The 134,951-nt window shown below is 47.6% G+C and overlaps 19 protein-coding genes and 2 long non-coding RNA genes across 35 annotated transcripts; 11 read left to right on the top strand and 10 right to left on the bottom strand.

Moving 5' to 3' along the window:
• Window positions 1-9,627: 9,627 nt before the first annotated feature.
• On the bottom strand, window positions 9,628-14,569 carry LOC112877481 (endoplasmic reticulum-Golgi intermediate compartment protein 3-like). Its single transcript, XM_025941793.1, has 13 exons — window positions 14,316-14,569; window positions 13,388-13,461; window positions 12,874-12,957; window positions 12,675-12,755; window positions 11,991-12,071; window positions 11,724-11,816; window positions 11,114-11,293; window positions 10,946-11,013; window positions 10,791-10,851; window positions 10,616-10,669; window positions 10,450-10,539; window positions 10,108-10,174; window positions 9,628-10,022 (listed from the first exon to the last, which is right to left on the bottom strand). The coding sequence occupies exons 1-13, from the start codon at window positions 14,452-14,454 to the stop codon at window positions 9,931-9,933; spliced, it is 1,164 nt and encodes a 387-aa protein (XP_025797578.1). The 5' UTR covers window positions 14,455-14,569; the 3' UTR covers window positions 9,628-9,930.
• A 1,949-nt stretch (window positions 14,570-16,518) lies between these two features.
• LOC112875174 (nitrate regulatory gene2 protein) lies at window positions 16,519-22,518 on the bottom strand. 2 transcript variants are annotated; one of them, XM_025938920.1, is made up of 6 exons: window positions 22,262-22,518; window positions 19,433-20,961; window positions 19,132-19,206; window positions 18,555-18,769; window positions 17,954-18,177; window positions 16,519-17,475 (listed from the first exon to the last, which is right to left on the bottom strand). In XM_025938920.1, exons 2-6 carry the CDS (start codon window positions 20,820-20,822, stop codon window positions 16,821-16,823), a joined length of 2,559 nt encoding a protein of 852 aa, XP_025794705.1. In that variant the 5' UTR covers window positions 20,823-20,961; window positions 22,262-22,518; the 3' UTR covers window positions 16,519-16,820. The 2 variants fall into 2 exon arrangements, with proteins under 2 accessions (XP_025794705.1, XP_025794704.1); XM_025938919.1 differs by having other exon boundaries at window positions 19,433-20,956.
• Window positions 22,519-36,107: 13,589 nt separating this feature from the next.
• LOC112873767 (probable WRKY transcription factor 35) lies at window positions 36,108-38,186 on the top strand. Its single transcript, XM_025936817.1, has 3 exons — window positions 36,108-37,079; window positions 37,206-37,310; window positions 37,604-38,186. Exons 1-3 carry the CDS (start codon window positions 37,036-37,038, stop codon window positions 38,109-38,111), a joined length of 657 nt encoding a protein of 218 aa, XP_025792602.1. The 5' UTR covers window positions 36,108-37,035; the 3' UTR covers window positions 38,112-38,186.
• Window positions 38,187-46,392: 8,206 nt separating this feature from the next.
• Window positions 46,393-50,077, top strand: LOC112874567 (octanoyltransferase LIP2, mitochondrial-like). 5 transcript variants are annotated; one of them, XM_025937952.1, is made up of 3 exons: window positions 46,393-46,734; window positions 48,754-48,833; window positions 49,039-50,077. In XM_025937952.1, the coding sequence occupies exon 3, from the start codon at window positions 49,157-49,159 to the stop codon at window positions 49,850-49,852; it is 696 nt and encodes a 231-aa protein (XP_025793737.1). In that variant the 5' UTR covers window positions 46,393-46,734; window positions 48,754-48,833; window positions 49,039-49,156; the 3' UTR covers window positions 49,853-50,077. The 5 variants fall into 5 exon arrangements, with proteins under 5 accessions (XP_025793737.1, XP_025793734.1, XP_025793736.1 ...); XM_025937949.1 differs by having other exon boundaries at window positions 48,991-50,077; XM_025937951.1 differs by lacking the exon at window positions 46,393-46,734 and adding an exon at window positions 48,426-48,486.
• LOC112874569 (tRNA-specific adenosine deaminase TAD2) lies at window positions 47,413-52,969 on the top strand. 2 transcript variants are annotated; one of them, XM_025937954.1, is made up of 8 exons: window positions 47,413-47,533; window positions 48,627-48,833; window positions 51,204-51,246; window positions 51,478-51,545; window positions 51,653-51,812; window positions 51,911-52,013; window positions 52,230-52,333; window positions 52,726-52,969. In XM_025937954.1, exons 2-8 carry the CDS (start codon window positions 48,660-48,662, stop codon window positions 52,764-52,766), a joined length of 693 nt encoding a protein of 230 aa, XP_025793739.1. In that variant the 5' UTR covers window positions 47,413-47,533; window positions 48,627-48,659; the 3' UTR covers window positions 52,767-52,969. The 2 variants fall into 2 exon arrangements, with proteins under 2 accessions (XP_025793739.1, XP_025793740.1); XM_025937955.1 differs by lacking the exons at window positions 47,413-47,533; window positions 48,627-48,833 and adding an exon at window positions 51,335-51,372 and having other exon boundaries at window positions 51,067-51,246; window positions 51,479-51,545.
• On the bottom strand, window positions 50,041-50,951 carry LOC112874568 (octanoyltransferase LIP2, mitochondrial-like). Its single transcript, XM_025937953.1, has one exon. It carries the CDS (start codon window positions 50,910-50,912, stop codon window positions 50,217-50,219), a length of 696 nt encoding a protein of 231 aa, XP_025793738.1. The 5' UTR covers window positions 50,913-50,951; the 3' UTR covers window positions 50,041-50,216.
• A 217-nt stretch (window positions 52,970-53,186) lies between the features above and the next one.
• LOC112874566 (spindle pole body component 110-like) lies at window positions 53,187-58,220 on the bottom strand. Of its 2 annotated transcripts, none has more exons than XM_025937946.1 (5): window positions 58,116-58,220; window positions 57,375-57,726; window positions 55,020-56,973; window positions 54,520-54,726; window positions 53,187-53,693 (listed from the first exon to the last, which is right to left on the bottom strand). In XM_025937946.1, the coding sequence occupies exons 2-5, from the start codon at window positions 57,698-57,700 to the stop codon at window positions 53,361-53,363; spliced, it is 2,820 nt and encodes a 939-aa protein (XP_025793731.1). In that variant the 5' UTR covers window positions 57,701-57,726; window positions 58,116-58,220; the 3' UTR covers window positions 53,187-53,360. The 2 variants fall into 2 exon arrangements, with proteins under 2 accessions (XP_025793731.1, XP_025793732.1); XM_025937947.1 differs by having other exon boundaries at window positions 55,029-56,973.
• A 554-nt stretch (window positions 58,221-58,774) lies between these two features.
• On the bottom strand, window positions 58,775-59,725 carry LOC112877303. 2 transcript variants are annotated; one of them, XM_025941554.1, is made up of 3 exons: window positions 59,576-59,725; window positions 59,474-59,489; window positions 58,775-59,403 (listed from the first exon to the last, which is right to left on the bottom strand). In XM_025941554.1, exon 3 carries the CDS (start codon window positions 59,371-59,373, stop codon window positions 59,059-59,061), a length of 315 nt encoding a protein of 104 aa, XP_025797339.1. In that variant the 5' UTR covers window positions 59,374-59,403; window positions 59,474-59,489; window positions 59,576-59,725; the 3' UTR covers window positions 58,775-59,058. The 2 variants fall into 2 exon arrangements, with proteins under 2 accessions (XP_025797339.1, XP_025797338.1); XM_025941553.1 differs by lacking the exon at window positions 59,474-59,489.
• Window positions 59,726-60,765: 1,040 nt separating this feature from the next.
• On the top strand, window positions 60,766-62,924 carry LOC112872956 (14 kDa zinc-binding protein). Its single transcript, XM_025935990.1, has 5 exons — window positions 60,766-60,923; window positions 61,478-61,535; window positions 62,195-62,284; window positions 62,449-62,566; window positions 62,650-62,924. The coding sequence occupies exons 1-5, from the start codon at window positions 60,868-60,870 to the stop codon at window positions 62,715-62,717; spliced, it is 390 nt and encodes a 129-aa protein (XP_025791775.1). The 5' UTR covers window positions 60,766-60,867; the 3' UTR covers window positions 62,718-62,924.
• A 1,126-nt stretch (window positions 62,925-64,050) lies between these two features.
• LOC112877808 lies at window positions 64,051-65,324 on the top strand. The gene has a single exon (XM_025942177.1). The coding sequence runs from the start codon at window positions 64,052-64,054 to the stop codon at window positions 64,772-64,774; it is 723 nt and encodes a 240-aa protein (XP_025797962.1). The 5' UTR covers window position 64,051; the 3' UTR covers window positions 64,775-65,324.
• Window positions 65,325-65,837: 513 nt separating this feature from the next.
• LOC112877025 lies at window positions 65,838-68,418 on the top strand. Its single transcript, XM_025941225.1, has 9 exons — window positions 65,838-66,079; window positions 66,241-66,416; window positions 66,489-66,593; window positions 66,703-66,759; window positions 66,848-66,928; window positions 67,516-67,550; window positions 67,660-67,749; window positions 67,855-68,011; window positions 68,184-68,418. The coding sequence occupies exons 1-9, from the start codon at window positions 65,944-65,946 to the stop codon at window positions 68,307-68,309; spliced, it is 963 nt and encodes a 320-aa protein (XP_025797010.1). The 5' UTR covers window positions 65,838-65,943; the 3' UTR covers window positions 68,310-68,418.
• Window positions 68,419-68,453: 35 nt separating this feature from the next.
• On the bottom strand, window positions 68,454-73,412 carry LOC112877026 (ABSCISIC ACID-INSENSITIVE 5-like protein 2). The gene is made up of 4 exons (XM_025941226.1): window positions 73,003-73,412; window positions 72,299-72,907; window positions 72,118-72,189; window positions 68,454-68,874 (listed from the first exon to the last, which is right to left on the bottom strand). The coding sequence occupies exons 2-4, from the start codon at window positions 72,857-72,859 to the stop codon at window positions 68,794-68,796; spliced, it is 714 nt and encodes a 237-aa protein (XP_025797011.1). The 5' UTR covers window positions 72,860-72,907; window positions 73,003-73,412; the 3' UTR covers window positions 68,454-68,793.
• Window positions 73,413-81,672: 8,260 nt separating this feature from the next.
• LOC112877965 (ELMO domain-containing protein A) lies at window positions 81,673-85,380 on the top strand. 2 transcript variants are annotated; one of them, XM_025942340.1, is made up of 10 exons: window positions 81,673-81,905; window positions 82,530-82,697; window positions 82,818-82,926; window positions 83,894-83,988; window positions 84,055-84,123; window positions 84,207-84,322; window positions 84,397-84,451; window positions 84,540-84,660; window positions 84,744-84,886; window positions 85,004-85,380. In XM_025942340.1, exons 2-10 carry the CDS (start codon window positions 82,560-82,562, stop codon window positions 85,007-85,009), a joined length of 852 nt encoding a protein of 283 aa, XP_025798125.1. In that variant the 5' UTR covers window positions 81,673-81,905; window positions 82,530-82,559; the 3' UTR covers window positions 85,010-85,380. The 2 variants fall into 2 exon arrangements, with proteins under 2 accessions (XP_025798125.1, XP_025798123.1); XM_025942338.1 differs by having other exon boundaries at window positions 81,677-81,905; window positions 85,000-85,380.
• Window positions 85,381-86,152: 772 nt separating this feature from the next.
• Window positions 86,153-87,578, bottom strand: LOC112877157 (late embryogenesis abundant protein 17-like). The gene is made up of 2 exons (XM_025941372.1): window positions 86,708-87,578; window positions 86,153-86,621 (listed from the first exon to the last, which is right to left on the bottom strand). The coding sequence occupies exons 1-2, from the start codon at window positions 87,514-87,516 to the stop codon at window positions 86,330-86,332; spliced, it is 1,101 nt and encodes a 366-aa protein (XP_025797157.1). The 5' UTR covers window positions 87,517-87,578; the 3' UTR covers window positions 86,153-86,329.
• A 1,625-nt stretch (window positions 87,579-89,203) lies between these two features.
• On the top strand, window positions 89,204-94,107 carry LOC112876937 (probable ADP-ribosylation factor GTPase-activating protein AGD14). Of its 3 annotated transcripts, XM_025941115.1 has the most exons (13): window positions 89,204-89,697; window positions 89,828-89,889; window positions 90,192-90,279; window positions 90,370-90,431; window positions 90,512-90,608; window positions 90,875-91,264; window positions 91,349-91,876; window positions 92,299-92,439; window positions 92,506-92,592; window positions 92,708-92,785; window positions 93,513-93,636; window positions 93,733-93,778; window positions 93,867-94,107. In XM_025941115.1, exons 1-13 carry the CDS (start codon window positions 89,596-89,598, stop codon window positions 93,916-93,918), a joined length of 1,857 nt encoding a protein of 618 aa, XP_025796900.1. In that variant the 5' UTR covers window positions 89,204-89,595; the 3' UTR covers window positions 93,919-94,107. The 3 variants fall into 3 exon arrangements, with proteins under 3 accessions (XP_025796900.1, XP_025796903.1, XP_025796902.1); XM_025941117.1 differs by lacking the exon at window positions 92,506-92,592 and having other exon boundaries at window positions 89,206-89,697; XM_025941118.1 differs by lacking the exons at window positions 92,506-92,592; window positions 92,708-92,785 and having other exon boundaries at window positions 89,205-89,697.
• On the bottom strand, window positions 94,082-97,387 carry LOC112876938. 3 transcript variants are annotated; one of them, XR_003225405.1, is made up of 4 exons: window positions 95,603-97,387; window positions 95,423-95,499; window positions 94,793-95,183; window positions 94,082-94,606 (listed from the first exon to the last, which is right to left on the bottom strand). It is a non-coding gene; the product is annotated as an uncharacterized LOC112876938 (long non-coding RNA). The 3 variants fall into 3 exon arrangements; XR_003225404.1 differs by having other exon boundaries at window positions 95,423-97,065; window positions 97,173-97,387; XR_003225403.1 differs by having other exon boundaries at window positions 95,423-97,387.
• Window positions 97,388-99,548: 2,161 nt separating this feature from the next.
• Window positions 99,549-100,179, bottom strand: LOC112876939. The gene is made up of 3 exons (XR_003225406.1): window positions 100,041-100,179; window positions 99,915-99,967; window positions 99,549-99,833 (listed from the first exon to the last, which is right to left on the bottom strand). It is a non-coding gene; the product is annotated as an uncharacterized LOC112876939 (long non-coding RNA).
• A 568-nt stretch (window positions 100,180-100,747) lies between these two features.
• LOC112876601 (chaperone protein dnaJ 20, chloroplastic-like) lies at window positions 100,748-101,588 on the bottom strand. The gene has a single exon (XM_025940744.1). It carries the CDS (start codon window positions 101,406-101,408, stop codon window positions 100,938-100,940), a length of 471 nt encoding a protein of 156 aa, XP_025796529.1. The 5' UTR covers window positions 101,409-101,588; the 3' UTR covers window positions 100,748-100,937.
• A 6,399-nt stretch (window positions 101,589-107,987) lies between these two features.
• LOC112876107 (mitochondrial import receptor subunit TOM40-1-like) lies at window positions 107,988-113,652 on the top strand. The gene is made up of 11 exons (XM_025940150.1): window positions 107,988-108,328; window positions 109,833-109,914; window positions 109,989-110,088; window positions 110,181-110,276; window positions 110,371-110,421; window positions 110,575-110,640; window positions 111,324-111,425; window positions 112,507-112,575; window positions 112,657-112,740; window positions 112,969-113,064; window positions 113,196-113,652. The coding sequence occupies exons 1-11, from the start codon at window positions 108,130-108,132 to the stop codon at window positions 113,250-113,252; spliced, it is 1,002 nt and encodes a 333-aa protein (XP_025795935.1). The 5' UTR covers window positions 107,988-108,129; the 3' UTR covers window positions 113,253-113,652.
• A 108-nt stretch (window positions 113,653-113,760) lies between these two features.
• LOC112876108 (non-specific lipid-transfer protein-like protein At2g13820) lies at window positions 113,761-116,980 on the top strand. Of its 2 annotated transcripts, XM_025940152.1 has the most exons (3): window positions 113,761-113,881; window positions 114,512-115,567; window positions 116,078-116,980. In XM_025940152.1, the coding sequence occupies exons 2-3, from the start codon at window positions 115,156-115,158 to the stop codon at window positions 116,221-116,223; spliced, it is 558 nt and encodes a 185-aa protein (XP_025795937.1). In that variant the 5' UTR covers window positions 113,761-113,881; window positions 114,512-115,155; the 3' UTR covers window positions 116,224-116,980. The 2 variants fall into 2 exon arrangements, with proteins under 2 accessions (XP_025795937.1, XP_025795936.1); XM_025940151.1 differs by lacking the exon at window positions 116,078-116,980 and having other exon boundaries at window positions 114,512-116,028.
• Window positions 116,981-129,010: 12,030 nt separating this feature from the next.
• LOC112873928 (ETHYLENE INSENSITIVE 3-like 1 protein) lies at window positions 129,011-133,039 on the top strand. The gene is made up of 2 exons (XM_025937033.1): window positions 129,011-129,202; window positions 130,719-133,039. The coding sequence occupies exon 2, from the start codon at window positions 130,815-130,817 to the stop codon at window positions 132,747-132,749; it is 1,935 nt and encodes a 644-aa protein (XP_025792818.1). The 5' UTR covers window positions 129,011-129,202; window positions 130,719-130,814; the 3' UTR covers window positions 132,750-133,039.
• The last annotated feature ends 1,912 nt before the right edge of the window (window positions 133,040-134,951 follow it).

Genomic DNA, 134,951 nt, shown 5'->3' with positions numbered 1-134,951 from the left:
TCCGTTTTGCAGATAACAATTACCTCGGCTGATAATAGGATGGGACGAAGCTTGGTGCATGTAAAGAATAGACAAAGACACAACTTTTTGATATCTGGGTACCTTGTCTCTGTATCCAGCATCCTTCTGCTGAGGTAGAATACCACCCTTTCTTTGTTGTCATGCACCTGTATTACTACCGACGCAATGGAGGTGTCACCAACTGATAGGTACACATAAAATGGCCTATCTTCTTGGGGTGGAACCAGCACAGGTTGTTTTGATAGATACTCCTTAATTTCCTCAAACGCCTGTTGCTACTCTGCCCCCCAGCAAAATTCTTCATTGGCTTTGATTTTCACCAACTTCATAAAAGGCTCGATTCGCCCAGAAAGATTAGAAATAATCCTCCTAACAAAATTGATCTTGCCAATAAGTTGCTGGAGCTCCTTCTTTGTAGTAGGTGGCACCATGGTGCGTACGGCTTTCTGACTTTTTAGGCCAATCTCGATCCCTCTTTCATGAACCAGAAAACCAAAAAATTATCCAGCCGACACGCCAAAAGCACACTTCTTAGGGTTCATCCTAAGCCCGAACCTTCTAGTTCGTTCCAGAACCTATCGTAAGTCCTCCAGGTGCCCTTCAACCATCGCAGACTTCACCACGATATCATCAATGTAGATTTCTACCAACTTTCCGATCAAGTTATGAAAAATATAATTCATAGCACGCTGATATGTAGCACCAGCATTCTTCAAACCAAAGGTCATAACCACATATTCAAACAGACCCACCGCTCCAGGCACTCTAAATGCGGTTTTGTGTATATCCTCAAGGGCCATGAAAATCTGGTTATAACCAGCGTTGCCATCCATGAAACTCAAGATTTTGTGACCAACAGCTGCATTGATCAACATCTCTGCAACAGGCATTGGGTACTCATCCTTCGGAGTAGCCCCGTTGAGGTCTCTGAAGTCCACGCAAACCCGCCATCGGCCATCCTTCTTCTGTACAGGTACAACACTTGAAATCCACTCGGCGTACCTGCAAGGCCTGATGAATCCCGCTTCTAACATTTTCTCCATCTCCTTTTTCACCTCGACCAGGACCTCGGCTTCATCTATCATGCTCGCTGCTAGAACAGCCGAAATCCACTTTTGAGAGGGAGCTGATGCTCAACTATACGCCTGTCCAACCCAGGCATCTCTGTATAATCCCAGACGAAGCAATCGGCAAATTCTTTCAATAAAGCTATCATCGCCTCTCGCACAGATGTGTGTAATTTCTTACTGACGAATGTTGGCCGTGGCTTATCCCCAGGATCAATATCTACTTCTTCGAGCTCGTCAGCCGACGTGAAGCAATATCCTAGTTTCCCATCCTCTGTTAAATTGATGTTGTAGATGGAAAAAGAAGATAGTGAAAAGAATTTTGGCCGATCGTCGAGATCGGCCGCTCTATGTATTTCATTATCTCTCAAGTTTTTACAAAAAGAATAAGGACAGCTGTCAAAGCAGGCCTTTCTGTAATGATCATGACTACGTAAAGTACTTGACATCAAAAGTCTATACTTTATTTTTTGGGGCCGATTGCGGGAATCGGCCTCCCCAAGTACACTATGGCAGCTTGTTCCTTGTGACTCTTCTACTCTGTGAGGCCAGTGGATAAGACTAGCCTCACCCCATTTTTTGTAGCTTCAATGCGATCGCATCCTTCTAGATTCATCCCTAAGATCGGCTCTTGGTCTTCCGCATCCCAAATGGTCATGACAGTATGTGAAATTTCAATTGAATCATCTGCATGAACCACCTCTACCTCATCTCCATCCCACTGGATCAAACACTGATGCATTGTGGAAGGGATAAAACAGTGGGTATGAATCCAATCCCTACCAAGTAGGATATTGTAGGTGCTCTTGCTATTAACGAGAAAGGAGGTTGGGATAGTCTTATTTCCGATGGTTAGATCTAAACTGAGGACTCCTTGAGCTTCTGAAGTCTGCCCATTAAAGTAACTTAACGTGACATTAGTCTTGATCAAGTCTCCGGTGGACCGCCCCAAGCGGCGCAGAACCGAGTATGGCATGATATTAACTGCTACCCCTGTATCCACTAGCATCTTATTAACGGGCTGTTCGTTTATATACCCCTTAAGATACAAGGCTTTCAAATGCTTGTAACTCTTAGCTTGCGGCTTCTCGAATATCACCGGCTGAGGTCCCAGATCAAGCTGGGCAACTGATGTTTCTTCATGGATTCGAGCGTGGAATTCTGCAGGGAGCACAAATACCATATGCGTATCAGCCGATATCTTCACATCGGCTTTTGTCGACTTCGGCCGCCATTCCTTTCTGAGAGGACGCGATTCCTTTTTCTGCACATGATGAACTTGTTCTGCTAGATCCGAGCCCGCTTTCCTTAATGACTCAAGATATCTAGCTTCGGCTTCCTCCAAGCTTCGCAACCGCTGAACCCTGCGCTTTTGAGAACGATTGAGCCCATTAGGGCACCACTGCGGACGATGATACTTGTGTTCTTCTTCATCAAGGTCTATTCTTCTTCGTGGCGATCGAACTCGCTCTTGCTGAATTGGAGCACGTCCCAAACGCTGGAAAACTGAAATCCCCTCTACATCTGGTTTCCTGGATCCACATTCTGGGCAATCTCTAATAGTAGGTAATCGACTCATACCAGAATCCCAACAATACCTGAAAAACGGGCAGAGCCAGTGATCGCGTGCATCTTCATGCTTCTTCAATCGTTTCCCGGTATGACGCTCATACTCTTCTTCTTCCGACTCTCGCTGGAGACGCTGCTGGTACTGGTACTCGTACTTCTTGAGAAGATCAGAAGAAGTTGGCCGCTAATTCCTTACATACCTCACTTGTTCTTCTGTGACATACCCTTTTTCTTCTTTTTGGGGCTGATCGTTGGGATCAGCCTCCTTATTCTTGGCTTGGCGGCGCGATGCTAACCCCGTCATGTTGATGCTGAGCGTAAAATTCAGCTGCCGTCTTGTGGACCGGTCATAACCTTCCACCATGTTTACACCAGGGAAAGGCTAAGTATCGATCTTCATGGCAGTTTGGCCCAAGATCAATCGGCCTTGCTCAATAGCCGTTTGAATTTGCCTACGGAACTCCTTGCAGTCGCTTGTGCTATGGGTGAAGGAGTCATGCCATTTGCAATACGATCTTTCCTTCAGCTCCTGCGCCGTGGGAGGTTTATAACCTTCCGAAAACTTCAAATGTTTCTCTTTTAACAACAGATCAAATATCTGTTTAACCTTGCCCACGTCGAAGTCAAATCCCCTCGCAAGGCCCTGTTTGCTTCAACCATTTGCAGGATACGGGGCTTGCCCCCCGAGTCCATTCTGCGACTGCCACCTCTTGCTCGTCTCCGGAGTCTTCAGCTTCATCTGCATCAACCACCACCATTTGACGCTTGAACTTATCTTGATATAGCTCGGGATGGCGCTGCTCGTACGTGGTCAGCTTCTGAACCAAATGTGCCAAAGAAGTGAACTCCAACTGGAAAGCCAGATCTCTGATCGGTTTCAATAAACCCAAAGATGCTAACTCAACTGCCTCCTTCTCTGAAATCCGCATCGAGTAGCATTGGTTCTTTACTTCCCTGAAGCGTTGGATGAATTCCGCAACAGTTTCCCCATGCTTCTACCGTACCTGCGCCAAATCGGCAATTTCTGCTTCTGCTGCCTCTGAATGATACTGAATGTGGAACTGCTCCTCCAGCTGCTTCCAAGTACGGATAGAATCAGGGCCTAATGACGTGTACCATCCAAAGGCTGGCCCTGTTAGCGATTGTGAGAAGAACCTCACTCGCAAGGGATCCGATACTGAAATCATCCCTAGTTGCGCCAAGTATCGGCTCACGTGCTCGATAGAGTTAGAACCTTCTGCTCCACTGAACTTGGTAAATTCAGTAAGCCGATACTTAGGTGGTAATGGAATTAGGTCATAATCACTTGGATACGGTTTGGTATAGCCAATCGCTCTCCTCTTAGGCAAGATAACAAACTGATCTCTCAGAATGGCACTAATCTGGTCCGCCGTCTGTGATCCTGGGGCCGAGTGCGTACTATCGTGGCTCGGCCCGGTGGCATAAGCTGCTAGCCACGCTTGCTTGTCTGCATCCGCTCCAGGAACTCCTCCAGCTGCCTTCTGTGCTGGATGTACCGGATTATTGCTATCCGGTATATAAGCACACACATACCCATGTGGAATCTCCCTGGGTGGCTCGCTGAAGAACTGGTGATCCATGGGATCACCTCCCACTTTATAAACCACATAAGCCGGAGAACCATGTGACTCCGCAGCCGCGAGCGCATAAGGCAGTGGTGGCCTGGTTTGGAACGGTTATTCTCCTTTATGACTCCTCAAGGCAGGTCCCGTTGGAGAGTGCTGATGCTTTATAATTTCTTGGACCACGCGCAAGGCAACACGCTCGAAAGCGTTAACCAAGCTCTCAGAATGTCGATGCAACGAGTGAGCCACCGCATAGTTCACTTCTTGCCGCAGAGCTCTGGTACGTTCTTTAGATGGGGTAGAAAGATTCACTCCATCAAGGGCACCTTCGGGTGAAAACCCCTTCCACCTGACACCATGATGGCGAGTCCTTTCAAAAGAGCTAATGAGATCGACTTCGAATTGAGTCTTGATTTCATCATATCTCTGCTTATGCTCAGCAGAGAGCTCCTCATAGGTGATTGGTTCATCCCTTGCCATCTTGTTAACAACAACTGACGGGGTCGAAGAAAATGACGAAGTCGATGAAGATGATGAAGATGTCGATGATGGTCCCACCGGGCGTGCCAGAATGTGTTGCCGGTCAAAACCCGCCGGCGAGCAACGACAGGCAACACGAGGAGCCGGGAGGCTTCCGGGACTGCTGGTGAGCCCCGGTCCATCGGTCAACGGCTCGAGATCCGGCACACGCCCTGGCTTGGAGTCGCTAGGCGTGCCACCTGACCCTGTACCTGATCAGGAAGGTGTTATTTATTAGTTTCCTGCATGCACAGACACGTGTAAACATTAGTCCGAGCCGTAATCGGCTCATTGGATGTTTCCCGGTATCGGCTGTAACGAGCCGATTGCATCAACACCGGATCGGATCTAGGAATAAAGCATACATATGCCCGATAACAACATAAATCCTGCTTCATAAATATTAAGCTAATCCAATCTACGATGATTAAAACCCTCACTGCATGACCGGATCATCCTACGCGTGATTGAGCCTAACAAGTACCAAAAGATAACGGAATAACAGCTTAAACAGAGGCCTAAAAAACCAACCAAGAAGCCGATCCACGGAACAATCTCCTTTCAAGCCGCTATCCGATACCAATCATACTGCCGGAACTTTCAACTCGTTTGCAAGGCCTAATCATGCAGATATTAAGCTAGATCTCTGATAATCAGAGACTAATCATAACAGATTGAATCTACTAACAAGAATAAAGCAAGATGCAACCATCGCACCCGGGATCAGACACGATGACTACCGAATGCTCATGAGTAACAAGCAAAGCACGATTAAAATATGAACGAAATAACATTACTCTTTGCGCGTTAAGATAACTAGTGCTACTCGTCATCAACAATGCTTCAGAACGAGAAACACATAAAGTAAATGAGCAAGAGGGATGCTGCCCCAATCATGCAGAGCATGATCGGGGCTGCACGGCACTTACCCGAGAAAATCCTAAAACAGGGGAGGCCATGCGCCGAGAGTTGTTGATGAATGATTCTGTTTATTGTTTACTCATGATACATACTTATAGTCCGTAGACTTTCCTTTCTTAACTAACCCTAATCAAACACGACACGAATCGTAACTATCTCTATCTAAACTGTTTAAACATACCTATCTCGATACACGGCCTCCCGGGGCCCAAAACTTCTGTGTAGGGTCCGATCCGCAAGCCCATTATAATCATCTTCCAAATCCATCTTGCTCCTCGGCCCACTTCCGGCCTGTCCAAATAATGGCGATAACAATAGAAGAATGTTTTTGCAAAAAAATCCGAGATCTGCACGATCTGGACCGTCCGCATGGCCGATCCGACAGTCGGAAAAAGCAGGCAACGTGACCTGCTTCACCGGCTATCTTTTGGTCCATGAATTGTTGTAAGAGATCCCCCTTGCCTTTCTCACTTCAATTTCCCCGCTGAATTGAACATTCAGCAAGTCCCCTTAAAAAAAAAGAACATTCAGCAAGAGGCCAATCGTTGCAGGTTCACTTGCAAGCATCGGGTTTTATTAAAAGCAGGTAGCTCCTGGACGTGCGAGAGCGTTTCCCGCGCACGACGCATGTACGGGACTTATTTGCAGCAGCCACGTCTCCCGGAATTCTCTTCGGCTCACGCGCGGGCGCTTCTAGCGGACAGAAATCTATTGCTCTGGCTGCAGCGCATCCGGCGCAGTTGAAAATGAGCGGTGGTCTCGGACAGTGTTAGTTGTATCTAACCGGTGGACTATATATTTCTATTGGCTCTACTGTCAGGTGCTATTGTTCAATGAGCGGGAATGCTGGGTAAGTGGGAAGAGCCAACTTTGCATGACAGGCACAGCGGCCCGCGTCATCTATTTCCTATATGTATGGTCCGCCAGCTTCCTTATCCTCACCGAATCATGAATCTCAGACGATTATGGCTCCACATGCAGCAACAAAGGTAATGCTCGACCATGTGCTTGATAAAAAAAAAAGGAGCGGAGAGGCTAGGATGAGCGCCACGCGACCACTATTTCTTGTGTGTGTCATCCCTCTACTTTCTCATCCTCGCTGAACGGTTGGCCTTGGACAATCATAGCCCGATGGGTAGTGATAAAGGTGCTGCTGCACATATGCCTGAGCGAAAGAAGGGATGGAGAGGGCGGTGGATAGGATCATGGAGCCCTCGGTAGTCAATCGATCGTCATCCTCAGATTCCCCTGCAGCGTCTCACCGAAGGTAGAACTCTTGACTGATGACGGTGCCACCACAGAGCAGGAGCAATCTGTTTCCATAGCGCAGTTCAAGAGAGGCTGCCTCAAGGTCCTCGTCTGCACTAGCTCCGGATCCGATCCCTCTGCTGGCTCTGATGGCGACCACATAAGAAACTACATCTGATGACTTGTTGTATCGTGTTATCTATTCAGCTGTTTGTAGGGCTGTAAAAATTGTTCGTGGCACGTTAACTCGCTCGACTCGTAGCCGGCTCGGCTCGATTTGGCTCAGCTCGGTCTAATTCCTAACAAACCGAGGATAACTTTGTGCTCGTTACTATAACGAGCGAGTTCTAGCCAGCTCGCGAGCTGCTCGCGAGCCGAACAAGCTACACGTACAACATGATTTACACCTACGTTATAGGCCGTTTAGAAGCCAAGACTCAGTATTTCTTTTGTGCTTTTATGCTTATCTAATGTCCATTTAATGGACCGATCAATCTATGTATCTGAGAGATCAAGACTTAGTATTTGTAACCTCCTTGCTTATAATAGGCTAGCTTATGGTCATATGTTATTGATGGAATATGTATGGTTGATGAATTATGGAAGTACCGCCAATGAAATTATATATGATCCTGAAGGTATGGAAATAGAACCATATATTATCCTAATTTTTTTATTTGATTTGTATAGATATATATATCACCTGGGATAGTATATCAGTGTTTGGCTCGCGAGCTGGACTGAACCGAGCCGAGCAGGCTTTTGTGCTTGTTAGGATAACGAGCCGAACCGAGCTAGCTCGTTATCTTAGCAAGCTGGACCGAGCCGAGCCGAGCTGGCTCGGACATTGAGTTTCTAAGAAAATAAGAGATGTAATAGTTTGGTGCTGCGTAGAAGTTTTGCAAGGATGAAACGTGGATGAAGAGAAGTATTGAATCTTAGTCTTCATGATTTCTTTCTTTATTTTAGAGTTTTTCTTCTTGTATTTTTAAATCCTTATTTGAGATTTAGTGGCTAACAACTCTTGTAACCATTGGTTGTAGACATTCACCTGTGAATGTTTAAGGCTGAGATTTTCCTTCATCTAAAAAATCAATTCAGCTTTATGACCTACTTTCTTTTAGATACTTGATAGCTACGGATTGTGTTATCTCATATATCCTCTTTAATATCTTAGTACTCTATTCTTATTTGGATCATTAATCCAAGCTACCTTCATGCTGATGATATGTGCATGTGCCTTTTTTTTTATAGTGTGTGCGCTCTTGTGCCTCATCTTTGTTGTGACAGCAGGGTTCTTTCGTGTTTTGGCTCCCTTCAGGATACATTTGTAATACTGTCCTCTTCTGAGAATTTCTTTGAAACTTGTCTGATGTCTTAATATAATTATATGAATCTCTATAAAAAAATATTTCAAGCTATCTACTAAAATGGTCGGTAGCTACTAATGGTGATCATTAAAAAAGGCCAAAATAGCAATAACCAAATGCTTGTTTAGCCAATGAAGAATTTTGCGGCTCGTCAGAACCAACATACTGCAATCGGTCTGAAGTTTTCTATTGTTAAAATATTTGAATGAGACATTGTTATGAATTTACTTATCATTTACAACATTGCTGGATTCCTACATTTTCTGCCTGTTGTTGCTGAACTCCTTTCCAATTTGTGGACCGTTGGGTCCTATATTTACTTGGAACATGTATTCAATCTGTGTTGTTGCCATGTTGAGTTTCTGCATTTATTTCCATTTCCTATCTCATGCTTTGTTTACTTTTGCATATGGATCTATTTTATTTTGAATGAAGAAAATTGATGAAAGGGCGCGCGAAGCGCGCGTTATGTTCTAGTACACTGAACTGAGCAGTCGAGGCTGGGCTTGGGCGATGTCCGGAGACATTCCTTCGGCGCTGCACATTCAGTGGCGTGACCAGGACAGCTCACCGACGCCGGGGGGCCCTCGCCGCCGGCCCGGCCGGAGCAGCCCGTTCGTTCGTTCGTCCGTTGCTCCGCCCCGACAGATCACTTGGATTGGGTGGCATCATTGATGGGGAGACCAAGCCTACGGCGATATATTCCTCCTGTCCGGGCCTTCCTCGGCCGGGCACATCAGCACATCCATTCTCGCCCGCTGCAACGGCCGGCGGAGGCAGCCGGGCAGGGAGTGTCATCGCCGAGCGGGGCCCTCCCTGCCTGCTTGTCTGACCACGGCATCTCTCGCCTTTTCGGGTTGGGCGATCGCCCATCTCCCCCGTCGACGGCCGCGTTGATTGATGGAGAAAAAGGCCGCCGACGGCGACGCCGGACGACGGGGGGCCCGCCGCTGCCGGTGACGTCGCCGTCGGACGGCCACGTGAAAAGGGCCGCGCGGCCGCCGCACGACACCTCCTTTTCGGCGGGCGCGTCGCAGCGTGCGGGGAGGCGGCCACCACGGCTCCCCCTGGGCGTATGGCGACGACGCCGGGGTGAGAAGCGCCCGCCGCGGCCGCGCGCTGGTCGCCGAGCGGCAAGCGCGGCGGCTGGGACGGCAACGTGGGTAGCCGCGCGGCCGCTGGCCGGCGCGCCGCCGCTGCGTGTACTTGCGTGCCGGGAGAAAGGTTCCGGTCTCATCCGAATCCAGAAAGTAAATGCTGGAGACTGACCCAAGCGAAAAAAAGGATACGCGGCGCGGAGCAGGATCACAAATTTTAACAGCGATCTGAGAATGTTGCAACAGGATTGACATATAGTATATGACAAAACATCGGTCGGCAGTGATGCAGCTGCTTACACATCTTTAGATAAGAGTGGTGAGGTACCGACCTCTCTGCACCACGAAGGAAGTCGCTGAAACGTGAAGCTCTAGGTCCAAAGAAGTTAGCAGGTCTGAGTGGTTACAAATGTGAATTACAGCTTATCAAAATTCCTCAGTTCTCATCGCCAAACCTTTCGAGGCAGTGCAAGCACAAGTTAACTCAGTTTTGACTATGGTCCTAGTGACTAGTATATGCTAAGAATTGGAATTATCCAAGCTTTCCGATCTCCATCTTTTTCTTGATGGCACGATGACCATGGTACACGAAAGAATCGACGATGCCAGCAACTGTGAAAATACCTGCAAAAGTGTAGATGGACAACGGTTGGCAATTTATGACTTTCGTTTATCATATCATTATGCAGAGCTGCAAGTTATGGCAAACCTCCAACAATAGCACATATGTTTGTCAGGAAGTGAAGGAGCGAGGTATTTTCTTCAGTAAAATCAACCTGTCAAGGAACAGCCAGACCAACTAGTGAATTTAATGTAGAGGATGACATATACCTGTACAGATGGTGATCTTCGCATGTTATCTTAAAGAGACCAGCATGATAAGAAAACGGGAGTGTCAATTCTAAGAAATAAATGCAATGTGTGCTTTTTGCTTTTAGAGCAAAAGGATGATTGAATGTCAAAAGTTGCAGGCTATCAATAGATGAACCACAACGAACAAAAAAGAAATGCTAGTCTGACAATATAAAATCACAGGGATATCCTTCATCACCTTTATTGGTGAAAATTCGTAGAAGAAATATACACCAGGTGGAGGCCTAGGATAGCCAATTGCCTCTCTGAAGTGCTCCGTTACGGAAAACTGCAAAAAGAAAGCAAATAATTAATCACAAACTTAGGCTTCAGAAGTACAATTAGGCATGGAGAATGCTATTTACCTGATTTGAGTGAATCTTCCGTCCCCTAATATCCGTGTAGATTGTAGGAACAACCTGTACAAAAGAGATGGTTAGCAGGTTGAAGCAGGCAGTATCAATATCTCTTCATGTCCCCAGTAGCTTACATGTAAGGAATTGTACTAAAGAATATCACCAGTAGTTACCAAAATTTTACCTTCACAAAATACTGGTACATCCCTGTTAACCCATTGGAGTTATCCTGTGTCCACACAACTCTGAAATACTCGGCAAACTCAGGCATGTGAAAAGTTGTAGAGCAAGTGAAATATAAATTATGGTCTGAAATGTAGTCTAAGTTCCAAATCATACCCATCAAGAGGATTGACAACACCTGGGAACTCTTCCCCAAAGGACAGTTTGTTTATCTTGTGACTTATCTGTTTCCAGGAAAGTAGGCAATGGACAATTATCAGTTTATGGTTATGAACAAAATTATAATTTCTCCAATAAGGATAAAGAGAATTTAATTCTACTTGCATTGTAAGATTCAGGTTGGAGGTTCAACAGATCTTGCAGGAAGTTGAATGACTGCTCCAAGCTTTTCCCAGGGGCGAAGTGAAAGTTGCCAGCTACTTTATTCACATTTACAAATCCATGGATGTTACAACCTTCCCCTTGCTCATCTTTTAACCTTTGTACGAAGCCCTCTCTCTTGCACTGGAATGCGAGGAAACTAACTGGTTAAAAAGAAAACACAACAACAAAGTAAAACCAAAAATGTCTACATGAATCAGTTGCATGCAGAAAAAAAAATCTTAGCTAAGTAAAAGAATGCTGTATGCACAAATAAATTAAAGTGGCTCACACATTTTTATAGCTTTAAAGTTTAAAGAAATTAACACCAAGTACACATTTAAAAAAAGGCCACCAATAGTATACTGTAAAGAAATGAATACAGGCGTGTGTAGAAACCATTGATTTGATAAGCATAAGGGCTCCCTATGTACCAGAAAACCAGACTAAGGACTCGAGGACAAATCATGCGTCACAATTCACAATAGAGTGCTACACATATGGGTTTTTTTAAGACACATTTGATTGAACATGATTGTGCTACTTTGGCCAAAATTAACAGAGCACATAGTACCTGATCAATTAATTCTACATTGGTTAGAGCCCATCCTTTCTTCCGGTAGGCATCACGAACTTCTTCACAGGAGTTGCAACACTGATCATCTGACTGGTGAAGTTGCAAATGCAAATATTAGGGCTTCTTAGAGGATGCAATGAAATTTTAAAGGAGAAATCTGGTGGTGTTTATTAACTGAAGTGACAGAAGGATCATGGGATAAATAACATCAATGTGAAATATAAAAAGAAGTAGCATCAATGTAACAATGTCACAGACGTATACCTCCTCAGAACCATAACAAGATCCACAGTAAACCTCATTGTGGTCAAGCCTACCGCCATGCTTCTGTAACGGTCTTTCAATCTATAGAAGAGAGAAACCAGGACAGGGGGAAGGAGTTAGTTCAAGGAAGAACATCATCCTGGTATAGAAATATGCTGCTATTCCACATTTGACAATTAATGAAAGAAGAGGACAGCCTCTTCATGCCACCAGCAAGTTTGAAATCATTATTATACAGTTGGACCCTACGCTTTTACAGTCGTTCCCAACATGTAATACGAATTCAGGAATGCAATTTAAGCAGATCGTCCACCAGTCAACGGTTCATTATTAAATATTAAAAAGAGTTTTTATACGGCCCTTGTGAGGTTTTATGAGAACAAAAATAACAATAACTAACATGATACCTATCGATACCTCTCCAAGGTCATAGAAAGCTCACTGAAAAAATATTAAATATGAGGACATTGCTAACTTCATTAATCAACAAAACAAGAATCGCAAATGCTGCAATAAATCAAACCAGCAATCAAACGGTAATGATAAGAAAAAAACAAATGCTGCACAATTTGGTACTAAAAGAATGGTACTTGCTAAAAGCAGGTCCAGATTTGGTAAACATTATGGTAAAACCAGACCAACTTCACTCATATTCTAGTTCATGTTAGAAGTAGAATGATATACCTTAGGGGCACCAACTCCATCTTTTCTTGATTCAATTACATTACCAAGATGATCAATTCTTTTCTTTATTATGTCATGTTTCTGCAAAATGGATGTTTATCCCATCAGGAAACAGTTTATGCAGTAAAGCTTGGGAAACAATTTCGAAGATGTAAAACAAAGCATAAAAGAGGAAACTGGCAAAAATCAGTGCACATACTATATCATAATGTTGCTCTCCACTGACATCCATTGTATCAACAGCAACTAGAGAGCAAGGAAGGGCTGGGAATGTAACATCAAACTGCAAAAGCAATCATGCACATTAAGAATAAAAAAGAAAAGCAGCATCTTCACATACAGCAAAAGATGACATATATTCTGGGCTGGGCCTCACCAAATTAGTAATTTGTAAATATCTCAACTAGCTGCCTACCAATTGTTCTTTCACATTTGAACTGTATAAACTCTACAGATATTTTGTTCACTAGCTGCCAAGTTGTAATGTGCTAATAACTAACATGAAGACAATCTGAGCTAAACTTGAAGAAAATAATTCCAAATTTTACACTACTGATAGTTCATAGACTAAATTGAAGTTGAAGAAAGATGGCAAAGAATATAAATTTTAGCATAACTAGATTTCGATGGCCTGCTTTCTAAATATGGTAAGTGCTATTAGAAAGTACAAGAAAATTGGAAGGTTTGGGAGAGGAAACAACATTGGCACTAACATTGATATGTAGTCTTTCCCCTCTTGAGGTATCAACAGTGAGCTTACTCTCTGTAGCAGAATATAGATACAGCCCTACAGGAAAGTTACCATAACAGTAAGTTAAAGTACAGTGCATGAACTATTATCTAGATAAACAAAGCAAGGAACAAGCCCAATTGCAAGAGAAGGTACTTGCTGCATCTAACAAGTTAAAATGTTACTCTTGATTTAGCATGAAAAAATAGTAAGTATCAGTTATAGCCCATAGGTATGAAAAAAGGTGACCATGCATAGCATCATATAGCATTCGTGCTTGCAAAAACAAAGGCAACAGAAACTTAGCACAAGCACAAGCACCAAAATGATGTAGCAATCCCAAAGATCTTATGTTACCTAGTTTGGAACTCCATTCAACAAAACTATTAATCCTATGGATGAAGAAATAACTTCACAGTACTAACTGAACAGAAAATCTAACTCACCGTGAATGTTAAATTCATATACTAACTTAAAAACCAAATCATCACAGAAGGGTATAAAATCATTGCCTATTCAGTCCCTGTTGACACCAAACTAGGATACAGCATCAAAACTGAAACAAAACCACCATTATGCTGCTGCCAAATCAATACATGTATTTCACACCGGCCCCTATTACCAAATGCCTTCGATTCAACTTCCATACCCGAATTTCAATGCATGTTAACGGAGCCGCTAATTTTAACAACTACTGCTTCGAATTCACGCCATTGGCATGAAAAGGCGCAAAATTCATTACACCACAAACTATACTTGTTCCGTATCCGAACACATTCACTTTTGTACGCAAAGCCAGCGAGATGGTACGGCGAGATCAAAGCTGCGCCGAAGCTAGGTAGGGCGAAATTAAAATGGATCTGAGGCGAAGATGTCAAGGTGGAGAAAAACGAGGGGGGAATGATACGTACGGATCTCGGAGAAGAAGAGGAGGAGGATGGCGAGGGAGGAGAGGATGGTGATGAGACCGCCGGAGAGGGTGCGGCTGTAGAAGTCCTCGTTCACCTTCGGGTAGGCGTCCAGGTTCCGCAGCTTGCTCCAGAGCTCCATCGCTTGAGCTCACGCCGCCGGCGAGACCGCCGGAAACCTGGGACGAGGAGGAGATCTACGGCGTGGCTGCCGCGAGAAATGGGGAGGGTATCTCTGGAATTTGTCGGACCGAGGGGGCTAATCGGCGATTTTGTTTGGATTCGTGTTGGCCTGTTGGGTGGGGACGTGGGGTCCACTTGAAAGTGTCACGAGACAGGAGTGAGGAATTACTGGCATTTTATTTGTTTTCTCCAAAACCTACTAGATGGCTAGGAATAGATTATTCTAAGAGGAAAAAGAAGCCTTTATTCATCACTCAAAAATAAAGTTACATCATGGACCAATAATTTGCTCTACACATATTATCAGCCTATATCATTCAAGTGTTTTCAAAGGGTAAGCAATCGAGCATCTAATACACTTCATTAGTTGTGCAATATTTGCCCACAATTGTGTATCCTTTTTGTAGGAGCAAGCACTACATAGCCTTCCACCAGCCGCCAGTGCTTTGTATCAAGTATCAGCACATGAAAGTGGATTCTAAACTTCTAATATTACATTTTAATAGTGCCATCAAGTTTCAAATCCTAATACACCTACTAAAAATGGAAAAATTAACATAGTATTGTACTTTTATTGCTATCATATATAAATCATAAAAATCAAAAGCTTATTTTATAAATATCATATTTAACTATGCAAATTATAAAGAAAGATAGCATATATCAATCAATGTATTTCAATAAAGTGGAATGAATATGGTGGATTCTGTTATGGTATTCTGAAGTCAGCTCACTATGTACCTCATCTTCAACATGAATACACTTCCTCCAATTCATTTTTTAGTAGGCATGACTGGATTTTAAATGCCAAATTTCTTACAAACTTTGACCATTTATTAGTCAGACACTCGGGACCCTATGTAGGCATAGTGTAAAATTTACACGAACAGATTCATGTTTCGTATATATATTTTAATATGCCAGTGATTTTTACGGGAATTCATGATTTATTTTAAGAAAATTTGGTGGTTAGCATTTACCTCCAAAGACCTTTTGAAATCCTAATATGCCTACTAAAATCGAACCAAATCAGTATGATATTATACTTTTATAGATATATAAATCACTAATATTGTAGCATTAGTTTATAGATTTTAATGCAAGAGCAAAAACCATATTTAACTATGCAAATTATAACGACGTAGAAGATAAAATCAACATATTGCAATTGATTTTATATATAAAAATATATTCTGTAATAAACCGTAAATGATGGATAATAATGATGATTAGTTGAGATTATGAAAGACCGATGCCTGATGACTATTTTTAATAAAGAGAGAGCTTTATTAGATACTAAAGCATTCTTACAATTGATGAACAAATTGTTGAATATAAGATGTGAAACAAACGTTTCGCCACACTAGCATGGTCATGTGCAAAATCGTACTCCAATTCAGATTCCTGTTGGTTGCCAAGTAATATGAAGATGGAGATGCTCAGACGGGCAACCATCTGGTCTAGCGCGCTGAGCCCAGCAGTGGGTTGTACTACTCACTACAAACGACCAGACCAGAGGAAGATACATTTTGGTGGCAGCAATGCGCTGATACGGAGAACGGTCAGGAGCCCGATCCACCTACTCGAAATCATAATTTTTTGCCCTTTGCAGTTACGGTCCAACTTCATCCCCAAAAGCATCCAAACAGCACGAAAAAGAGCCTATTTCAGCTCTCAAACTCCAGAAGTCCGCAAACCAAACAGTCCCTGACGCATCAGTCTCCTTGTTGCGGATCTGGTGTTCATGCTGCTTTACGTGATCTTTCTATTACCATGATTCATTACTTGGTGACTTAGCTACAGAAAATCCAGAAACAAGTACCAACATCGATACCAAGTAATAAATAAAATTCCTCAAAATAAATGAGTAGTGACTGATCGAAATTTCATCTTTGAGCACATGCATTCCATAGCACAAACTACATATAAATTACAAATATAGCATTCATTGTCCTATCCTGTACTGGTGAAAGAGATGGAGAATTCCATTGCTTGTATAAAAACTCTGAAGAGATGAGAAGAATGAAGAAAATGGATCCCTCATATACTGATATAACCACAGGAATGTACATCTTTATATCCCCACATCTTTGAATTTAATTACCACCACCTCACATTTACAACCGCAGACTTAAGGCGGCATAGCACCAGGCAGTAATCTACAATTCTTTCCTAGGCTTAACTTGAAACTTAAAAAATGGTAAAAGTAATTTATCCCTATTATTTCAACAGACATATACACCCGGATGATTTAATTATCCATCTATAAATGACTGGTTATGTTCCATTCCAGAAATTAGAGCCACTAGTCTGACTGCACCAAAACTACTTCCACTTCTCATAATTCGTCTTTGCATCATCAATTTTCCCTTTGAGAACCATATACTCCTGCAACGAAACCTCCGAAAAGGTTTCAAGCTTCCCTAGGAATATCTCCAAACTTGATTGTAAATCTGTAGGCGTGTCACTCCTCTGGACTTCCCCCATATCGCCATTTAACCTTCCACTATGGGATAATGAGAAAGTCAGCTTTGAACTACCACGTCGCTTCTCTTGGTGTGGCATCGAGCGGTGTATAACTGCAGCAAGGCCTTTAATGGCATCCTCCAAGTCCTTGGTTGGTAAGTCATCCAATAAGTCTATCCAGCTCTCGCAAGTTTTAAATATGGGCGCAACAGCATACTTTGTTATTGGATCAGCTTCAACCTTCTTTTTCCTGGAACTCTTCCTTCTCCTCTGTAGTGACTTCACACACTTGAGTAGCCATGAATTTAGGCTATTCAAATATGCTCTGTGGGATGATATCCATTTCTGGAAGTTCGAACATAATGTGCTTAGCTCAACCTGGAGGAGCAGACTGGCTTGTAACTGTGATTCTGACCGAATTGAGACCTTCATGCTGCCACTGTTGCATACTAGCTTAATAATCTCGTGTTGATGCCGGTGACACTCAAGCATTGTTGCCCACATGCGAGTTAAGCTGCAAATGAGGCAAATATTGTGTTAATTCAATAAAGATACCATAAAAAAGATTACAAAATGTCAAGTTGATTAGTGCACCAATGAACGCTAAACCAGATATCGCAAGCATCATTACGTGAAAATTTTTCGTATTGCTGCAACATAAAAAGTCATTACCCGCCATGTAATCATAACTAGTAATTTATCATTCATTAAGGTAGACCTGAATGACCAGGACCAGGCCAGAGCATGGCCCAATTTCATTCAGGCCAGAGCATGCCCTGAATGTAGATCTGAACAACACAAGAACCAGGCAAGTTTCATTCAGGCCACATAATGAGATGTCTCATTTTTTTCATTGGGTCCAGACCATAGCCCAAGTGCATAAATCAGTTTCAAAACTGATCACAATTATACTGGGGCCAAAAGGGTAATCAGGTCTACACTAAGGTGCCAATTGAGTTGTAGTTCAGTCCAAACTTAAGGGATAAATATACCTTCCAATCAATTCCTCTAGCTGTGGTTGAAGCTCTTTGTCCCTTATATCCTCTATGTTCTTCGAAATCATGTCTATTCGCTGAATGGCCACTAAAATTCTGGAGTGCAAATCCTTCACAACAGCACGGGTTTTGTCAATACTCATTTGGCTTTCTCCTCTTGATTCCTGGTGTCTTAGTTGCCTACATTTCTCATCATATTGCCTGCAAATTGCACTGCTCGCCTGGAGGAATGGAAAAGAAAAACTGTCAGATCCACATATTTTGGCTATCTAAAGCAAAAAAAGTACATGGTTCTAGAATGTATAACAATTATCTAATTGTAACTAGATAAATTAAGGTGAACATTTGGTAATCATTTCACTGTAGGAGGTATGGGGTAGTGTACACTACATGATATAGCCCCATCTCTTTGTAAAGTTGCAGGTTTCCAGGGCAGTCACAGACATGTATTGTCACCATATAATAGTGTGCGCGTGTGGCAGCACTTCAGTCCAAATACATGCTAGGCATCAGTATGGTCTATTTGTTCCACCTTCTAGTCATCTTAACTTTGGAAACTTAAGTCATAGAACAGATGCTGAAAAAAGAGGCTTTTTACCTTAACTTCGTCATAAAGCTTTCTCTCCCATGCATACAACCTGTCCAGTGTGGATGCATGACTGCCAGCATTCATGTATACGCCACTAAAGATATTTCCAGTGAGACCATCAGTGTCATCTTTTGTTGTTGTCCCAAGAGGATTTCTAGATGAAGAAGAAAGTGAAGACATTGATCTATGCCAGGTAAGGTACTTCACGTCAGCCTGAGGAGGAGCTGCATTACAACATGAGGCATTTATATGTCAATGTGGACAAGAATACAAGCCCTACCACTGCTCATTGCACAAGGTATAAGTTAACTACTCCCTCCAAACTTGCATTAGTTGTTTCAACTTCAACAATACTATACTTTAGAACAAAGAGTGACCACATGACAATGAGATCGATATAGCTGTTCTCCAAACTACCCCAAACACGTCAGTGCAGTTAATGAGCAAAGCTATATGCCAGGGTGATAAAGATTGCACTGGATCAAATAACAATATATTGTGCTACAATTAGTTACAGGTACTTGTGTTACAAGAAGGAAAAAGGAAGGAACTGTAGTAACTACTAGATAAGAGTAAAATAACTTACGTTGAGGAACAGGGACTTCCTCTCTGCAACAAGCAAATAAATTTGCAAAAAAACCGGATGCCGTTGATCCAGGTGCTGCATCAAAATATCAAGATAAACCCATAGTAAGTAAACTAGAACAGATGGAGTGACAAAAAATAATGGCCACTAGCGAAGTTTTAGCTGTGATAACAAATAAATAGTGATATTTCATATCATTGTGTGTATGCATCCCAAAACATTTCTAGTTCCTATCTTCATTTGAAGCAAAACTCGAATGCATGTGTTATGGAACAGTAACGTAAATCTACTAAGATATAACCTTTTTCTTCTGGTAGTAAAGGGCGGAAATTGACTTTATCTGCTTCAAGCATCCTCGGAACTTCTTTTCCAGAATCAGATGCCTTGATAAATAAGATCTCAATCTCCTTCATGCATGAGTTTAAATCCCTCACCACATTCCTCACATCACGAAAAGTTTCCTTTGATTTCCCATTCATAGGAAGAGCAGCAGTTGAAGATGAAACTTCTTTCACAGGGCTTGCCACAGGAGTTTCGTCACTTTCATACATGCTAATGTCCAGTACCCTCGTGTCATCTTTTGGTCTTACAGTCTGAGAATCAACTCCAGTGTCATCTTTTGGTCTTTCAGTTTGAGAATCAACTCTCGTGCCATCTTCTGACATTTCAGTCTGAGAATCAACTCTCATGTTATCTTTTGGTCTTTCAGTCTGAGAATCAACTCTTATGCCATCTCTTGGTCTCTCAGCCTGAGAATCAACTGCCATGCCATCTTTTGGTCCTGCGGTCTGAGAACCAATCGTTTCTGAACTTAACTCATCTGTAGCATGCTGTACAGGTGACTGACCTGTTGCAGTATATCCAGCAGGTGTGTCATTGCGATTCTTGAACACACGTACTAAAGATTCAGACGTTGGATTGTCAAAATCATCTTCTGACAATGCAAGATCATCCTCTCCACCATTCATAGGAGACTTCTCAACATCTTTGAGATCTGGAGCTTTATCCTCTCCTAGGCGCCTCGTTATAAAATCAGAATGATCAGGAGACTTCTCCACTTCCTCTTCAAGCTCTGGGATTCCCTCCTTCTCACGAAGACGCCTGATATCATCAGAATTTTCATATTCATGAACAAGTTCCTTCTCATCATGAAATGAGATCTGGCTCTCAACAGGTTGAAAAAGGCCAAAGTAGTCCCATGGTGGTGTACCGGGCCGAGCTTCAAATGTGGAACTATCATCCAGATCATGGATAGCTTGTCTACGCACAGGGGATGATGTTTGCAGAGTGGCTCTTACAGGTTCAAGCAACTTCTCCTTGACAGTTGTCACTGAGCTCCCCCCAGCTTTCATATGGTTGACATGGAAACGTCCTGAAGATAAAGGTGATGGAACTGGGGAGAAAGAGTCACTAGCATGATGTGAAAGGGATGGGGAAAGGTTCATCGATTTCTGCCTCATGGTAGGAAGCTCTGGAGTGGCAGATGTTGATGTGAACAGGGACGAATCCGTTGGCACTTCAGGCTCCATGAATTTTCTCAGAGCAAATCCTGTGTGCCTAAGTGACTGAATATAAGCAAAATGAGCAGCTGCAAAAGCACATCTTCCATCAAGAGCTTCTCTGACAAATCGTTTTCTTTCCTGACACAAGACAAGAGCCTTGTCATCTTCGCTCTTTGATCGCGAGCCCATTGTCAGTGCACCACCCTCAATGACTAACAAAAACTACAGGTCAATGAAAGCCTCGGCCATGCACTGTAGATCTATGCTAGTGTTGAGGGAAGCTGGTCCGCAGGGGAGATCACCCAGGCAGTATAACTTTGTGCCTGCACTAAGGTAGTAAAGAATGTTGCTATTAGATTGTATCCTCGAATTGAGTAAAGCTGACATGTAAGAAAATTAAGCTGACATTTCCAAAGAAATTTTGTATACCCAATAAAGTACATTCTGGGGAAATGAAAATTGCACGAACTAAATGCCGAAATGTTGTAAAATTAACTTAAATGTATAATGCACAAACTGATCACATCAAAGTTTAAAACACTACAATCAGCGATACTATATATCAAAAAAACGTTCAATGGCAAAAATTGGACAAGTCATCCATATCAAAATTCAAAATTGACCAACACAGCTCAGACTGTAAATTCTGCGTTTCTTAGTGGCCACTGGCTTGTAATGCACCCATGCTTAGAAATAAATTTGGAAGGTGAAACTCACGTAACGGAAAACTGCTTCCTAGACCATACTGATATGTAACGGAAAACTGGTGAAATAGGCACATACCAAAACAAAACAAACAACCAGGTGTTCCATTTTTGGAAATTTCTTCGATCATCTCAAACTTAAAACGTAATCCACGGAGAAATCCAAGTGCTGCAACGGACAATCCCATCCACCACACACGAACCAGTTTTACGCCCAAGTGTACCCACTCCAACCCCGCATGCCAATGACGACAGGACGTTTGGCCGTATTCAGAAATCTTAAATGCGTCATCCGAATCCTTTGCTAGCAACGGCCTTATCTCAACTGAGATAATTCCAGGCACACTGAATTCACCAACGAGCATTACAGGAACCCAACCCTCAAGAGATTGGGACTACACAAGCTCGGATTGCACCAAGGGCAGTACTGACCAAGGGTTCCGGTGATGAGGTACATGCCTAGAACCACAAGTGGTGCTGTGCTGGAGCTTTACCAGCCATCCAAAGGGTGAGTAAAACAGATTCAGATATAAAACGGATTCAGATACTGCAGTGCCCACCGCATAATTACGCAATTCCTCGCGTGCGGAACCAATCATCCAACCTACTTTCCACGGGTACCTTAACAGAACACCCACTGGTACCCTAACTGGACCCATTAGAATTACCAGCAAATCAGCAAACGAAGAAGTCAAGTCATCAACGCCGCGTACTACCAGCCCAAACGAAGAACCGCCAGCGGAGAGCAGAAAGATCCGATTTTCCGCTCGCATCCACCGCCACGAACTCCACTCCTCCCCCCCCCCCCCCCAAACCGCCCGCCACTGCGGAGCGCGCAGCCGCGCTCCCCGATTCCCCTCGAAACGCGGAGCGAACCGCCCGACGAGGCCGAACCTGGGAGAGTCCGAGAGAGAGAATAATCACCTCGCGGGTAGGTCTCGGCGCCGGGCTCCCGAGGCTGGGCGCGGGGAAGAAGAAGAAGAAGACGAAGAAGATCGCTGCTGGCCCGGTGGCCGTCTCTCGTCGGGGTGGGGTGGCGAGGACGGGACGGGAGAGGAGAGTCAGTAGCGAGAGAGAGACTAGAGAGGAGAAGGTTCGAAGACGGTGGGCAGGGTGCGGGGCGCCGACTGCTGCGAGCAACACTAGCGGAAGGATGGAGCGGATGCGTGTGTGCGTGTGGGCTTGGGGATTCGTGTCGCGGCTTGCGGGCTCGCGGGGGCGGGGGGTGGGGGGCGGTGTCAGGTCACTGCCGCGCGGGGCCCGCCCGGGGCTCGCGGGTTGGCTGGTGCGCGTCACCGCGAGGTGGCCCGTGGCCGCTAGCCGGCTGGCCGCCCGCCCGCGTGGCCGGTGGTGGAAGGAACAAGCCGAAAGGGCGTTTCGTTGGCTTCTTTCGCCTCTTTCCCCGTTGTTTTCGCGTGGTCTCTTCCGGGTGGGCGCCGGCAGGGTGGGCTGCCATTCGCGCCCCACTGCACTAGCGGCCTAGCCGCCTCTCGCGATCTCGCTAGCCCCCGTCTCGCTTCAGATTTGTTCGGGTCTACGCCAGCCAGCCAGCCTCGGCGGCTGCAGGGGTGGTTTCGTGGTCCGCAGGGAGGAGAAAAAGGGAAATTTCGCCTTTGGAGACCGCAGGGTACGCTTGTTCACCGCTGGCGGGTACTGGTTTGTGTCCGGGTTCGTGTAACTCGGTAGAAAAAAAAAACTACACTCGGTCGAGATCTCCACAGGCTGTGGATGGGTCCTGGCGCTGACTCACATGGGGATGGGGCGTGTCACGTGTGCACAGTGCTCATGGGGCGACGCTGCAGCAGTTTGTCTTGGCTACATCCCCGTACGGGCTCTGGATTTGGTGGCGAGCCTCTGCTCCGGTAAGATCTCTCGAGGCTTTGCCCCCCAATTCTACCGTCTGGTGTTCTGACGGCATGATGACCGCCGTCCCGGATAGTACTAGCGAGACGGCGAGAGTTGTTTGCATTAAAGCTAATAAATAATCCGAAATAATCGTGTCGTAGAACTTGATGCATACTCCAGTCATTATCGGTAGACAGATGGATGGGTTTCTGACACGGCACGACGACTGTGACCGTCATCGCCAGCCGGCTGCAGAACTGGCTAGTCAACGCGGCAGCTTCGACTTTCTTTACCAAAAAAATGAAAAACGAAGGGCAGCTTCGACTTTTGCCGCCTATCCCCCTTTCAGCTGCTCTAGACCTAGTACGTAGGCAGCACGGCATTGTCGTTTTTCCGACGAATGATGATTTTCCATGGCCTTGGACTGGCTGCAAAGAAATCAAAACGAGCCTAATTTACCCGTTGACCTCCAAGTCGATCGCGCGAGACGTGGCATCCAAGCGATCTTACACACGCATCATGGTACTCGGGAATACGTCCGTCTCAACAACCCAAACAGCAAACAGTCGTCTGGCTGTTTCCCGCAAGAACAGGTAGCAGGCCAGGCCTGAGATGCGCGCGATCACTGCCGACTGACCACTCCTCCGCAACAACATCATCCGACGGCGTTGTGTTTCGCTCGTCGCGTACCCGCGCGGCCGCCGGTCGTGCCGGCGATGGCGACGCCGCACCCAACAGCTACTCGCCTACGTACTCACTCCCCTAGCGCCGACCCGGGCGTGGCTACTGGCTACAGGAAGCATATCCACCAGTTTGTTATCATCGATCGATTGGCGCGCGACCGCTCGCTCCAGGGCGGCTCCACCGCTCGACCTGTGCCGCCGAGCAAAAAAGCGCGATAGCTACCTGCGCCAAGATTCCCTCAGGGATGGGTGCGGACAGCGCCTAGTGTGTGTGCGTCTCTGTGTTTGATCCGAGCCGCTCGCTTTCCGTCCGTCCCCGAAACCAAAAGCTGCTTTCCTTCGGGAACGTACGGGGCGGTCAGTCGGTGCGAATGCGGCGTCGCCGCTGCCGCTGCCGATGCCTTTCTTCCCGCGCGCGCGCTGCGTGTGCGTTGCGCTCGTGGGCGCGGGGTGGCGCCCGGTGCACGCGGCGCTTTGCTCCATGGCATCTGCGGGCGCGCATACGGTGCGGGCGGAGAGACGGAGAACAAAATCCCGCACCGGCCCTCCATCACGACCAGTGTAGTTCAGTTCTGTTCTGTTCTGCCACCGCCACCGCGAATTGCTGGCTCGTGCGCCGACCGATCTGGATGCCTGTCGACGCGTGCCAGCCAGCGCCAACGGTACGCGCAGAAGCCGTTTCCTTGCATCTAGCGAGTGACCACGTGGATCTGCCATTCTTCACCCGGGAACCGATCGGAAAAGCCACGCACCCGTACGTTGGGGAAAAGGTGAAGGCGCGTCGTCGACCTCGGTCGCGGTTGTTCTTCTCTGTACTCCTCTGCTCTGGAGTCTGGAACCTACCAGAACCACATGCGTGCACGATTTGCTGGCTTTAGTATGGGTTCGCTCCGAAAGGAGGCTCCGGTTCATGTGGCCTCCACTCCACCCATAATAGCTGCTGCGTCACGCTGAGCTGGAGCACGGAATCTCCAGATCTTGCCCGGCGGAAAATGAAAAGGCCAACTCGGACGGACGTATTCCTGGATTCCTGCTGGATCCAGTTTCCAGTGAAAGCAGCGTTTTTTCTAACTTTGAGAGAGGCGTTTGGTTTGGATAGATTTATTATAAACCCATAAGCTTTTTCTATGGAGAGATTTATTATAAGTTTAAAGTTGTACTTAGTAATAATATTTCTTCCCTTAATTAATACTTTTTGTCCCTTTCTTTTTTTCTTCCCCTCCCACAGCCATCCTCTTTCCGCGCGTGACCGGCTGCCTGGCGCATGCATGCACCCCGCGCTCGCTGCATGCTCGCCCTGCCGAGTGCTCTACTGCTGCATGTAGCTCGCTGGGCGGGCTGAACTTTACACAAAATTCACATAAATTTTTACACAAATATCATACAAATATATATTGTTCGGTCCGGTACTCACACATAATAAAGTCCCACACAAACAAGCAAATCAATTATATTTATCGTCTACTGAACAACCCATGAGCTATTTTATTACGGAGTTAATTCATGTTTATATCTTTTTAGAGTATTTCATCCCCATCTTGGGCTATTTCATCACCATCATCCGTGGAGGCTTCGCTCGTAGGAATAAAATTTTCATCTTCGTCAACCAACTCAAACTCCCTATCCGCAAGAGCACTATTTCTAATGAAACTTATGCAGTGCCATGCATGATATAATTATTTTGTTTTGCTTTTTTTATAACTAGATACATTCACAATATTCTTCACTTCATTTTTAAAACCCCAAAGGACCGCTCGATGATATTTCTAAGGGAAGAATGAGCATGATTAAACATCTTTTTCTTACCTCATGGCATTGGTCCATTTCTGAAGCGTTCCCTCATCAGAGGTGACTAAATATGATACAAATATCAGTCCCAGGAGGCTGATAACATATTTATTACATCAGATGGTTCATTACCGTACAAACCGTCGAGGTAGCGGGCACTGAAGCGCCACTATCAAGAGAGACAACATAAGGACTACAAGCCAAACTAAAGTGCCAACGAAATTTAAGATAACATCATAGTCTTGCGCCATGGTAAGCTTCCTATGGAGACCCTGAACCACAGGCAAGGTTGGGTGCAGGACGGCGACCTACTCGACATCTTCAGGAACGAAGTTCGGATCCTCCTCTGTAAAAACTAGGCAAGAGTGAGTACATATGTACTCAACAAGTCCAACCACACCCACGGAGGGGAATAATAAAGATCATGCACAGGATATATCAAGGATAAGGCTAGTGTTCGTTTGCGATAAAGCGAGGTTTCACACATGCAAGGGTTCATTTAATAAAAGAGTTCTCTCAAAACATTTCTGTAGTGATCGAATAATAAGTGGGTTTGATCCTACACAGAGGATTCAAGTTTTAATGCTACCAGACTCCACATCCACAGTAGCTCATGACACAACCACCGGACACTTTCAAAACAACTCACGCCACAAAACCAAGCATCCCAAAATATCTATTGAAGTGACCATGTCGTAACTCGTCCAATACCGTGGACACGGCTATTCGAATAGATTTTACACTCTGCAGAGGTTGTACACTTTATTCACAAGTAGGGTACCGCACTACGAACACCTTAGTGTCGCTGCGGATCCTAATAAAGCCATTACCCACCTTAGCTGAATCTAACGAGCCAACACGGAAGCAACCATGGGGTTAGTGACCTATCAACAAAGTCATAACCGGAACATAACTCAGATAGATCGTATTCCTTCTCCATGATCTCCCATTGCTCACCAGCTCTCCTTTTGGCTAGCAGAACAACTAGTGGGGTTTATGCTAAGCCGTTGCCCACACAACGGTCGAGTGGTTGTACGATAAGTGGGTTAGGCAAGATGACACCTCAGTTTATCCTTACATTGACAAGACGGACATCTCCCAACCATGCTCAACCACAAAGGTACAAGCTCACCAGGGGCATTTCACACAGGAAACACCGTCCATCTCGTCAAGTTATATCTTTCTTTTATTTTTCCGAAATCCCGTTTTATCTTTTAAAACACTCACACCTTTATTTCCGATAAAGCGCGTTGTGATCATGGTTAAAATATAATAAAGGGAATAAAAGATTCTAAGCATCTCTAGCTGTAGTTAACGTCCAACAGAGCAGATCCTATATAGATATTAACTTAGGTCATCATGGAATAGTCATAGCAATCAAGGGGTGGCTATCCAACCATGTCTTGTAATAAAACAATGCATTTTATAAAACAAGCCAATAGATTGTGTTTATAAAACTGAGATAAATATGCATCAAAGGATGGGATTGGACTTGCCGTCCTCAAAGCTTTCCGGAAGCTCCTCCTCGAGGTACGGGTCTTCGGGCTCCAGCTCGTGGTACTGCTCCTCCTCGGTCACACCGTCAGCTACGACACACAAACAATCACACAATAAAAACAAAGTTCGCTGACGAGCTAAAAAAAGAAAGGGACATAGAGAGCTTCGATAAAAAAAAATAGAGAAGACTATTATATTTGTCGGATGTGGATCCTGAGACTTGGAGAAAATATTTGATGCGTGGTGGAGTTTGGAATCGATTCGGAATAAAATATCGCATGAACTGATGAGTTAAAGGTCATTTAGGGAGTAGTTTAAAAGGACGAGGACCTATTTATAATGAAATGAAGAGATAGAAGGAGCTCTGGTTAAATATTTGGGAGAGGGAGGTGGAGGGTTGCAGACTGCATAAGGAGAAAAAGTGGAGAGGGTTATACATAAGTCTGCCTTTCTTCTTCCTCGAGACAAAACAAGAGGGGGAGGGGAACGGTAGAATGGGGGGGGGCGGCCAGGCCATGGGCGCCGGTCCCCTGGTGCATGGCAACGCCCGGGGAGGAGGGGAAAACGGAGAGGAGGCTGAGGGTGTCCGATTCCGGCCATCACCTCGTGCGGAGACAGTCTACGGAGGGCTGTCCACGGGGATGGGTGGTGGCTGGCAATGGTGAGCGGTGGCGGCGAGCTGCAGTGTGAGGTAGAGGAGGGGAGGTGCTGGAGCGGTGTGGGCGGAGTGAGAGGTGGCTTGGGGTCTGATTTATAGGCCGAGAGGAAGAGGGGAGATGGCCGGCATGGGAGGGTCACGGGCAGTACAGGAACCTCGCTATTAATGACGGCCGGGATGCTCGGGGACAAGGCGCAAACTGCGAGGGCAAGGGGACGGGACGGAGACGGGCCGGCGCAGCAGCGGGCCGCACGCCGGCTTGGCGTGCACGGGCAGCAAGCATGCAGCGGCACAGCGAGTAGCAGCGGCTGCGGCGGCCGAGGCGTGACACAGGCGGCGTGATGCGAGCGCGCGTGCACAGCCAGCAACGGGGGCAGCGGCAGGTCGTGCGCTGACCCGCACGTGCGCGCAAGGAGCGGGCTACAGCTCGAGCAGGCAGCAGGCAGCACAGGGGAGAAAAAGAAAGAGAAAGCCAGTGCAGAAAAAAGAGCCTGGGAAAAAAAGTTAGAAGAGAGAAATGAAATGAATTTGAACAAAATATGAGAAAAGAAAAGAGGGGACACGCGCGCGGCACCGACGATCGCGGCCGGCAGGCGCACGCGGCCGACCGCGACACGATGGTGATGCGGCGGGACGGCGAGGCCGGTGGAAAAGGAAAAGGGATGGGCGGCTCCGCAGAAAAAGAGGAAGAGACTGCGCGATGTCGGGATGGCGAAAAATCGGCAGGTGGGCTTCGGGAGCTCGAGCGGCGGAAAAGGTTTAAAAGATTTTTAAGCGAGTGATTGGTAATGCAATTTAAATAAGATAAAAACGCGGGCGTTACAATTTCTATACTGGCTAAGATAATACTTTGTACCCTTGTATGGTGATAGATACCTCGGTCGGTTTGGATATTCAGAGTGCACCAAGTAAAACTTTCTTGAAAATCAAATTATCATCAATGAGTAAATGTGATTAAATAAAGAAGTAGAACAAACAATTAACAAAATTAGTATTGTACGTGAAGTTGAATGTGGAAATTTATCACCGTATTCGTTTCTAGCAATACTGAATACTCTCATGTCATGTACTAATCCAGGCGATCCCGCAACAACAAAAAGTAAAATTCAAATCGAAGTCACAAATACCCATCATATTCTAACTAGTGTATTCATGTCCCCCTATATATTGAACCACCACCTTATTTGCTAGGACAACAACTTTTATATGTGTCCTATCTATTGCTCCAATGGTATTGTTGAAGTAGGAAGCAAACCTAGATTGTTGTAATCTTTAGTGCACAGTACTAAATGTTGAATTCTTAGGCCTAATAATATATTTGGATAATTTGATCACACAAGCTAAGATATGGTCAAATTTTCTGCTCACTGTCTCCATTGGTCTCACAAAACGATCATCGGCTTATCTAACTGATTGAGGTGCTCCAACTACCCACAAGAACAATGCTAGAGCCTCCACATATATCATTTTTCTTGTAGACTTCAATCCATAAGATTTCACCAACAAATTATGCCATCTATCAAATAATGGTCTACTCATCCTAAACATATTGTAGCAACAGGTTCTATTGGCAAGTGTTTTCTCAACCCAGTCCATCCCTATTTCAGGGGCAACCCTATATGGTGCTTTGTTCACGTAAGTTTCATAGTAGATACCAATAATGAAGACTATTTCCATATGGAAACTGTCTGGTCCTTTTTCTCCTATGCTGAAGCATCTTCCAAATGTCACCCTCACTTGAAGAACTACTTGAATCCCCTTCAGCTTCAGAATTCGCATCAGCTTCATAATTCCCTTCAGCATCATTTTACAATAAAGACATATTAATCCAACAATAAAAAAACATTTCAAAAATTAAGTAAGCAACAAACAAAAAATATTTATAACTACGTAGACAAATTAAGTTCACAGCCACATAGACAAATTAAGTTCACAGCCCGACAAATTAAGTTCATCGCCACATAGACAAATTAAATTCACAATCATAAAGAAGATATAAGTACTACTTGACTTCTTGACAGCCACTTAAACATAGATTCCTAACTATATAACTTGTCATGAACACACATTCTCTTGCTCCAATTTAGCTTTCCTTCATTTGTTGGAATGGACTTGAAGACCACCCTGTTCTACTCATCTTTGAAGAACATGGTACATCCAAAAAGCTAAACAATGCCTGGTGCTGCCCTACACTCCACATCCAAGTCCATGCAGAACTACACATCAGCCCCTAATTTGTCCCTCTTTCTTGCTTTCTCCTCTTGTTTGGCCTTCAGGACAGCATAGTTCCTTTCCTCTACACTTTTCCACTTGTTCATCATTATGCTCATTATACTCATAAAACCTTATTTTGCTTTTTTTCCAGAACTTGAAGCTGTTGTGCTAGTACTAATTGACCTCCTCTTTCTCCCTGAACTCATAGGAATATCAAACTTGTCATTCTCTTCTTTTTCTTCTTCCTCTTTTTTTCCTCCTCATCTTTCTCTCCTGATATGGAGGTGACGGTTCAATCAACAGCCACATTCTTGAATATGATCTCAAGATGAGGGCAATAATCAGGCTCCCTATGGATTAGCTTATTCGACTCAGCTTTATTTTACTTGCCCTGCAGTATGACAAATAAATTCACAATCAGAGAAATATAGATCATCATAACAAATACTTTGAACAGGTAAACAAATGATATACCTTAAAGTTAGTCTTCCACCAGTGATGACTGGCTATTACTTTCCTATTACTTTCATATTAGAACCACGGTTAATACCACTAGAGTTGTTACACATTCTATAGAACAGGTAGAAATTGTTTGAGTATACCAACACGGTTCTTGAGTTGTTTCTTATCATGCCTCAAACTAGTTCTTGCATAATATTTGTCAGACACAATCTTATATTCTCTTCCACTCATAGTGCTACTGTTGCAATTCCCTGCTTCTATTTGGTCACACCACAACTGATACAAGGTGTAAAGATTTTCTTCTGACCAATCGACCTTGTCAGTGCACATATAGTAAAATAAAATAATATTGGAAATAAATACTAATATTTCTCCATGAACAACTCTAAAAACTGAATATCACCAATTACTGCAAGCATCAAACAACCTAATCCAAGGACCAAACAACCTACTACAAGCATCAAACAACCTACAACAAGCATGAAACAGCCAACTGCATCAAGGATTAATGTGAAGTGAAGGACAAACTTACATTGGAGCTCCCTTGGGCAACTTCTTCCACGTCGTCATCGTCATCGCCATCCCAATCATCAACAGCGTTGCCGCTGGCAGGCGCCAGGACTGTCCGAACCAGATCAAGCAGCGTGAGGTCCTACACGGGATCCACGACCAGATCCACGGGAGCTTGCTCCACGCCACCGCGTCTGCCAGTACCATGTCCACGTGGATGAGCTCCAAAATCCAGGAATCTTCGAGACCCTCACCAACCCGACCTCCTCCACGGCCACTTCGAGGAGATCGAGCAGCGTGAGGCGGGCGCACCGGCAGGATCCTCGTGGCGGCACCTCCACTTCGTGGCGCGGGTTGGAGGATCTGCTGGGAAATCTGCCTGCGAGTTGAGATCCAGCGCCGCCATGCTTCTCCGGGGACCATGGACAGCCGGATCCGAGGAAACCGCCTGAGAGAACAAATCGAAACCGGCAGCGGGACCAGGCTGCAAGAGGTACTCCGGGTAGCCGTCGTTTCCATCTCCGTCCATCTCCCGACGAGGTTGAAAATGGCAAGCAGGGGCGGAGGACCGTGGCGACGAGAGAGCTTTACGATGGGGCGCAGGGACGGACCGCGGCGGTGACGGCGGAGGATCTACGAGCGCGAGGGGCGGAGAGGCTGCGGGCGCGAGTGTGCGGGGTGCGGGGTAGTGAGGGAGACAAAGGTAGTGGGAGGAAAGAGGGATATTTTGGTGGGGCACACAGAAAATAAGATACCATAAGCATCCCTTGAAGGGGCTTACGGGCTTATGGGGCTTATGGGCATAAGCCTCACCGATAAACCCTTATATTTGGATAAAAAGAGACCTATTAGAGATTTTAAGCCCCACCAAACTAAATACCCTCTTAAACCCACATCAGCAAGGCGCGGGGGCAGCAATACTGGACACTTTCCTAGTGGGGAAACCGTTGTCTCGAGCGAGGCTTTAACCCCTTTTTTTAGCGAAAGCCTTAAATAAATCAATTAAGCACCAAAGGCATTGTAGCAGGCTGATGTGCTATGCAAAGGCCGATTGTAACTAGCATCACCATCACCATCTCGAATTATGGTTATCACATCATTTGCCTCCGCTGTTTGAAAAATCTTGTACGCTCGTTGCTCGTATAGATATTAATTACTTAATTAGTGTGCTGATGGCGATTGGATGTCACATGACACTTTCTCCAAAAGCAAACCAATAGACCAATGCATGGTAATTTTCTTCCCAACCACCAGAGCTAAGTAACGAAAGCCTTTGTTAATCGGTCAATTTCGGGTGTCTTTTTACGGCACATTCTGGTAGAGCTCAGTGCGTCGGCGGCGGGCATGCACGTCAAAGTAAAGAAAAGGTTGAATTCTGAGGATCGAATATGCCATCGCCCCTCGAGGCCTCAAGGCGCAGCGTCCTTTTCTCTCCTTTGTATTGTCCTTTCTTTAATACCCATGGGATCCCGATAGTAAAGAATCCGAGGATGTTGACGAGTTGACAGCATCGATTCTATGTCTAGCCAGAAGAATGTTCCCCACATCACATCCTTGGCACGAGAGGTTTTTATTCTTCATCGAGGGGAAGACCCTTTCTTATTCCCTGATGCTTCATGCTTGTTCCTCATTTTCTCCCCCATTTGCAATGAATTCACGCTGCTTCGTGGAGGATCAGATCTGATCTCTCACATGCCTACTCAAGAAAGGAATCCGGACGATCGTGCCAAGTGCCATTGGGCTGCGCATGTACCCTGAGTTTGTAGTGCTGTACACGGTTACTGTTTGGGCTGCTGACTCACCGTGCAAAGTGGGTCGTGCTACTCTCAAGTCTCAACTAGTAGAACTGCAAGTGGAAGTGTACCGTAGTACAGTACGTTTGGTGCATGTACAACTGCAGTAGCTCGTCTCTTGTCCAGTCCATGAGACAAAAAAAAAAAGAAGCAGGGCTAGCCGAGCGCGCGCGAGCTTGATTGGGGCCCGGCAGCGCGCGGTCGCGGCGCTGCTCCTCTCTCTTTCTTCCGCGTTGGGCCGTGTGGCCCCGGCGGGATGCAGGATCGCGCGCGCTCCGCGGGGCAAGAAAGGAAACGGCCCATCGGCCGAATATATAGCCCCCCCGGTGCGAGAAGCCCTCGGAGGGGCGTGGGCCGTGTCCATCGAACCCTTTCTCGGTGCCAGCAGCCCAAGCCGGATGGACCGCTGCAATACTGTTCTCACTGCTGGGCCTCATCGCAGATTGGGCTATCCAGAGCTTTGGCACTTCCTCTCTGGCTCCCTGCAATGCTTTTCTTTTTGAAAGAATCCTCTCTGCAATGTTTGGGACTTCGAGATTTCCCCTGGAATTGAACAAGGGAACCTAGCAAACTCTGAAAGCTGAACAAACTTTACCTGCAATTCTCGTGTTCACTTTAGAAAACCTCATACCACACGAAAGACGGTTGTGCACGTGTACTACAGCAATTCATTTCCTTTTTTCTCGTGCGGAAATGAGTAAACAAAAGACGGCAAAGAAATCCCTGGGAGCTGAATTTTGGGTGTTTTCACGTGTTCTTTATAGAAGCAACGCTACGAATAAAAGACGCAAAAGAAATCGCACAATCAAAAGAACGCTCTGGTACTTCCCTTTATACGTGTGAAAGATACAAAAGCTCAGGAACTCCTGCCTTCTACATGGGGCCGTTTTAAGTTGTGTAAACATAGACATCCCATTCTATCTGAGGAGCATCTTTTCCAGGTAAGGAGCGAACTGGTAACCTCCAAACGTGGTGACGACTTGAGACTTGGCGCTGGTCACGTAATTATGTGTAACTAATCCGCTAACTGCAAAAGCCACTTCCTCGCGGTCCAGCCACTAACCGGCCGCGTGGCAAACCGGCATCTATGGGCGCCAACAGGAAAATCACGGCGGTATCTCCGTGTCTCAAGTTCAAGACTGTTCCTTTCTTGTTCAAAAAGAAAAAAAGAGAGAGAGAGAAAAGGCTCAAGTGTTCCAGGAAACATTCAAGGCTGCTGCGCCCAATTTAGCTCTGACCAGCGACGGCCCTCTTTTAAAATATTTGAATTCGTTTTCTGCTTTTTGCGAGAAACCTAACTAGACCGCTGCAAATTTGGACCGGGAGGGAACACATCTTTTCCGGTGCAAGGAACGAGAGATGCGCGTCTTAGTTTTGTGCACTCGTCTTCATCTCATGATCTCATCGTGTGTGTCTTTTTCTAAGGCAGTGTTTTTCTTTCTCTGTCGTTGGCCGATGGCCGAGCGCTAAGCTATAAGACTGTTCCTAAAGCAGGGTCAGCTTCTTGAAGGCCGTCGACCAGACTCGGCCGGCTCGCGCCGCCTAGCTCGATGCGTCGTCTCGTCTGCTCTGACCGCGACACCACGAGCGGCCCGGGACGGGCGCGAGGTCAGTTTTAACAAAGACTAATGAATCAAAAGGTGCTTTTCAGATAAGCAAAGACCCGACCAATCGAAACGGGTCGATGCACTACATGTTTACCATCGTGCCACGAAAATCCGGTCACGGCTCTAACAAGAGAAATTTTTTTTACAAGGGCCAATTTTCCATAGGCTACTCGCCGAGTGGCTTGGCGCCATCGTACGTCCAAACTCGGCCGTCCGCTTCGTGGTTTGACGTTTGGCCGGGGCTCGTGCCGGCACGGCAGGGCGGGCACAGTATTTTTCCACGAGTATCATTACTGGCACGCTTGGAAGGCAGGCACCAAACTTATTATTGCTATCTTTCTGACTATACTGGGGTTATTATATTTTCAGATGGGAGGCGAACGGCATGATATTCCAAGCTAGTAAGCTTTCTTTAAGTGATTCCAGTGTTAGGTTCCAGTGCCTCTCATGCCAGTTTAGTTTTTTAATCCCTGCTTGACTTCACCTTTCGCCCTATTTATCTATGTCTATCTACCAGTAACCATTTCATCTAGTTCATGGGAATATCAAACAGATTGATTGATTTTTAATCTGATCATTATGAAAATTTCTGGTGAGGTGGCTTGCGTGTGTGAACGGGGGACGCCGGCAGCTGCATGTCACGTACCGAGCCGATGGGATGGCACACGTAGGCCGGCCGCAAACTATACGCCTTTTCTATCCCCGGGTCTCTTGGCCCCCAGTTGTTAATCGTGTAGTTCATTGTGGCCACACTTCTATGCTTGTTTTCTCCCGTTTTATCAGGGACCGCGGCGCCATAGTTTAGTCCGTAACCAGCTGCATTTATATACATCTGCAGGTCAATGAATAAGCCAAGATCTGGATTGCTGAAGCTGAATGCATCGCAGGCAACCCCACCCCCGCCAACCGGCCAATCAGGAGGCGATACCCGTCCACTTTCTAGAAGGGCCCGTTATAAAATGGGCTAGCTAGCGTGTCCCAGTCTTCCTCTAGCCTTCTTTATTTTCGGGTATAGTAGACCGCTGTTCAAAGTATTTGTAAATATAGTAAATCCCAAGGGAAGAAGGGAAGAGAAGAGAAGAGAAGAGCAGGACTAACTGCTCCCGGATACTTTAGCCCAGCGGGTTGCGAGGCCGGGTAGAAAGTCAGACCTCTCGGCTAAACGGAGTCTTATTCAGTGATGTGCGGCATTAAACTAAGCCATCTGGCGCGCCTGTTAGCCTGCCCCCTCCCGTTCTTCTCCTCTGACTTCGCTGGCCCCGGAGCTAGGGTTTCATCTTTCATGTGCGTCCGTCCATGGTCCATCCGTCCGCCAGTTCCGGATAGACTAATTAATTAATTAATTATCTCCGTGGCTGTCATTCTCACCGCACAGGAAAACAGATGGTGCATTCCTCTCAACATTCCTTTTCTTTAGGCGCTCCTTTTACCGCTGCTGCGTTCTCTGCATTCTTTTTTTACCGCGTCATGGCCGCCACTTGACTCGAGCAAGCATCAACGGCCAAATCAACCACTACAAGTACTGAGCTAGCCCAGCGAGCGATGCTTATCACCGTCGTGAGTCGTGATGCGCGGCCAATTGGGCCCGGTTGCCTCCCAGCTGCGGGACTGCGCGCTTAAACTAGTGGCCGCGTGGATGGTCCCGTGACCGGGCGCCCGCCCGGCGATCCAATCGCCGGTGGCCGGGGTTGGTTTTAACTAAGACCCAGTGGGGGCGGGTAACATCAGAGCTGAGCTCACGTCCATCGCCGGGGGTCCTAAAAAAACTCGGCGGGAAGAAAGCGAGCAAAGGAGAGATTCCTTCCCGCCCCAACTTGGCCTCCGGCATGTGCAGGTCTTTTTAAAAAAACCCCGGCGAGCGATCCTCCATCGGGACGCGCGGTAGGTATCAGCATTCGGCAGAGAGAGCAGCAGCTAGTCGCCCTCCTTCCCAAGCAACGAGACGATTCCTCTGGCCTCCGCCAGGGAAAGGCATCAATCAGGTCAAGCCCAACTGGTTCCCCTTTTTCTTTTTTTCCTTCTTTTCTCCATCATGTGCCACCACCTCAACTTCCATTTTGGAAACAAGATTTTGAACCGGTCCGGCCGGAAAAAGATGTAGATATACTACAATAGCCCGAGTTCCGATCAGCCGGAGGCTTATTTTTAGCCCAAGTTGCGAGATCGATGACAGTGCTTAGGGCAATAAACAAACACGGGCGACACATCACCCGAGGCCACTTGTACGCCGCTCCGGCCTCCGGCACTGCTGCGCTGGGGGCTCTGGAGAAGGCGCAGGGAAATTTCTCAGGGAGGGGTCGCCCGTCGGTGCGCGGGGGCACGTGACAGCGATACGCCCGGAGGCCAAGATAATCTTTGCATCGTTCTTGGTCTCGGTTTCGGGGAGTTTTATATGGCCGCGAGGGTTCAATTATTATCGAGTTCCTCTTCTCTCTCTCTCTCTCTCTCTCTTCCTCTCATGTGTTGTTAAGCTGTTAAGCGGCGAAGCTAAAAAGGGGTGCTCGTCTGCTGCCCTGAAGGCTGGTCAAGTACGCTTCCGAATTAAAAGCGCTCCGGCCTGCCTGCTCTCTCCTCCACGGCCGGCCGCGTCCCCTCCGCCCTCGCTCCCCGCATTTCTTGATTTCTTCTTCCACCGGGAACAATGTCTCCGGCGCCGAGCTCGCATCAGTCGCAGATCAATTCGAGGTAACAACTGCCGCTGGGGCTTCCGTTTCTCTGGATGATCTTTGCTGTTGCCGCGGTTCAGTTCGGAGTGGGCGGCGCCTGATTTGTGTTTCCCTTTTTCTGGGGGAAAAAATGAAATCTTGGCAGGAAGGAGAAGCGCATGAGGAAGGTGGACACCTTCGCGCCGCACAACGACGGCCACCAATGGAGGAAGTACGGCGAGAAGAAGATCAACAACACCAACTTCCCCAGGTCCGAACGGATGGACATCTATATTCTATCTTTTTGTTTCGTTTCGTCCTCGTTTGTTCCTGAAAAAAAAATCTGCATCTGCCCGTGTTTTGAGAAATCTACCACGACCGGCAAAGAATCCACCTTTATTAGCCACAACCTTCTTTCACTTTACTCCCATTTACCGCATCCAAATCGGCCGTACCGTAATATACAGACAAATTTGAAGAAATGTTTGAAGCCAAAAGAAAAGCTGGATCTTTTCATGGTCATTTCGCTCACAAGTTTGATTTCCTCCCCCACGTTTGCTGCAGATACTACTACAGATGCACCTACAAGGACAACATGAACTGCCCGGCCACGAAGCAGGTGCAGCAGAAGGACCACAGCGACCCGCCATTGTACGCGGTCACCTACTACAACGAGCACTCGTGCAACAGCGCCTTCCTCCCCCTCTCCCCCTCCGAGTTCCAGCTGCAGACCTCGTCGGGGAAGGCCGTCTCCATCTGCTTCGACTCGTCGTCCGGGCCGGCGGCGCAAGAACCACCGTCGGTCGCGGCGGCGGCGGCGGCCACCAATGCCAGCGGCGGCTCGCCCTCCTCCAGCGCCGCGGCGCGGCGAGGCACGCCCCCGGAGATCAGCAACCCACCCGTGCTACGGCGGTCGGAGACGTACCCGTGGGGCGCGGGCGCCGTGGAGCAGAAACCGGCGTCCTGCAGCACCGAGTGCCACGACGCGTTCGCGGGTGGCGCCGGCGCAGTGCCGGAGGAGGTGGTAGATGCGGGCAGATTTGGGTCTATCAGGTTCTTCCATTTTTTGTAAATTGATCGGTGGAAGGCAATTGATTTTACTTCAAGAAACTAATATGATACAGATGTCTTTTTTTTTCTTTTTGTTCCTTTACGTGCCGAAGAGTACTAGAGATTCGCATGTTACTTTTGTTCTCTTGGTTCAAAAAACGAAATACCACTGCTAATTTAAGTCCAGTTCATCTCTGCAAGCTGTGCCATTAATTTTGTTCCGGTAACTAATGTGTATAGAGTGAAAAAAAACCTGTTCCCAGCAAATATGAAGTGGGATTACAATCTGACCACACAGGGTGAAAAGGGTGCCGAATTAGACAGACGCAGCATGGCCACAAATAGTTTTCTTTTGCATAGGTGATGGTGCAAAGTTTCTGCATTTTTAAAAAGACATGTAAAGGACGACTCCCTGAAGAATATGACCATGGGACTAGGACGAGCAGTCGAGCACAATCTTATCTTCCTCCAAGCCATATTTTGTGCGCTCCGCGTCTGTAGTATCATGAAGGTGTTTTCTTTTTTTTTAAAAAAAAAGGGATCACGAAGGAGGTGCAGAATATAGTGACTGCTTTGTAATTTACCATCAGAGAGAGGGCCATCGCCCATCAGGAATTCAGGATGCCCAGCCACGGATCCAGAAGCCAATGAGGAAATTAATAAAAGAACAAGGTCGCCTTACATTAGTTAGAAAAGGAAAGTGATGCAAAGATTCACATGAGTTTGATTCCTCAAGTTCTTTCAGAACTCGGGTTTAGAACCGCCCGGGTTTTGTCGAAACAGCTAGGCTTTACAGACATGCTGAAAAAGGAAAAAGCATATCAGATGAAACAAAATGTTCAGGGTCTGAAGACAACCACGGCATCAACAATTGCTAACTCCATTCAATCTCCACAAATGAGAGTGAGTTTTTTTTTTATATGCAAACGAGAGTGAGTTGATGCACTGGTGCTTGTTGTGTTCAGTGTTACCCTCCGCTTCCATTTTGCTTCTTTTCCTTTCTTTTATTTATCCCCAGGCTAATGCTTGTTTGGGCTAAGAAAGAGCAGCGGCCCCAGCCCACTGATAAGCCCAACGAGGCCCACAGTTAAGAGAGCCCAGCCCACGTAGAATACGCAGACGGTGCCAGACTGCTGTTGAAAGTAGAAAATAAAGAGCGAATGAACAAATTATTTATTTATTGATTGAATGAACAATATGATTATATATTTATATATGGTGAAGGGTGTGTTCAAAAGACATATTCCTTGGGGATTCAGATCTTTTCGTGAAAGGTCCACAAATTTTCGTGAAAGATCATATATATCTACTAAGAGGTATCTCTCTATGAAGAGGTGCAAACTAATTAATCATTAATATAAACTTAATTCTAACGCTTCTCCTGATCAATTAGCTTCTTGTAACCATTGTTCAATCATCCTTCATTATTGTATGGGAAAAACTCCTCCAAAAATTCTGTGGAAAAAATCTGAGAAGAAACCAAATCGTATATTTATATGCCATTAAAAAGTCTTTAAAACCTAGTGGGAAAATATAAGAAAATAATATAGCATATATAGATTATTGTCTCATCCCAAACTCATATGAGAAAACCTCGAAATGAGAAAATTATAAGCAAGTTTTCCAATAATATGATATGCGGATCATATACAAATAACCTTCCCGAAATCTAATGGGAAAATATGAGGAGGAATAATATGCCTTTGATATCCCTTAAAAACTTTTGTAGGGAAAATAGAAGATATGACATCCAATATATCTTAAATATCACCTTTAAAAACCCCGATGGGGGAAAATAGGAGATATGACATATATTCTTGTATTGATATTGCCTCATTAAAATTTTTATGAGAAACCATTCAAGGAAAAACTCATATATAGAAAAGGAGTACAATATGATGTTTGAACAGGTTATACCGATTTTAGATTTTAGAATTACACTTCTATAATGTAGTAGTTTGTAATAACTTTGTAGTGAATCTCACAACATTATCTTATCATCTAATTTTGCAAGATGTTTAACAATAGATTTAGTAATACTGCTTTTGTATAACCTTTTATCATCTAAGCAGTACGAGTCGTATTATCATTGTAGATGATAGAACTGATTCGAAGGAATCACAATTAATAATTCAGTAAAATTATATGAATATATATAATGCTTTGGAATGACAGATGAAGTTACTATTAGAATTTATTTTTATAACTCCAATGTAAATTTCATTACCATAACATCAGTAGTCTGACAATATGAGGATTAATTAGCCAGTTTTTTTTTATATCCTACTTCTGTCACATCTTGATTTATTCCTAATAAATCAAAATATTTTTTGTACTATTTGATATATGTGGATATCCTCTTTGACTCCCACCTATATGGTGTTATTAAGTTGTTGCGCTATCTTGAGCTATATCAAAATATCTACAAATGCAGTATTAGGCCTATCGCAATTTGTAGGATACATAAGCATTTTGATGGCACTAAGAATGTCATCCCACGGTCTTTATAGAAAATGATCCATCTTTAGGGATTGGCTGACCACAAGTGTTGATGGATATAATCTTGAATATTGGTGTACAATATTAATTGTATATTGGTAAACTGTTGTACATGCTTAAGTTGTAGAGTTAAGTACAGTTTGGTTTTACCCAAATTTCAACTCAAAATCCATATTAAAATGATTGCTTGCTTGCTTGTGTGTTGAGATGATAAAATTCATTTTGAAATTTCTTTATATACACACATATGCAATCATATTAAAATAATTCATGCATGAAAGATACTCATTTGGTTAGTTGTACCACATCAACTAAAAGTCCCCATAACTTGATTTATACATAATATATGTTGCAACTTCAATTTTGATTTAGAAAACAAAATCCATTGTATATATGAATCTATCAAACATAATATATGTTGCAACTTTAATATATTATGTTACAAACATAATATATGTTGCTAACGATTGAATATGGGAATATAATTTTTACACATACCATACGGGTATATTGCTCACTCTCTGCGTGAAACCATGTACTACAAGTTCTCGCTATTTCACCACCTTGCTTTCATAAAGAATGCAATATGAGAAGATATTTCTATCCTGAATACTTCTCATCATTGAATGAGAACACTTCTCCCTAATTTTCAGCTTTGATTTGATCAAATTTTGAGTGTTTCGACACTCTGCCTAGGACTTTTGGTCTGAATCCATCTAATGATAATTTTGATAAGGAGTATATATCAATAATTTGTAATCTTTGTATGATTGATTCGATAGAACCCACAATATAGCTTGTGAAAATATCCACCCTCCAGAACTCTATCTCATTTCCCACGATGATGGAGTTAGGGTGTTCCATTGACCCAGTGCCTGAATTTATGTGCACTGGGCTTTTAAATGTTAAGCAACATTCATAGGCTTTGGATATGAATATCCACAAAGTGTTAACAACATGCATAATGTTGATTCGCATTTACCATCCTGGAGGATCCCTCCCCTATTTTCGTTGATGCTTGAAATAAGCTATATCCCTAATTACCATACTTCTCGCCCTCTTATTTTGACTTGGGAGCTGAGTGATTTGTTAGGTACTCCACTCTTTCTGGTACATTATCAATAGAGATCAGATATGATGATACTTTTGATAAGTAAATGCATTTGGCAGACTATTTGTAATGTGCTACAAATATAAGATGTTCTGAATTGTGCTTCAGATATTCTTTAGTGCGTACGTGGATCTGAGAATTGAATTTATATACCATTCACTTTAGATTTATGGTATTATATATATGGTATTTATCTCCCCCTAATGCCAGAAATTACCCTCAATAGTGCTGTAAATTAATCCTGCATGAGCGATCAAAAGTACTTATGATGGATAATAATACCTCTTATAGATCCTCAATGCCATTAATGTATACTGAGGTGGTGATCTCGATGTGTAAAACATATCCGACATGCAGATAAGAAATATTTGGCTGAGGCCAAAACTCCATGTACTAACTGCAACGGAGGGAGCTGGATGATTGTAGTCTAACAAATTTGTTATAATAATATGGTGTGTAACTCCGTATTTGCCAAGATAAATTGCAATTCTATTTCATGAGATTCAAATAGCCAATAATTAATATGGACATAGAGTACTCAATGTTATAGTTCTCAAAATCAAATAATTCCATGAGATTGGATTTGATTCCTTGTCCGGGATAATTTGATCTAATTAAAATACGAGCAATTATCAAAAGACTAAAGGCCCCTACGGAAGATGAAAACGGTAACACATGTGAAACTATTTTTGAATACGTTAACAAGCATTTTAGAGTAACTACATCCATTAAATGGCTCATTTTTCAAGTTTTTAGATAATAGAATCTTAAAACCAATTCCCTTATGACACATGAGGTGTACATAGAATCTGAGGACTACAAAAATATATGCCATGATCAATAATATTGATAATATTTTTTCTTATTATTCTTTATGCGAAATGGCCAATACTATCATGCCATGTCTTCTATTAAGATTGAAAAATTATTTTGCACGCAACATGTAATATGGGATTGATGTATGCATAATACACTCCAGATGCTATGAAAAGATTTTTTATAAGTATTTTAGTTTTCATATCCATTATACCAAGTTGAGTGATGATATTTCATCATCACCCTTAGTATTAGATTTCAATATGAAATCATATAAATGGATATCGTGAAAAACATATCGCGGTATTGAATATCCGTAAGGAGAGTATGATCTCTACGTCAATTAGCTGTGCAGTGCTCCACTAAACAAATTTTCTTTTCTATTTGGTTGGATCCAAATTAATTTTAGTATGAATTTTAACTCATACAAGATATAAATATCATGTATAATTATATGATATCTATGATGGACAATATACTACGCGTAGTAGTATAAAATTCAACTAATGTTAATTCCAGGATAATATGGAGACTTTTGTGGTATCATTTGTTGAAGTGAGCTTCAAACTTATCCTCTGAAACTCGACTACCTCCAATGGATTGGTGGAATGATTCAACCAAATATTTAATTTAGTATGCATGTAAGCTATACAACCACACATTTGGACAAGTGTGAGACTGGCCATTACTGACATCATATGTGTTTTAGAGATCCATTGCTTTATAAATTACCGTTCAACTTAAAATCATGATAGATGACTAAGAAAACAATTACTTATATTTTAGACAATACTACATTCTTTGTTGGCAATTCCGAATGAAATTGCAAAAGTTGATGGACCTTGCTCCTATGAATACTCATCTTTTTTTTAAAAAAAATGATTAGATGGAACACACGATGTTGCATGTGTGGTATTTTAGGAATGGGTTGGCACATTTTTTGGGTAGAGCTATGGTGATAATGGTGTCATGAGCATCCCATTGGTATCATTCATATCTAGTGCCTGTACTGAAGAATTAATCCCATTTGATACGAGTTCAGGGAAAAAATTTCCATTATGGAAACATTAGCCATATCCTACACGAGTTGATCATGTATATAATTAATTTACTTTGACCGTAAATTACATAGCATACAATATTGATGTGCATATTTTTTAACCAAGGCGATGCTTGATTATAAGAGGACTATCCAATAATTGATAAAGTGACAAAAGATCACTGCTATTGTTTTGAACTCTATTCTATAATAAATAGATGATGCAATGATCATTGTCAAAATATAGACTCAATTTATTTGAGTGAAGACAGTCACCAAAATATATTGCACAATTTTCTGCTATTTAACTAAGCAAAATGATTTGAATTCAAGATGAGTCTTGACTTTATATATGCAAATTTTATAGATCCAAATGCTTCTTGGTCTACGTGTAGTTAACAGGCGATAAAAATCATTGCTATTATCAAATGTGAATAATAGTCGTAGTCTAGATATCAACTGTGTTATTATGTACTTGCAATTTAACACATTAAATGTAGTCACCTAAATGGTGTAGACCTCACATTAGTGGACGAGAAACTCGTTGGTATAGGCATAGTTTGGCGTCATCGCAATAGATACCTTAGACTCCACTCATATGTGCTATATTAATAGGGGTGGTTACCATGTTGGTGTAGATCTTATTTAATTCATATTCAAAATTGGGTACGCACTTTGAGGATGATCACTGTATGATAGTGTAGATCCCGCAGTAGTATTATAATACTACCTTGTATATGGCCAATATGAAATATGAATTAAGATAATCACTGAAAAGAAAGGCGTAATCATTAATCATCCCAAACTTTAATATTGGATACACACGTTGACGACAGTCTGTATATATATCCCACAGTAGTAATAAGGTACTACCTTGTGTATGTCCAATATATAACATTTTGAAATTTTATTTGTACAAAATCATGAGGTGACACTTATCTTTTGGATATAATTTCACTTAAATTAAGCATATTATTATATGATATTTGGTACTTAATTAAGTTGATTTATTTAATTAAGCTTGTTAGGTATTTTCAAGCCTTTACCACGGATTGGAAACTCTGGTTCTGACCGTTGAGGCACTTTTGCCGCTGTTCTCTCTCTTTTTTTTTCTTTCTGTGCATTGGTCTTCGATTCTCGTGAATCTATTCTTGCAGTGGCCAAAGCATTAAAGTACTGCTGCAAGTCGTGGATTAGCAATGCAAGATAAAGGAAGAAACAAAATTGAAGAGACAGGTTGAGAAGAAGGCCGGTAGTCTTCTATTCTTCTGTTCTTGGCCTGGGCGATTGGCTTTTGTTCATTATCTCGCGAAAACCGACGTCTCGGCAACTCGTCTGTAGGAATGTTGTCGTGCTGCTTGCAGGATGAATGCATGTACAGAAACACCGCCGTGTTCTATACGGTGGCCGTCGATGTCATCCGTGAGCGTCGTGAATGCCGTGGCGCGACAAGAACACCTTTTCTCAATCGTCGTGGATCTTCTTGTTTCCTGGTCGGAGGCTTGCCGCTGTTCTTCTTCCAATGGCTGAACTCTGCGTAGGATGCAGAATTGCCGTTGTTGGTGAAGCCATAGGAGGAGACGTGTCGCCCTGCATCAAAAGTGAAGAAGTTTATCTCCAATCCCTGCCCTCTCTGGCCTGTGTTCGGGAGGACGACGGCGAGTTCGTGGACGATGAAGTTGATGGCGCCCGTCGTCGTGGCCGCTGTTCTTGCGATCTTCTTCTTGGCCCAGCATGTCGCCTGCGAGCGGCCGCCGTTCTTCCAATCTTCTTCTTGGCCCAGCGAACTCCATGAGAGCATGCCAGTGTTGAAGATGCAGCATGCTTCTTCGTTCGTATGTTCTCGATCTCAGTGGAGAGCGATATGTGGCTGATAACGTATTGAAAGTAGAAAATAAAAATAGAATGGAATCAACAAATAATTTATTAATTGGTTGAATGAAGTATAATTACATATTTATATATAACCCCTTTGCGAAGCCCCTTCGCGAAAGGTGCAGAAACTTTCATGAAAAATTATATCTATTTATAAAAAATATCTCTTTACGAAGGAGTGCAAACTAGTTGATCCCTCGTATAAACCTAGTTCCAACAACTGCTACGTTCGACCTTCGCAAACTCCACCGGAAGCACACTGCTACATTTGTGCCCCTGTCTTCCGCCACCTCGCCAGTTTCCGGTGTCTCCGGCGAAGCGCCGCCGCACATTGTGGAGGAATCCCTCGGCGTCCTCCAGCTTATGAACGAGGGAACAGCGGCGACCCTGCTCCTCGCTGATGCGTCGTTGCTCCCCGCGACGGCGGCAGTGCGGTGCAATGACGTCGTCTATGACGAGGCCAACGATCTCAGCCTCCGCATGTAGTCCGCCGGCGCCAACGCCAAGAACGAGAAGCTCCCGACCATCGCGTCCTAGAGCTAGGAATGTCACAGGGGCAAATGTTACACATAAATCCGATGAGGGGGGCAAGAGTTGATGCACCATCAGTTTAGCAAGGAGGCCGGCAGATGAAGAAAGCGCAATAGTGGAAATCCGATGGCTCGAGATTGCTCATTGCGAACTTACCTCCAAGTGAAAAGATATCAAGTGAAAAGCAAACTTCGCATATTCAGAGAACTGAAGAAAATCGCAGCATCGATTGATAACCGCATTCGGTCTCCACTAACGAATCAGTGCTTAGATGCGAACCATCCAAAATCCAGAACAACCGCTGAAGCATATGTAAGTGTAATAAGGGCCAGTTTGGCACGGCTCCCCGCTCCCGATTCTCGCTGAGAATCCAAGGATCCGTGCCAAACAACGTTTCTTGGGGAGCGATTCTTCCTGGGAGCTAATGGAATCGATCCTGTTTTCACGTTGAACGCAAGGATCGGATAGAACCCGCTCCCCCGCGCTCTGAAACCGCTTCTCAAGCAACGACGATACAGACCTCGCCACGAACTTGCAGAATATTTACCCGCAATTGCCACTGAACACAACCAGGCGCCCTTCTCCCCCGCCCGATCCCCCTTCTCCCCCCGTGAGTCGCCCGCACACGCTCCGCTCCGCCGCCCCCCTACTCCGTCCGCCCCCTCCTCTCCCTGAACTCCGGCCGCCGCCCCAGATCCAGCCGCCGGCGGGCACCTCCACTCCGGCCCCCTTCTGCTCCGCACAGGAACGCCCGGAGCAATGGTGGCTCGCTAGGTTTGGTGGCCGCCGTCCTGTAGACCGGCCGCCGCCCCAGATCCGGCCCGCGCGTGCGCGGGGGGGGGGGGGGGAGCAGGGGTGGAGAGGGGGGCCAGCGCCGGCGCGCCGGGGGGGGAGCAGGCCAGCGGCGGCTGCGCGGGGGGGGGGGGGGGGAGAGGGAGCAGGCCAGCGGCGGCTGCGCGCGCGGGGGGGGGGGGGGAGCAGGGTGGGGAGAGGGAGCAGGCCAGCGGCGGCGCGGAAGGGGGTGGGGGGTGGGGGAGCAGTCCAGCGCCGGCTGTGCGCGCGGGGGGGGGGGGGGGAGCAGGGGGGGAGAGGGAGCAGGCCAGCGCCAGCGGCGGCGCGCGGGGGGGGGGGGGGGGAGGAGAGCAGGGCAGGCACAGGCGGCTGCGCGCGGGGTGGGGGGGGAGCAGGGGGGAGAGGGAGCAGGCCAGCGGCGGCTGCGCGCGTGGGGGGGGAAGCAGGGGGGAGAGGGAGCAGGCCACCGGCGGCGCGCGGGGGGGGGGGGGAGCAGGGGGGAGAGGGAGCAGGCCAGCGGCGGCTGCACGCGGGGGGGGGGTGGGAAGCAGGGTGGAGAGGGAGCAGGCCACCGGCGGCGCGCGGGGGGGAGCAGGCCAGCGCCGGCGCGCGTAGGGAGGGGAGAGCAGGGCAGGCCAGCGGCGGCGCGCGTGGGGGGGAGCAGAGTAGGCCAGCGCCGGCGCGCGTGGGGGGGAGGGGAGAGCAGGGCAGGACAGGCGGCTGCGCGAGGGGAGGGGGGGGTAGAGCAGGGCCAGCGCCGGCGCGCGGGAGGGGGAGGATCCTGGGAGACAGGGGCGGACCCACAGTGGGGGCAAGGTGGGCTATCGCCCCACCTCAAATTTTGAGATCCTTTTATAGTGCACTGCAAAGTTAGGAAAAAATTAAACATTAGGTGGGGCGAAACAGGCTCTGGTGCTAAATTTGGCCCAGCAGACCACCCGGCCCACTTCTTTCCCGCGGTCCCGCCCACGGCCCATCCTCGGCCCACCATCCGGCGGCGCTTCGCCCCCCGCCCACCCCCCACCCAGCCAGCCCGGCCCAAAACCCCCCGCCCCCGCCCACTCCCGGACTCCACCCGACCCCCGCGCCGCCAGCCGCCCTCCCCCCGACCCCCGCGCCGCCACCCCCCCCCCCCCGCCTGCCCCGCCCGACCGCCGCCCCCGCCCCCGCCCCCGCCGAGCGCCGCCCGTGCGGAGGGCCCCTCCCCCCCGGCGCCGCCCGCCCCGCCCGAGGGGCCCGCAGAAGGCCCCCCCCCCCCGCTCCGCCGCCGAGCACGCAGAGCCCCCTGCCCCCGCCGAGCGCCGCCCGCGCGGAGAACCCCCCCGCCCCCCCCCCCCCCCCCCGCGCCGCCTGCCCCGCCCGAGGCCCCCCCTCCAGCGCCGCCCGTCCCGCAGGAGCCCCCCCCCCCCCCCCCCCCCCCCCCCGGAGCGCCGCCCGTGCGGAGGGCCCCTCCCCCCCGGCGCCGCCCGCCCGCCCGAGGGGCCCGCCGGAGCGCCCCCCCCCCCACCCGGTCGAGTGCCGCCGAGCGCCCGCCCGCAGAAGGCGCCCCCCCCCCCCCCCCCCCGCCCGAGCGCCGCCCGCCCCGCCCGAGGCCCCCTAGCGCCCGCCCGTCCCGCCCCGCAGGAGGCCCCGCCCCCCCCCCCCCCCCCCCCACCAAAAAAAAGGCACTGAATCTCCCCAATTCAGCACAATTCACAGCAGATCGCCGTCCGTCGACCCCAATCCGCGATCGAGGTTAGATTATTTCCTCGCAGCCTCACGTTTACGTAATTAGAGCAGCTCTAATTTTGTTATTGTTTGTACAGGTAAATGAGGAGATTGTCGTGACCGGTCTTTTTCGCCCCACCTAGTTTGTCGTCCTGCGTCCGCCACTGCTGGGAGAGCATGGCCAGCGCCGGCGCACGGGGATGATTAGGGGGCGGCGGCCTTCTTTTGCATGGAGGGAGGATCCTGGACTCCCTGTGCACCCTTCTCCTCTCACACCACGGCCTTCTTTTGCAGGGTACGGTTTCATCGGCGGCTTCACCAGTTGTTCTATTGCAGTTTCTCGTCTGGTTCGGTCTCTGCTTCTCCGGCCTAAGGTACAGACCGCTCAACCTGATGCTTGTGCTTTTTTTTTTGTACAAACTGCTACATTCTTTGTACGGACAAGTGTATTTGTTTGATCACATAAGCAAGTATAAGCAAGTATTGTGTAATTGTGTGCTACATATTTATGTGGTTAATATGTTGGTACAGACAGTAGATTTTTCACATGTCCGAGTATTGTGCCACTTCTTTGTTCAGACTCCTCGGCGTCTATTGAGCCCGTGGGCCGTGGCCCATCACTTCGCGTCCCTCCTCTCGCTCACCACGACAGCCAGCGCCTTTCTCCGTTCTCCCCCTCCCACCGACCGCGAGGAAGATGGGCAGTGGCGCGAGGAGGGTCCTGGAGGCGTGGAGGCTCGGGGTGGCCAGGTACGGAGACGCGCTCCAGCTCCAGGAGCGTCTCGTCGCGGACCGCAAGGCCGGCCGCGTCGGCGACCTCGTGCTGTCGCTGCAGCACCCGCCGACCTACACCCTCGGCAAGCGGCGCGAGAAGGCCGAGCGCAACCTGCTCGCCACGGAGGCCGAGCTGAGCGCCCTGGGCGCCGAGCTCCACCGCACGGAGCGGGGCGGCGACGTCACCTTCCACGGCCCGCGGCAGGCCGTGCTGTACCCTATCCTCTCGCTCCGCGCCCTGGGCCTCGGCGCGCGGAGGTACGTCGAGGGGCTCGAGTCCGCGATGATCCAGGTGGCGGCACTCCACGGCGTGACCGCGCGGCCGGGTGACCCCGGGGAGACCGGCGTGTGGGTCGGGGACCGCAAGATCGGCGCCATCGGGGTCAGGATCTCGTCCGGGTTCACTTGGCACGGGTTGGCATTCAACATCGACCCCGATCTCGGGTACTTCGAGCACATCGTGCCGTGCGGCATCGCCGGCAAAGGGGTCACGTCGCTGCGGCGGGAGGTGCCGGACGGAGTGGAGCTCCCGGCCGACGAGGTCATCCATGACCAGCTTGTGCAGTGCCTGGGGGGAACTTTGGGCTTCACCGATGTGGAATTCAAGGACGATTCTTAAGTGTTGCTCTATCACCAACTACAGATAGATTCGTGCCTGATTCCATGAAGCAATGTACAAGCTGTTTCGCTGCAGATTTGCAGTAAAACCAGCTACCTTCTATCGTACATACACTAAAAGCGCTCATGATGCAGCTTCACAATCCTGACGCGCCGTTCAATCTGTACACTCTGCAATCTGCATCCTTCAGAATGTCTTCTGATCAATTTTTGGAATATTTTTTCATCTGATTGTGTTCAAGGCACTTTTAGTGTATGTACGATAAAAGGTAGCTGGCTTTACTGCAAATCTGCAGCGAAACAGCTTGTACATTGCTTCATGGAATCAGGCACGAATCTGTCTGTAGTTGGTGATAGAGCAACACTTAAGAATCGTCCTTGAATTCCACATCGGTGAAGCCCAAAGTTCCCCCCAGGCACTGCACAAGCTGGTCATGGATGACCTCGTCGGCCGGGAGCTCCACTCCGTCCGGCACCTCCCGCCGCAGCGACGTGACCCCTTTGCCGGCGATGCCGCACGGCACGATGTGCTCGAAGTACCCGAGATCGGGGTCGATGTTGAATGCCAACCCGTGCCAAGTGAACCCGGACGAGATCCTGACCCCGATGGCGCCGATCTTGCGGTCCCCGACCCACACGCCGGTCTCCCCGGGGTCACCCGGCCGCGCGGTCACGCCGTGGAGTGCCGCCACCTGGATCATCGCGGACTCGAGCCCCTCGACGTACCTCCGCGCGCCGAGGCCCAGGGCGCGGAGCGAGAGGATAGGGTACAGCACGGCCTGCCGCGGGCCGTGGAAGGTGACGTCGCCGCCCCGCTCCGTGCGGTGGAGCTCGGCGCCCAGGGCGCTCAGCTCGGCCTCCGTGGCGAGCAGGTTGCGCTCGGCCTTCTCGCGCCGCTTGCCGAGGGTGTAGGTCGGCGGGTGCTGCAGCGACAGCACGAGGTCGCCGACGCGGCCGGCCTTGCGGTCCGCGACGAGACGCTCCTGGAGCTGGAGCGCGTCTCCGTACCTGGCCACCCCGAGCCTCCACGCCTCCAGGACCCTCCTCGCGCCACCGCCCATCTTCCTCGCGGTCGGTGGGAGGGGAGAACGGAGAAAGGCGCTGGCTGTCGTGGTGAGCGAGAGGAGGGACGCGAAGTGATGGGCCACGGCCCACGGGCTCAATAGACGCCGAGGAGTCTGAACAACTCTAGAGACCTAGTTGACCGGTTGAACTCAACCCACCCGCGTCAAGCGCCGGTGGCGCCGCCGCATCGCCGGGCCTGCGCGCTCCCACACCGATTGCCGGGCCGCATCCTGACCTCTCTGCTCCGCTTGGATTTGCAACCTGATTCCTCGCTGTCCGTTTCGAAGGATGGCCGCGGCGGCGGCGTTCATGGAGCGGGCGCTCGAGCAGGTACGGCCGCTAATCCTGCTCATCTTGCCACTGGAGCAAGTATGATTTTACCTCCGGTGCTTGGCTTCGGCTTAATCGATTTGTGTAGGCGAAGTTCGCGCTGGATAACCTCGAGGTCCCTGTAGGGTACGCTTTTGTTTGGCTTCATCCGTCACAGTCGTTTCCTAACTCCATGTGTGCTAACTGTTAACTGCGTGGTTTTGTCCTTGTTAATTACCTTTGCTGATATTAGATGCGTGATTGTTGAGGATGGGAAGGTGATTTCTTCTGGTAGCAACAGGACGAATGCCACTCGAAATGTACGTCTGCTCTTCTCGTTTTTGCTGGAGCCTGGAGATGTCTGTTTTATAGTGTTTCTGTGGTCTTTTGCTTATGCCATTTACCTTGTGATTGGTCGTACTGCCAGGCTACCAGACACGCTGAGATGGAAGCCATCGATGTCCTGCTTCGGGAGTGGCAGAAGATGGGTCTTGATCAGGCACAGGTTGCGGAGAAATTCGCAGGATGCGACCTTTATGTCACTTGTGAACCCTGTATAATGTGTGCAACGGCATTGTCGATCCTTGGTATGAATTCCGAAGTGTTTGAATCATATCTTCTCCTGTATAAGCTGCTTTGTAGTATAAGTATTTATGATTTTAGTTGTTTCACTTTCTTTGGTTAGGAATAAGAGAAGTATACTTTGGTTGTGCCAATGACAAATTTGGAGGATGTGGCTCAATCATGTCGCTGCACCAGGGTTCTACTTCGTCAGATGATTTGTCAGGGTAAGTAAAAGGCAGCATGGAGCAACATTCGCTGGACATATTCATGAGAGCATGTTAATTCCCTGTTCTCATTTGTGCTGGTATTTCAGTGTGCTGCGTACAGTGTCTCGTTTAATGCAAAGTTGAACTTGCTTGATCTTTCAATTTTCGTACTTGTGATGCATGGTTTTATGGCACCAACAAATTGTATGGCCAACATCGTGTTTGTTTTGCTAGGAGCCAACCCCCTAGACCAAAAGGTTTCAAATGCACCGGAGGGATCATGGCTGAAGAGGCAGTGGCTCTTTTTAGGTGTTTCTATGAGCAAGGAAACCCCAATGGTTTGTGCTTTTGCATGTATCTATTAATACAGTGATTTCTAGAATTATTGTTGTGCATAGACTTCTCGTGCAGGTCCTAAGTTAAAAGGTCTGTGTTGCTTATTTCGTTTTGCACAGTTAGTTTGGCTCATGATTTTTTGCTGGCATTGTTGCACAATTAGTATGATTCATTTTCTTAAGCGTCTCATGATCATGCAAAGAATTGAGAACCATGTATTGATGTTGTGTTACAAAGTAGATATAGAAACTTTTCTGATGCCACATTGCAAGCACGGGTATCCATCATTTTGTATATTCGATCAGTCTTCATTTCACAACAACAACAAAAACATATCATGTCATTTAACTTTCAGTGTTATGATTAAAAAAATTCTCCCCTCTACATTTTTCAGCACCAAGGCCTCACAGACCAGTACGAATACCTCAGCAGTGACAGGTTTCTTTAGCTTGACTACAAGCATAATGTGGAGGATCTCAGGAGCGCAGGCATACAGACTTGACTGCAAAATTGTATGATCATTTGTACTCTTGAAAGAAATATTTCGATGTGATGTATGTACAAGATACAATGCCACCTTTTCCACTTGACTCAAAACAATATGCATTTCTTTTGCAAAAAATGGCTTTGAGATATAATTTTATGCTTAACCCTTAGATAATTGCGTGAATTTCAGAGCAGAAACAGATACATTCTAGTTGCTCACACGTTGAACCATTTCAAAAAAAAAAAAAGTGCAAGTCCTTCAGGAGCATGGAAACAATAGTTGCTTTTATTGGTTCCGAAAGCCTTGATGCGTCCTCTGGGTTGTCCTTGCGTGCAACAGAGCAATACCATTAAACCAAGAAGCAAGACTGGCTAAAATGCAGAATATATTGTATTGGCTAAACGAGCACGGTTATGAGCCGTGGTTCAGTGTTCACAAGTATATGAACTCTATGTAAAGAGCGATAAAAGCTATTATCTTTGTGCAGAAAGGAAAATAACATCCATTTCAAAATCAAGATCTGCTATTTGTTCTGAGCAAATTTACTCCAAGCCAAACTGCTTCAGGGACCGAGGGCTGCAGATGTCAAACGGCTTGTCAATACTGTCCCTTAATATTGAAATCTCACCATCCCGAAGCAGTATCTCGCTCTCCTTAAGCATTATATCTTCATCAAGCAATTTAATCTTCTGCTTCAGTGAAGCGACTTCATTTTGCAAGCCATTGACAGTTCTTTTCAGCTGTTTTGATTCCTGCCACGAGACATCTCTTTCATCACTTACTGTTCTGAGCATGCACCGAAGAGCAGTCAGCTCCTTAGCAGATTCCTGGAAATCCTGCTCGATCTGGTTAATTGTCCCGTCTTTCTTTGAAACCTGCAATGTGCAAAGTTGAAACCAAAGATGGCATTGGAATCATGGGCATGCTAACGATATCAGCAGAACGAAGTGAAAAATTATAGATGGCAATATTTGACTATCCACCTTTAGAAGGATACTGAATGAAGATAGAAACAACATATTTTAGGAATTTCTTAGATGATATTAGGCCTCCTCCAACGGGCTGGCTTAGAGCTAGCATAAACATTATTCTATATGATGAACAGTACTAAACAGCCCGCGCTAGCACTTGCTGAAGAGATCAGCTCGCTCGTTTCCCGATACATCTCCCTCTCAGGTGCATCTCCCAAAGCTCCTACATACGCACTTCTATCTTCTCACTCTTGCTGGCTTAGGGCTTGTTTGGTTCCCCGGGACTAAACTTTAGTTCCTTCACATCAAATGTTTGGACACCAATTAGGAGCATTAAGTATAGGCTAATTACAAAACCCATTGCATAAATGGAGGCTAATTCGCGATACGGATCCATTAAGCCTAATTAGTCCATGATTTGACAATGTTGTGCTACAGTAAACATATGCTAATGATGGATTAATTAGGTTTAATACATTTGTCTCGTGAATTAGTCTCCATTTATGCAATTGGTTTTACAGTTAGTTCATGTCTAGTCCTCCTAATTGGCATCCAAATGTCCGATGTGACCTGGACTAAAGATTAGTTCCTGGATCCAAACACCCCCTTAGTTGAAGACTGGTCAGAACGACAAATAGTGCGTACAGCGACACGACCTAAGACTCATTTTGACAAGGGAGAAATATTGTGGAAAAAAAAAACTCTTCAGGGCACAAGGTTTTCAGGTCACCTGAACTTCCAAATGCTTAGACTTGTGTGTAAGGCAACGTAGTTCATCTTGAACTCTCTGGATCTCATTTTGCAGTACATCTTGGATCCTAACTGAAGCTGCTAGATCTGACTGCAATTGCTCAATGTCTAGTTCCTTGGACAATAGCTTCTCCTTTAGTATTCTACTGATCACAGCTTCTTCTCTTAGCCTAGTTTCAATGTCATCCTGCATAAAATAAATACAAAAAAACGCGGATTGATTTGAGTTTCTGATAATAGCTTCAGTTTCACAAGTTATTATTTTGTCTCAGCAACTTGCTCCATGTTCAGAAAATGTCTTTTCATATTGTACACAAAAAATACCCACACAGTATTAATTTATTACAATATGACTTACAAGAAAATGTTTGTCATATTCTCTAAATGAAAGTCATAATACCACTAACAACATCTAAAGAGTTAAGATATCAAGACCACAATATTATTTCTAAACATAAGAAACTCAAAGATGGGTCATACCCCGGATACCTTTTCTTGTCCCAGAAGACAACCTCCAGCACTCTGTCTAGTCTCTTCTTTGTTTTGTTTCTCCGTCAGCAGGGATTTAATTGCACGCAGCCTCTGTTTTACGTTCTCAATTCCTCCATTCATGCTCTGGTACTTTAGAGTATGCTCGATGACTACTAATGCATCAACATCACCACTGTTCTTGCTACTCTTTGGTTTGATCAATTCCAACAACTTGGCACAAAGTTGGCTAGCATCATCAAGTAATGATAAAGCTTGTGTCTGCAGACTTTCCACTCTAGCATGAAGCTCCTGGTCAAGAAGAATTGTGGAAAAATTCACTCCGTCTTCACTCCTTTGTAGACGATTTAAAATCGCTATATTCTCTTGCCTAAGAGACTCCATCTCAAGGGTACAGGATTGAATTTCTTTTCTCAGATTTTGTTCAACCCCAGTAAGTCTGTTAAGTTCCATTTGCATTCTGTTTATCATATCACTATTTCCAGCAGCTCTCTTTTCTAATTCGGCACCGAATCCTTGTCTCAGGCCAGCTATTGTTTTCTCCTGTTCGTTGCATGCCCTTTGTAATCTTGCAATAATTTTGTGTAACGCCTTATTGGCCTCCGCTTTGTCTTCTAAAAGTTCTCGGATTTTATCCCTTTCCGCTATAGCTTGAGCAAGTTTATCATGCGATTCTACTAAGGAGTTGTGAAGGTTTTCGTGATCAACTTTTACTTTCTGTAACTCATTGTCCAGATGCTTGTTTTGCAGCTCTAGACTTTTAATCCTACTAGTAGCATCAACTTTGTAGGATTGAAGCAAAGTAATTTCTCTCTGAAATGACACATTCTGCTCTGCAATCTCTCTTACCCTTTCCCGTAGTCTTTGTTCTTCAAATTGAGATCTCTCCAGCTTGACTGACCAATCACTTGACCTTCTATCCAATTCTGTCTCCAAGTTACTTTGTATGTCGATCTTCTCCTTTTCCAGCCTTCTAGTTCTAGTTTCTAATTCTAACTTGGATCTCTTATATTCTTCTTTGGTTGCAAATCTTTCAGTAAGACGTGCCTTAATCTGTGAAGATAATTCAGATGCCAACATTTTTCTATCTTCAATCAGACCTTGAATGAGTTGCAACATTTCAGTTGAATCCAACCTCTTGTCCCTGAGTGCATTAAGCTTCCTGTTTTCTAGTGGAGAAAGCATAAAGCATGCATCAACTTCTTTAGCTCTTTGAAGCAACTTTTCATCAGCCTCTTGTTCCAATCTGAAATCATGAACACCATGAGACTCCTCATGACAACTAATGTCTGCAGCAAAGTATCTCGAGGTAGCACTAGAAACAGGATCCGTTGAAGAGCTGTAGAAGAATGGAGATGGAGGTCGTACATCTTGCAAGTCCTCATAGATATCTTCCACAGTAGTCATAGTTTGTGATCTGAGCTCTTCAAAATGTGAAAGCTTCTCAGAAGATACTTTAAAATGTCTTGCATCATGGCCACCTCCATGACACATAGATGCAACCTTGCAGGTGCCGTTAGTCCCCCCATGAGCAAGTTGGGAGTGCCAGGCATCATCAATATCAATGTTGGAGGGGCTTTCAACAATCTCTTTACGCAATGTTGGTGAAGATGGCGCTGTAGAATGTGGCCGTGGTGGCCGTCCCTGCCCCAAGTATGGAGCTGTAGATCTGATGGGGAATTTCTGGTTCTGTTTCTCATTTAATCTGGTAACTTCTTGCTCACTATCGATGTACAGATCTAGCACCTCATTCTTATTCAATAAATTGGTCAACCTAGCAGGCCTGCATTTTAACGCAACAGGAGAACTGACAGGAGAGTGTCCTGTTGAGCATGACTGGCATCTTGAATGAGATGAGTCAGTTTCTTGGAATCCATGTGAATTTGGGACCTTTATTGTGTATTCTCTTCTGCTGGGGTGTCTTTCTGGAGACCATGTGTAGCACCTGATAATGACCTTTCTTAGTGATATCTACAGCCATGCTAAATAAAATATCATCCATGAAAGGTGTACCGGCTATTAACATAACAGTGAGACCCAAAGCAGATTTTCTAACAATAACACACAGATTAAATTAAAAGAACAAGCTGAATGTTGCTGCAGATTATGTCCGCGACAAAGATGATATGTCGTCAAATTTAGTGCACATAACAAACATCAATTGCAAACAAATGTCCAAACAGCTACAGAAAAATAATTCATGGTGTTTTATCTCATTTTTCCTTTTTTTCTTTATTTTCCCCCCAAAGAGTGACTGGCTGACTGCTAGAATCCATTGCCATAATAGTGAAAGTTCTGACTGTTTGAACTGCTAGTATAGGTGAAATGTGAACTTTGGTTACTTACTCCACTTCGCCGATATGACCAGGCGCATCAGAATCATTGGACATAGAACACGGAATATCGCGTGACATCATCCTTTCATCCAAGGAACGATCAATGGCTGATGATGAAAATGAAAAGGACCTCCTGAGCTGTGGATGGGAAGATTCCTCATTCCTCGATGCACCATGCCGGCTTCTTGATCGGAATGACCGTGCACCAGGAGATTGGGAAGCCCTGCCAGTTCCACCTTCATCAAGTTTGTTCTCGTTCATGGCATCATTTGCCGGTGCTGCTTTGCCATTCCCGGCACTGCTTGTGAACGAGCGAAATGAGAAGAACCTTCTCATATTCCAGGACCAGGATGACTAACGCTCTGTTGCATGGAGAAAATATCGGGTTCAGCAGAAGATAGCAGCCACAAACTGAGAAGATGGAATTGCCCCAGATGAAAGCACGGCATTGATGGGAAATAAAATAAAATTTACTAGGGGTGGACCCCGACTTGTGTGGCATGAATGTTGGGGGTTTAGTTGAACACTTGAACTCTCAAATTTTCAAAAATAGTTTGGGCCTTGGATCCCGGTCCTATGGCGTCAGCTAAGATAGGTCTTGGGCGCACTGAAGAACTTGAGCCAAATCGAACCAGACCAGAACAAGGGGCGGACGCGGTATAGGATCCGAATACAAACAACATACTTTAGGGGGTTTGGGTGTTCGATTTCGCGCAGCACGAAAGGAAGGGAAGGGAATAGGCGGACATACCCTTGTCGCCCGGCGAAGCGTCCGACGGACTGGCAAGGGCGGCGCCACTCGCTCTGTCGCCGCCGCTAAGAAAGAAGAATACCGAGAGAGAGAGAGAGAGAGAGAGGCGTGGGAAAGAGCAGCTGGATGTTTTCTTTGTTTCCACGTCGAACAGGCCCAGCCAGCATAGGAAAGCAAACCAGAAAGCCCAGTTTGGCCCAGCGCGCGAGAAAGGGGCCAGCCTAGCTTAGTGTCTTACTATTCCGTCCTTTATTTTGGTCACCTTTCTTTTAATACTTTTAGTAATCCATTATTCCATAAATATCTACCTTTCAAAAAAATTAAGTGCTTAATTCAATATTTTGTGGAGAATATTTTAACATATATTTAACATTTCATGCTCAAATGTTGAAATTGTAATATCAAAATGCTGACATTGAAAATCCCAGATGTTAAATGTTACAATCAAAATATTAAATGATACAATCAAAATATTTTGAAATATACTTTGAGTTGGCATACAGCCGAAAATTACACGTGCTACGGTCCATAAATTTTTAACAAGCGCAACTCTTTCGGATTTCTTTCTTGGGGCGATCAGGTAGCAGGCAAAAAGTTGAGAGTAAAAAAGAAGCGCTATTTGTACGCCTGCTGGATCGTGTGGGAATGCTGGGATCATATGCGAGAAAATCGACACTCTTTAATTATTGTACACGTCTCTTTTCAAAAAGACTAAGGAAAAATTTTATTTACACGTCATTTTGCCATGCTGAGCCGGCAGCGCAGCACTTCATTATTCTAAATCTTGCAAAGCATACAAAGAAAAAATAAAACAAAAAAACCTCCACACCAAAGTCTCGAAAATGACACGGAAGGAAGACGTCGGCGCGCCAGGGTGCGCCGTGTAAGCGCACGACGGCCCCAGACGTACAAAGCAAAGCGGCGGCGGCGGCGCAGGAGAGCCTCACGACGACTTGTCCGCTTGTTGATCGGCGTCGGGCGCCGTTTGCTGGGCCTCGTCGTGCTTCGCTTCGGCGTCGGGCGCGGGGGCCGCGGCGGCGGCGCCGAGGTTGGTGGCGGCGTGGCGGTGGTGCTTGCAGCGGAAGGAGCCCGGGTGCGTGGTGGGCGCGCACACGCAGGAGGCCCTGCCGTAGCCGGCGAGCGAGTCGTTGGACCAGGACTTGCGCATGCCCCGCAGCCTGGGCGCCGCCGGGTGCCCGTACCGGTACGCCCGCCGCTCGCTGTCCGTCATCACCGGGCTGCTGTCGCCGCCGTCCATCGCTAGTGTCTCCCCGGCGATCGAAGTTCACTGCGCATGACCAAAAAAAAAATCAGCCAAAATCATGTTGGTCTGTTCGTACCTCATGGCGCAAATTCACCTATAGAAAACGAGCTCTGCAACAGCAATGAATTTCTCATGAAGAAGAAGAGGGATAAAGTCGATGAACGCAGCAAAGATGTAGTAGTTGGTCTGTTCGTACCTCAGTCAGGTCTGCAGGGAAGGTGGGTGGAGCCTGAAATCTGAATCAAGAGGAGACTGGGGCTTGCGCTGAACTCTTGGAACCTGGGAGGAGATGCAGGAGAGGCCGGTTTAATAGGCGCGGAAAGCGGCGCGTCTGGCACGTCGGCACGGTGGGCGTCGACTCATCAGACAGGGAGAATAAGAAAAGCGCCTCTAAAACTCAAACCGGCCGGCTCGTTGGACCAGGCCAATATTGTTTTTTTTCATTTGCAGTTAGCATTGGAGACACGTGTTGGTAGGCTCAAGAAACCTCACCATGACATTGGCAATGGTGTCAGTCTGTCAGATGCTTAGCATACGCTCTCCTGGTGGTGGTCAGCGTATGCGTATCAGAGACGCGTACGGATTCAGAGTACGTCCTGCTAGACAACCCGGACGATAGCCAGTAGCGCATCAGTCAACCTCCTCTGGATCTTACCCTTGCCATGCAACAACCAACAAGGCACGAAAAGGCTGAGGGCGACCAACCACCCCGCAGGCATGACTTGTTGGCCAACTTCATGGCGGCTTCGATGTCCATTGACCATTGAAACTCCGTGTGAAAGGCATAGTCAATTGGGTATCCAAAGATCCTCCTGGGAGGTCCGCAATGTGTTTGGAGAAGGTAGGAGAAGCAGGCCTTGACTGCCGGTGCCAGCGAAGGTGATTGACCACCAGTCGTTCAACTGTAGTTCGCCTGCATTGCCGCTGCATCCCTGACCCACGGCTTTGCTACCTGGCAGACTGATTTACTGTGTTCACGATCCAAATTTCAGTAAAAAAAAGGTGGACTCCAAACGCCAAGATAAAACGGATCTAGTTTCCTCCTTTTATCTCTGAGCTTCTTCTGTCTTTCTGAATTCTGAACCATGGCGGTTCGTTCGTCGGATCCTGCAAAGGAAACTCGCATACAGGCGCAGTGACAGTACGAATTCAGTGGAGCTCTATCTGCTGATCTGATTTCAAACGCGTACGACGACACATTGGTACTCGGTTCTTACGTTAACATAGGGCAAACACAGGTTCCGCAGCATATCTGCTTTCTGCACAGGTCGGCGTAATCCACGCGTTGACAGAAGATGACCAAAATGCCAAGGGCGTGACGCACCTCCTCAGCTGCTCTGCAACCGTGAGACAGCTTTTTAGAAGGGTAGAGTGGTAAATTGACAAAGCGAGGGTTTCTTCGGGTCCTTTCGAGGGGCAGGGGCTTTATCCACGGAACACTTCCGGCGGCGACCACTTGGTGCTCGGAGACGCGATTGATCCCTCACCATGTCATCGGAGAAGGAGGCGGCGCTGGCCGCCGTGCCCAACGACAACCCCACCATGTGAACTCCCTGTCCTTTTTTTTTCGCGTATACGCAGGAGACCGCCCTTTTCTCCGCGGTTTTTGATCCAAATACCGCCCCCTGATTCGTAGATACCGAAGTGTTTCGATGGTGGCCGCTTGATCTGTCGCTGGAGACTTGGGAGATTGTTGTTTTGGATAGTTTAAATCTTATAAAATGTCATGAGTTGCCTCTCCAGTTTCGGATAAGTTAGGGGCCCCGTAGATTTGGTTCGCGTAAGCTTAGGGCCAGTCTAATGAATAATGAATTAACGATAGATATTGCTTTGAATCATGCGAGGCCAGTTGTTTGGCTCCAGGAACATTGTCCTGCTGAATTGATCAGCTCTTTCTTAAGAAGTAAGAACTAAAAACATGCAAAAAAGAGAAGGTCGAGTTCAATAAGATATGGTGCTTCGCAGTAACAATCTGAACTCTTGCTAAAAAAATCTAGGAAATGCACAGAAGGGGTAGGATATTTCCATCAACACAATGCACAGGAAAGTTCTTTTTTTTGGCAAGCATATTACTTTCTGAAACTTTTTGCATCTGCAGATTTGATAAGATCATAAAAAGGGAAATACCGTCTACTGTCGTTTATGAGGATGAGAAGGTACTGTATGGTATTTCTTTTCTCTATACTCAATTAGGTTGAGAATGTTGTGGTGGTCCATTTTAATTCGAATATGTGCTTATCTTTAGGACAGGGTACTGTGAAAATTACTGTACTGAAGAATTTGATGTTTGCTATTGTTAGAAGGTTGTTGTCAACTAGTATAAGAATGCAGTAGATGCCCATGTGTTGAATTAACATGTTGGAAAACGTTAGTTACTATCTATGAACGTAGCCAAGCAGTCCCTCTTACTGCATCATTAACTTACTGGATCACCATGTCAGTCGTCATGGTGGTTAGTGTATGTAAAAAAAATTGATCTGTGGATGCTTTTAAGGGGCCTTACAGTGGTATAGGAATCAGTTGGGGCCTTACAGTGGTATAGGAGTCAGTTAGGGGCATTACATTGGTATAGGATTATAGGAATCAGTATTCCATTTTGCCAGAAACTACTGTGTAACGGATTACTAAATTGCAAGTTTCGAGTAAACTGGGTGTTCAGTTGAATTCTGCTGTTTGTCGCTTTGTGTATTGCTTAACTCTTCGGCCCAGTTTGTGGTGCTTATTTTGTTCCAGTTTGTGGTGCTTATTTTGTTGTAGATTGCAAATTTCTTTTTTGTAATATCTGAACTTCAAATCTTTGATGTTTTGGTTACAGGTCTTGGCTTTCAGAGACATCAACCCTCAAGCTCCAACACACATCCTAATCATTCCCAAAGTCAAGGATGGATTAACTGGACTTTCGAAGGTACAGTTTACTATTTTTCGATTAACATGCTATGCCTTCCGTTAATTTAAACCTTCTTTCTATAACCAGATCATTCACTGTGTATTACCCCAGTTTTCTAAAAGCTCTTATTTAAAAAGTCAAAAGAAACGAGCCTTATTTGTTCCCGTCTCCCCACTTCCTAGGCGGAAGAGACGCACGTTGAGATACTTGGCTATCTCCTCTATGTTGCCAAAGTAATTGCGAAGCAGGAAGGACTCGAAGATGGCTACCGTGTTGTCATCAATGATGGCCCTAGTGGATGTATGTGCTACTGACTGAATGCCCTTAAAACAGCTTTCTGTTAGATGCTCACCCCATTAACCGCCCAATGGCTTCAATTGCAGGCCAATCTGTTTACCACATCCACGTTCATCTCCTTGGAGGCAGGCAGATGAACTGGCCGCCAGGCTAAGAATCTTGTGTTGATCAATCTCCATGGCGAGGATTGACGCTGCATCTCTATCGAATAATTCATGTAATTCCCACAAAATTTAGCGTGTTGAACTTGTGCTGTATTTGTGGAGTTACTGGAACCATCCTGCTGTGATTTATGGACGAGAAACTTGAACTTGGAAGTTGGAATCATGGATGACTTGTCCCCGTTGATCCGCTCATTAAATTGTCTTTGCCTTGTTGATCTGCTCAGTGTTATAGCAAGTGTCGCTACTTCTCTTTGTTCAGTAGCATCGGTACCTTCATTGGCTTAGTTGTGTGCACTTAGCACAGCTGATGCGCCTTTAAACTTTGATCCTTCGGTTCCCACTGGAATTCGTGACTTCTTCTGTAGCCAATAATCCATTACCATGTTTCTTGTTCTTTCTCTCTCTTTTTTTTGAGAGAATTCGTGACTTCTTGTGTAGCCAATAATCCATTTTCTGAGTGGAGTTTCGTGTTCTTTCTGGCGACTAGAGTGAGTAAGATTGGGGCGTCCGATGATCAGTTGATGGATGAGGCACTTAAAATGTTTGAAGCCTGGTATAAGAAGCCTTTCACTCTGATTCATTGGTGGACTCCTCTCAAGAACCAGCCCAAATGGTGTGCATATGTTGCACAATTGGAGAAAGAAAAGCAGCAATCACAGCTTCCCATACCTGTTGATGATGACATAGGCTCGAAGCGTCCAATGGGGAGAGATTCAGCCAAGGCACAACGCAGTGGCAAGCGCAAGGCTGAAGAGATTAATGAAGGTCTTGCAATCTTAGGAGAACATATAAACAAGATAGTTGCATTGACGCAAGAACGTAAGCAGGCCACAGGTGCGCACCTTGAAATCTCAAGGATGAAACTCAAGACAGCATAAAAGGAAAAGGAAGCAAATATGCTGCTAGTTTATAATTCATTGCTGCAGTAAGACACAAGTCAGATGACAGAAGAATCAAAGGCTACAAGGGATAAGAATTTGGCGATGATGGAGAAGAAGCTATTCAGTAACAATGATGAGGTTTAGTTCAATCTAACATGCTTGTGTGAGCATGCTATCTATCATTGTACCTTGTTCAACCATCTATGATATCTGTCATGCTTACTTTGGCGATGAACACAATTGTACAGATTGTGCACGTTTTCTTTCTCTCAGTGTGAATGCTTTCTTCTTTTTTTAGTGTGAAACGACATGCTTCAAGTGTGAATGCTGTACACAAGTGTGAATGAATCTTTCAGAGTGTGAAACGACATGCTGCTGTACCTATATATGGTAGACATGGCCATCCTTTCTCTCTCGTTATTCTCTCACCCGGCGACAACAACATGTCACAACAGGGTGATCCTTTCTTTCCTGACCAACCTGATCCACCAAGCAACACCACCGACCTCCATGAGTTCTCCTTTGATGACTTCCTAGCCGAGGAAGAAATTATAGGTGACGTCGTCGACGATGCAACCAAAATTCTGAAGCGTAGCATCGAAGCTCTCCAAGAAGTGGCGTATGATCCTCGAAGTGGTCCGAGGCAGTATATCAAAAGGCCAAGGGAGCAGTATCATCGACTTTTGGTAGATGACTATTTTTCAGTTAATCCATTGTATCCTGCCAATATTTTTCGTCGGAGATTTCGTATGTCAAGGCCATTTCTACGCATCGTTGATGAGCTAAGCAAATGGTCTGATTATATCACTACAAAGGTTGATGCTCTTCATCGTCAAGGTCTAACACCATTGCAGAAATGTACAGTAGCTATTCGTCAATTAGCTAATGGCAGTACCGCAGATCATCTAGATGAACATCTAAAGATTGGTGAAAGTATTGGATTAGAGGCAATGAAGATGTTTGTCAAAGGTGTTATTGCAGTTTTTGGTGAATACTATTTGAGGTGCCCTACTGTAGAGTGTTTGCTTAATATTGGTGAGAGTCGAAGTTTTCCTGGCATGTTCCAATGTTTGGGAGCATTAACTGTATGCAATGGTAGTGGAAACGATATCCCAATGTATGGAAGGGCCAATTCACTCATGGTGATCAAAAAGTCCCAACCATAATACTTGAGGCCGTGGCCTCTCATGATCTTTGGATTTGGCATGCATTCTTTAGAGTTGCTGGTTCTAATAATGATGCCAATGTTCTTAACCAATCAACTCTTTTTATGAAAGAATTAAAAGGTCAAGCTCCTCGGGTGCAATACATGGTCAATGGGAATCAGTACAACATAGGTTATTATCTTGCAGATGGAATTTACCCAGAATGGACTATATTTGTGAAGTTGATATCATTGCCCATCACCGATAAGGACAAGTTATTTGCACAACAGCAAGAATCGAAGAGCAAGCATTTGGTCTTGCGCCATCGATTTTGCATATTGAAGATCGGGGACATCTTGAGAAAGTTGTGCTATCTTGCATCATACTTCATAATACGATAGCTAAAGATGAAGAACCAGAAGACATTGAAGAGAATCTTGATTTGAATGAGCCTTCAAGTACTACGACAGTTGAAGAACTAGAATTCTTCCTAGAAGATTATGTCACATTTGAAAGAGTGCTAGGGAAGGATGCTGATATTCAAGATATTTCAACTCATAAACAACTTAAGAGGGCCCGTCCAAACATATCTTGAATTTGTGATATCATATATGTAATATATTTTATATATCTTGAGTTTGTGATACCATATATGCCGTCATGGACTTGGTTGACCATATTTCACATCATGTACGCATTTTATATTTTTATAATATACATTCGGTTTGTGATATCATATATGTAAAAGTCAATTCTTTTGTAATCATTGTTCTAGTATTCTAGTGCTTGAGTCGTAAACAAATACATATGGCTACATAACTACATGGAGCACTAGATCACAACACCATGCTGGCAGTAAATGTCATGGATGGCCTAAGAAACTGTGAAATGAAACAGTGTAGTGGGAGTCCCAGTTTCATTCCTCTGAGATGATGCGGCACCCTTGGAAACCGCAGTATGAAACCCTGCAATAGGATTAGCCTTACCGAGTTGTCTACTGGGTCACTTGGCCAGAAGACAAAAACGGACTGGATTGAAGCCCGGCCCGAAAGGAAGATATTTATGCAGTTTTGTGAGTTGTGACTGCTCCCGAAGTTTTGGATTGTGGTGAGAGGAGGACGGCCTCAGCCTCGCCTCGCTCTTCGTCCAGGCTCCCCTCCAATCGAACACCACAATAGCTTGAAACCGCCATGGCCATGGGGCTCCCAGGCCTCCGCTGCTGCCACCTCCCCGCGCGCGGCACGCTCCCTCCCCTCGGCCCCGGCCTCCCTCGCAGGTCCCTCCCGCGGGCTTCGGCTCTCCGCTACTCCTCCCTCCAAGCCCAAGGTAATTTTGTTCATCCACCACTGCTCGTTCACTTCATCCTTCCTGGATGTGCTCCTACCTCGCCTTGCGGCGGAGAAATGAATGCCGACCGATTGGCACCTGGAACGTCTTCGTGCCGTGGCTTTGTTTGCTGGTACTGATCCTGTGACCTGCTTCCACAGCTGGGGACAGTATCGGGGAGGAGGTCCTGCGCATGTTCCTCGAGGAGAGGCAGCTGCACGGCGATTTCGTCACGAAAATCTCTGACATGGTCTGGAGGAGGACTGGCGCAAATGTTGATGCGGTAGAGGCGACCGCGGTCCAAGGGAGTGCTGCGGATGTCGCTCAGCCTGAAGATGTAAGCTCTGCTAATCATGGTGTCTGTTCTTCTACTTTAACAAAGAGTAACTCACACAAATTTGGGATGTAGGTCCAGGAAGATGTCGCAGGTGAGGGTGTGTTGAGACTAGCGGCAACCAGAGATTGGGTGTACGGTGACAGCAGCCCGCCTCTGAGCAAGAGGCGTTCTGCTAAGGTCTGACATTCTTTTATATGGCGGTTGGTGTTCATTTTTTGGATCCAGAGAATGTTATTGCAGTAACAGCTGATGGAGAAATGGGAAATGATTTTGCAAATGATGGCAGGATAGGCAGAATGAGAGCGACAAAAGGAAGGAGCTGAACCTTTTGAAATATGAAGCAGTATGGTTCCTTCCCAGCATTCTATTTTTAATCTTCTACACATTGCTTAAAATGGTAATTACATCTGATTACCTTGATTTTCTTGCAGCTCAAGGATGAATTGTTGCTCTTAACTACAGGAATTGGAGCTGCATGTAGTTTATACTGTCTCCTGGTCTTTTCTCTCGAGGTAGATCCAGATTTTACACCATGTGGCTGACATGTATATAAGAAAAGAAGCAAGCAAAGTAACTATATGTTACAATTAAATGTTTCCGTGCCTAATTTAGAGCTTCCGAAATTAACTGATATGATTACCCAAAAGAACAACCCAGTTTATGAATGAATTATTGGAGCTTGAACATGTGTTGCCGGAACTGACCAACTTGGGTATATGGGCAATTAGGTGTCACAGTATTCCATGTATTCAGTATGCACGTTGCCCCATATTCATGATGTTTGTTTTGGGTCATGGACTCAAGCCAATATTAGGGGATGCATCAAACACTACTTGCTAATTTCTGTCTTGTATCAATTTTTTAAATGATTTGTGAATGTTCTCAGCGCTTATTGCCCGTCCAGACATCTAGCTAAGACCATCAGCTCTGAACCCTCATGTAATTTGTGTGGCTGCCAAAAGCCTAACTAAATGAAATCAGATGGGGATATCTGTCCCCCCATTGACTATAAAAAGAAAAGACTATCGACTCTGCCTTCACTTAGAAATGGTCCAATGTCAATCAATGTGACTGAATCTTGAATCTTCTTATTGAACAGACTGCTGTCAGTTATGCTTTTGGGGTTGGTTTCAGGTAAGCATGCCCTTCACAACCTCAGGAGGCGTTTTATTCTCATAATATCTGATGAAGTTTCAACAAGTGTTTCAACTATTCTGAAACTAGCCATTCTTATGTTGAACAGTTGCCTGTATCTTCAACTTCTATGTCGGCACACAGATAACCTGTCAAAGGAAGATATTCCAGAAGTTTTTCTAAAGAAGAAAGTCAAGAAGTAGGTTTTAAGATTCAGACATGTTGTCAGCTGCAGTCTGTACCCCTTTTTTATTCCTCTTATTCTGATTGTTTAAATAATTATTCCTATTTGTGCAAATTCTAGAATCGGCATTACAAGTGAAGATTTGAAGAACACAATAGAGAAGACATTGGGTGGTGCTGGAGTAGCTCTTTCATCCCCAAGGCTTGTTATTCCTGCTGTGATTTTTGGAATGTCAGCTTTATCAGATCACTTCCAAAATAGCTTTTTCAGTTTTGAGGTGAGAGCACCCTTCTGCTATTGTACTAGATTTCATTCAGCTGGCAAACTATGCAAAATATATCTAGCCTTGAATACACACATAGTTCAGTACTTGTTTGTCCTTAGTCCTCGTCCAGACCCAATATATTCTTCCACAGAAATATCCTGAATGTCTGGCTCTATTTATGCAGGTTCTTCCGGGTATGATGGGTTTCCTCGCATACAAGGCTGCAGCTTTGGTTCAAGTCTACAGAGATAACGAGGACCTGCGATTGATACTTCCTGAGGAAGAGGACGCTGACAGCAACAGCGCTTGAAGTGTACCAGTTAGAGATTCTGTTAACCTAGTTGGTGATAAATACAGATCGGTGTACCAAATCATACTTCAGTTTGGAATAAAATTTCTTGCATCAGTGTATCCTGAAATCCGCTTGCTTAGTCCATCTTTTTGGAGGAAGAAAAAAAAGAAGAAGAGCTGAATAGATTAGTGTGTCAGAGACAACTGAATTAGAAGGAAGCCACATTTTTCCCCCTTGGGTGATCATACAGCACAACTGCTTATCTGTTAAACACTCTTGCAATCATAGGTTGCAGAAATCATCGGATCAGTTAGATGGCAAGATTGCCGCAACAACTACATGGTAGGGGTGCTATGGTTTGCAACAATACCCAGATTCATGCTGCAAGTTGGGGGCTGCATAGAAGAGTTCTTACTACTTACTAGCTGGGTATTCCCAACAGGGCGGTTACAACTTGAACAAACCCTACTGCCAGGACAGTTCACTACTACTATTAACATGATCAGAAGTTGGCCGAGTTAGTCCGCCGGAGCTGACTCTTGACCTCCTGTGGCGGCACATACTGCGCTACCGGCTCCGGTGCCTGCAGCAAACACAAAGCAGCTACTGCATCAGTCCCCTAAACTGTAAAGATTTCACTGGACGTTGGGCATATCATGCACATCTGAAACATCTAAGTATGAGACGGAATCCAAGATCTCAAAGGGCAAATGTCTATATGAGTTCATCGTTCCCTGAGAAGTCAAAATGAATACAGTTCTTCAGTGCGTCAAAGCATGCAATTTCGATCCTGCTGCATGCCTATAAAGAACTTGTTCCTTGTACCGCCTTGGAAGAAAGTGTCTCAAGTTTCTGTGAAGCGTAATGCCACAAAAGCGAAAGGCAGCAGCTGCGGAAAAGGTTAGCACACTAGTATTTCAAAACCCCACCTGTCATTAAACGCTATACCAGTATACAACATAGAAGTTTATCTGTTCATGAATGTTTGTTTGGTTTGGTCCTCTTGCCATTTTTCTAGACAATGGTGTCAGGGTCTCACACTCCCAAAGTGCAGAGTAGGACACACAGATCTCACCTTTCGGAGAGCTTGTCACTTGCAGGGTAATACATACTGTCTTCAGATTGCATGACACGGGGCATAGAAAGGAGCACAAGACTACTACAAAACCAGCAAAGAAAAATAGAAAACGCAGCTCGAGATAGATGTGAAGATTTACATCATGGGTACTAGTAAAATTTTCACATCGAGCTGAATCAAATGGGCGAAAACTATTACTTGTTGACGGGGAGTATAAGCCAGTGCTAACTGTAAGCTATGGAGGGAAGTTGAGGTGACAGACAATGCTGTCGACTTTTCCAAAGGCTTTGTTTAAGCCATCCTAAGAATAAGGTTTAAGACTAAAGTATCCTATCTTTAGGCTATCTCCAGCGACGTCCTCTAAATCTCATCCCCTATCCTTTTCCTCCAAATCAACTTCATACTCTATACCAAATTTAACTCCAACAACATCCTCTATTTGCATCCTCTATACCCCACAATCTCAATTTTTTTCTATATTTCCTCCAACTACCGTTTCCCAGCCGCCCCTCTGCCTCCGCCGCCCCGCCGGCCCTTCTGCCCCCGCCCCTGCCCTTCCCCTCCGGCCCGCCGCCCCGCCGCCCCTTCCCCTCCGCGCCCCTCCGGCCTTCCGCCTCCGCCGCCCCTTCCCCTCCGCGCCCCTCCGGCCCTCCGCCTCCGCCGCCCCTTCCCCTCCGCCCCTTCCCCTCCGGCCTTCCGCCTCCGCCGCCCCTTCCCCTCCGCGCCCCTCCGGCCCTCCGCCTCCGCCGCCCCTTCCCCTCCGCCCCTTCCCCTCCGGCCCCGCGCCTCCCCTGCCCGCCGCCGCCCCGCCTCCCCTGCCGCCCCGCGCCTCCCCCGCCGCCGCGCGCCCCCCCTGCCGCGCCGCCCCGCGCCTCCCCCGCCGCGCGCGCCCCCCCCTGCCGCGCCGCCCCGCCGCCCTTCCCCTCCGCCCTTCCCCTCCGGCCCCGCGCCTCCCCTGCTCGCCGCCGCCCCGCCTCCCCTGCCGCCCCGCGCCCCCCTGCCGCCCCGCGCCCCCCCTGCCGCGCCGCCCCGCGCCTCCCCCGCCGCCCCGCGCCCCCCCCCCCGCCGCCGCGCGCCCCCCTGCCGCGCCGCCCCGCGCCTCCCCGCCGCCGCGCGCCCCCCTGCCGCGCCGCCCCGCGCCTCCCCGCCGCCGCGCGCCTCCCCTGCCGCCCCGCGCCCTTCCCCTCCGGCCCCGCGGCCCCGCCGCGCCCTTCCCCTCCGGCCCGCCGCCCCGCCGCCCCTTCCCCTCCGCGCCCCTCCGGCCTTCCGCCTCCCCCGCCCGCCGCCCCGCGCCTCCCCCGCCCGCCGCCGCACGCCTCCCGTGCCCGCCGCCGCGCGCCTCCCCTGCCGCACCGCCGCGCGCCTCCCCCGCCCGCCGCGCCTGCGCCCCGCAGCACTCCCTCCCTGCGCGGGATGGAGGACGCCGCTCCTGCCTCTGTCTGTAGGGGACGCAGCGCTCCTCCTCCTTTTTCCAGCACGCGATAGCGGATGCCGTTGGAGCTATGCAGCTGCTACAGTGTCCCGTATTTTAGCGAACGGAATCGTTTACCCGACGCCGCTGGAGATAGCCTTAGTAAGTGCAGTGATGGCTGTCCAATGAGAGCACATTAGGCACTGGCTGTTGCATAATAGAACTGTTTGACAACAGTAAGAGGGGTAGGAGCGGCTGATCGTCCACGATGCCCTTGGCAGTGATGTCAGTCCAATGAGCACACACGACACACTAGTTGCGTCAGGAAACTATGCGAGTGGCCCAGAGGTGGACAGGAATGGCTGACCATCCAACAATGCCATTTGCAGATGCCTAAGCAACCCCAGCATTGTATTTTGTCTACGATTCACTTTCGGTTTAGCAAAAAGGACGTCTTCTTTAACTGCAAAATGAGTTTAGCAAAGCCAAGAACAGAATTTTTTTTCGTACAAGAAGATCTGAATGTGCACAGAAAAAGACTGGGACGGTGGAACCCCAGCTGATTGGACAGAAATTTGTGGCCCAGCCATCAATCAGCGTTGGTGCAGGCATGCTCGTGCAACCACACCTTGCAGCAGCGGGGAGCCAATCACGAATGGACAGCGGAAAAACTGGTGGTACCTGGCTCGTGGCGACGCAAAAAGACCCTACGCACCGTCGCACCGGATCAAAAGGGGATCGTGTGACACGCACGAAGCAATTGCGCGGCCAATGATTGGGCCCACGCGATACCTCGCTCGTCACTAGCGTAACCACACTGTGTCTGCTTGTGGCTGTTTTGGCTATGATGGCTCGATAGCGAGCAAGAGGGGAAAAAAAGGGTTTTCTTGTCGTGTATTACAGACTTCTTAGCAGCCTTAGCCGTCATTTCTTAGGGTAGCAACAGAGGGGAAGCTCAAGGTGGCCTACATGCTGATGCCGTGTTGCGTGCAGTCTATTTGGATGAACTTCAGATGAGTGTGAAAACTAAAAGATTACCATGATCATCGTTAATCCTTTTACACGAAAGCGAGAGAAAGCGAAGCAATTCGCTAATGGCCACCCTGAGGTTCTATCACAATCGCCATTGTGCACTAGATAGTGTCCGACCAGGTATTGACCCCTTTAGGTCAACTCGTCCACTTGGGGTGCTACCAGTTATTCCTATGCAGAAACGAGTATTGCGAGTTGCAGGTTGTGACTACAAAATTCTAGTAGGAAAGCCGGATTCATCGTCCCAAACTATGCGGATTCAATGTGGGCAGCAATTAGCATGGTTTTGATTTGGAGCACCATACCTTGTGCCCCCGGAGCCGCAAGTTCTCCTCCTCCAGCTGCGAGATCTTGATCTCCAGGTCCTTGGTGTACGCCTGCGTTTCATCGGAATCCAAATGCGGACACCACAAATTTCAAACGACTCTGCGCCGCGCGTGCGTTCGAATTCAGTTCGGCAAGCGCCAGGAAGGCGAGAACACACACCTGCTTCCGCGCGCGCGACCTCGCCGCCGACTCCCGGTTCTTGATCATCCGCTTCTTGCGCCGCTCGTTCGACCGCTCCGCCACGCCGCGCTCGGGGCCGGCCCGCTTCCCGCCGGCCGCCGCCGCGGCGCCGCCTCCCTCGTGCCCGTCGTAGTACAGCGCGTCCAGCACCGGCCCGGCGCCCACGCCGAGCGGCCACGGCACGGGGCGCCCGACGGCCGGGTGGTGGTGGTGGCCCAGCTGCGGCGCCGGGCCCGGCTGGTACAGCTGGTGCGCCCAGCCGCGCGCGCCGGCGTCGGCGGGCGCGCCGGTGCCGGGGCCGGCGGCCCTGGACAGGAAGTCCTCGAGCGTCATCTGGGCCCGCGGGCAGGCCGCGGCGCCCTGGATGTCCCGCCACACCTCGTCCACCGTCTTCCGCCCCGCGCGGAGGAGGTCGTCCAGGTTGACGCCGTGCAGCTGGGCGTCCGCGTCGCCGAACGTGAGGCTGCACACCGAGCCCTGCCGCGACACGGCCCCGCCGCCGCCGCCGCTGCCGTGGGACGACATTGCCTTGGCTCCCATTCACCAGCTTACCTACCTACTCCCGCTCGCAATCATCAGCACGTACACCTGCAGAAAATGCGCGCAGGCGATCAGCACCACAAAGGCCGGCCGCGCTCCTCATAGCGGAAAGACTTTGACACAGGAAAACAGATGGCACTGACAGGAACCCCTGACGACGGCGCATGGCAAGAACGGGAGAATCTTGCGGCGGCGACGAGGAGGGGAGGGCGGCGCGCATACACACGACGGATCGCAGAGGCCCGCCAGTAGAAGCGGGCGGCGCGGGGTGTGGGCGCGGCTAGCTGGCTCTGGCTGGCTAGCTGGCTGCGGCTAGTTGTTTTGCTTGCTCCTTTCCCTAGTTGGGGAGGCAGGTGGAAGAAGCAGAGGGGAGGCAAGAATTTAGGATTCCACAAAGGGGGAGGTGGGCTTGGGCCAATGAGGGCAGACAGGCGATGCCTGGGAAGAAGAATCCAAAAAAGGGTGAGGTGTGAGGTGAGAAGAGGGAGCGAGAGCGCGCGAGGAGGAGCGAGAGATAGGGAGAGGAAAGGTAGGAGGAAGGAGGTGAGCTGAAAGAGAGGGCCTGCCTTTTCAGCGGGGCGAGGCCAAGTTTCGTGGCTTTTCACTGCCACGCTTTGCTCCGCCGAATTTCATTCGAGGTGCGTGGTGCAGCGTGTGCAGCAGACTGCGGAACAGAGACCGGTCACCGTGCGGGCCCCACGTGACCCGTCCCTTCCGTCGTACGGGCACGAATCTTGTAGCAAGTCAGGAGGAAGACAGATGCTCAGGTTTTTTCCCCCACGTCATGTACAGTACAGAGAACAACGGTTATCCCTATTCTTCTTAAATTTTGGACTAGAAGATGGGAGTTCTCTCTTTGGCAATTCAATCTTTCGAGTCAAATGTTTGGTTTCAAACGGTCCGACTTGTGTTTGGTTGGAGAGGTAAGTACAATAGAATGGCTCTGTTATAGCTTTTAAAGATGGATGGGTCCATCCTAGATGGGATAATTACATCCCAAATTAGAGCCTCAGCCCCATGATCATGTTTCAGGCTGGATGGCCGTCTTCTATCGATTCTTTAGAATCATCTCATCCAACATCTAGAGGCATATTTTTCCATTTACATCACCTCCTATCTAAAATATAGGACGATCATGATCCTATCCTACCTTGTCCCGCCTCAAAAATTTCTAAACATGGATTACGGAGACATGTGCCGCTTGAAGCTCAAAAAAAGGAAGTGCGCCCAAAGGTTGCACAATATTGGGTGCATTTATTTATATCTATTGTTGTTTTCTCTATAAAAAGCAGCAATAGATATACTAATAGATAAATTAAATTTTTAATAGTCTTGATGCAATCTAATTATTGTTAAATAATTATTCTTTAAATACGCGCTCGTGGCATGTACATCTCCACTAGTTCTCTATAAAAAGCAGCACAAATAATCCAACTACGCAGATAATTTAAGCGTAGGAGTTGCTAATTTTTCCCAAACTAGCAGCACTATGGGCAGCCGGTATGGATCTGTCCTGAAACGAACCGAATTCCCAAATCGAGGAAACCGACTCCCTGTATCATTGTGATAGTCCCTGGATCAAGCGCTATCACATACAAAACTCGTTTCAGGCATAATATCATAGTCATACATCGCATAAGGTCAAACACGGGTTTAATTATTACATAAATCCAAAGGATCTGTAGTACGGAATTTATTACAAGCCTCTCGGTTAGAACGAACAAGCAGAAAGCGCAAAGCGGTAGCTAGATCTTCGGCCGTCTTTCATCTTCGGGAACCTTCTCCATAGGCGACTTATGCGTAGCACGAGCCTCAATCGTACCATCCGTCGTCGTTGGGGTTGAACTGTGAGTCGGATCCTGCATCGTACCAGGCTATCCCCAAGGAATGGGATAGGTTCACGTCACCATCCGAATGCAAGCTTTAAAGTGGACTAGTCTAATGGAAATACAATTTTAAGGAAAAGCTGAGGTTTCCTAGGCATGCAACATCATATATGTAAGTACACAAACACTTCTCCAGCTCTGGCTCGGGCTCTTCCGGCATCCCGGACTCCCGGTCCAACACACACCTTCCAACATCACCAAGTCGATGCGAGGACTCCCTCTCCTCGCACCTCAGCTGCCCCCTGGCAAGAAAGTCACCCTAGAGGGAGGTAGAATTCATGAGTAACACTAACTAATAAGAGCAACAGAAAAATAGGGATGTCCATGACCGAGGACGCGGCTATATGTATAGTTTTCACCCTGCAGGGGTTGTACACCTAGACCCACTCGAATCGACACTAGCCGGAGATCAGCCGACTAATAGATAAAACACCGGTCTACTGAAACGAAACCAGGAGCCACGGCTAGGGATGGCAACGGGTAGGAAATACCCGCGTACCCGCGGATACCGTACCCGGTGGGGGCGGATACGGGTCTGGATCTGTGCTCGCGGGTACGGGCGCGGGTACAACTCTAAACCCACGGATATTTTCTAATGGGTATGAAAAAAATGATACCCGAACCCGTAAACCCGAATACCCGCTGACATGTGGGCCCGAGTACCCTTATATATATATGAAATTAGGGTTTCTTTTCCCAGGCTCCCAGCGCCCAGCCGCCCAAGGCCCCAGCCCCAGCCGCCAGCCCCTCCGCCAGCCCCTCCGCCCGCCCTCCGCCGCGCCTACGCCGGCCCCTCCGCCGCCCAAGGCCCCAGCCCCCAGCCGCCAGCCCCTCCGCCGGCCCCTCCGCCCGCCCTCCGCCGCCCCTCCGCGGCCTCTACGCCGGCGCCCTCCGCCGCCCCTCTCCTCCTCCTCCGGCCTGTGCGCCACCTCGCTCGGGCTTGGCGCCGCCGCTCTCCCCTCCGCCGCCCCTCCGCCGGCCCCTCCGCCCGCCCTCCGCCGCCCCTACGCCGGGCCCTCCGCCGCCCCCTCCGCCGCCCCTCTCCTCCTCCTCCGGCCTGTGCGCCGCCTCGCTCGGGCTTGGCGCCGCCGCTCTCCCCTCCGCCGCCCCTCCGCCCGCCCCTCCGCCGCCCCTCTCCCTTCCCCCTCCTCCCTGTGCCGCCGCCGCCCCTCTCCCCTCCCCCTCCTCCCTGTGCCGCCGCCGCCCCTCTCCCCTCCCCCTCCTCCGGTCCTCCCTGTGCCGCACTGCCGCCCGCCGCCCCTCTCCCTTCCCCCTCCTCCCTGTGCCGCCGCTGCCCCTCTCCCTTCCCTCTCCTCCCTGTGCCGCACTGCCGCCCGCCGCCCCTCTCCCCCCCCCCCCCCCCCGCGGATATCCGTTACCCGCGGGTAACAGATATGGATACGTTTTGCTATCCGTTGCGGGTAACGGGTATGGGTTCGGGTATAGTTTTTAGGTCGCGGGTGTGGATATCCAGAGGCAATATCCGCGGATAGTTTACCTGTTGCCATCTTTAGCCACGGCACCATCCGGCTTTCCCGGGTCTTGGGCACATCCTCCCACAGGAGGTCGCCCCGGTACTATGAAGCCTCCCATGCGTCTCGAGAAATGTGAGGTTAGCACCTTCTTCCCTTGTACCGATACTCGATCCTCCCACCGGCTTGGTACCGCGCTTGCTAACCCCGGACCGGGCCCACCCTCATAATGGGTAAGTGGTGTGCACGCTTAACAGATTCCCACAAGTCATAGTTACTCACACTCGGTCCTTAACTGCCAAAGCGGGCATCTTCGTCAAAAGCATCTCCACCACGGTGGTCCGCGACTGCACCCATACGGGTGCCCCCAACACCACATCCTCGTAACCAAAAACTGTTCCCGCCACAGGTACTCCGTAGGGTGTGCCAAGATACACACCCCAAGCCCTCGATCCACGATCGAGTTAAGTTCGCCCGCTTCCGGCTAAAAGCCCTATTCACCAACTCCTAGAAAGTGTATCTCCACTCACACCAAGACTATCCATCCATTCCCACACATACACATGCAACGCATAGCAAGGCATTTCATATTTCATTGAGTGTAATAGGATTGCAAGGAGTACAGGTAAATAAAATAGGCTATGCAGGCTCATCTCATAATAACACATTAATTAGCAATAGCATATCTAGCAAGCAATGCCTAATAGATATTCAGATCATAGATGGGCGTGAATGTGGCATCTCTTCGAAGTCCTCCTGGGCTTCTGGGTAGTCCTGGCCGTCGGTCAACTCCTCGTGGTCGGGTCCTATTCGTAAATACGAGTAAGAGTAGGGATCAAAGTGTAAAAATGCACAAAACTCTTTAAATAAGATCCAAATTACCACAAAACCTACTCTAACGGTGGTTTATGATTTTAGAGGAATTATGGAACTGGTTTCATAATTTTCAGAGGTCCGGTCGATTTATTATGAATTTTATAAGGATAAACCTATTTCTGAAATTAATAAAAGAATTTTGGAAAAGAAAAATAGTCAGCAGTGACACATGGCTGCACCAGAGCGTTCCACGTGGCATGCTGACGTGACGTCAGCATGACGTCACCAGTGGGGTCTGGGCCTGCTGACGTCAGCAGTGGGCCCTGCTGACGTCAGCGTTGACCATTCAACGATGACCAGTCAATAGTCAACGGTCAAGGGGGTCAACGGGTCCCACCGGTCAGCCTCACCCCGAGGCTGACGGGTGGGGCCCTCGGTCAGGCTGGGAAGAAGAAAAAAGGAAAAAGGGGTCGGCTCGGTTTTTGGGCCAAAAGAGGTGCTGGGCCGGCTCGTGGCCCAACTAGGCTCGGCTTGGCTTCGTGGTCAGCTCGGCCTGCGGCTCAGCAGGTCGGCTCGGTCCTTAGGCTGGCTGGGCTCGTAGGCTGGCTCACCTATCCGGCCGGCGTGGGCTTCGAGTTGACGCGGGTGGCTCGTCTTGGGCCTTATTGCTCCTTGGGCCGCGATGGGCTGGCGGCCTTCCTTCCTTCTTCTCCCTTCCGGCTGACTTGGCGGTCCCACATGTCGGCCTCGGTGGGATTCGGTGCGGCAGCGTCTGGAAAAGAAGGGGATGGCGGCGGTGAAGCTCACCGGCGGGGCTGAAGAAGGAGGCGCTTGGGGCAACGGAGAGGTGAGGCCGGCGGGTCGAAGCCGTGCAGGGGCGCGGCTGCGTCGGTGTCGTCGTACGGGCGCAGGCGCGGTGATGCTCCGGGGCGTGGCGTCGTCCTCCTCCTCGTTCTCCTCCTCCTCCTCCGGTGCGGCAACGGTGGCAGTGGAGAACCCGAGGCGGCTAGGGTTTGCGGCTGTGGCTGCGGCTGCGGGTCTTTATATGGGGCGCTAGGGTTCGGGAGCGGCTGTGGCCGGGGTCCTCGACGGCCAGGCCGAGACGCGTGGCGGCATCGCGGCGGCTAGGGCTTCACGGGGGCGTGCGGCGGTCAAAGTGAGGTGGAAAGGGGGGCGTGGGCGGTTGCGCTCTCCTGTCGCGAAGCGGGGGGTGCGCGGGCTGGCGGGTGACACAAGCGAGCGGGGCCGCGGCGGAGGGGAAAAGGGGAAAAGGCGCGGGCGGAAGAGGGGGCGGCGGTTACGGCGCCTTGTCGCGAGGCGGGGCGAGCGGTGACGCGGGCGGAGCGAGCCGGGAGCCGGAGCGTTGCGGGGGCGGAGCGGAGCGCCGCGGGGTGAAGCGGAGCGCTGCGGGGCAGCGGGCGGAGGGGAGCGGAAGCTTCGGGTCGCGACGGGAGAAGGAGGAAGGGGAAAACTGACGGGCAGGGCCCGCTCGTCAGCCGCCCCGGGGGAAGGTGAAGGGGCGCGCGGCGCGGCTGGTGGGCTGTGATGGCCTGGGCTGTGATGGCCTGGGCCGTGTGGGCCGTGCGCGTTGGGCTCGCTTCGCGGAAGGGAAAGGAGGAAGAGGGGAAATGGCGCTGGGTTGGGCCGGGGCTTGCGCGTGAGCTGTGCTGGGCCGTGCTCGCGGGAGAAGGGGGGGTTAGTGGTGCTGGCTGGCTTGTGGGCTGTGTGGGCCGGTTCAGGCTATGGCCCAAGAGGGGTTTTAGGGAAATTAGAGTTTGAATTTGAATTTGAAGGGTCCATTCAAATCCAAATTCCACACATTAGAACACACAAATTGAAAATCAATCAAGAAAATCCAACAACCAATTTAAAACAAAGGAGATTGCAATTAAACCCAAAAAGACTCCAATTAATCACACTAGCATATAATGGTCCTTAGTTTCAATTTGACACATCAATTTACTAGGAGTTCGAGATAGAGAGAACTTAGGCTTATATTTGGATCTAACTTAAGCACATACATGGAAAGTTTTTGAAATTCACGATTTTTATATTAATATAACATTTCGGAAAATCCGGGATGTTACATATCCCTTGGTCCCTTTTACCAGTTTTAGGCATGTTTAGTGTGCCTCGCTGCGACGCTTTTGGCAAACGATGCAGAGCGTGAGCATCCCTTATTCCCTAAATATTTTTGTCACCAGAATCGCATTCTCGAAAGGCCTATTTCCGTCCACCACCAACATATAGAGCCAGGAGGGCTAAAATATTGGCAGCTCTCTTTATTCCGACAACATGACTTTATCTTTTTTGTTTCATTTTTTAATTAGATGGTTACTGGTATGATCAAGAATAGTCAACCGTGGTGTTTAACCGTACAAGTCACTAACCACTCTAGTGGTGGGTGCGCATTTGAAAGAACTGTGATAAATGTACATGTATTTACATGTCCATGTGACGGCGAGGTGTGCGGTAAGGGCTCCGGCTCTCTAATACTTTGACCGTTGGTGTAAAACGAGAGAATTTCCTATTTGCCATCGGAATAAGATGTGCTTCTTTTATTTGGCATTGGAAATTTTGAAGTTTCTTATCGGGCGTGAAGTTTATCTTCTGACTCTACTTTCGTCAGTGGCACGAAAGGAACGAAGGATTAAAAAGACGGAACCGTGTTTGACATTAGACATAATCGTTCAGACTGTAAATCTTTCTTTTTTCATAAAGGAAGATATTTTTATTTTGTAAAACATAATGTAGACGTAGAGGCTCGTGTACTCACCTCTGCGACTAAGCGTAGTTCTGCTATGAAAATTTCGGAGAGATTGGCCCGGGGGATTTGGCCATTGTAGAGAAGCAGCAAGTAACTCCCGATGAAAGAGATCAGATTCATATTGTTCTGTTCGGCCCATTGACAATGACAATTCCCGAGAAGGCACCCAGCCCGTTAGCCCAACAAAAGGATTGGATTGTTGGCAACAGGGACCATACAGTATGTATTGACTTGATCGTTATTGCAGCCTGATCCTGGCACACGTTTTTCTTTCCTTCTTTCTTTCTTTCTTTCTCTTAAGAGAAGCTTGGCATCCTTGATACTGCAGCTAAAAGTATACTAAGTTTGATTCGCAAGTAGAAAATTCCCTTCATGTATATTTTTTTTCTAAAAAAAAGTTACTTTCGGGTTAACTGTGTTTGTTTGCAGCATCATTTTCATCGTTTCCAGCCGGTAAACTTCAGGTACATAACATGAATACACACCCTTATCATTCCTCAAAACTAAAACTATTTCATGACCAGTTAAAGGATACCGCTTTAAGATCGGTAATACAAACGAGACTATTTCAGGTTGCGGTCAATGCAGTAGCTAGGTATATACACACACTGAAAGAACCGGAATCTCTGACAGAAAACCTGAAGCTACACATACATGTTTCAAGAACCAGCAGAAGATACAAGCTAGAGCTAGCTATAGGGCATCACCAACTCCAAGTTCCATCCGGCAGCCTCGCCATTCATGCACGATCCTGGCTAGCTACCACGGCAACCAGCCTTGGAACCGCTCCTCCACTGGCTCCGGCCGCCCACCTCCGATGACGCCGATAGGACGCGGCTGCTCCATCGCCGCAGCTGCAGGCAGCTCGCTCCCCGCCTCCAAGCCTGCGCACGGGTCGTCGGCCCTCGCGATCGCGTTCTTGACGACGGCGCCACTCCACATCGGCTTGCAAAGCGGCCGGGGGCGGAGCACCACGGGGCACGCGAACGTGTCTACCAGCACCAGGACTCGCACGCCGCCGCTGGCGACGCGCGGGTCGGCGCACGCCGCGGCCACATGCGCGCAGATCTCCCTGCCGGCGGCGACCACAGCGCCGCGGTCGAACGGGTTGGCGACGAGCGGGAGCACGTCCTCAGCGAGCTCCCGCTCGACGCGGTCGGGCCCGCGCAGACTGCGCGCAGGACGCCTCCGGAGGGCGATGTCCTCCGCGACCTTCTGGACGATCCGGGAGCCGCATGGGCCAGCGACGGGGAAGTGCCTCCGGATGACGACGCGGACGTCGGCCGACAGCGCCGGGGGCGGCCCCGCAGCCGAGCCTCCTCGGCGTCCGCCGCGGCGGGCTGAAGATGAAGGCGGCTTAGGGAAGAAAGAAGTGGCGAGCTGGAGGCGGCTGGAGAGACGAACGGCTGCAACGCCGGCAACGCGCGCCGCGGCTGCCATGGATGGCGTGGTCTTTCAATTCGCACTTTCTCCGGCGCTTTGGAACGAGCGGTGCGACTCGATATTTATGGCGGGGCGCGGTGGGATGCATGGGGGCTCTCCTTGTGCGAGTCGGCTATCCGCTTCCGATACGAAATCGAAGCGCATGGGCTCAGTCGGATTGAGGAACAGAGGCGCGAAGAACCTCTCGCGCATGTCGGACTCGGAGTCGGGCAGAATAGAACGAGAAGAAATTGAAGCCGTGCGTGCGCTACGCCTCTGGGCTCAAAGAAAAAGGAATCTTGGGCTCCTTTCGGTCCGGCAGACCCCCGGCCCAACTAAACTGGACCGCACAGCTAGATGTCGCCCATGAATGTAGCCCATGGGAATTCGTCTTGATGACCGCAAGTGCCAGCCGAGTCAATCCACTACAGTTGCCTTTGCACCGAAGGTTCTTCTCCCCCGGAGCTTTCCTTTCCCCTGTCCGTCTCCTCTCCTGTTTTCTTTTTTCTTTCTCCTCGCATTTAAAGCTCCGAGGCCGAATCGTCCTCCAAACTCCACAGCCAAAGTCGTCTCTCCGCACGCACCGAATTCCCCCCACCCTGCAGGACAGCTTCTCCTCGTCCTCCTCCTCCGCGCGGCTTTCCTTCCCGCGATAGAGTACCTCCGGAAACGGGGACCCCTCGGTGAGTCTGTTCGATTCGATGTTTCTCTCCAGCTCGCTGTGTTTTTTGATTTCGCGCGTAGTTCCTCGGTCGAAGGTTTGGACGGGTTCGGTAGTTCAAGCGAATCGTTAGGCTTCGAACTTAGGGGGAGAGAAGCTTCGTTGGATTGCTGCATTCTGAAGGGGAGATTTGGTGGCGTGATTGGTAGGGTCCTGTTGGCTGTGGCCTGTGGAGATCCTCTAGTTATGCTCAAACTTAGTTAGATAGTTTTCAACCCTACTGTTTAGATGTTGTGGGACTCAGAACTATAATTAGAGTCTTTTGACACGATATTTTTGGGTGGCTTTGGACGCCCTTTTTTCACAAAAGAATTGCAAGCAAGGTGGCCTAGGATGTTGAAATGTAAAATGCTAAAAAGCTTCAGATAAGGTGATCCTTTGGATTTTGGTACCCTGTATTCTGTGTATAAATTGCTCTGTTGGTTATTCCTGAAATGTAACAGCATTATTGTATCACAAACAATTAAGGCTTACGATTGGATGGTTGCACAGTAATGCATTGAGTGTTTTATGCTGGAAACTGTTGGTATTGTTACACTGCTTTTGATTATTGCTGATTGTATTCTGTAATATCTTTCCGGCCTAGGCTTCTAGTTTGAGCTGGTAGTACTACTCCATGTCAATAAGCAATCTGAGGAGGCGGCTCCACCATGGAGACGTCGATGGAAGGAAAAATGAGCATGTTGACATATCCAGTGCTGATGCCCTCAATGAGCCTCTACTTGGCTCCAGCAATGACAATGGTGGATCAGAGGTTAGTTCTTCCTATCCACAATTTTTAAAACTTTTCTCACAACTTTTCTTGGCTCAATGCAGAATCCTGTATTGCTGTTCAATGTACAGATTAATTTGTTTTTTTTTTGGCCTGCTATAGGTTTATGATCCTAGAAGGCAGGACTTGTGGGATGATGATAGAAAGAAGGAGCAACTACACTGGTCGTTTCTTTTCTCAAATCTGATTGCACAATGGGCACAATGGCTGGGTAATGCTCTCATTTAAACCAGCAGATTTATCTTAGGTTATTATTAACGAATTTCAGACGCTTCACTGTGGACTTTTATCATCCCTTTCAGTTCCTGATTTATAGAACTTATGATGGGAGTTATAGATTAGTCCTTCTGTCTTCCTTGGTCCTTATTGAGTATAAATTCATTGAGTAGTTTGTATAAATGTTTATCAACATATGCACCACAGGTCCATACCAACTCTTAGACTTCATTCACAGTCTAGGCCAATATGCCTATTTTCATGTATTTACTGTGTATGCATTTCTGATTTTGACTCGATCAAGCTGGTACTCTTCGGTAGTCATTGGGTTAAGTTGGATCCCGATCTATTGCAAGAAACAAACTCTTAGTACTAATTCTCTGGCCTAGTATGTAAACCATCATGTCGCATCTGCACCTCCCTGTCTCCCAAAAGAATTTTCTCCTTTTGTCTATGAAATTCTGTGTTGCTGACTGTCAAAGTGTCGTTGTCTGAATGAATGTGCATATGTTGCTTTTGTTGTGTGCTTGCAAATTTAGAACTTAGTTCAGTTGGGCTGTGGCCTGTGGGGACAAAATAGAGGAATGATGGATGCAGCTACTTGTAGTGCTATACTCTCCTTCTCACGGTTTGCTATTCGCATCATTTTCAGAAGTACTGCAAAACATTCTTTATTTTCTCTATTATTGGATAACCTACAGCAAAGCATTCTAACAAAGATAGTTAAACTTAGCAGAAGAATCGTTACCATTCCAAGAAATACCTTTCAATAATTTATAATTTGGAAGTCCAGTGCCCGAGTGTTTACTTTCACTGTGTTACTTTTTCAGAAATCATGGAAACGATATGGCAATGCAGTTACCTCATTTTTCTATGTTACCTACACTTCATGAACTGTGACCCACTGACCCTTAATGCTTTTATAATACTGATATACTCCTCTTCTGCTGTTTTCTTTGCAGCAAATATTCTTGTAGGCTCAGGATCAATTTTTGGCAGATTGTTTCCCTTCTCTTTGGATAACCAAAGCAGTCCAGTATATCTTAGCCCTTTGCAGGTAAGGTGTAATGTATGCAACAGTGTTGCATGAGTTGTTTAGTAGTTAGTAACCTTTCTTTTCCAGGAAGAAAGATTGAATACTCTGAGACGTAGATTGCAAATTCCTTTTGATGGCTCCCGTATTGAACATCAAGTATGTATAACCTCGGTGGATCAGTTTTCATGTTGGTATCATCTCATTCAAGGAAAGTAACTGATCTGCATTACTGTTATTAGGATGCCTTGAGACAGCTTTGGCGTTTAGCATATCCCACTCGCGAGATTCCGCCTCTGAAATCAGAATTATGGAAGGAGATGGGTTGGCAAGGCACTGATCCATCTACAGATTTCAGGTTTCCTATTTGTACTTTGATCATTTAAGTGCCAGAAGATGCCCGTCCATCTAATACCGACTACATCCATGCAGGGGTGGTGGACTCATATCGTTGGAGAACCTTATCTTTTTTGCTAAGAACTACCCTGTAAAGATCTTATTCATATAAGACCTGCTACTTCCTTTCCGATTTGCTTTATTTCCAATCATTCATTATTGCGTGCATACTGGTGCAGAATTCCTTTCAAATGCTTCTGAACAAAGTGCAAGGGCAGAGATCAGATTGGGAGTACCCTTTTGCTGTTGCCGGTATCAACATCTCATTCATGCTAATCCAGATGTTGGATCTTCAGTCAAGTAATATGCCATTCATGAATCCTCTTTACACGAAAATGGAATTGTTTGTACATCCTGGTCTTTATCATGTCCAATTTGTGCAGCCGTTCCATCCTCAAAGTCTGGAATTCGATTCCTTGAACTGCTTGGATGGGATGAGAGCGCATTTGATCACCTGTACTGTGTGGCCTTTCGGTTGCTTGATGCTCAGTGGCTTGTGAAACGTGCCTCGTATATGGAATTCAACGTAAGCATTTCGTCCTGTTCAGTAGATTGGTCATGGAAAAAGTCCAAGATGCATTCTTTTTTTGGTTCAATTTACTCCCACAATTGTATTCTTATTTGCTTTTATTATACCAGGAAGTCATGAAATCTACAAGAACTCAGTTAGAGCGTGAACTGGTTCTAGAGGATGTGCTGGCCGTGAAGGACCTGCCCTCGTACACTATGCTGGACAAATAAGTTAAAGACGAGCAGCATTTGGATGCCGGAGAACTGGCAACACGGGTTTGATGGTAGCAGTTAATTCGTCGATACGCTGATGCCTTATCCTAAACGCTCCGGTGGCCCAGTTTGCTTCTTGGCTACTTGGCGCATGTATTTTCTTGTTGTATATCAAAGAGACGTGTTTCAGGCCTTATGGCCTGAACTGTGATTCCTTTGTACATATTGTGAACTTGTTTCTGTGCCTTTCGGGCTTGCTGGTTCGAGGAAATAAAGCGATCAATTTCATTTCCGTCAGTTTTCTGTTATCTATATTTTGGACCGTGGAGCGTTCGTTGCTGGTACTCATTTTTCCTTTTCTTTTTTCGAGAGTCAACGGGAGGGGAGAGGATCCCCAACCTGACCCATTCCTCATTTTTGGTTCAACCTGTGGTAACGCAAATGAAAGCGAAATCATATTACAGGGGAATTAGAGGTGGGAAAAGTAATCACAGACTTTGTTTGGTTTTGAAATGTAACGGTATCATACACAGGTGTCCGCTTCCGTTGCCGCAGCGCGAGGCGGGGGCAGCATGCGGCCGTTGGCCTGCTCTGCTGCTCAGCGCAGCGGCAATGGAGCTCTACTTCTCCTCTCGAAGACTCTATCGGCCTCCCAAGGTTTGCCGCAGCCAGAACCGCAAAAAGCACCTGCGTTACCGGCGACGAGCGTCAGAAGAGTGAGAGATGCCGGCCTGGTTGTGCTCAACTACGCCGCTTTGGTGCTCGTGGCGAGGAGTGAAAGGCCTCTCTCGTTGTCGTTTCGGTGGCACAGCCGCGCAGACAAGAATTCCATCTATATCGGGCATTAGCCGGAACAGCCGCAGTGACGGCCGTAACATCTGCTGCTAATTCAAAAGCGACGCGACGCTGCTGCTGGTTGCACGGCCATATGTTAGCTACGGCGTCAGTTCGTAAGAAGCCTGCAAATTTCGCCTCACACGAGACATCAAATTCCGTAGATTACTTACAAACCAGAGCTTCTCATTTGTAAACATGTACCAAAGGAAGGTTACAGCTTAAAAAGGCCGAAAGGCAGTGTGAAAACATTGTTGAAAGCAGCAAAAGAAGAGAACTGAAACACGAAGCTCTGCTAGTGCTAGACCACTACTACTAGAAGTAAACAGTTTATTATTTGCCCATGCAGGGGCGGCGGCGGCTCCGGAAGCCGGGGCACGTAGCGGCCGGCGCGCGCCACGTCCGCGCCTTCTCACATCTTGCCGTGGCGGTGCGCGCAGGTCGAGCCGGCGCACCCCTCCACGCACTTGTCCACGCACCGGTCCACCCGCTCCGCCGAGCGCTCACGGAGGGCCCGGTCCTTCTCCTCGAAGTAAACCGACGCCGCCTTCTCCGCGGCACGCTCCTTCGCCGCGCGCTCGTCGCCGCCGCCCAGCCGGACGTCGTGCTGCCCCGCTGCGCCGTGGCCGCCCATCGTCAGCTTGTCCTTGATCGCGCCCGTCACGTTCCCGAGCGCACCCAACAGGCCTGGTCCTGCTTGCCCCCTGCAACGCAAGCAAATCATCACACGGTTAAGTCTCAGTCGAGAACGAGAGTGATCCGCGATGTGCTAGATGGTAAGGGCACGTACCTGTCGGCGTCGTGGGCGCCGGCGGCCGTCTCCCTGGACTTGTCGGCGGCGGTCTGCGCGGTGGCCCAGGACCTGTCCCTGGCCTCCTGCGCGGCCCCGCGGGTAGCGTCGGTGTACTCGCCGGCCTTCTGCTTGGTGACGTCCCTCGCCTCCCTCGCCCGGTCCGCGGTGGCGTCCCTCGTCTCCTGGGCCTTCTGCATGGAGGCGTCCCTGGCCTCCCTCGCCTTGTCGGCGGTGGTGTCCATGGCCTCCCGCGCCTTCCCGGCCGCCGCGTCCTTGTACTCCCCGAGCTTGTTCCTGGTGGCCTCCGCGGTCTCGCTCGTCTTCTGCGCCACGGCGTCCTTGGTCTCCCGCGCCTTCTCCACGGCGGCGTCCTTGTACTCCCCCACCTTGTTCCGGGTGGCCTCCGCCGTCTCGCTCGTCTTGCGCGCCACGCTGTCGTTGGCCTCCCGGGCCTTGTCGGCGGTGTAGTCCCGGTACTCGCCGAGCTTGTCGCCCGTGGCCTGCGCTGTCTGCGAGGTCTTGTCGGCGGCCGCGTCCTTGGCGCCGCCGAAGGTGCGGCCCACGGCGCTCACGAAGGACTTGGCGCCCTCCTGCACGCTCCCCAGGATGCCGCCGCCGGCGCCGGCCGCAGCCCCGGCACCGACGGCGCCGCGGTCGGCGCGGGAGCGCGCGATCTCGTCGGCCGCCGAGCGGGCGTTCACCTCGGCCTGCACCAGGTGCTCGTCCCGCGCCCGCGCCAGCTCCTCCACGGCGCGCCGCGCCTCGGCCTCGGCGCGCGCCTCACGGGTGTCCTGCCTCGACGCCATTGCGATGACGGACCCTCTTTCTTCGGCTGGTCTGAGCTAGTGCGTTGTGTGTTCGAATTCGAAGTGTCGCAGCACACAAGTGAGGTGAGGCCGAGCAAGCGGTGGAGCGCGTATATACCCATGCGTGAGAAATGAGGGCGTGACACGTACCCCGGTGCGGTGGACACGTGTGGCTCGCGTAGGGAGACAGGGAGCGGTGACACGTACGTGACCGGCGCGCCGCGTCGCACGCGAGGGCGACGCGTGCCACTATGGCTCCATGGCCGATGCCTTTGCTGCTTGCTACCGTGGCCAGTAGGCCTTCTGGACCTTTCTCTTCTGTTCTTTGTTTTTATTTTCTCTAAACGGAGGCCTTCTTGTCTTGGACTTCGTCAGGCTTGAGCCTGTTTACAGTCTGAAAGGGCGGCGGGCCGAGACTTATTTGAAAACAAGGGCGGGCCGAGCTAAAGCCAGGCCAGATGGGCCTGATTGGGCTGAAATTTCCTAGTCCAACCCACTAACCAAAACAAATAGTACAATCTGGGCCCTCCTCTTCAGGGGGATTTTTTCTTTTCACAAAACTATAATCTGGGGCCTCATGCACGCCTAATGATCGATTGATACGAGCTCAGCTGAGAACCGAGAGATAAGATCTAGCTAGTACTACCCCAAGCAAGGACCACGCCCTTCTGTGGATCCACGTGTCCCAGTTGATCCTGGTGGTTGCGAAATGATCCTAGCTGTGGTGCCAGTTCAAACCCAACAGCGCCAACGCCCCATCCACCTCCTCCTCCTCTGGCGCACCTAACAAGGGATGGGGCTGCCGCTGAATTGCTATAGCTGTTCAACCACCAAATCTCACGCGTACCCGGCGAGCCAGCCTTTTGGCCAGATCAGTAGATCCAAGCTCCCGGTTTTCCTACCGCTAGCTGCGCCCCACGGTTTCGACAGAGACCGGAATTCTTTCCATCATCTAGAAAAAGTTGGGGTACTCCAAGGGAATTTACGTTCCGGCCACGACATGGTGCTCTACAGTTTGCTCCGCATGCGAGCGGTGGGAAGAACCGACGAAGACGACACGCGTTGCCGCGTTTCGCCGTAGTTCGGGGGTGAAGCAAGGCCCCTCCTGGATGGGGCGTTGTTATTGCTGTTTTCCACGATGTCCACAGGTTTTTCTTTTCGGGTCACGGTGTCCACAGATTCCATGCGTCCACTCTCAAAGCATAGTATCTGCTGTCCAATGTTTAAAAATCAAGCATAGCAATACAGACAGCATTATTTCTTTTAAAAACGAAAAGGAATCTAGAAAAGGGGATACCTGGCTCCTTGTGCCCGTGCCTCTGCTGGACAAACATCACCACGGGCAGTTTGGTTTAGGGGCATAAAAGACCCTGGGGGTGTTTAGATTGCAAGTTTGTATAATATTTGGAACTTTTTGCTACTGTAGCGTTTTCGTTTGTATATGACAAATTTTATCTAATTATGAACTAACTAGGCTTAAAAGATTCGTCTCGTGATGTACAATTAAACTGTGCAATTAATTATTTTTTTTTACATACATTTACTGCTCCATGCATGTGTCCCAAAATTGATGTGATGGAGAGAGAGTGTAAAAATTTAGAATTTGGAAGCGATCTCAACGGGGCCCCTGTTTAAAAATTTAAGCCGTTGCAGCTACCAACGTACACGTCACACCCTGGCATCCTCCTCGGTCCTCGCATCCCATTCCCAATTTCCCTTCGCCATCCCGCACAGCGGCAGCCCAGCTCGAAACGCAAGGAACCAAGCGCAACCCAACGCCAAGCTTGCGGACAGGCAGAACGCCACTGCGCCGCCTCGCTTCCGCTGCTGCTGCCTCCGTTACAAAAAAAAAAAAAAAATCCGCACCCATTCCATTTCACTGGAACCCCTGCTCCCTGCGATTCCGGCGTCCGCTCTTCGCTCGCGGGAATCGCCCGGAGCCCGCTGCGGCCTGCGGGATCACCGGCCGGGGCCTCGCGCTCGATTTCGGGGGTGGGGCAGCGGGCGGCGCGGCAACCCACCAAGCTGAGGTGTGAAGTTCTCCGTCCGAAGCCGCTCCGCAGAGCGCGAGGCGGGGCGATGGTGTTCGCGTCCAGGAAGGAGGAGGAGAGGAACGAGCGGATCGTGCGGGGGCTGCTCAAGCTGCCGCCGAACCGCAGATGCGTCAACTGCAACGGCCTCGTAAGGGCTCCATCTTTTTTCCGCCCTTCTGCGTGGCCCGTGGCTCGCTTGCTGCTTCTGATGAATCTGATCCGCGGCGACGCTCAATGCTTACTCGTCTCTGTGTGGCGTGGCCGTGACTCTGATCCAGGGGCCGCAGTACGTGTGCACCAGCTTCTGGACCTTCGTCTGCGTCTCCTGCAGCGGCATCCAGTGAGTGCTGCCTTGCCTTTTCCGCTCCTGTCACTGGATTCCGTATATGTGTAGTCATCCGTGTGTCTTGTTATTCATCGAGTACCAGCGATGCATTTCAGTTGTAGTATTCGACCGTTTCAGCATACTGCGCAAGTTTACAGGACTGCTCATCTGTTACTGCAATTAAAAAAACATTTAGTTGCTTTGTTAAATCTATCGAATTCGAGACTTTCTGAATAAGGATCGGGTTAGCTAGTTCCATTTGCGCATGCTGGTGTTCCGATCTCTTCTGTGATACTAACATATCGATGCACTTGTAGCCGGGAGTTCACGCACCGTGTGAAATCCGTCTCCATGTCCACGTTCAGCACGCCAGAGGTCGAGGCTCTCCAGAAGGGTGGGAACCAGGTGAAAGCAGTCTGCTGATTCCATTCTGCTGTTTGCGGCTAGGGGATGCCCTTTTGATTCATATGTTAACTCTTCAATCGGTTGATGCAGCGAGCCAGAGAATCGTTCTTGAAGGACTTTGATACCCAGAAAATGAGGCTACCTGATAGCAGGTAAAGAAGAATCTAGCCACTGTTATCTGTTGTGGTAATACATATCAAATACATGGTCTAACTAAAATCTATTGTTGCAGCAACATTGGCAATCTTAGGGAATTCATAAAAGCTGTTTATGTGGAGAGAAGGTATGCTGGTGGGAGATTTTCTGAAAGGCCTCCAAGAGATAAACAGGTAAATTTGGTTGGATCTTTGAAGTCTAGCTGTTATCTGCCTGAAAACTATCCTGTATCAGTCTGGGATTTTTACTGTCAGCGGATTCCGCAAGCCTACTTCTATATCTGTAGATGTCACTGAATACTCAAGGAGGTGTACCTGTGATTAAAGTTCAATTATGTTTTATTCATTAAGGAAAGTCTTCATATAATGTACCTTTCCTAGAATATGTGGCAGCAACGCGTCCTTCTAAACTCTTAAGTAAACTATATTCAATCTTTCAGAACCAAAAGGCCCATGAAGAAGAACATAGAAGGGCAAGCTCGTACCATTCATTTTCACAGAGCCCACCTTATGATTACCAGTATGAAGAGCAACGAAATGGCAAACAATCTGCATTTCTTAGTAGGAAACCTGGCTCAGATCGGGGGCTTGATGGGAAGATTTCTGGATTTGCTTACAGTTCACATAGCCTGCATGAGAGAATGTCTGAGGACAGATTTGCTGGTGAGAGTTGTGGATCAAGGACTTCCAACTTCTCAGGGTCAAGCATGAGTGATACAGTTAGAACTGCACCACAATCACCTAATTTTCCTGATAATGGGTGGTTCAGCGCCCCTGTGCTACAAGATCAATCAAATCAACAAAGTTCTTATGGACTCACCAGTTCACAGGTGGGTGGAGATGTATTTCCTTCTTGAAAACCATCAACTTTCATTTATTATTGCATTAAATAAATATTCTACTCTCTCTTTCAGATAACTATGTCAGCAGGAAACATAGATTCAATCTCTCCTAAATTAGGCAAGTCGAGCTTATCTGATTTGATTTTTGAGGATGATAATGTTCAAAGAACTCAGAAATCCGCAAACTCTGCTGCTCCAAGTTTCATAGCCTTTTCTGATGCTATTAGTGCCCCAAATCAAGATCACGTTAATTCCACAGCTGCTAAGAAACATGGAGTAACTACCTTGGAACAACCTATAGATCTGTTCGCAAATATGCCTACCGAAACTCTGTCAGCTGATAAAGTGATACCAGCAGCTGCAGCTCCGTCAATAGACAATTCTGGGTGGGCTACATTTGATACACCTCCAGAACAAAAGCAACCTTCAGTCACCGGGCTTTCTTATGTTGCTGCAACCAGCAACGATAAACAGGCTCTGAGTCATGATTTGTTTTCATTTGAATCAAATGATGAGCCAACATGGTTCCAGAGCTCTAAGGATAATGCTTCAGTTACCAATCAGTCTACTACTACATCTCCTGATACAGGCAGTTCTCAGGTGAGGAACATTTTCCTTGACCTAGGTTCGCTCTTCCTACATGTGTTCTTAATAAAATGAAGTTGGCGTGTGCTCCTTTTGAAATGTTTGAAAACATTTTCTTCTTATGAAGGGGCTGATGCATTATGAAGTTCTGCTATAAACTTAGTCTTGTGCTTCAAATATTATGTTGAATTTTCAACTTTCTCTTCTACACCACCCTTGGAGTGTTTTCAATGCTTCCAGTGCTAGCACACAGTACACTGCTGAGGGAGATCTATCATTAATGACCTCTAAATTGCAAGTTCCTAAGGGGCTGGTGGATGAAAATGTTTCTCAGATGTTAAATCATGAATTTCATGAAGTGATTTATTTTCTTTCTGCCAATATGTTGTTAGGTTATTTTTTGTTCTAACTCATATTGTGGTTGTTTTTATTTGTAGCTCTGGCATTCATTCGATGATGTTGATGGGGTTGTTTCTCATGATCAATGCTATGCTCAACCACAAAATGATGACCACAGGAATGTTGTGAACATATCCCTTTCAACCAGCAACCCATTTATGTGCTCTGTAGTTTCAAAGGTATACCTTTTCCTCTGCCTTTTTTTATGGTATCAATAAACCAGCAAGTTATTTCCTTCCATTTAGGAATCTCATGATGATGATCCCCATGAAGTATTAATGGATGGATTATCACCTAATACATTACTTGCTGCTTCCGCACAGCCATCTGTGGTATCTGCCATTCTTTAAGTGATATGGCTTCTATAGTTCCTATGCCATTTAGATTTTGGTATATAGTTCCTCTCACGATTTATTTTGGGCTTATAGATTACCTCTTATTTTATAGGAGGGAACCTCTACTGAGCATACGCCACTGAATCCATTTGATCTTCCATTTGACACTCATTCGGGGACCCCTGATCTGGTATCCTAATGCCATATTTTCCCTTCCATTGATGGAGTTTTTCTTGGGTTGATCAAATTTTTTTTATGCTTACCTTCCACAAAGTGGTTTCTCTAGATGACCCCAGTAGCCAGCAGAATCTCGCAAACTGTAAAATGCAGCGCCAATATAGCCTAAAGCATTTCCCTGCTGTATAATACTATATATGCTGTGCCTGGTAGTCTGCAAATCGGTAATGGTCTAGAACATTGTTGATATATGTTTGCAACAGCTGAAAGTCATGCCATAGTCATGTGTCTTCAGCACAAACAGCTTATTGTCAAAGGTCTGATAGTATAGAAATTAAGAAAATTAACAACTCAATCATACAACATCACAATTGGTGGTGACTCTTGAAGTCCGACCAATTCCAGAGTTGTATTTTACTTGCACCAGTCATGTCTGAGTACACATAAGCAGATATAGCTGTGACGGGGATCAGATGGTAGTTAGAATAGTTAGAATTGTGTAACTGTAGAAGTTGACTGTATTCCAGAATATTCTTTTATAGATAAACCTAGGTACAGCCTACTGCTGCAGATTTCATATCATTATACCTGTGGACCTGTGCTGCGATCCCATAGTTTATTCGGTGATTTAAGAACAAATCATAACCTTACTTTAAAATTCGATCCTACTCCTGCAGTCTGTATCCAGTGATGCGCAACATGGCCTACTCCAAGTTCCTGACATGCTCCATCTTTTGCAGTTCATGGACATGAGTTCATTGCAAGAGGCCTTGCCTAATCCAGATCTCCCAACTTTCCTCGATGGTTTACCTGAAACATGGTTCTCCAGCAGTTCTCGAGCTTATGTTCCATCAGCATCACATGGTATGCTTTCCTGGACAGCATATATCAACGATCATCTTTCTAATGTTCACACCAAGGCCACCCAGGTATAACCGTAACAACATGTGCATGTTTCAGGAGGACTACCGTGCCTTGTCGAGCAGGCCCCAAACTCTCCGCTGCGGTAAATCACTCTATCCTGCTGCCTGCTTCAGTGTGATCCATCGATCGTTATTCAAGATACTCACTGAGACCAAGCTTTGTTGATTCAGGAACATACCATTACCAGTGGGCACTGCATCGACAGGAAATCCTTTTGCATAGAGGGTGGGGACAGAGAATGTTCATGTTGTTTTAGTTCAGTGAGCTTAGAGCTAGGCATCCGATAGGGCCGCCAGAGTTAAATGGAGGAATATTGAGCAATTATAAGGTTTCTGCTGGTGCGTGGAATGTGTATGTTCTTTGTCCACTTCATGTACTCTAAAAGTTAAAATGAACAGGCTGGTTCATTGAGATTGTTCCCAACATCGTCAGAGGATGATTCACACAAGAGTTGTTCAGACTACCGGGCGTCCTGGTAACATCTCACTCTCCGCCGCGCGCCACTGCAGCCCGGCCAGCTGAGCCTCCCAGTCAGCGAACCCCGCGCGCCGCTCCTGCGCTTCGGGTCGGGCAGCACCTCGTAGGCCTCTCACGCCCGCCATGAAGCGGTCGACGCCGCCTGGGTACGCGTCCGGGTGCCACCACCGCCCGGCGCGCCGGTACGCCGCCTTGATCTCCTCGGGCCCCGCCATCTCCTCCACCGCCACCTCGTACATCGTCGCCGCCGCCCTCGACGACGGAGAGAACGGGCGCATCATTCAGAAGCCTTTTTTTTATATATAGTAATCATTCAGAAGCTTGGAACCCTGCTTCACGGTGCTGTACAACGCCATACGTTATCCGCGTCCGCCGCCTCCTGCCATGCGTCGCTGGAGCTGCCAAGCCGTGGCCTTCCGTTGCATCTGTAATTCTGTATGTAGTAGCTAAGTTCAGTGGCTATGGCAACCTTCACTACCTGGGGATCCATGGCTGCACTGGAATCAACCCAGGATGTGCTGCGGACACTGGAGCTAATGCCTCTTGTCACCCCGAATGAGGCAATGAGTTGTAACAAATTATATGATTTCAGTTGAAGATAAGAAACTGAATACATTACCATCATCTTATCTCTAGAAAAGTCATCACTGAAGAAAAGTTCAGACGCTTGCATCAGCAATCATCGCACGACTTTCTCCAGTTGCTGCAACCTGCATATATGTTTTCCTTCACTCCAATATATCGTCACAGAATAACAGTTGATCAGAACATTCACGCAGGAGCAGAAGTGTCCATCAGCAACTAAGACTGAAGATTGAGCTTATTGAATTGAACATGGCTTCACCGAAGAAGTCCTTTGTTTTTTAATATGTCCGACAATGGCACTCCAAATGCAGCTACATGACTATAGTTGAAGAACTCGATGACTGTTGCAACTGAATGGCGCCAGCAGTGATGGCGTCCTCAGAGATCAGGGCACCAGATAAGGCCCCTCCGATCATTGCATTCTTCTGCAGGGGTACCAGAACACCCAGAGGATTAATGAATGCCGAAGATTCGTTCAAACCATTCATTGAGTATCTCGATATTAACTTGTGATATTCATTGAAACATCTTAGCCTAAATTTATCAAGGTCTACACAAGTAGGCATGTAACTTTTCCCGCAAAATGCAGGCACATAAAACTCTATGACATAGTGTTCAAATAACAACAATAAAAATGAAAGATTCACATTCAGTTAATCCTTACCCAGTCACTGACTCACTGTGACCACAGACCCTTTTAACTATCGTACACCATGCCTACTTAAACTCCAGCAACAGTACCTGCGTAATAGACACACAAATATCTGAATTACTCAGAGCGTAAAAGAAGAAGGGAAAGAAGTCAATGCATTTATTTGAGTTTGCAACAACAAATTTTACAAACCACTTCAATTAGTTACCCCAGAGAGCACCTTCCTTGCACATTTTCTTAAGGTGCATAGATATTCAGAAAAGAAAACATATTAGTGCAATGCAAACAGGTACTTACTTTATGAAGAAATAAACCCACAGATACACAAGCTGACAAATAGAATAATGCATTTTTCACTGGCTCACATCTGCCAAAAGCAGAGATACTGAATCTAAATGACAGCAGGTAGCATGGAGAAGTTGCAATAATTCTTGGTTACCAACTCATATGCACCAACAGACACATGAACATTTACGAATCGGATGCAATTATCAAGTATAAGAGCATAAGAACAGGTTCACAATCACAAATTAAACAAAAAATATATATAAATATTCAGCAATAGAAAAGAAATAATAAAGAAGGAGAAGAGGGATACGGATCAAGCCGAATGAAGCAGAGAAGCAGTGTATCGTCGAGGAAACTGGAGCAGACATAGAAGCCGAAGGAAGATTGGTAAGCTGAACAACAGGATGTAGCGGAGAGGTCCAGCCGGAGCCGGGGCCGGGGAAGAAGTGATCGCTGTTGGTGAGTTCGAAGCCGACCTGTAGATGTAGAGGGTAGCGGCAGCATTCTGGTGGATGAAGGTGGGGACGACGGCTCCATTGAGGCAGATAAAGTAATGCGTCAGCGAAGGTGAGTGGAAGCAGAGACACGGCATAGATTTGTACGGGTGAACACGGCTCACGACGCTATATAGCAGAGAAAAGAACATTTCAATCAGGAGAGCTCGACGGCGAGATTGGAGATTCCTGCCGAGCTGCCATGGCGGACAAACGGCGGCGGTGACTGGTGAGTCACAGGCCCTCTCCAACTTGGGGCAGCTCGACATCCAGGGGCGGAGAAGGGAGGACGAAGGCGAGCATAGAGGATTTTGCGGAGGAGCACCAGACGGGGCAGCTGCGCATCTCCGAAGAATCCGGCGGCGGACGCGAAAGCCATTGGCCAAAGCAACTATTGTTAAATATTTGGATCGCGACTATTAATCACGCTCCGAATCAGGAAAGTTACTGTAAATATTCGGATCGCGATTATTAATCACGATCCAAATAAGGGGTAATATGTAAAATTTCTCCCTCTCCACCTCCGCCGCCGGCGATCCACAGCCGACTTTGACGGCGAGGCCGCGGGGTTTCCTCCTGACGGAGACCACCCTAAGCTCCTCCAACTCTTCACCGCTTCGGAAGCGGACACGCCAGCGCAAGCATGGATCGGGCGGGCGCTCCCATCCTGTTCGCCACCGCCTTGCGTCGGAGCAGAGAATCGAGACGGACGGCGACGGGCGCATCATCTAGAAAACTTGGAGCCCTCGCTGCGCAGCGCTTCATGGTGCTGCACAGCACCATACGTTATCTTGCGTCCGCCGACTCCTACCATTGGAGCTGCCAAGCCGTGGTCTTTCGTTGCGTCTGTCGTAGCTGAGAATCCATGGCCACCTTCACTCCCCATGTATGCAATGAAATATACCCAAGGATGTGACATGGACAGTGTAGCTAATTACTAGCTCGTTTCATCCCTAAAGAAAAGTTCAGAATTCGGACACCTGCTGACCATGAAGAAACATTTGCTCCAGCAATCATCGCACACAGGACTTTTCTCCCAAGTTGCTGCAACTTGCATATATATTTTCCTTCGCTCCAAATTATCATCACGAGTCACAGTTGATCAGTACAGTCACGGAGTAAAAGTGATGATCAGAAACCGAGACTGAAGATGGACTGATAGAGCTTATTGAGCTGAATATGGCTTCACCGAAGAAGTCCTTACCTCTTTTAAGTACGACAACGGCATTGCAGATGCAGTTCCATAACTAAATGAGGTAGTTGACGAACTCAACGGCAAGTTGCAGCTTGCAACCGCGTCAGCGGTCATGGGGTCCTTGATAATCTTGTCTCTGGTTGTTGCTGGCACCCAGAGATCAAGCACCAAATAACTAGGTAAGGCACCTCCGATCATCTCATTCTTCTGCAGCGCACCAGAATACAAGAGGGTTAACGAACACTGAAAGATGGACTCAAAATATCCACGGAATGCCTCAGCTTTCACTTGTGCTATATATAGAAAAATCTTAGCCAAAGTTTAATAAGTTCTGCACTCTAAAATTCAAGTGGGCATGCAACTTTTTCCCCAACATGCAGGCACATAAATCTACCAAAGGGTGTGATGCGGACCCTGGAGCTGATGCCTCGTTTCACCCCCAAGGAGGCAACCAAAACAAATTGTCTGATGTCGGTTGACGAACCTGAAGGGCACTATCATCATTTTATTTCTAGCAATGTCAACATCGAACAAAAAAAAAAGTTGAGACACTTGCTGATAGTACAGAAATTAAGAACTCAAATCATACAACATCACAACTGGTGGTGGCTCTTGAAGTCCAGCCAGTTTTCAGAGTTGTATTTTACTTGCCCTAGTCATGTCTGAGTATACAAGAGATATAGCTGTGACCGGATCAGATGTTAGTCAGAACAGTTAGAATTGTTTAGACTGTAGAAGTTGACTCTATTTCGGAATATTCTTTTATAGATACGACCTAGTTACAGCCTACTGGCAGATTTCAGATCATTTCACCTGTGGCCCTGTGCTGTGGTCGGATAGTTTATTCGGTGACTTAGAACTAAACGTAACCTTACTTTAAAATTCGACCCTACTCCTGCAGTCTTATCCAGTGATGGCCAGCATGGCCAACTTGCCACCAACATCTTGGACTACACTTGCGGTCAAGTTCCTGACACGCTCCATCTTTTGCAGTTCATGGACGTAACTTCATTGCAAGAGGCCTTGCCTAATCCAGATCTGCCTGCTTTCCTCGATCGTTTACTTCAAACATGGTTCTCCAGCTCCAGTCAGTTCGTGTGCTTATGTTCCATCGGCGTCACATGGTATGCTTTCTTGGACAGCATCTATCAACGGTTATCTTTCTACTGTTCACACCAAAAGCCACTAACAATCTGTGCATGTTCAGGTGGACTACCTTGCCTTGTCGAGCTGGCCCCGAACTCCCCGCTGCGGTAAATTACTCTATACTGCTGACTGCTGGTGTGATCCATCAGTCGCTATTCAGGCTACTCACTGAGACCAGCTTTCTTGATTCAGGAACATACCGGTTGGCACTGTTTCAACAGAAAATCCTTTTCCAGGGTTAAAATGGAGGAGTATTTAGAATTATAAAGGTTTCCGCTGGTGCGTGGATCGTGTATGTTCTCTGTCCACTTGATGTACTCTAAAATAAACGGGATGGTTCATTGAGATTATTCCAACTTGCGTCAGAGGATGGATGATTCACACCAGAGTTGTTCAGACTGCTGGGCGTCCTGGTACATCCCACCCTCTGATAGCTATCTTTCAGAAGCTTGGAGCCTTCGACGCGCAGAGCTCCCCCCTTGGAGCTGCCAGGCCGTAGCCTTTCGTGGCATCTGTCGTAGGCTTGTGGCTGAGAGTCCATGGCAATGGCAACCTTCAATCCCTGAGGATCCATGGCTGCACTGAAATCTACCAAAGGATGTGATGTGGACGCTGGAGCTAATGCCTCATTTCACCCCCAATGTGGCAACCAAAACAAATCGTCTGATGTCTGTTGCGTGTTGACGATCAGAAATTGGACTTTGGAGGGTATTATCATCATTTTATTTCTAGCAATGTCAACACTGAAAATAAAGACACTTGCTGATAGCATAGATTTTTTTTTAAAAAAAATAGCAACCCAATCATATAACATCACAATTGGTGGTGACTCTTAAAGTCGCACCGATTTCCAAAGTTGTATTTTACTTGCACCAGTCATGTCTCATTATACTAAGTAGATATAGCTGTGACCGGGATTAGATTGTAGTCAGAATTAGAATAGTTAGAATTATTATGTGGTTGTACGAGTAGACTGTATTCTAGAATATTCTTTTATAGATAAAACCTAGTTACAGCCTACTGATGCAGATTTCGGATCCTTATACCTGTTTATTTGGTGATTTAGAACAAATCATAACCTCACCTAAAATACGATCTTATTCCTGCAGTCTATATCTTGTGATGGCCAGCATGGCCGACTTGCCGCCAATATCCCGGACTACACTTGCTATCAAGTTCCTGACGCGCTCCATCTCTTGCAGTTCATGGACGTAACTTCATTGCAAGAGGCCTTGCCTGTTCCAGATCTGCCAGCTTCCCTTGATGGCTATGTTCCATCGGCATCACATGGTATGATTTCCTGGACAGCATCTATCAACGATTATCTTTCTAGTGTTCACATCAAAGCCACTAACAACCTGTGCAAGTTCAGGTGGGCTACCTTACCTTGTCGAGCATGCCCCCAAACTCCCCGCTGCGGCTCTGCCCTGCTGCCTGCTTCAGTGCAATCCATCACTCATTACTCAGGCTACTCGATGAGTTCGGCTTTGTTGATTCAGAAACATACCTGTTGGCACTGTATCGAGTATATCGACAGGAAATCCTTTTACATAGAGAGTGGTGACAGAGAATGGTCATGTTGTTTGAGTTCAATGAACTTAGAGCTAGGCATTTCGTGAGAGCCCGGATGAAGCCATGGTATTCGATAGCGCCTCCAGGGTTACAATTACAATGGAGGAGTATTTAGAATTATAAAGGTTTCCGCTGGTGCGTGGATTGTGTGGATTCTCTGTCCACTTCATGTACTCTAAAATAAACGGGATGGCTCGTTGAGAAATTCCGACTTGCGTCAGGGGAGGGGATGACTCACGCCAGAGCTGTTCAGACCGCCGAGCGTCCTGGTACATCCCACTCTTTGATAGCTACGATTCGGATGAGTTCAGCTCCTGCGGAGGATATGCTCGAAACCCATTCGGGTGACGGCCTCGTCTCGCTTTCTAGAGCACAGCCATGGCAAGTAGGCAGCCCAGTGGGCTGCCTGTGCCGCTGCGTGACTGTGTCGGCTGCGGGCATGTCGGCTGGCTGGATGGCTCTGGATCACAGATCCAGTTGTCGTTTGGCTTTCTTTATAGTGCTGGGTTTTCTTTATAAGATCTTTACAGTGCTGTTTCAAGCATCCTGAAGATATGTAGGTTTGATGGTATAGTAATCGAAGTTTGATCGGGTTGCCGTTTCTGAAATAATGCTGCACAACAGTGTCGATTTGTGAACCAATTTGGGTAAAAGAGAGTCCGAACTTCAAATTTGACCCTATTGCACCTGAAAGGGTCTGAGAAAATGTTTACTACTTCTGTACACCGTATTTACAAACAGCAAACAGCGCGATGGTGAAACTGAAGACGAACGCTGTCGAAGCGGGAAACAAGAAAGAGGAAAAATACGACTACGACGCCACCCCTACGGCCTACCGGGACTGGTGCGCGGCGGCCCGGCGCATCCTGCTGCCCCACGTCTCCGCGCCGGCGCGGCCGCGCCGCTCCGCCGCGCGCCACTGCAGCCCGGCCAGCTGCGCCTCCCAGTCGGCGAACCCCGCGCGCCGCGCCTCGGCGCCGCCGCCGCAGCGAAGCTGGATGTCGTAGCCGCGCCTGCGCTCCGGGTCGGACAGCACCTCGTAGGCCTCCCGCGCCGCCATGAAGCGGTCGGCGCCGCCGGGGCACGCGTCCGGGTGCCACCGCCGCGCCGCGCGCCGGTACGCCGCCTTGATCTCCTCGGGCCCCGCCGTCTCCTCCACGGCCAGCACCTCGTACATCGTCGCTGCCGCCGCCCTCGACGCCGGCGCGGCCACAGCCGACACCCGCACCCGCGTCCGGCGCTGGCACCTGGCCCCGCCGCCGAAGTAGCCCGCGCCCACGGGCCTCGCGCACACCGAGCTCATTCTCTGATCCTCCTCCCTTCCGCTGCGGGGGGCTCAGCCCAACCGAGAAAGTGATGGGCGCGACGTGTAAGCTAGCAGCTCGCTACGGATGAAGCAAAAGCAATCGCGTCTCGCGCTGGCTCCGCAACCGTGGCGACGAAAGGCCGCGGACCTGCCGCTTATATAGCGCGCGCGGCGGGGAGCGTGTCGTCAGCGACGAAGGTCGGAGGCCTTCTCTGTTCTGGAAGGGGCGGAGACGTTATTTTGTTTGACGCGCTAAGCTATCTTGATCTAGATGTTACTGCTGGTTGGCAATCCCTGTTTCCGTTTGTGCCGCGGCGGTTTGCTTGGAATTGTTCTCCACCTGGGCTTCTAGAGGAAGAGGATGGTTTGGCGCGCGCGCGCGACCGACAGAAGAGGGGGGACGGGACACCGACGTGCTGTGCGGCTGTGCCGTGTGCGTCGCTTCTAGATTTCTGGCTTTTTGTCCCTGGAGATCTGCTCGTTGACCCGATGCCTTGTAAAGTGCGCTCGAACCCGTGATTGCTTTGTTCTTGGCGAGAACTTCTTGCCACCATGTCCTGCCGACGCGCGGGGTGATTCAGTCCGACTCCAACCGGAGGAAAAAGGCAGGCACATCAGTACGGGGGACGAGTACGAAAGTAGCTTAATTTTAAATATAGTAGGACTAGGTTTCCTAATTTGAAATACGAGAATGGTAAAAGTATCACCATCAATAGCTCTCAAATCAGATTCTCTATCTCTTCTCGAGCAAGAGCTCCCTCTATTTTCTGAGAATTAGTTTTTTAATCTCAACTCCAGCAGCCCTCTTCTTTTAATCAAAAAGTGTGATCCATTTATCAGTAGATAGGGGGCTCCCTAGAGACCCTACAGAAAAAAAAAGGATGGAGGAAAAGATTTGGAAGCCTCCACAAAATGGGAGCTTAAATAGAGAGTCTGCTGGAGTGTTGTTTTTTCATTCCACCCTCCAAATTTAAGATGGAGGTTTATTTAGAGGGTATGTTGGATTGGAGTTGCTCTAACTCCAGCAATGCTCTCCAAACTAGACCATCTACTTTTGTTAAGTAGGGGCTCTCCTTATTTTTTGAGGACTTGATTTTTTTTTTCCTTCAACTTTAGCAAGGATCTTTAAATCTAAGCCCTTACTTCCTTCTGATATGTGGAGCCTATTTGTCACGTCTCCTCTTTTTTTTCCACTTTGCCTCTCCTTTTCTTTAGCTGCCAGCACGAACGTTGGCAGGAGGGGCGGCCGGCTCGCGCGGCGCCGGAAGGTAGGGGCTGGGCAGAGCTCGATTCGCGTGGCGCCGACGGGAGGGGCGGTCTGAGCTCGGCCGGGCGCACCGGCGCGCAGATGGCGCACGGCGCCGACAGGCAGGGGCTTGCCGGAGTTCGGCTCGCACGTCGCCGACGGGATGGGTGGCCAGAGCTCGGGCTTGGTGCACCGGCCCACGAAGGGCAGGCGGAGCTTGGTTCGTGCGACGCGGCTCGAGCGCGTGGGTCAACGAGCGCAGGGCGCGCGGCGCAGCTAGGTGGAGGGCGGCCGGAGCTTAGGACGTGTAGCGCTGCTAGGTACAGGGGAAGTGGCGGTGAGGCAGCATGCGAGGGGGCACGCCGCGACGCGACGTGGAAGGTGCTACGCAGCATGAGGCAGCAGAGCATGCGCTTGGGAGGAAAAAAAGAAGAGGCAATTAGTGGGGCCCACAAATGTATGGCTCCCAGAGAGTAGAGACCCGCCAACCCTCAGGATGGATCGGAAGATTTGGAGACCTCCTCATCTTAGAGGGTCAAGTAGAGAGCGTGCTGTTGTTAAATATTTTTTTACTTCATCCTCTAAATTTAGAGTTTGTTGCAGTTGCTATAAGGGTATATAATTTTTTCCGCTAGAAGGGGTCTAAAATGGACCGTGGCCACGGCTACTAACTTACCTCGTGACGTCGACGCAAGAGGATTTGCGGACCTGCCGGTGACACGTGAAACGGTAAACATGAGAACTGATTTTCTTTATGAGCAAAGCGAGATTGTTTCTATCATGCATGTGCGGAATGAATCGTTGGCTGAGGATCGCTATTTCAAATAATGGGTCAGATTTGCACAGCTCTCTGTCTCCGAGATCCACGTTGGATATGTAGTTTCTTGATTAAATTAAAATAGTTTAAATATTTATATTTAGTCTAAACTGTAAATAAAGTTGTTCATATATATAATTCCTCCTGACCTGAACTCAAGATCTAGTTAAATTCGGAGCTAACAATACCTAGTTCAAAGAGATCCATATATTTTTGAATCTAGAGCTCTGACGAAGAAGACTAATTATTAATAACTATCGTTGAGTATTGTAGTGGGTGGTCTAGGTGTGATAATCGATCTCGAAGCTGCATGAGATAAACCTTTTGTGTTCGGAGTTTTAGATTAAAGGTTGTTTAATGAGGAAGAAAATCTGCTTCTAGATCCATAGAAGGTGGCAGATCTAGATCGTGGTGGAGAGTGATTGCTTGCTTGCTAGGGGCGTGGTTGAGCTCCCAACCCCATGCACCTATTCCTAAAAGAAAAAAAAAAAGAGAATAGAATCCTATGTAGCCACCTTAGTCTTAAGTGAATGCAATAGCTTTTGAAATAATTTTTGAGATATCTAGAACCACGGAAGGTTGAACAATATTTAGACTAGCGTGGCCATTTTGTCAGACACAAAACACAACAATTTGACATGCGATGATGGCCTCGATCGATGAGGACCATTGACAACAAGGTTCATGGAGGTCATCATCATCTGTTTGAGCGAGAATGCTACTACAATTTGACCAGCGACAACAGTCTCAATGAGGATCAGTAAGAGAACGCGGTCGGCGCAGAACACCTTGATAAATTTTCAACACTCAACATAAAAAAAAAAAGATGTCTCGTAGCCCACTAATTCTTTGCTACCCAGCTATTGCCGATTGTTTATTTTTTTTTACTTTTACCTCGACGTCACGGGGAAAACCTAATTATTGTCACCTCCGGCACGCCGCGTGCACATCTTAAAAAGGGCACAGCGCTGGGTAAGTAAGTCTACGTGCGGCCGTCGCACAGTCAACGGAGAGGATCGGATCCGGTGGGCTGCCGGTCGAATCAGACAACGTACAGTCAGATTGATCAGTCGCTGCCGGTGGCCCTTGGATAGTTTTCCACTCCGCGTCATCTATCCCTTGTTTGTTTACCGTACGTGGTTTTGTTTGGATCGGTCTCGCTGGTTGTCCGATCCAGTGAGATTCTAGATGCACAGTCTCCGATCCCCTGCACTAGTTTCTAGTGAGATGTACTGTGTAGATATGTAAGTAGTGGTTGTGAGATTCTCTTTTTCTAGCCTGGAGGATTGTGACCTCGTATATATACGATGTGGAAATTAAACAAACCCTTCTAGATCGATTGGACCGGCCGGCCGGTATGCGACCGCGCGCGCATATGGGTGGCCTACCGAGCGTTGGCTCGACAGAGAATTCGGTGACGACCGGGGAGGTCTACGCGAAAGCGACGTGTTTCTAGACGATCGAGATCGAGGTTTGGAGCCGTCGCTTTATTTTCTGCCACTGCCCGATCGACGACGACTTGCCGGGTAAGCTTGAACACACACACGTCCATTGATGATCCTTGTTTTAGGTAGGCGATTATTAGGCGCCGACTGGCTCATTGATCATCGTGAGTTGCTCGTGGCCGGCAGGGGGTGCCTGCATGACGGCGGCGTTTGTGGTCAACATGTGCGGATCAATCAGAACCCAGAAAGCAACAACAGTGAACGAAATTCAGCGTTCACTTATTGATCAAAGCAGTTCACTCGCTTGCGCTGCAATAGTACTCTATTTTTCAACGCTGCTGCTATCTTCGATCGCATTAACGAGCTCTGCTTACAGCCATACAATACACGCACGCTTGCGTGTGTTTGGGTAGTAACTTAACATCAAGCGAGACCAACGCATGCAGTACGTATCTATCCTCGCGATCGCGTCATCACCATCGCTAACGAGCCTTGGATTGCACGGAGAGTATGTAGCCACAAGCTAGCGGAGCAAAACGTCAAAGGCCGCTGTACCTCGTTGATCCGACCATCCCGGCCAGTGAAGGAGCTATCGACAGATGCCATCTCGGCACGTGTCGTCACGTCATCTACAGGTGTGCTTAAGCACAATGGATCGGAGTCACTAATTGTTCATGCATATATGCTTATATATAAAGTAATTTGACCACTTCATTTCTCAAAAAAAAAAGACCACTTACAGTTGAGGAGTGCACGCTTCCACCTACACTGGGCGATACCTGGTGAGCCGTACGGCGAACGAATAGCTTCCGCGCGCATGACTGCTACATTGAGAAATATATCCGGGCCTACCGCCGGCCCCTCTTTATATAATACTCACTCCGTTTTAAATTATTAGTCGTTTCATAATTTAAGTTTTTATTTACATAGACAGCTACTTTAGTCTTGATTAGCCTAAGTTTTCATCTGCCGGCGTCAAATAAACAAAAAACGGAGGTAGTATATGCTAGTACATATCATCAGAGGGGCATAAAAAATGGCTATGGAATTCATGAATAAATGGTTATGGAAAAGTAGCTAGTACAAAGACAGATAGCGTGTGCTCGATCAAGCATCTGCTAGACTCAACTTGAAATTCCCATATGTTGTTAGCTTTTATGATGTTTTTAAGATTGGCAGAAATATCTACTCCTTTGCATTTGAGACTTGGGAGTAAAGCCCATTTGTGGCTGGGCTGGTGTTCCAGGCCAGGTATTTCGCTGCTCTAGGCCCAACCCGGCTGAGAGAGATCCTTTTGTGTTTGATCAGTACGTAGGTTGCAAGTCTAATTGCAGCTACACCTACATTTATCAATTATCATCTGTCTTTCTTATAAATTTAGGTAACTACTCGATAATTTAGGATTTTTTTTCCTAGATACCTTTAGATACCAATTAGGGGACTGGACAGTGGATTTGGTTGTTTGCAAGCTGGGGTGGAGTCAAGAATTTTGCTTAGGGGGCCGGCCCAATATATCGATATAATTTGATGGTCAACAGATGAGAATTCAAGATATATGTTCCATAAAATATTCAATACACAATATTTACTACACAATAACACAAACCAAAGCAAAATAAATTAATAAAAAAAACTGAATGATTTAGCGTACACAGGCCATCGAGCCATGAAGGCATCATGCAATAAGGTTAGGAATTTAGGGATACTAAAGGCAGCGAGAAAAAATGACGAGACGAACAAGGGGATCAGGGTCGTCTGTGCATTCTTGAACAAAACAAAACGAAGGCCCTCATAGAGTCATGGTGAAGCCTATGTAATAAAAAATGATCGTTTTGGTCAATCTGCACCAAAATTACGACATGTATTAATGTTGCAATAAGTATTAGATCGTTGGTTGTACATGTAAACATGATGCGGGTCCTAGTTTTTAAGAGTTAGTTAGGAGATTAATCGTGCTCTGTAACTTATATAAACTCCACCGATCAATACAACAACTGCATTGGATTATTTGCCTCCTTCAAACAGAGGTAAAAAGAATATTTTTGCTGCATCGTTGAGGGGGCCACGGCCCTGCTGGCCCCCAACTGGCTCCGCCACCGTTAGCAAGTGTTACTAAGCGCTTTGTTAATCTAATCTTATCTTTTCTGAATTGATGTACGATGTTTGCCGGAAGGCCGTTGACGTGGGGGTGGCTCTAGTTGGCTAGAGACTCCACGTGAGGGCACCGGGAGCGTCAAAATTCGTCAATTTAGTAGAGTTATTTGTGAGCTCTCATGACTACGGCAATAGCAGGTGCATGCAAACAGGCAAACAGCTCCAGGAGGTGGGTGATTTGTGGCTTGTGCACGTACGTATCACGTTGTCCATATATGTATGCATGGTAGTGGTGTGTCGGCATGCTCATCCGACATCCAGGCCTGGTCCAAAGTCCTGCTTGCCCTTGGCAGCATGGACGAGTGCGTTGGTGGTCGCGGATGCATGCACGATTTGAACATCACGGTGGTGGAATTAGGGAAAAGTGAGAAAACGAGAGATAGGATATGTGAGGAAGAGAGTAAGGGAGCTACTTACTCAATATGCTTTTTCATGTCAACATCCAAATCATATATTAGATGTGAAAAACAACTCTAAAAAAACATAAATGCTGTTTCTCTAGTGGTATCGAAAGTTAGAGGACAAAGTGTTCTTAATCCGATAGATAGGAAATTAGATCATGGTGATAATTAAGAAATAAATTAGAATGTACTCCCTCCGTTCTAAAATGTTGGTCGTTTTGGCTTTTCTAGATTTATAGATTTTGCTACGCATATAGACATATATTATATCTAGATTACATAATAAATACTATAAATTTAAAAATTTCAAAACAACCTATATTTTTTAACGGAAGGAGTATATATATAAATTATGAATTTTCCCGACTGTGTAATATCGGGATCAACCGTTCCAAACACAAAAATCTCGTATTCTCATCTCGCTGTCCCACTGACGGTAGGCCCCACAAACCCTGGAGGAAACCCTCCCAAAACCCACACAAGGGAAAAGGCAGTGGCCAGCGGACCAGCCGAGCAGATAGGAAAAGAAGCGGAGGGGTTTGTTGAAAAAGCCCCGCCGCCCCCGCGTCGCGAGGTGGGAGACGACACTAGGCCAGAGCCGAGCCGAGCGCCCCAAACCCAAACCCCAGAACCTCCGACCTAGGGTTCCGCCGCCATGGGATCCGCCGCCTCCGCTGCTGTGCCGCCGCCGCCTCCCCCCGCGCAGGCCCAGGCGGGCGCGCCGCCGTATGGGCCCGGGCTCGCCGGGATCCTCCCGCCGAGGCCGGAGGGGGAGGAGAAGAAGGAGGAGAAGGTGGACTACCTCAACCTCCCCTGCCCGGTGCCCTTCGAGGAGATCCAGCGCGAGGCCCTCAGTTCGTCCCCTTATTCCTCCAGCTTTTACCTCTTTAACCAGCTAGTGCGTGTGAAGTGCTGCTGCTGCGGCATTGGGTAATTGCTACTTGGTATGCACGTGCCCTCGTTTTTGTTGGCGCCCCGTGACAGAATTTGTTGCTTGGCTGCTATCGAATCGCTTGGCGTGGACCGATTGCTAGGTTGCTGCTTTATATGTCTCTGCCGGCTTTGCTGTTGGATCTGAAATGCGTAGTGCTTCAGTGCTTCGTTGATTCCCATTGTTGTACCGTGTGCACCTTAAGAACTGTGTGGTGCTTCAGTGCTTTGTTTATTGCCATTTGTGCACAGCATCGATGTGTGCGCCTTCAAACCCGCGTTGTGCTTCAGTGTTTCGTTGATGGCAGTGCAATAGATGCTGCTGTATATGGCATGTTCTGCAATCTGCTCCAAGGCATTAAGTTATGTTGTATGCTGCTTAGACTTGCCCTACTACACTATACTTGCTGTTTCTTAACGTTTGCTTACTATTTCATTTAACAGGTATGTCTTGTTACAAATTGCAATTATCCATAGACACCATACCTCGCCCTTAATAAAAGTTCATGCAACTATTAGATATTTCAATTTTTAGGCTGTGCTTCGCCTGCTTATCCAGATAACTTATTGACCTGCTATCCATTTTCCCATCTTACCTGTCAAGTTTGTGATGTGAAGTCCTAAAAATTTAAGACAAAACTTGATAGTCAATATGGCTTTCTGATTATACTAAGATAAAAGTATGCTGGTAGGTAGCTAGGCTAGGTAGCACAATTTTGGTGAAACACAATCTAATTTTGTGGCAATTTCCAGGCTGCTTTTCTGTTTAGTTCTTGCAATAGGTTATGCACACATCTTTAACATCTAAAATCACTCTGCACATCTTAGATTCAGATGTGCGAGGCAACTTACTATTATGGCTGAAGTCGCATGCATTCCTGTTAGTCCCACTCCTACTACCTTATATATTTGACATTACTCAGTTTACTTTGATAGCTGATGACTATAGCTACAAATACAGTTCAATCTTGCAAGCCCCTTTTTGGTATTCCTAACCTCAATAAATCTTACTAAATCATTTGTTTCTCAAATATTTCATCAAGTTCAACTTTAAGGTAGTCTACATCAAATGTTGTTCATGAATTTATTGGAAAGAAATGAGAAACAAGAACAGGAAGCTAAAAATGTTGTGGTCGAGTGGAATGGTTGAACTGCAGTACCGTTCAAAGAAATTGAGATTACAAGAATAGAATACCATCATATGTACATATGTTCATCATATCTGTTGTACACTCACTCGTCAAGCTGTGGTTAACCGTAGGATCAATGCACTGTGTAGTTTGTATGATTTTATTGCTCTATCAAGTACACAATAACAAACCTGGAATGTTGTCCAATTGCTTGTTTTGTTTTGTTGGTGCATACACACTACAAATTTTTTTCTGTACTATTGCTTTCGTGAGCTCTGCTGAAATGCTCCTTTTGCAGTGTCTTTGAAACCAGAACTTTTTGAAGGACTGAGGTTTGACTTTACAAAAGGGTTGAATCAAAAGTTTTCTCTTAGCCACAGGTGGGATTATTACATAAATGTTGGCAAGTATCTTATGTTATTTATCTGTTCAGTTATTCTAACAGCTTCCACAGTGTTTTCATGGGCTCCTTAGAAGTTCCAGCCCAGTCATCTGAAACTATTAAAGTTCCGACTGCACATTATGAGTTTGGTGCCAACTTTTTAGATCCAAAGGTTTGTTCCATGGTATTCAATATTATTGTGGCATCTGTCATAATGATGTATTTCTTAACTCGTTTTGCTATGCTGCGTGAAATTATCTGTAGTTAATGCTCATTGGGAGGGTGATGACTGATGGAAGGCTCAATGCTCGTGTCAAATGTGATTTGACAGAAAATCTTACGCTGAAAGTAAATGCACAGGTAGATGGATCAATGAGTTTTGGTTCACTGGTAATCCTTTCTGTTGTTGATGATTTGTTTTCCCTTATTTTACTGATGGTTGCTCTTTTCCCAGCTTACCCAAGAGGCGCATTACTCCCAAGGGATGTTTAACTTTGACTACAAGGTACTAATTCCTGACAATGCTTCTTCAGTCAGCTACAGTTTTCCAAGCATTTATGATCAATTACTTTATTAGCATGTATTGGTAAGCTATTATTTTATTTCTAGTTGTATCATGCATTTAGTCCTTGTGTTAACTCTTCACTTATTTGTTTAGGGAAGTGACTATCGATCACAATTCCAAATTGGAAACAATGCATTCTATGGTGCAAATTATATCCAGGTAAAGACTTTTGCAACACAATTTATTTTTAAGTTTCGACTCCATCTGTCCATCATACTGTTATTAGTGTTGATGAAAAAAGGACTCTTTGGTTGTTTGACTGCCAGATAAAATTCTCTGGCCTTTGGTTTATGTCCTTTATTAATCTTTGTGCTTATCTGTTTAGTCTTTTATATCTTTTTCGTTTAGCATTTACTATTTGATTGCTTTATTTTCATAATTTCATCAATTGATTATCTTACATTCTTACTATCTTCATGATGTGGATGCTAAGAATCAATTATGTATGCTGTGGGTATTTGAACCTTGCATTTGTTTTCAAAGCTTGAAAACAAACTATATTTGCTTACAGGGTGTCTAAAATTGAGTTGCTAGGTTCCATGCTAGATTCGAGATAACTTGGGCACAGTAAAATTTGTGCATTTATAACTGAAATTAGGTTATGCTACAGTTCACTATTTCCAATATTATCAAGTTGTGGTTGGCAATGGCATGTTGATTTTGTACTTTGCTAAGTGCCAACTGTTGATTAAATAACTATTTATTGTCAGATTCCTCTGTATTGAAATTGAAGTAGGCAAGTTCATGTTTTCGTCCATTAGAATGGTGTGCATTTTTTGTACTTTAAATTAGCTAGACTCATTTTTTAAGCTTTTTCTGACAATGGAACCTTAACTTTTCAGAGTGTTACTCCCCACCTATCAATGGGAACTGAAATATTCTGGCTTGGTCACCAGAGGAAATCTGGAATTGGTTTTGCCTCTCGCTATAATACGGATAAAATGGTAAGAAGCTAGTGCATCCATTTATGTTTTGCCTGGTCATTTTGCAACAAGGGATGAACTTGTTATTAACTTTTAATATGTTCGAAGTGACATGAGTTTTAATCACCTAGCATGTAGTGTCCTTATTTCAAAAGTTTGTGAGATGTTTAAGGCTTTTGTTAGAAACAATTAGAAGCTTTTTCTTGAAGTTACATGTTTAATACAAAAGGCACTTCTCTACTGTCACTGTGTCGCGGAACACACGAAGAGACAGTGACATAATTAGTGGTCCCTTTTGGTTTTAACATTGCTATTGGTGTCAGATCTGAAGACCCTCAGTTCAAGACCTACCTGAAATTTGTGTACTCCCTCCATCCCAAAAAAGATGCAATTCTAGCTTTCTACCAAGTCAATCTATCTCAACTTTGACCAAATATATATAAAAATTAATGTTATTTACGATTAATTCTAATTAGAATTACCATGAAATATATTTTTATAATTTATCTGTTTGGGGTCATAAACGTTAATAATATTCCTTTGCATATGCAAGGGCGCACATTCGAACCCCTGTACTCGCGTCCTCTCTTTGGCTATCGCAGACAGTGGGTCCACATGTCAGTTAATGTTTTTGAGAAAAAAAAATAAAGGATGGTCCAGGAATAGAGCGCTTCATGCTACCGTAGAACTCATTTTTATATCAAAATTTAAATGTGCCAGAAAATTTGACCTAAACGCTTCATGCTATGGTAGAACTCATTTTTGTATCTAAATTTAAATGATTCAAAAATTTTGACCTGTTCAACAATCGTTGATAATTGATGATATACTGGCTATACATTCAACCCTGAGTATGAGTAGGTTGCCCAATTGGCCTCCTTTCCTCAATAGCTTAGCTTTTTTTGATTTGTGAATTGGTTGGAAAATGAAACTTAACATTGTCAGGGAGTGAACATAAGAACACCATTCCATCATTGCTCAGCTCATTAAGCTTTACCTTTGTGGCTTGAAGCCCTAAAGCTCACGCTTATGTTGCACTTAGGGACCTGAGTTGCTTTTGAGAATGCAACATAATCACTGTTTTATCTTATAAACATTTCAGGTGGGTACTCTACAAGTTGCAAGCACTGGAATAGTTGCCTTAAGTTATGTCCAGAAAGTTTCTGAGAAGGTTGGGCATCCACCTTGACAGCAGAATGCTTCATGTGCTTTGTTGAGTGTTGACTTGACTATAAGTTTATACTATTTGCAGGTTTCCCTCGCATCTGACTTCATGTATAACCACATGTCGAAAGATGTAACTGCCAGCTTTGGTTATGATTACTTGCTTAGGCAGGTCAGTGTTTAAACACTTCTTTTGTGCCTGATAACATTGCATTAGCTATTGAGTTCCTCCAAGTAGTGTGTCTCTTCACCAGTTTGTTTCTATCAATGATGCATGAACAGTATGAATTATAAAACTTACCCCATAATTAGTATAAGGATGCCATATGTGATCCTTGTCTTCCTCTGTTTTTCCTTAGTTCCTTTCTCATAGTTTTTTCGGAAATAAATTCTATTGCAGTGCCGTCTAAGAGGCAAAATCGACTCGAATGGTGTTGTTGCTGCATACTTGGAGGAGAGATTGAACATGGGTGTCAACTTCCTTCTTTCTGCTGAGGTAAGCATGACATAATGACTCACAATCAGTTCCAGCAGATATGTTTTCTTTTTCCTGTTGAACTAGTGGAATCAACAAGAAATAAATGCCCAAGGTCTAATATTTGTCAACATTACAATGTTGTGGTGCAGATTGACCATTGTAAGAAGAATTACAAGTTTGGTTTCGGAATGACCGTAGGAGAGTAATTATGCTAAAACAATGGATGTGGGTGCACCTGAGATGCTTACACAGTTGGCTTGGCATGGATGTTCCGACACTTCAGGCCTCAGTTTTGAGTGAGCAGGTTCTTGCCCTTGTGCCCTGGGAAAATACAGGAGTAATCACTTGCTACTTTACAGAGTTTTCTCTTTCTGTGTATTGGTGGTTATGAATTTTGAACTGTGATGATAATGTGAGCATGGGGGCCATGATTCTTTGTTCATCTTGGATGGAACTAGTTGTACGGTGTTCGAATAATGTTGTATTGGCTGAGTGATTTTTACCCTTAAGTCACCACCAGCCCTTCACTCTAGGCCTGTCATGTACCATCATCTTACATGAGCCACAGAAGATTTTATGGTTCAAAGCTTCTGACCATTTGCCATATATAGAGTCCACTCGTGCTTTTATTCATCGATGCTGAATCAGAGTAATTAGTATAAGCATGTTTTATGATCGTGCTAATGGCACCATGATCTGCTTTCGTTCGTTCAAGTGAAACGAGTAGTTCTGTTGAGTTCCTGTGGCCTGAAAGATGTGGAAGTAAATTACCGCTCTTGCTTACCGGTTGGACGGATGCATTTAGCTCTTATTTGGACCAGTGGGAGCATATACGGTGTATCTAACCTTGCTTTAGCTTTCTCTGGTGGATACATTTTAATCTCATTGCCTTCACTTTTATATGATTACATTTTAACCCATCGTATTTGCCTCTACTCTGTTAAAATATCTGACTTTTATGAGTTGATTAGCCTATCCTAAATGTCATATTTTAAAATAGAGGGTATATATCTGGTTGAGCCAATGACAGCAACCAACTTAAAAATCTGCGGCCAACCACAGAAAATACGAGAACCCATGGTGAATTGGAAACTGAACCTGGGTACTTAGTTTCAACATAAGGAACCATTCTAAATTATAGGTTATTTTGGTTTTTTAATATATAATTTTTATTATGCATCTAGATATACGTTACATCTAGCTACATAAAAAAAATATAAAACTATATATCTACTACTACTATCTAGGTTTGCTAAAATAATCTACAATTTGGAACAGAGCGAGTATTTTACAGTGAGTTCATGACAAGTAGTATCTTTGGTTGCTACCGTCGTGTGTCAATTCAGGCAGAGATTTGGTTGTAGCTTTGTAAAATTATGGCTAAAGTTTGTGATTGTGTGACTGCAAATTTTGTGTTTTTTGAAGCTACTCATCTTATGATAATCGATCGTTATTGAATTTGTAGAACCAAAAACTCGAGGACAAAAACAACGGGACAATAGTAGCAAGATTTTATAATCCAAGTATCCGTCCAAAAATCTATAATTGCATGACAGCGAAGAAACAGTGCCAGCTACTGCTAAACAACGGATCTATGGCCTACTCGGTGTATCGCCTATTCGGACTGTAACTTGTTTCAATCAGAATGTCACTTTCCCATTCCATGCTAATCGCAGTTCGCAAATCAGCTGCATGCCTGGAAGATGTCCTTCAGTCCTGGTATGTTTCCTATGAACAGTTCTTGATTGCTCCATTATCTTTTGCTGATTTTGATTTGCGCATCGTCGTTACTACAATGTTGATTCGTGCGGTTTCATCGTAGTACCCCAGCCGTTGGCCGTTAGGCAAGAACGCCATGGCCATGGGCCCCCAATGGTGACATCCCAGCTATCGTTGCCACCAAGCTACCACTACTTAACCACACGTCCCCATCACCCGGTCGGCCTAGTACACAAACACAAGAACACAGGCGCACAAACGGGCACACAGTCGCACGCTGAGCAGTGAGCTCCCCCATCCCCACATGTCAAGCAGAGCACGGCGCGCACCCTCCGGACACCAGCAATCCCAGGAACCGGCAGTGGCGGCGGCTGCGACGCCACGGCCGCGATGATGCCGCCCTTGGCGCTCGTGCTCCTGGCCCTCGCGGCCGCGGTGGCGCCGGGCGCGCGGGCGCAGATATCGGCCGCGCCCCTGGGCGCCCCGGCGCGGTCGCTGGACTGCGCGGGCGCGCTGCGGAGCCTGACGCCGTGCCTGACGTACGTGGAGCGCCGCAGCGCGCTGACGCGGCCCGACAAGGGCTGCTGCGGGGCGCTCGCGGCCGTCGTGGGCGGCGGCGACGCCGCGTGCCTGTGCGGGCTCCTCGCGGGCCACGGCGCGCGCGGCGTCCGCGTGGACCCCGTGCGCGCGCTGGCGCTGCCCACCATCTGCCGCGTCGACGCGCCGCCGCCGAGGCTCTGCGCCGCGCTCGGGATGCCCGTCGCCGAGCCGCCGGGCGGGGCCGCCGCGCCGATGGAGTCAGGTGCGTCCGGCATTCGCTCCGCCCCTGCCCCGCGTGCAGTGGACGCAACGCCGTTTCTTTCGATGCGCTTGCCTTCTGCAATGTGGCTTGTCCTGGTGGGATTTAGCAACCGATTATTAAACAACTCTAAAGGCATCGTAGATAGGAAATCATCATGTCAACGCGGTGTGATTTTTAAATTTGCCTACTAGATTCTGTCTCGGACACCTGAAAAATAAATGTCTTTTGCAAATTGAATTTCATTCGATAGGTCATGCATCAGCTTTAGTACTATTAGCGTGTGCAATTTGTACAAATTATAGTACTATATTGTAATAAGCTAACAAATACGCATCGCATTGGCAGTCCATTGCAAAATCTTGGAATACGCTCCAGTAATTAAAACAGTGATGCGGAATAAAAAAATCCTTTTAACTTTTATTTTGAAATGAAAAAAATCATTTTTACTTGATGAACCCGCCTGGGCCCTGACGAAAGTGCCGGCTCTGACGAAATCTCCTGGCGCGGCAGGGTCCGACGTGCCGACGACCACCCCGGCGGCGGCGGGGGCCGCGAGCGGCGGCCCGGCGACGCACCGACTGCTGTTCCTGGCGGCTCTCCCGCTCCCACAGTGCTGTCTCCTCGCCATCCTCTCCACGCTGCTGCTGCTGCTGTAACTCCCCTGCAGGTCCGTACGTACGAATACACCGCTCGCGCCGCGTCTGTACAGGTGTATAAATGTACGCACGCGTCTTAGCCACCGATGGAATCAATTCGGCGCCCCGTCCGTCCATTCAACCATCGGCATCGCATTGTTGTGAGATGCGAAGACGCCTTTCGCCGAAAGCCCCAGGTCCGATGGATGGCAACGTCCCGTCCGACCCCCAGGCCGCGAACGCGCAGGGCGTCTCCGCGCCTGACGTGCGGCGGGCGGCGTGCCGACCCGTGAGAGCGCTCGAAGCCGGCGGTCTCGTTTCCGCGACGCGTGACGGCGTGTGAGCCGGCGGGCAGCGCGTGACGGCTTCGTGACCCTCTGTCCTTTGGGTGGTGGCGGGGTCATCACGCGAGTGGGTTAGCTTCGTGCAGTAGCCCAGACAGCATGCTTCGCCATGCCGGTGGCAGTTGCCGAAGGCAGAGAGCGAGCGGGTGCCTCATGCGTGCCGGCAATACGGGGCTGGTGGTAGCGTCGCGTGAGCGTGAGCATGACCTGGTTCATGGCCGCGGCTGGCCGGGGCGGCTCAGCCGGTGGGGCTCGCCGGCGGGTGGGTTATCGCTGTCGAGGTTGGGGGCTAATGAGCTGGCTAAGGGTCAGTTTGGCAGAGCTCTCACAGCTGATTCTTTGCTGAATCCAGCAAGAGCTCTGCCAAATAATTTTTTAGAGAGAAGCGATTCTCTGCTGATTCTGTGGAGTGATTCTCTGAAATGAACTAATAGGTCGGGAGCTGAAAAAAGTAGCTTCTCCTGATTCTGTGGAGTGATTCTCCATCCTGATTTTAAAAGTTTATGCTAGAGAATCAAAAAGATTCACCTTCAGCCACGGAATCACTTCTCTTAGAGAATCAGCTTCCACAAAGAATCAGGATCAGTTGGAGCTCTACGACGCTGGCCCTAAATTCGTCCGTCTGCTGCTGCCTCCCGAATCCCGATTTGCTTGATCGATTAGCACCTCTTTGTTCTGGGTTCGGTAGGCCGTCCGACCATAAGGAATAAGCTTCATCAAGCCCAGAAGCACAAGACACGAGTGGGCCTGAACTGGCAGCGCCGTGTGCCTCAAGCCCGCAATGATGAAGGCCCCTTATTCTACGTTGGAGGATGAGAGGAAGAAGGGGGCCGGCGAACCAGCAAGAACTCTCGGGTGATCAGCAACCGGCAAGAACGTCGTCAAGATGGAATCGGATCACGACGGCCGTATCTTCTTCTTAAAAAGGAGGAGCAAATCCGATGAAGGCTGAACAAGATCCCAAAACAAAATAGAATACCCTCATCCAAACAACACCCCGCACGGATGGCATCGCACACGTACGAATGCAATTTCTTGAGCCGACAGTTGTTATGTTTAGCCTGACGAATTGGAGCGTGTCATGCTTCAGCTTCAATGACGAGATCCGATCTTGAAGCGAGTCCTGATCAGCAGAGACGCGCGCGGCGGGGAAAAGGGGTCGGGTTCTCACACTAGATCATCCCTGAACTGGAGAGCACCGAAACCCAACCTCTTAATTCCGAACACATCTTCTTAATGCAAAATGCAAAGATATGCAGCTCTTTTGCGTATTCGAGAAAAAAAACCGTAGCCTACAGTGCAAGCCGCGAGACACGATTCGGAACAGCGAACTGGATGGAATCACGACCTCGCCCTGCTGCGGAATCCACGCCGCACGACGAGTCGGGCCTCATCAAGCGCAGCACCCGGCCCGGCCTCTCCGGCCGGGAGCACGGCCGCCGAGTTGCCCTGGCCGCTCGCGCTCGGTTTAATCTGCCGCGCTCCGTGCGACGCGCAACTCCGCGCGCTCTGGACAAGAGGATGGCAAGCGTGCCCTCGACTGCCGCGCCCGGCGACTCGTCTTCGATTCACCGGCATGGAAGTTGGCACGTCGAGGTTCTTGAGGGGAAGATTCCTCAAGTGCGACCACGCAGCGGGCATGGCTAAACGCCTGATCCTTCACTCCAACACAGCAGTTTTTACCGTGGGCTCTTGTCGCGAATCATCAAGAGGCCGGTCAAACAGGAAATGCATCCGTCTCGCTTCCATTTTCGACAGAGGAACACGCTCAGCTGACAGACAGATGTCCTGCTTCATAGCTGCGGCGAGTGTGCACATGTTCCTAGCAATACAGATCCTAGTTCCAGCGAGATGGATGAAACAACTTGTTAAAACTTTTTAGACAAGTAAAAGCAGGATTATTATTTGTCGTTATTATTTCAAAATGATTTTTCTTTATAAAAGGATCGACAATACGGCAGCTAGAGGAGGAGGGCCCGTGAGAATTTGGCCCAAAGGCCCATCGTTCGCTCCAATACCACTCAAAAAAAAAAACTTGGTCGCTCCAATACGGCCGCGTCTCCACCCAAGGCGACTAGGCGACGCATGCGCTTCGAAGTTTCAGGATTGACAGATAAAGCTTTCTTTCCGTTTCACTATCAGCCGGCAAAACGAGATTATCTATGTGGTGACGAAACGTGTTATCTCATGGTAAAACTTAATGTCGGGACGCACGGATTGCCCCAATCTTTTTAGATAAAATACAAAATAAACGCAAGTTGCTGTTGCCAACGCTGCTGGATGCAGATCGTCGTTTCAGTCTTTCAGATGAAAGGAAGGTGGCACAGATTGGCAAGGCGCCAACGGACGTTCCCGGATCCTAACCAACCGGGGGGGTCAAGGCCATCCGATGTTTGCTCATAAAATGGCTTTGTTTTGTACTGATATCTTTTCCTTCCTAAAAATTGGTTCGCCTATCCCTGTCTGTGGCCAGTGGCCCAGGAGGTGTTTAGATCGCAAATGTTTATAACATTTGGAACTTTTTGCTACTGTAGCGTTTTCGTTTGTATTTAACAAATTTTATCTAATCATGGTCTAACTAGGCTTAAAAGATTCGTCTCATGATGTACAATTAAACTGTGCAATTAGCTATTTTTTTTACATACATTTACTGCTCCATGCATGTGTCCCAAAATTGATGTGATGGAGAGAGAGTGTAAAAATTTGGAACTTTAAAGTGATCTAAACGGGGCCCCAGACGATCTCACTCGAGTTGATAGTTGTCAGCTGAGTACTGCGTTCACAGTTGTCAGCTGCCAATGTTTATATAATCAAGGTCAGCTGCTATTGCTACTCTGTGCTACTCAATTCGTTCCAAATTATTGTTTAACTTTATCCTATGTCAACTTTTTCTGACTTTGATTAAGTTTATAAAAAATATATTAACATTTCCAATGTCAAAAAAATACTATCATTTGATGTTATAGAAATTTGTGCATTTTTTTATAAACTTGATCAAACCTATAGGAGTTCAACTTATGATAAATCTAAAAACAACTCATAATTTTAAACAGAGGGAGCGCAGTCATGAACTCACAATTTACCATGTGCTAGCTTCCTCTCCTCTCCAACCATCCTTGCAGCAAGTACTAGCAGAATTTCACCGCGGACGGCAGGCCAGCGGTTGGCACCGGCTGGCGCTACGGCCGAGGCCGAGACAGCCACACATGGTTCTCGCCAGGGAACACGATGAGCACGTGCCGGGGCGCACCCCCCCCCCCCCCCCCCCCCCCCTCCCCGTACATGTAGGGCCTGGATCGGTGCCCGTAATTCCACATCGCGGTCGCGCCGGACAGGTTGTCACTTGGCCACGGGTCGATGGCTTCTTAGACGAGCAGAGCGCTCATCCGCTGCGACCTGCAACTGCACATGGCGACAAGCACACCTTAGCCGCACAAGGTAGCGTCAGTATATTTCGGGTCCAGATTCCATTTTTTTTCCTTAGGTTCTACGTTGCTCCCGAGTTGTAGCACAGATGTACAAATCATTTTTTTTCTTGCGCTGCGACCAGCAAACAATGCATTTAGTCGAAGATGCAAATACAGCACGGACTGCCATTTCTTTGTCTCCCTTTTTTTTACTGAAAAATTATACTAGCACGACAAACTACTCAAGCGTGCTCCTGACTTGTATACTGGGGTCACGCATGGTCGCGTGCGTACATGAACCGACCAGAACTGCCACTCCAACGAAGCCCCATCGAGCCAGCCATCGCCCAATCAGCAAAGATGCACGGCGGGGGACACGGGATCTCCCCTAGATCAGCCGCAGCACCCCACACAAACCCAAGCAGCCTCATCTGAGCACTGAACGTAGACGAGCCAGCCACGGGACACGATCCGGACAGCAAATCGGAATCCCCATGCGCGAGGGCCTGAAATCCCCACTGGGAATCCACGCCACGAAACGGGAGCCTCCGGGCTCCGGCGCAGCGCCTGCCTGGGTGCCTGATCCGCGGGGAGCAGCGCGGGCGCCAACGCCAAGTGGCCATCGGCAACCGCCGGCCGGCGCGGCCTCCACTTTGCCGCTCCGAGCAGCGTGCGACCGCCCTGGCAGTTGTCCAGAGAACCTGCACACTTGGCCTGCTCCCTTTGGGCAGGATGGCGGCAACCGGCATGTGAATTTTTATCTCGGGGCAGTGGGTAGCAAGCAACTCAAGGGAAGGTCGTTTCCTTTGGGGCGAAGCGCCGAGGAAGATGCCCCCTGATTGCCGGTAGCAGGCAGCAGCCTTCTTGAAAACCAAGGGATGTTATTGGATTATTACTGATCGACGAGCAACAACAGGCAGATCTGGGGTAGTGTATGTGCCTGTGGATGACCTTTCATGAACCCCAATGGTTCACATCAATAGTAAAATCTTCCATCGTTGCTTGCGAAGAGCCCAGGGCATTGCGCGCGCACGGCATGGTTGTCTCAGCTCCCTTGTTGGCAAGAGGAGCACGCTAAACTCACAGAGATGCTATAAAGGATGGGAGATGATACACCTTAGTTTGAAATGAACCCTTTTTTTTAACAAATAACTTGAAATGGGTTACGAAAACGTATACGGGCATAAGTAGACTTGGAAAGAATAGTGTGATGTCCCAATCATCAGTACTGTCCTTAGTCAATATTGCCCAGTTGGCAAAGTTTCTAGTTGACTCCCGGTGTGTGTCTTTTTTAAGGCAATCAAGTCTACAAGATGAGAAAACACATGTTTTCAACTACACCATTCATAACGTGTGAGAGAGTGAAGAAATGGCAAGTCGTCAGACCTTTTATTATACTAGTAGGTAAAGGACGAGCGACTAGGATGAACTTTATTTCTAGGACAATCTCAGGTCGGTGTTGCCCTACACTTGACCAGTAGTTTTCAACACTCACATTCCAGTGTGTATTCCTTGGGTGTTTGTAGTTCATATCTAGGCGTATCATTACAAAATAATACGTGTTTTGATATTTTGTAAAAGATTGTATGCTTTTTAGCAATAGTGAGCGGTAAGTAGTTCGGGAGATGCTCCTAGATTTTGAGAGATCCTTCTAAGAAAAAAAAACCAGTACCCTGCGGTAAGTAGTTGTTTGGTGCCTCTGATCCCGGCCCGGAGTGGTGGTGCTAAGTTTCGGTTCAAAAAGATTAACAAAAAAGTTTCGTTTCAAAAAGGAAAAGAAAACGGCTATGCTTTTTCTAGTTGTGGGAAAATGGAATGGAAAGTGACGCGAAGTGACCGAGGCTCCTGCCGACACCTCGAAAAGTTTCAGAGCTCGGCATCGTGGAGCAGTGGAAAGAGGGCCAGAGCCGGACGGGGAAAGCGCCGAGATGCTGGTCCACCCCGCGAGTGCGTGGGCGTGGGGCTGGGGGCGCGCGGCGTGTCCTGCTGCCCCCTTCCGGCACCAAACTTGGAGGGGGGATGGCCGCCGGATGGGTCGGTCCTCGAGCCTGATCCCATGCCCAACTTACCACCGCGTGCTTAACGCTCGACTGTTCTTCAGATCTACTCCTAGATTGTTGAACGAAGTAGCAGATGCAAACGAAGACCACCAGTACAGTCAGTCCCACAGTGTTGGCCGAATCGTCCACTCGGTAGACCATGACCGTGAATCGCCAGGGATCTATTTCGCACGTGATGGTGGTGGTGAAAGTGAAACTCTGACAGTGACCGAAAGGTGGTAGCAAACGCTAGGACTCCAGGAGCCCACACGCACCGGTGCGTAGGTTGCTGGCTGCCACTCGTCGATTCCATCATCTTTGCCTCGCGGGCAAACCTTTTACGAACCACCGGGCCAATGCGGATCGTGCCTTCTGCCGTTGTGCGCCGGCATCATCTGCTGAGCGACTGATGAGAAATCTGGCAGCAAAGGTGTGCGCTTGAGATTTGACAATGCCTCCCATCGCCGTCACCTGATAAAACTACATTATCCCTTCACATGCAAAGGATGAAGTATCTAAGTTTTTTTTCTTTTTTTGAAAATACGAAGTATCTGAGTTGGGACCTGATAGTTTCAGGACACTTGAGAAGCGCCAAGAACCATATTGGCAGTCCCGGGTATAGCATACACCATCCGAAGAGAATTTTAGTTCCAACCTATAGAGAATTTCACAAAGTTCTAGAGAATGCCACGGAGCATCCCACGAAATTTGATGTCGCTTTTACCGTTTCCAGTTGCAGCAAATTGTTCGGGGTGGGTTCATCGATCCTAGAAAGCTTCTGCCTGAAACTGAAAGCAAGCGACTGGAGACCACAGTGCCATCGCCTATCCCCTTGCTGTACCCCACTTGGTTTACTCGCTGCATATAGCCAGACAAGGACGAGTGCGTCGGAATCAAACGCTCAGATGGGTGAGGAGACCTTGCCTAACTGACTGGGCAAGAGAGCGCAGGCGCGCGGCGGCTTAGATTTGCAGCCACTACTTTGGGTCAAGTGGCACGGTGAGTTGGGGACCGAAGTGAAGCTGCAGATTTGGGAGCACGCATGCGGGATCGGAGAATGTGGATGCGGCGTCTGAATACCAGGGCCTCATACCATGGATGCACCGCATGCAGTTTCATGCTAGTTTTGTTGGAAAAGATAAGGTGCAGGAAATTCATCCATGGTAAGGATAAATGGAAGATAACAAGCGGCAGGTTGAGATCTTTGGAAAAACCAGAAATATCTATGCCTATGCACTTTGGTATCACCTATCTACTACGGAGTAGTAGCTTCATGCACTGAGCTCAAGAATACCAGCGCTGTTTGCATGATAGTTCTACACTGAGACTCTTAAGTCTGAACTGCTATTGTATAGCTCCAGAGCATGGGTTCACTGAACAGTTGTTATCCACAACCTAGGTCGATGTATTCATTCAGCTACGGTGTTCTTGTCTCTGACCGTGTGCAAGTTGGCGGGGGACTGAAATCTCTGCAGGTTTTTCTAGGATATCCACCTTCATCTGGCAGCAGAACCTCCCGCGTAGCTCCACGGCGCAGCGTAGGTCTTCCCGTAGGCTGTGGAGAGACCCAAGTCGCTGCTCGTTCTCATACCTTCCGATGACGGTTAACGATGTCGTTTCTGTCCGAGTGAATCCGAGGGAGCTTATTTTTTTTTTCTCTGGAGGAGCTTCGATGGAGCTTTCCTGTCCACCAGCGCCAGGTTGCCGGGGGCCCGGACATTCATGGCTACTGCCAAAGAGATAAGGCAGGCAGGCAGGCTACCTCCATGATTGGGAACGAGATTGCCTGATGAGCTGAAGCAGAGGGAGGTGGCACAGATCGGCAGGGCGCCGACGTGTGCTCCCGGACCCTAACCCCGTCCGGTTCCACGGCATCGCCCAGCCCTGCAGCACCATCACACCATTGGCATCAGGCATTCAGGCCATGGCCAAAACCGGGTTGACCGCAGCTGTTTCTGTTTCCAGAAAAATTCCTGGTTTCGTTAGCCTTGTTGTTTCCCAGAGCTGCTCATCTTCGCACGTGCGTACCAGTACCACCAGTGGTTTGAATTGACCAAAAAGAAAATGGTTAGCATAATCAGGCTGCTGATGAGCCGCAAGTTCAGAGTCAAAACACCCATCAGAGACAGAATAATATCTCCTGCCCTCGCGCCGATATCTTTCAGAAAAATGGGTTCCACCAGTGAGGCGTCGACGCATCACGCACGGGTCTGCTTCAGTTGATTAGAGTAAGCTAGGACTTGGACGCAAATAATGCGCCGGGTTAGCATAAGCAAGCCGAGAGGGCGCTAGCTAAGCTAGCTGCACATCTGCGGAAACCTTCCTGTTGCTGTCGGTGTCCCTCCGTGCAAGTTGACTCGGATTTCTTTGAATTTGCCTGGCCTGGCTAGCTAGCTAGTCGACTGATGGTACAGCTGCTGCCGCCATTCGTGGTTGACTACGCAAATATTTATCCCCAAATGTCAACCGGTTTATTAGTACTAGCAACTCTCGCTTCTCGAGAAGTCAAATAAATTTAAATCTGATCAAATTTATACAAAAATTTACTAACATTTGTATCTTTAAATATATTTATTATAAAAAAATATATTACATAATTAGTCTAATAACATTTATTTTATAATATAAATGCAAATACTATTTTTATAAATTTGCTCAAATTAAAAATTAAAAATTATTTAACTTCTTGAGAAGCCAGAGTTGAATTTTGTTTACCGAAAAGTACTTCGTAACACCTCAGCCGTACGGTACCACAAAGTCTCGAGGAAAAACATTTTCATTTCTTAAAGAAATCGAAGAAAACATTGCATCGTATCCGTTCGTTACTGCGAGGAATTAACCGTTCCTCGTAGTGCCGGTACTGCAGCTTTTACCACACCGTTGCGGGTGGCTTGGACCGGCAGCGACCGCCGGGACAGCCACACATGTGCCCAGCGGCAGGGGAGCACGATGAGCACGTGCGGCGGATGGCATCGGGCGGAGTGGAGCGCACGGCTGGCGGGCGGCGGCCGCCATCCTCCCACCTGCTTACCTGTACGGCCCGGATCGGTGTACGCCGCGGCGTGGGCAAGACTGGCACGGGCGGGCCGAGCAACGAGGACAGGCGGAGCGCGGCCATTGGCTGCAAGGCCAGAGGCAAGATGTGGCGGTACTGTCCGCATGCAGAACCCTTTTAATCTGAATAATCCTGGCATTACTGGGCATAAGGCTGTCTCCAACGGTGCCCTCTAAACCGTTCTCTACCCTATATATAGAGAAGATTCCGTTCTCTAATGTTCCAGCAGCGTTTTCTAAATGGTCCTCTAAAATAGAGAACGCTACAGGTTTCCTCTATATATAGAGATTCTCTCTCCTCTTCTCTATTTTTTTCTTTACGTTTTAAACACTGAATTAAATAAAAATAAAATATGTCCATAGCATTTGAGGTATGATAAATACGTACGTACAAAAATTTGGAACAAAATACGTTTCTAATATAGGGTTTAATGTATAGAGAACGAGATTTAGAGAACGTTGTTGGAGAGAAATAAGATATAGAGGAGAGAATTTTGTAGAGAATTGTAAATGAAGGATATAGAGAATGATATAGAGAAATAAGAATTGATTTGGAGTACATTGCTCTTGTTCCCCGGCCTTAGTACACGTGTACGTTACTCCAGCAACTGTCAGATTTAAATTAGACGCTTTTGTAGATATGTTTTTTTTTTCTGTCAGTGCAGCAAATACCAGAAGACCACGTGTCGCAACAAAAATATAAAGATCGGTACACAAGCTAATACTAGTAGTACTAGTACAGTTACCTTGCAGATAAAATGCCTCGCATGATGTGGAGCGGACTCCATTGCCATGTCACCTGGATCACGAGCTGTATGGTCCGTCCCCGATGAATCTGCACCAACCAATCATCGTTCAACAAGAATCAATGTCTCGTCCACTGCACATCTGTGAAGCACAAGCACAAGCACAAGCCCAAGCGGTGGCCCTGGTGACCGGTGTCGCCCGGGCAGACGCGCACGGGTGCCCCAAGGAGAAGTCCCCGCTGATCAGCTGAAGGTCGCCTGCAAGTTGCAACCCTGTTCCTTGCCGGCTCGCAGCATCAGAAATTCGGCACTGCTGCCAGTGCTAGCAAATACTACATGCTCCGTCTCCAGGAAACTGGAACCCGATGGGTTCGTTCTTGTGCTGATACCCCCGCTCCGCTGGCACGTGTAGGGCCTGTTTAGATCGGCGCGTAAAGGCAAAAATTTTTTGCGTTTACAGCGTTTTTGTCTTTATGCATCTAAACGGACCGGCGTATTTTTTTGGCATTTGGGTCCTGTAAATGTAAAATTTTTTTGCGACGGAATCTTGCCAATTTGAAGTACTAAATGAAGTCTATTTATAAAACTTTTTGCACGGATGGGCTGTAAATCGCGAGACGAATCTAATGGTGCTAACTAATCCATGATTAAGCAATAATTAGCGGATGGTTACTGTAGTATCACTGTTGCAAAACATGGATTAAGTAGGCTAATTAGATTCGTCTCGCGATTTACAGCCCATCCATACAAAAAGTTTTGTAAATTGACTTCATTTAGTACTTCAAATTGGCAAGATTCCTTCGAAAATTTTGCGTTTACGGTTTTTTTGCGTTTACAGCTTTTTTGCGTTTACAGACGCCATTTTGCGTTTACACATTTTTGCCTTTACATGGGATCTAAACAGGCCCGTAGCATTCTTTGAGCATCCTTGCGAACACGTCCCGAGGAGCTGTCAGATTTGGTAGCAGGCTGCCTGGCGACAGATTTGCTACGATACTGCCGTCTAATCGCATTTATCGCGCAGGCTTGTCCATACAGAAATGATTGATTTACAGATTTAGACCACGGGGCACCCAGTTTCCCATGTTTACCAGCATAATCACGCTCTGGAATGCAGAAATGTCTCAAAAATCATCTCGATGATTGTAGGAATTTAAGAGAATTTTTTTTTGAAAGTTGCTAGGAGCACTTACCCATCGTTTAACGTTTATTAAGAAGAGAGAAGGTGAGGTGCCTGAGCCCCAGCTCGGACAGTATTTAAGGGAACCCAGGATCAAATTCAGTGAGAATAACAGTAGTGTGAACACAGTGGATTCAGCGAGCATTGACCCGTTTACCTGGTAAAAAAAAAGAGAGAGAGAAGAGGGTGATTCGCGCTTTGCTTTTGGTGGTACTCTTGCGGCGGGTGGTCGCGAAAGCTGGGCCAGTAGCGTCCAACCGTGTGAGGTAGGCGTGCGTGTAAAGGCCGCACGGGGCCGAGGTGCGTGGGACCCTCCGGGCGGCACACGTGGCCCCAGCCCATAAGGCAGCACGTGGTCGTGCTGCGGTGGAGGGATCGTCTCGCTGCGGCGACGGATTTCAGGGCCGTCAAACTTAACCGGATTTCATGAAAACGGGGCCTGCCTCGTTCCCCTGACTCCTGCCTGACCGTTTTGCCCCCGCCCCGGTATGAACGCGTAGGGGGACCCTTCGCGGGCACTGACATCGGATGGCGCGCATTGCTAGGTTCGGACAACAGTCTAGCATCGATTTGGGAAGATTTTCGGCTGGTTTCGTTCGACGTGAACGTGGGAAGCAATGTTCACCGTCGTCTCTTATGGATTGCAAAGGAACGAGACGGGTTGGCTTGTTTTTTTATGCGGAGCCATTTCTAAATGTGGCAAATCTATCGTCGTTAGGAGCAGAGAGAGAGCCTATCTAGTTCGACACCGACGATCTTCCCTATTTCCTTCCTCACCATTTTACCTCATAGCACGCTTCCGCGTGTTTTTCTCTGCCATCACTCTAAAGATATTATCGAGGTTGGAACCCATGTAAAATTCATGTTTTTATGTTTAATTTTGAGATCGTTACGAAATACTAAATACACTTGAATTGCTATAAATGATATGAGTATAAGATAGTCAAAACTTAGGTGTGCATATTAAAGGACTACACTAAATTCTCCGTTACAAATGCATGACCGCATTGAAAAGAGTACATTCAACTCTCACATCTGACCGTCACAAGACTAATTCGTTGTTTTTTAGTGACGAGTGACATTAGCAATGTATGTAAAGGCAAAAGGGTTAGCATGTAAAATTTATATATAAACAAATAGTAACACGTATATTTTGTGCAAATGGACATATTGTAGATCGCATTATATTGCTTGGTTACATGAAAAGCATCTACATAGCCACACAATTTAAATCTATAATATATCGTATATATGTACTTGAACTGATACTACAATTTACTCAGGGAAGAGGCAAAATAAAAAGGAAAAAATCTATTTTACTCCTCTCAATAATTCACTTTATCCATTTAACCCTCTAAACAAAATTTAGACTCAGCTACTACCTCAAACTATTTCAATTGGTCCAATCTACCCTCTAATAATATTTATTCTTTTTAAAGTGAGACTAAATTTTGCTCAGAGAGTTAAACGGATAAAATAAATTATTGAAGGAAGTACAATAAACTTTTTTCAAATAAAAATAACCTCCAAAATGAAACACCTCCTCCGCACAATTCTACCGTAGTCGCGAGAACCTCGAGAGCGCAAGCCATGTCGAGCCGAAGCGACAAGAGTGCCCCATCTGGAGGGCAAAGAGGTAACTTCCCGTTCCCCGGTAGCCTCCACCCTCCTCCGTTAGCGCCTTTTGTCCGTACCTCCTCTACGCCCTGTCCGATCCTCCTCGGACCCCGCCAACGCCGGGAGGTGGCCGCCGACCGGGCCCCGCGTGCCACAGGCAGAGACGCCACCACCACAGCCAATCACTTTTTCACCCCCGCGCTGGCGGTAAAAACGCCGTCAGGCCGGTGATTAAAGGAGAGGAGCGAGATCTTTTTTTTTACCGCCGCGCGGCGTCCATTCCCAGAGACTCGCAGTGGCGGCTCGTGAGTGGAGGGAGGAGATGATTAGTTTAACAGGGGGATTATAAAAGAGGCGCGGTCGCTGTTGTGGGCAAGCACCACCACCAGCCAGCCACCCCCCACTTGCCTATTACTTTGCGCCAGAGGCCTTGGCCTCGCCCCCGTTCTTATCTCCACTCGTGCCGCCTTCCCCCTCCCCCCCTTCCCTTTCTTTCTCCTCCCTCTTGCCGCGGCTCCTCTCCCACCTCCCCTCTTTGCCTCTCCCAGGTCATGGCAAAGCTGGAGCAGCAGAGGAAATAGTAGCAGCAAGTGGGAGATAAACTGGGAGCTAGGTGAGTTCTTCCTGCCTGCTTTCCCTTTCTGTTCCCCTGTTCTTGTGTGCTCATGCTTCGTGTGGCTGGTCCCTTTTCGTCTTCGGCGATCCTCTTCTTCTCCTGCTCCTTTTCGTATCTGGTTTTGATGAGGGTGGTGAGCTGATTATCTGATGGAGTTATGATTTGTTTCTGTGAGATCTTCTCTCTTTTATTTTTTCGCGAGGACCCTGTAGCTCCCTGCGGTGGCCAATTCCTGTTTGAGTTCTGCTTTGATCCTTCCCCTCGTTCCTGATGTTTTGTCCTGGTGCCTAAAAGGCGCGGCTAAATCCATGGTAGAGGTCCAAGGCTGCTGCCTAGGATGATGTCGCCGTTCCCGTCCAAAAACCTGAGTTTCGTACATCTCTGTTATGCTATTTTTGTTTTGAGTTTTATTTGCTTGGATCTCAATACTTGGTCTTTGTCAAAAGGCTGTAAGGTTGTGATTGAGCTCGTTCCATGAAATGTATAGCAGCCGGGTATGATGGAAACACTTTGTTCCTCGTGAGGAAAAAGATTTTTAGTTCTGCTTAATTTTTGGAGGTGAAAAGTTTTATAATTGATGTGTTTCATTATGCCTCTTGATTTCCTTTCTCTAGATGACTTTGATTCCCTTTGTTAAGCACATGGGTACATGTTCTTGTTCCCAGGCCCCAACTGTCCATACCTGCTGAGCTGGGTAAAAATAAATGGATTCATAAACAAATGATTTTATTTTATTTTATTTTATCTGAAAAGCTTCCCAGCCCCTGCTTTTTGATCCTTTCTCTTTCCCCCTTGTGATTCAATCAGAGCATTCCTTCATACGTTTCAACATGCTCTGTGATGAAAAGGGGAAAAGACGGAAAACTTTACATGCTTCTTCCTATGAACCGCCATATGAGAAGTAGCTATTTTGTTGACCTATTTATGGGCATATGTTTTCATGCTTGAATTATTTGGTTTTGTTGTTTCTTTTTCATGCTGTGTAATCTGTTCATTTATGTGGAAACAATTAGGATTATCCTATACTTGGTCCCTGTTAGTCTTGGCCTGATCAATTTCCGAAGAAGGATTATGGATTTACGGGGGAAGTGTCCATGTATTGTTTTGATCAGATCAAGACCCTGTTTTGTTTCACCAAACACATGCTAGGTTGCTAACTTTGGCCTCCCGGTTGTTGCTTCAATAGGCAAGCTTGCTTTTTCCTGCCACATGATTGTCTCCTAGCTGTGTAGATCTATGTTGCCAAAGCAACAAGCCCTCTGTTAAGCGATACTACTAGTATCAGTTACTTATTGCTAATCGTGTAATTACCAAATTAAGATGCCACAATAAGCTTCAGCCAGCCATCTTAATTACCTTCTCTTTTTTGCGAAGAGCCCTCTTAATTACCTTTTTAGTACTAACACGTAATCGTGTTGCACATGTTGGCACCTAATTACTGATAGTAACACGGTGATTCTCCTCTTAACAATCAGCAGTTGACGTGTTCATCTTGCTTGTTGCTCCTGTGCAGGTGAATACTACAAGTAGCACTACAAGGAAGGACAGTCTATCTGCCTGTGACTGCGAGTGAGTTTGCTTGGGTGCCGCCGTGTTTGTTGAGGTCGCGATGATGGGAGGTGGGCTGATGATGGATCAGGGCATGGTGTTCCCTGGCGTCCACAACTTCGTGGATCTCCTGCAGCAGAACGGCGACAAGAACCTCGGCTTTGGGTCGCTGATGCCGCAAACGTCGTCTGGCGACCAGTGCGTGATGGGCGAGGGGGATCTTGTCGACCCGCCGCCGGAGAGCTTCCCGGATGCCGGGGAGGACGACAGCGATGATGACGTCGACGACATCGAGGAGCTGGAGCGCCGCATGTGGCGCGACCGCATGAAGCTGAAGCGGCTCAGGGAGCTGCAGCAGAGCCGCGGCAAGGACCAGGCGGCTGCCGGCGGTGGAGGGGGCGATGGGTCGTCCAAGCCAAGGCAGTCGCAGGAGCAGGCGCGGCGCAAGAAGATGTCCCGCGCGCAGGATGGCATCCTCAAGTACATGCTGAAGATGATGGAGGTGTGCCGTGCGCAGGGGTTCGTGTACGGGATCATCCCGGAGAAGGGCAAGCCGGTGAGCGGCGCCTCCGACAACCTCCGCGCCTGGTGGAAGGAGAAGGTCCGGTTCGATCGGAACGGCCCGGCCGCCATCGCCAAGTACCAGGCCGACAACGCCGTCCCTGGCGCCGAGAACGAGCTCGCCTCCGGTGCCGCCAGCCCGCACTCCCTGCAGGAGCTGCAGGACACCACGCTCGGCTCGCTGCTCTCGGCGCTGATGCAGCACTGTGACCCCCCGCAGCGGCGCTACCCGCTGGAGAAGGGCGTGCCACCACCGTGGTGGCCCACCGGCGACGAGGAGTGGTGGCCGGAGCTCGGCATCCCCAAGGACCAGGGCCCGCCCCCCTACAAGAAGCCTCACGACCTCAAGAAGGCCTGGAAGGTGAGCGTGCTGACCGCTGTCATCAAGCACATGTCGCCGGACATCGAGAAGATCCGCCGCCTCGTCCGCCAGTCCAAGTGCCTCCAGGACAAGATGACCGCCAAGGAGATCTCCACCTGGCTGGCGGTCGTCAAGCAGGAAGAGGAGCTGTACTTGAAGCTGCATCCCGGCGCGCGCCCGCCGGCATCTGCGGGCGGCATCGCCAGCGCCATATCGTTCAACGCCAGCTCAAGCGAGTACGACGTCGACATGGTTGATGAGTGCAAGGGCGACGAGGCCGGCAACCAGAAGACGGCCGTCGCCGACCCAACCGCGTTCAACCTTGGCGCGGCTATGCTGAGCGACAAGTTCCTCATGCCGACGCCGATGAAGGAGGAGACTGCTGATGTTGAGTTCATCCAGAAGAGGAGCGCGGCCGCCGCCGCGGAGCCAGAGCTGATGCTGAACAACCGCGTGTACACCTGCAACAACGTCCACTGCCCGCACAGCGACTACAGCTACGGATTCCTTGACCGGAACGCCCGCAACAGCCACCAGTACACCTGCAAGTACAACGATCCTGTCCCGCAGAGCACTGAGAACAAGCCGCCGCCGCCGCCTCCACAGTCACAAACCTTCGAGGGGTCCTTCAACCAACCTAACCAGGCGCTGAACAATCTGGATTTCAGCCTGCCCATGGACGGCCAGAGGTCCATCGCCGAACTGATGAACATGTACGACAACAACTTCATGACGAACAAGAACATGAGCAGCGACAGTGTCAGCATCATGGAGAGGCCTAATTCGCTGCCCCAGAGGATGCAGATGGATGATGGTTTCTTTGGACAGGGCAACGGTGTGTTCGATGATGTCAATAGCATGATGCAGCAACCACAGCAGGCGCCAGTGCAGCAGCAGCAGCAGCCGGCACAGCAGCAGTTCTTCATCCGCGACGACACTACCTATGGGAGCCAAATGGGCGACATCGCCGGCACATCGGAGTTCAGGTTTGGTTCTGGTTTCAACATGTCTAGCACCGTCGACTACCCAGGCGCGGCGCAGCAGAAGAACGATGGCCCCAATTGGTACTACTGAACAATAAAGTTGTAGGGCTTAAAAACCTCTCTATAAGCTTTGGGTTTCTCCATGGTGCTCCTTGGCTTCCATGGGGGGAGCGTCTCCTAAGTTGTCAAGTCTATAGGTCTTTGTCATATAGGTTTTGCAGTAGCTGCAAGAAAGCTGGAACCTGGAACTGGTTTATACTTGTATGTCCGTCCAGCCATAAACCTCTTATGAAATCTTAATGTTATTTCTAGTTTAATTTGTTAGCTTCAAAACTGTTCATATGTCTGGTTTGTTGAAATGCTTGTGCTTTTCCTTGTGTATGTGATGCTGTACCCGTTATTTGGTGTCTGAATCAAGTGTTTCTTGAGTAATTCTGCTGAAGACCTCTGCTCTCGTTCCTGAGGTGCACCCTCACTGCTTCCTTCACCAAAACAAGATGAACGATTCGTTTTAGATATTTTATCCAGGTTTCGGGCATCCATATATGGACGCTATTTCTCTGACTTTCTCTGTTGGTGCCGAATTGTGAAAATTTTCCAACCTGACATGTGCGGAATTCTCCCGTCCCTGTATCTGTCATACCTTGAAATTCTGCCAAGACGTTAAACACAGACAGATACTTTTGGTCCTATCATATTTGGCAGAAATTTCACCAGAATTCCACCGAGCTTGATGTTGATACATCCTAAACATCGCCGACCCATAAGATCCTTTTCTTCGTTACACTGTACCAAACGAAGAACTTCAATAGTGAAACATCCATCGTGTTCTGTTGCTTCAGTTACCATTTTGTCAAAGGAAAAAAAAAGATTAGCACCAGTGTCTTTCTTCCACATCAAGATGCCTAGAAAATCATGCTTTTGGTGTCATTCATCCTTTGCTTTCCCCAAAGCCGGGTCAACGCGAAGTGGCAACCCTAAGGAAAGTTAGGCCGTCCAGAACCGTTTCGAGTGTCTTGAACTTCTGATGCACACCAAGAAATCGGGTGGTCCTTTCTTTGATCGCAAGAGCCTTGCTCTCTCTCCCTTTATTGCTCTCTTGGTGGCACCTGTCATCGTCCACGGCCCCATCTTATCCTCAAGCTTGCGTTGTGAAGCTGGCGTGACCTGTGAGCCCTCCTCACATGCTCGCTGCCGGGTGCTAGGGCGGGCGCGCCCCTCCTGCTATCTCACGGAAGGGATGGGGATGGGGATGGGGATGGAGATGGGGACGGCTCGCTCGCTGGACAGCAATTGCGGGTTTGGCTTCCGTGCCGGCGGATCCAAGCGTTTCGATCCGCTGCCGTGCGTGGTGCCGGCCGTGCAGGCCATGGCCATGGCTGGGATTTCTGCAGAAAAATTCAGACAAATCGTTTTGACTCGTCCGGGATTTCTGAAAAATTTGTTCATTGGGATCATGGCCATTTCTGAAGAGGCATCCAGGTTCTTGGGATGGTTTGTGGTGAAAAACTCCAGGGGAAAAAAAAGGGTGGAGAGTGGAGTCAGTTCTAAGCTAAGGGGATTATGAGTTATTGAGGCCACCAAATCTGGGCCCTGTCGGCTGCAAATCCTTCTTGAGATCTACTACCTAATCGGGGCCCCTAAAGAAACACTTGTATATGTCTAAGCTAAACATTTGCTACATGATATGATTGAGACAGAAACAGGTGGCTGATGTGACCTGAGATGGTCAAATTGTCCCTTTGATATACGCGGAGTCACCCTAGCTGCTAATCTATACTGCTTTCCTAACCGAAAATATTGTTCTCAGGGCTCGAACTCCACGTCCTATTTACAATTTCTTAATGTCTTTTGCTTTTGGTCTATTGCTGAGCAGAGCCGAGTCGAGCCATGATGGTGATGGGAAGGATCAGCCAGTGGAACAAACCAGCATTGCTCGTCAACTAACCAATATTCTGAAGCAATTTTGCTGCTTAAAACACATGCTTAGGCGCCTGATTCTTTTATTACACGGACGGCTTGTTTCTTCCGATTCTTTGGAACCAGGCGAACGAGAGAGTAAGTCTCCGTGCCGAGATTAGAGAGGCGAGACAGCAACCCTGGCCCCAATGATAGCTTGGACTAGTCCCGACAGCAGGCACTAACAAACTGGCCAAATGGGGGTTTAAAGAACAAGAGCATCCGTCCATCAAAAACGTGTGCGGGGGATGCCCAAATACTGCCGGATGACGGTCGCCGCCGCTTCGGTCATGGGCGTGCCTAACCAAAGCGCGCGATCAACTGAATCCGGCCA

This window comes from Panicum hallii, chromosome 9 (assembly GCF_002211085.1).
Source record: "Panicum hallii strain FIL2 chromosome 9, PHallii_v3.1, whole genome shotgun sequence".
Taxonomy (NCBI): Eukaryota; Viridiplantae; Streptophyta; class Magnoliopsida; order Poales; family Poaceae; genus Panicum; species Panicum hallii.
This window is presented reverse-complemented; position numbering and strand designations above follow the sequence as displayed.

Coding starts and splice junctions, on each gene's coding strand:
- LOC112877481 (XM_025941793.1), bottom strand. CDS start 14,454: ATGGAGCTCTGGAGCAAGCTGCGGAACCTGGACGCCTACCCGAAGGTG. Junction 12,958..13,387: donor GGGAAAGACTACATATCAAT/GTTAGTGCCAAT, acceptor TTGCTTTTGCAG/TTTGATGTTACATTCCCAGC. Junction 10,175..10,449: donor ACGAATTTTCACCAATAAAG/GTGATGAAGGAT, acceptor GTTCCTTGACAG/GTTGATTTTACTGAAGAAAA.
- LOC112875174 (XM_025938920.1), bottom strand. CDS start 20,822: ATGGGCTCGCGATCAAAGAGCGAAGATGACAAGGCTCTTGTCTTGTGT. Junction 19,207..19,432: donor TTTACTACCAGAAGAAAAAG/GTTATATCTTAG, acceptor ATTTTGATGCAG/CACCTGGATCAACGGCATCC. Junction 18,770..19,131: donor GGAAGTCCCTGTTCCTCAAC/GTAAGTTATTTT, acceptor GTTGTAATGCAG/CTCCTCCTCAGGCTGACGTG.
- LOC112873767 (XM_025936817.1), top strand. CDS start 37,036: ATGTCTCCGGCGCCGAGCTCGCATCAGTCGCAGATCAATTCGAG. Junction 37,080..37,205: donor CAGTCGCAGATCAATTCGAG/GTAACAACTGCC, acceptor AAATCTTGGCAG/GAAGGAGAAGCGCATGAGGA. Junction 37,311..37,603: donor AACAACACCAACTTCCCCAG/GTCCGAACGGAT, acceptor CGTTTGCTGCAG/ATACTACTACAGATGCACCT.
- LOC112874569 (XM_025937954.1), top strand. CDS start 48,660: ATGATTAGGGGGCGGCGGCCTTCTTTTGCATGGAGGGAGGATCCTGGA. Junction 51,546..51,652: donor GGACGAATGCCACTCGAAAT/GTACGTCTGCTC, acceptor TCGTACTGCCAG/GCTACCAGACACGCTGAGAT. Junction 52,014..52,229: donor TCGTCAGATGATTTGTCAGG/GTAAGTAAAAGG, acceptor TTGTTTTGCTAG/GAGCCAACCCCCTAGACCAA.
- LOC112874567 (XM_025937952.1), top strand. CDS start 49,157: ATGGGCAGTGGCGCGAGGAGGGTCCTGGAGGCGTGGAGGCTCGGGGTG.
- LOC112874568 (XM_025937953.1), bottom strand. CDS start 50,912: ATGGGCGGTGGCGCGAGGAGGGTCCTGGAGGCGTGGAGGCTCGGGGTG.
- LOC112874566 (XM_025937946.1), bottom strand. CDS start 57,700: ATGAGAAGGTTCTTCTCATTTCGCTCGTTCACAAGCAGTGCCGGGAAT. Junction 54,727..55,019: donor GACAAGAAAAGGTATCCGGG/GTATGACCCATC, acceptor TATTTTATGCAG/GATGACATTGAAACTAGGCT. Junction 53,694..54,519: donor CTAAGCATTTGGAAGTTCAG/GTGACCTGAAAA, acceptor TGCACATTGCAG/GTTTCAAAGAAAGACGGGAC.
- LOC112877303 (XM_025941554.1), bottom strand. CDS start 59,373: ATGGACGGCGGCGACAGCAGCCCGGTGATGACGGACAGCGAGCGGCGG.
- LOC112872956 (XM_025935990.1), top strand. CDS start 60,868: ATGTCATCGGAGAAGGAGGCGGCGCTGGCCGCCGTGCCCAACGACAAC. Junction 61,536..62,194: donor TCGTTTATGAGGATGAGAAG/GTACTGTATGGT, acceptor TTTTGGTTACAG/GTCTTGGCTTTCAGAGACAT. Junction 62,567..62,649: donor CAATGATGGCCCTAGTGGAT/GTATGTGCTACT, acceptor CTTCAATTGCAG/GCCAATCTGTTTACCACATC.
- LOC112877808 (XM_025942177.1), top strand. CDS start 64,052: ATGTCACAACAGGGTGATCCTTTCTTTCCTGACCAACCTGATCCACCA.
- LOC112877025 (XM_025941225.1), top strand. CDS start 65,944: ATGGCCATGGGGCTCCCAGGCCTCCGCTGCTGCCACCTCCCCGCGCGC. Junction 66,594..66,702: donor GCAAGAGGCGTTCTGCTAAG/GTCTGACATTCT, acceptor AAATGATGGCAG/GATAGGCAGAATGAGAGCGA. Junction 67,750..67,854: donor CTAAAGAAGAAAGTCAAGAA/GTAGGTTTTAAG, acceptor TGCAAATTCTAG/AATCGGCATTACAAGTGAAG.
- LOC112877026 (XM_025941226.1), bottom strand. CDS start 72,859: ATGGGAGCCAAGGCAATGTCGTCCCACGGCAGCGGCGGCGGCGGCGGG. Junction 72,190..72,298: donor GGTCGCGCGCGCGGAAGCAG/GTGTGTGTTCTC, acceptor GATGAAACGCAG/GCGTACACCAAGGACCTGGA. Junction 68,875..72,117: donor TGCGGCTCCGGGGGCACAAG/GTATGGTGCTCC, acceptor TGTTTGCTGCAG/GCACCGGAGCCGGTAGCGCA.
- LOC112877965 (XM_025942338.1), top strand. CDS start 82,560: ATGTCAATAAGCAATCTGAGGAGGCGGCTCCACCATGGAGACGTCGAT. Junction 82,927..83,893: donor ACAATGGGCACAATGGCTGG/GTAATGCTCTCA, acceptor TTTTCTTTGCAG/CAAATATTCTTGTAGGCTCA. Junction 84,887..84,999: donor CCTCGTATATGGAATTCAAC/GTAAGCATTTCG, acceptor TTATTATACCAG/GAAGTCATGAAATCTACAAG.
- LOC112877157 (XM_025941372.1), bottom strand. CDS start 87,516: ATGGCGTCGAGGCAGGACACCCGTGAGGCGCGCGCCGAGGCCGAGGCG. Junction 86,622..86,707: donor GGCGCCCACGACGCCGACAG/GTACGTGCCCTT, acceptor CTTGCGTTGCAG/GGGGCAAGCAGGACCAGGCC.
- LOC112876937 (XM_025941115.1), top strand. CDS start 89,596: ATGGTGTTCGCGTCCAGGAAGGAGGAGGAGAGGAACGAGCGGATCGTG. Junction 90,432..90,511: donor ATGAGGCTACCTGATAGCAG/GTAAAGAAGAAT, acceptor CTATTGTTGCAG/CAACATTGGCAATCTTAGGG. Junction 90,609..90,874: donor GGCCTCCAAGAGATAAACAG/GTAAATTTGGTT, acceptor TCAATCTTTCAG/AACCAAAAGGCCCATGAAGA.
- LOC112876601 (XM_025940744.1), bottom strand. CDS start 101,408: ATGAGCTCGGTGTGCGCGAGGCCCGTGGGCGCGGGCTACTTCGGCGGC.
- LOC112876107 (XM_025940150.1), top strand. CDS start 108,130: ATGGGATCCGCCGCCTCCGCTGCTGTGCCGCCGCCGCCTCCCCCCGCG. Junction 110,422..110,574: donor TGTTTAACTTTGACTACAAG/GTACTAATTCCT, acceptor TTATTTGTTTAG/GGAAGTGACTATCGATCACA. Junction 112,576..112,656: donor TCCAGAAAGTTTCTGAGAAG/GTTGGGCATCCA, acceptor TACTATTTGCAG/GTTTCCCTCGCATCTGACTT.
- LOC112876108 (XM_025940151.1), top strand. CDS start 115,156: ATGATGCCGCCCTTGGCGCTCGTGCTCCTGGCCCTCGCGGCCGCGGTG.
- LOC112873928 (XM_025937033.1), top strand. CDS start 130,815: ATGATGGGAGGTGGGCTGATGATGGATCAGGGCATGGTGTTCCCTGGC.